This window comes from Notolepis coatsorum, assembly GCF_963971535.1.
Source record: "Notolepis coatsorum genome assembly, chromosome: 13".
Lineage (NCBI taxonomy): Eukaryota > Metazoa > Chordata > Actinopteri > Aulopiformes > Paralepididae > Notolepis > Notolepis coatsorum.
This window is the reverse complement of record NC_140177.1, coordinates 116,082,625-116,214,176: the sequence shown is the minus strand read 5'-3', so window position 1 is coordinate 116,214,176 and position 131,552 is coordinate 116,082,625. Positions and strand designations below refer to the sequence as shown.

General features: G+C 42.5%; 5 protein-coding genes across 7 annotated transcripts in view; 3 read left to right on the top strand and 2 right to left on the bottom strand.

The window, feature by feature from the left end:
- Window positions 1–4,632, top strand: part of LOC311238926 (uncharacterized protein) — a 13,368-nt gene extending 8,736 nt beyond the window's left edge. The window contains exons 2-4 of the mRNA XM_084327124.1: window positions 272–381; window positions 1,616–1,739; window positions 2,971–4,632. Of these exons, the coding sequence (XP_084183250.1) occupies window positions 272–381; window positions 1,616–1,739; window positions 2,971–3,770 (1,034 nt within the window). The 3' untranslated portion in view covers window positions 3,771–4,632. The remainder of the gene's footprint in view (window positions 1–271; window positions 382–1,615; window positions 1,740–2,970) is intronic.
- Window positions 4,633–11,772: 7,140 nt separating this feature from the next.
- LOC311238950 (uncharacterized protein) lies at window positions 11,773–22,764 on the top strand. The gene is made up of 3 exons (XM_084327157.1): window positions 11,773–12,323; window positions 14,057–14,117; window positions 19,728–22,764. The coding sequence occupies exons 1-3, from the start codon at window positions 11,925–11,927 to the stop codon at window positions 20,825–20,827; spliced, it is 1,560 nt and encodes a 519-aa protein (XP_084183283.1). The 5' UTR covers window positions 11,773–11,924; the 3' UTR covers window positions 20,828–22,764.
- Window positions 22,765–25,908: 3,144 nt separating this feature from the next.
- LOC311239210 (uncharacterized protein) lies at window positions 25,909–56,987 on the top strand. 2 transcript variants are annotated; one of them, XM_084327502.1, is made up of 4 exons: window positions 25,909–26,354; window positions 26,472–26,578; window positions 35,636–35,723; window positions 55,182–56,987. In XM_084327502.1, exons 1-4 carry the CDS (start codon window positions 26,042–26,044, stop codon window positions 56,105–56,107), a joined length of 1,434 nt encoding a protein of 477 aa, XP_084183628.1. In that variant the 5' UTR covers window positions 25,909–26,041; the 3' UTR covers window positions 56,108–56,987. The 2 variants fall into 2 exon arrangements, with proteins under 2 accessions (XP_084183628.1, XP_084183627.1); XM_084327501.1 differs by having other exon boundaries at window positions 55,179–56,987.
- Window positions 56,988–58,877: 1,890 nt separating this feature from the next.
- Window positions 58,878–79,088, bottom strand: tmem71 (transmembrane protein 71). 2 transcript variants are annotated; one of them, XM_084327224.1, is made up of 10 exons: window positions 78,929–79,088; window positions 73,864–73,941; window positions 73,123–73,171; window positions 72,419–72,628; window positions 69,240–69,478; window positions 64,463–64,651; window positions 63,751–63,820; window positions 61,916–61,977; window positions 61,761–61,810; window positions 58,878–61,668 (listed from the first exon to the last, which is right to left on the bottom strand). In XM_084327224.1, exons 1-10 carry the CDS (start codon window positions 78,957–78,959, stop codon window positions 61,645–61,647), a joined length of 1,002 nt encoding a protein of 333 aa, XP_084183350.1. In that variant the 5' UTR covers window positions 78,960–79,088; the 3' UTR covers window positions 58,878–61,644. The 2 variants fall into 2 exon arrangements, with proteins under 2 accessions (XP_084183350.1, XP_084183351.1); XM_084327225.1 differs by lacking the exon at window positions 78,929–79,088 and adding an exon at window positions 75,081–75,221.
- Window positions 79,089–81,233: 2,145 nt separating this feature from the next.
- On the bottom strand, window positions 81,234–112,025 carry ift57 (intraflagellar transport 57 homolog (Chlamydomonas)). The gene is made up of 11 exons (XM_084327544.1): window positions 111,493–112,025; window positions 105,982–106,156; window positions 105,120–105,238; window positions 104,021–104,111; window positions 103,785–103,853; window positions 102,708–102,830; window positions 99,286–99,357; window positions 99,026–99,157; window positions 97,871–97,933; window positions 95,464–95,530; window positions 81,234–81,538 (listed from the first exon to the last, which is right to left on the bottom strand). The coding sequence occupies exons 1-11, from the start codon at window positions 111,645–111,647 to the stop codon at window positions 81,363–81,365; spliced, it is 1,242 nt and encodes a 413-aa protein (XP_084183670.1). The 5' UTR covers window positions 111,648–112,025; the 3' UTR covers window positions 81,234–81,362.
- Window positions 112,026–131,552: the final 19,527 nt, after the last annotated feature.

Here is a 131,552-nt window from a genome sequence, read left to right as displayed (position 1 = left end):
AGTATTTTGACATGTACATGGGTACCTTAGAGGTGTAGTGTATCTTGTAGACCAGGCCCATTGCAAGTTGCTGTACTCTGTCGTCTACTCTAAGCCATCCTAGGTTGGCAAAATGGGCAGGGGTGAGGTGGGTTCTAGGAGTAAGGTCAAGCAGTAGTCTGACCAGTTTGTTTTGTGATGTTTGTAATCTTGTTTTTAGTGCTGTGTCATTGTAGGCAGTGGTGGCATGATGTGTATTGTAATGTCTGTTCATTGTTTTTGTTTCCCCCAGAGCGTGCCTTTTCATCTGGAGTGGTTGCTAAGCAGCCGAAAGTTGGTCTAAAAAAAAGTGGAAGGGTCCTCGCTGTCGAGGCAGCAATAGAGAAAACTGAAACCAAAGAGGTACAAACCTACACGGCCACATGACATGTAAACTAACTAACCCGTACTTTCCATACATTTGTCTTTTTGTTTTATTTTATAGAGCTGTGACTGTGTGGCCTTATTGTATGTATACCAACCCCATCTTGCCCAGCAGTGTTAAAGGAACACGCCAACGCCAACACTATGGGAAATGTGCTTACTGTCTTTTCCTGAGTCAGACAAGAAGATAGATAGACCAGCTAGCCTAGCTGTTGGCCAAAAATACCTCTCACAGAGTTTTAAGCTAGGCTAGTGGTCCGTATCCACTTCCATTCATTTGTGCCAAGCTAGGCTAGCTTGCAGCTAGATAGTTTTCTCCTAACCCTGACATATTGAGTTGATATGTACAAATTGAATACATAAACAAAATGACCAATTAAGCTAGTGACCTCTGGAAAATGCACCTTTTTATGTTATTGTTATGTGTGCGAGCGAAATCACATGTATTTTTTACAGATATGTGCTTACAGTCTTCTCCAGAGTCAGACAAGAAGATAGATACCAATTTCCTCTCCTGTGTGTTCAGTAGAAAGCTATCAGACTGCAAGCTAGCCTAGCACAAATTAATGTAAGTGGATACGGACCACTTAGTTGTTGGACAAACACACCTCTCACAGAGTTTTAAGCTAGGCTAGTGGTCCGTATCCACTTCCATGAATTTGTTTTCTACTGAACACACAGAAAGGAGATTGGTATCTATCTTCTTGTCTGACTCTGGAGAAGATAAGCATATTTATCTTAATGTTGGCGTGTTACTTTTAAAGTGGTTGTCATTTCCTGTAACACGCTGTGAGTAGTAGAGCCCATTATAGATCATTAGTGGAGTGGCCTCAACTGCTAGTGCCACGGGTGTGTAATGACTTTGTTCCCTGGAGAACAAAATTGAATTGGCACTTTGAAATGTTATAATCTATAGCAATAAGCAACATGCCATTACATCTAAGTAAGTAAGTAAGGCTTTATTTGTATAGCACCCTTCCCAGCATGAATGCACAATGCATGAGTGCTTCACAAGTTTTAAAAAGAAAAAAGAAAATGAACAAGGCAATTCATAAAAAAAAACATCCAATGTAAAAACAGTGCTTCACAAGTATAAAAAAAAAAAAAAAAAAAAAACAGGTCAATTCATAAAAACATCTGTGTTGCTTGTGTTATGGAGACCGGTATTCAGTCACTTGTTGTTGTTTTTTCCCTGTTCACTTTCTACTCTTAGGTGAATTTGCTATTGGTCGAGGAGGAAGCGAATGACCCAGACGTTGTCTTGATCAAGGAGGAGAGGCCGGGAGAGGAGCTCAATAGTAATGGCACTGATGATGAACTGCTACTGAATGAGGATGGTGAGGGAACAAACACACTTTTTTTGTTATACATTTGTTTTATTCACTGTGTATTTTGTAGTGCTGTCCTTTATTATGGTGTTGTTCTTCTTGTACTTTTTAGTTTTTTATTTATTTGAAATCACCTTGATTATTATTTGCTTAAAATGTGTTTGCTGTTATTATTGATTGGCCTGAGCTAAGTTGTATATTGTATCGTTTTGTATTCTTTCCTATACTAATTGATTGATCCCCACCCTTCTCTAATTAGGGAGGCACCCAGGGCTTGACGTTGACACCTGCCCAGGGCTAGTGAAAATGCTTAGTGGCTAGTGACTTTGGAAAACCACTAGCCACAGTGGCTAGTGAGCCAAAAAGTTAACGTCAAGCCCTGCATAGGTGTGTCAATGATAATGTTCACGGCGTTTGGAGCAATAATATAATTTCTAGGTTCAACACAACCAAGGCATAGGTGTGTCAATGATAATGTTCACGGCGTTTGGAGCAACAATGTAATTGCTAGGTTCAACACAACTCTTCCACATCTACACCCTCCATCTTGTCCCAGTCAGCCGTTGCCCCAACTGGAGCTCCTTTTGCGGCTGAGTCACTGGTCGCAGGCAGTAGTAAACAATGGAGTCAACAGTCAGAAGCACAGTTGTACAGTTGGCGTGTAGCAGTATGATTACAATGATACTGTCCCCAGCAGGGGTTAGTGAAGAAGAAATGACCTATATTTATAACTTTTTGGGTGGGGGCGTGAGTGCAGGGATTTTTGGCTAGTGAAAATGCTGAGTGGCTAGTGACTTTGGAAAACCACTAGCCACAGTGGCTAGTGAGCCAAAAAGTTAACGTCAAGCCCTGGAGGCACCGATAAACACTTTTTCACTGCCGATATTGATTTTCAGAACTAGACTTTTAGTGTCGCCCGATACTGAGTACCAATCTATTAGTTTTCCTGAAGAGTATAGACTTAGGCCATTCGTATGGTGTTACTGGACAAAAATGATCCAGATGTAATCGATTTTCTCCATTGGGAGACGTCTAACATGTGCTATGTGTAAAAAATTCAGGAAATTATGAAGCATATAAAGTGGGTTTGCTTTTATTTCCGTCATGATACATGTGGCTTTTGGCATCAGGTTTTAGTATTGGGCAAACTCTCCCGATACTGAAACACTATTTTATCCCAGTACTGGTCCAATACCCTCTTCACCTCTGGCTATTGATTTGTTTCTGTCCTTCTGTTAAGGTACTGAGATGCAGTCGGAACCTGACGACTGTGAAGAAGGGCCCTCGGGAATGATAATGACCAGCAACGCCGTAAACATGAGACACTGGGAACAGAGCGACGAGGAAACCCTGATACAGAGAGAGCTCCACGACACGCACAGCGAGCCGGGTTCTCCCGGTCACATAGAGAACGAGCCATCCGAGGCCGTCTTCGATCTAGCCTCCGAATCGGACTCCGAAGTTCCGTCCGACGTCTCGATGACGCGGAAACCGTTCCTGTTCGAGTCGGCCGGCAGTCCGAGCTCTCTTCTGGGGAGCTTTGACCTAAAGAGAAGCGTGTCCATGATCAACGTCCTGCCTTACGACGTGGATATGGAGATGTGGAACAGTCAGGGACTACCGAGCATGGTGTCGGCGCAGCAGCGACAGTACCTCAAACCCGACCACAGGGAGGCGCACCTGGACAAAGTGTCTGACCTGAGCTCCGGTGCCTTCCCTGTGGCTTTAGGACTCTGCCCGTCTAAGATGGACCTGCTGGACCTGAACCGCTTTTGCAGAGACAGGCGCTTCATTTGCAGCTACTGCGGGAAGTGTTTCACGTCGTCCCGGAGCCTAGAGACCCACGTGCGTGTTCACACCGGCGAGCGGCCGTACAGCTGCGCCCAGTGCGGGAAGAGGTTCACGCAGTCGGGCCACCTGAAGACGCACCAGAGCGTACACACTGGAGAGCGACCGTTTGCCTGCCAGCAGTGCGGGAAACGGTTTGCAGGGAAACAGAATTTGAGGATACATCAGCAGAAGCACCATCCGAGTGTATGATGGGTGTGAGTGGTTCTGGCCAGTTGATGAGTGAATAAACTTCAAAACTATTTTATAAGCTATGATAGACCATAATCTTAATACTGTTATTTACTGTTTTTTTGCATTTTAAAGAGGCACTTTAACAAAAAACAATGCTGATTTATTTTGTACATAATCTCACACACATCCAAAAACTCACGTTTTATAGTTATTGAGAGTAAATTTGTTAGAATATGGCCACCAGGGACATTGAATCCTTGTGTTGTGTTAATTACAGCTCAATGACATGATAAGGTAGTAGTCCCTATAAGACATGCTATTGCTATTTTTTTTATCTACGTCATTTCATGGAGCTGTAATTAACACAAGACACAGATTCAATGTCTACGATGGCATCACTGGTGGCCATATTCAAACTAATTTACTCAAGAACTGTCAAACTAAATGAATGTGTGAAAACTGTTTTGGGGTTTTTGGATGTGTGTGAGATTATGTGCAAAATAAATTAGCATTGTTTTTTGGCGAAGTGCCCCCTTTAAGGCCTTTATCAGATTTTGAAGACTGATGCTTTAATAAAAAAAGAAATACGAGTAATAGTAATGACTGTTTTGTAAAGGCCTTACACATTTTTTAACCAGTTTGATTGCCTTGGTAGATATCCTAGTTTGTTTTCTATGAGACAACGCAAAGGAGGCACTACAAGCAGATGCTGAGCAATTCTTACCTCAAGAGGAAAGGGGACCATTTTAGGTCCCACTTCCAACACTTTTAGACTAGATTGACGACCTAATGAGCGACCATTCTGTAGTGAACTGTACACCTAATAAACATAAACACCTATGAAAACAAAGCATGTAAATGTTGATTGGTCGGTGTATAGCTCAGCAGTATTTCTAACATTAAAAGTGTGCAATTTGTCTGAATTTATTTTGGGTTAATTGTTTTATTCATTGTGTGCTTGTTCCCAACGGGATGTTGAAAGGAATATGTCGGCCCATTTCTTATGAAGCCAATGTGACTCGGCAAACGTTGAACACAGTTTAAAAGGATCCATAGCAACAGGGCTAGGGTTCCAAAAATCAGAACTATCCCTTTAAAAGAACACGCCAAAATGTTTGGGAAATTAGCTTGCAGTCTTCTCCAGAGAGAAGAAGATAGATACCAGTTTCCTCTCTGTGCTGCATGTTAGCCTAGCTTAGCACAATGAATGGAAGCGGACAGTGCTGGTTAGCCTGCCCTAGGCATTGTCCAACTAACACCTCTCCTGATGGCTAACCGGCACTGTCCGCTTCCATTCATTGTGCTAAGCTAGGCTAACATGCAGCCAGATAGCTTTCTACTGAACGCACAGAGAGGAAACTGGTATCTATTTTCTTGTCTCTCTGGAGAAGACTGTAAGCTAATTTCCCAAAATGTTGGCGTGTTCCTTTAAAAAGGATCCATAGCAACAGGGCTAGGGTTCCAATCCCTTTAAGCTCTCTCTATACAATCCATGCATTACTTTTAATTTATGTCCCTGAGATGTAGGAGGTGCACGACCCTTCATTTGTGTGAATTAATAGGATTGTGTCCACAGTCATTTGCATAGAATTTATGTACATCTGTTTGCACTGCTTGTTCACAGAGGGTCATAAGTGATGTTCACTAAAGAAAAGACTGAGGTTACTGTGATGCAGTCTGAGCCAAAGTTAGTGTAGGTAATTGTGGAAGGTAAACAATCTGGAGCAGGTAAGAATGTTCAGGCAATATGAAAAGACATCTGCTTAGTTATGGAAAAGAATCCATGTAAAATAATCCAATCATGTACATCATATTAGACTGAAATGGTTAATGAGAAATGTGATACTGTACCAAACTTTGGGGTATAAACTATTTGGATCCATAGTATGGGGGTAGATTTCTATCAAAAATAAACAAACGCAAAAGTAGAATCCACAATCGTAAAAACTATCCACACACACACACCTCAGAATCCACAATCGTAAAAACGATCCACACAAACACACCTCTCAATTTGTGTTTCATAAATCATAAAAACACGCTTGATTTGTTTATATTTACGTACGGAATTCTAAGGACACGCTTGATCAACTTGGAGTTACGTACGGAATTTTGAGACAAATATTTCGCTGTTTTCCCCGTGGGGATTTGTGTGTGACGCTTCTTCTTAGAGGTCCATCAAAAATAAACAAATGCAGAAGTAGAATCCACAATCGTAAAAACGATCCACACACACACCTCTCAATCTGTGTTTCATAAAACATTTGATCTGCTTAGATTTACGTACGGAATTCTAAAAACACGTTTGATCTGCTTGGAGTTACGGACGGAATTCTAAGGACACGCTTGATCTGCTTGGAGTTACGGACAGCCTATGTCAAAATTATATTTCTGTTTGATGTCTCATGATACTCATGTCATGATGTTCATAATAAAGTATGTTTTCGCCACAAAAGGTGAAGGGTCAGTGAAACTTCATAACTGAAATTATGATGAATTGAAAATGGGGGACCCTGATGTAAACAAGACGAAAGTCTTTCTCTGGTCTGCATCCCCTTAACAATTGTGTGTATTGAGCTGTACTGTATTGTACCCATTCTGCAATATGTTAATACCAGAGGTGGGACCAAGTCATTGTTTTGCAAGTCTCAAGTCAGTCGCAAGTCTTGGTACTCAAGTCCCGAGTCAAGTCCCAAGTCAAGACTGACAAGTCCCAAGTCGAGTCCCAAGTCCTAACCTTTAAGTTTCGAGTCCTAAACAAGTCATAATACGCGTTTCACCAAAAAGTTTCATTATCAACTTGTTGGCAAAACATAATCTAATTTCTATAAATGTAATAATATTCAGAATCAGTCTTACAACTAGATACAATTGGGCAAGAGCTGCTTGAAAACCAGTTCAGGAGTATATTGAGAAAAAAAAGAATAAGGATCACCATATCCATTTTAAAGGTATAGGATAACAATAACCAACATATTGTCTTCCCACTTGGACCAATCATTTATTTAACGTCTGCCTGCCCTGTATATACAGTCTAGGCACATGATCCATAATAGCAGACCTCGGTTCAACTAACCTTAACCCTTTATCAATTTTGGGGTATAAAAAATCTGTACTGAAATGACGAGGCATCTCTGCATTTCATATATTAGGTCGTTTATTAGGTATTAGAATTAGGTAGGGCCTAATTCGTGTGCGAGTTCTCTCTCTCTCTCTTGGATAAAATAACAAACTCAGCAAGGCCAACGGCTTCTCTGTTACAGTGGGTGACAATATTGTCACAAGGAAAGATGAAATTACCTACCTGGGTTCCATCCTGTGACAAAATGGCAACCAATGTAATCAAAAAAAAGTCAACCAACGAACTCTATTCTTGTACCGTATCTCCTCACTGGTAAACAAGAATACCCTGAAAACTCTGGCAGGAGCACTCATTCAAGGGTACTACGACTATGCTTGTACCTCATGGTACCAAAGCACCTCAAAGGCACTAAAAACAAGATTACAAACATCACAAAACAAACTGGTCAGACTACTGCTTGACCTTACCCCTGCCCATTTTGACAACCTAGGATGGCTTAGAGTAGACAACAGAGTACATCAACTTGCAATGGGCCTGGTCTACAAGATACACTACCACCTACATGTCGAAATACTTCCCAAAGGTCAGTGAATTCCAGGACCACAACACCAGAGGGAGTTCCACAAATCATGTTCAACCCAGATTCGTCTCAAACAAGGGACTAAACACGTTTCGCAATTATGCCACAACAATGTGGAACGCCCTACCCATAGCCGTAAAATAATGTAAATCCCTACCCTCCTTCAAAACCGCTCTCAAATAGCACCTACGGGTGGCTGCAATTAAAAACTGGCCCCTGTAAATGTCCAACCCCCCTTCCCCTTCAAATGTAGTATATATTTCTGTTTCTTATGATCTATGTCTCTTATACAGTACTGTAATACTTGTATGTCATAAATGTCTTGATAAAACAGTACTGTATAGCTGTATGTCATAAGTGTCATGATGAATTGAAAATGGGGGACCCTGATGTAAACAAGATGCAAGTCTTTCTCTGGCCTGCATCCCCTTAACAATTGTGTGTATTGAGCTGTACTGTATTGTACCCATTCTGCAATCTTTAATACAATTTTCAATCAATAATTTTTTTTAAGGAGCAGCATTAATGTTAGGTGTAACTGAGGGGTACAATTCCCTGACTGTATTGATAAGTATGGTATCATTAAACCACTACCGTCTTATGTACATTACTACTGGCCATACAGTACACAGGTATCTTATGATGAACACTTCCCACAATGACTCGGTTCCACACAACTGGATTTAAGTATTTATTAGCAGCAATGATAGTACATAATATACTTTACTTTAGATGCGCTTATAAGGCAAAGGAATGTGCGTAGGCAAATCAATAACGTATGTCCATTCTCATATTACTCGGGAGATAATAATACAACCTGAATCTTAGGAATTATATCTATGGTACTCTGGTAATATAGCGGGAGATACTGGTAGGGTCCCTCCGGTCGTAAGCCAGCAAGGGGAGAGGATTTGTCGGTAGTAGAGTCTGGGTCAACGATGATAAGGAGACTCCAAGTACAGGAGACGGTGCAATAAGATCTTGATCCGCAGACGAATACAGCTGTTCTCCGTAGCATGCAGCTCCGCATGGAAGAAAGCTAGCCGGCCTCAGGCTTCTGAGAGGCGGACTCGACGTGGCTCCTCACAGGGTAAATCCCACACAATTGTGGGTGTCGGCGATTCTCCGCTCCATCAATTACAGGACCAAAAGCAAATATAATCCAGCCGAAAAGGGCTATGCAGTCGTCGGTAGGTTATCCAGTGTACATAATCCACACGGTCCTCGTCTAGGGCCCCTCGGGTGAAAGCGCCAGGGTAAGCAGCCCAGCCTGGATAAGCACTCTAGCTGGTACGAGGAAACGTTGGTGATGCTGGTCACTGTAGAACGGTAGCCACACGATACACTATACACAAATAGACTATTACTGACTTAATAGAATCGGTCGAACTCGACGGTACAGCGTTAAACTCTGATACTTCAGTTATTAATTCGCACGCGGTCTCAATGCTCTATTTGGGGCCAAACAGGCCATACTTCACCGCACGTTGTATCGTGGGTGAGGCTTCAACTTATTGGGTAACTCTACTTCTGTATTCACCTGCGCCGTATTTATACGTTAGGTGAACAAACTAGTACCAGCTTTATTCCTGTCTCATATCCTTGCGCAGAACCGTTCATGTCCAGGCAAGTCCCCGGCGGTGACTTTGAACCAGACCTTGGAGGTATGGCAATGGCGCCTGGTGGACCGCTGTCCAATAGGAGAATGAAATATTATGGTCTGTACTAGGCTAAAGGGATATTCCGTGTATATGTACAAGGAATATACAAGGGATATCAAACGATATACAAATATTATGCAATATATATCAATCAATAAATATATATATTCGGTTTAATCTGATCCTTCGTAACATTAGGCTTTCATCAAGCAAGACATTTCTGATTGTTTATAAACCAAGTTACATACCGTTATTTATGCCGTTATTTATGCAGCTTCAAATGTAGTTGGAAGTCTCAATCTGTGATTTTCTGCAATTCGTTTTTTGTTGACCACCACATAGTTTTTATAAGCAAACGAAGCAATATTTGGTATAATTTCCCACTGGATCCGTTGTTCTTAATGTTCGTAAGTTACTTCTTCTCTGGCGCAAATTCATTGGATGCTGTCGGATTGTTTCAAACAAAGTGGGCAGAAGATATGATCTTTGAGCCAAGACACAAATTACATTTAACTAAAACTATCTTTTCTTTGTGCTTGACAAAAGAGAAATTGTGACCATATCCATCTGTAAAAACGCGACTAGTGGGGGCTGCCATGACGGTCAAATAGTAAACACCACAGCACAGCGTGTCTCCGCGAGTAGGGTCCAGCTGCAGCGCCGGAGAATCCTCTCAAGGGGCAAGCCTGTGGCAGCCAGCCACGAACCTACTACTTTCTATATAGCAGCTGGGAGGTGCGCTGTTTTAAGTGAGCGACGAGCGTGTGTTATTGGATTGATTGATTGAACATCCGAGCTGCTTCTATAGAAAGAAGGTTCGTCGTGGCCAGTGGCGAATCCTTGTGGAAGCCAACGGAAGCCATGCCTCCCTATAAATTTCATATCAAATTATGAAATATGAAAAAAAAAAAAAAATTAAAATATAATTTTTTTTTAATATAGTTTACATTCATTTTCATCTGTGCATCTGTGTTTTTTTTTTTAATGTCTCCCTCTTCTCCTTCTCACTCCCTCTAACACACTGTCAGACTGTGCTCACTACTGCAGCTAGTATAGGAGAGAAGCAGTGGGTAGGTCTCTTTCTCCAGGCTTCCAGCATTATAGAGTGAGTCCAAACTCCAAATCCGATCCTAGCCAATCAGATTCGAGCTGACTGCCACTGGGCCACACCCTAAAAGTTTAAAACGGAGCTGGGAGGAAGACGTTCAGCATAATATTCCACCTGGAGGCGGGGCAGGTGCCATATTTTCCCCTCTGCACTCTGAACATTGTATTAACCCGTAACTGTTCCCACGGGCCGAATATTGCCCCGATCCTCGCGAGATTAAATCCACAGGGACCTCTCGGCGTGCCGAAGCTTTTCCTAAATCACTTCCATCATCGAAAACGAGGGGAAAAGGTCGGCTCGCGACCCTGAAAATGTCGCGTGATTTTAAAAACGCTGTATTAAGTGAGCCTATTATGGGATCCACGCGAGCTTTCTATCGTGGAAACATCTGGGCGTCCCGCAACTTTTACTGATTCACATGTAGCCCCTAAAATGCTTAGAAAAGGAAAACAGAAAGCGTGGAATAAACTCGCCGAAACGGAAAAGTGTCCCACGGGCGCGCCGTGATTCCGATCCGCGTGAAAATATTCACGGCCATAGAGGAGACCGTGGGACACCTTTTTGCAACCGAATATGTGTCTCGAATTTGCTCCCACGCGGCGCGCAAAATCGCGCAAGGAAAAATCGGACCAAAAATTAACCAATGCTCCAGCAGTATTAATGACCCTGATGTAAACAAGACAAACGTCTTTCTCTGGTCTGCATCCCCTTATACAATTGTGTGTGAATGAATGAATGAATGAAAACTTTATTAACAGATTGCAGAATGGGTACAGTACAGTACAGCTCAATACATACAATTGTTAAGGGGATGCAGACCAGAGAAAGACTTTCGTCTTGTTTACATCAGGGTCCCCCATTTTCAATTCATCGTAAATGTGTATTGAGCCGTACTGTATTGTACCCATTCTGCAATCTGTTAAATAAATAAAAATAACGTTTGACTGGCCGCCGAGCCATACTGTAGTGTACATGGTGACTGCTTGACTTTAAAAAAAAATAATAATAAAAAAAAAAAAATATTAATAAAAATATTGAATAATTTTTTTTTTAATAATTTTTTTTTGGCTTCCCCTGTTATTTTACCCACGCGACGCCACTGGTCGTGGCTGCCACAGGATTGCCCAGTAAGAGGATTCTCCGGCGCTGCAGCTGGACCCCTATTGGTCTCAGACCGGAGAGGAGAACTACGCTGCAGCTCGCTACCAATCTACATAAAAATAACGCAGTAACTAACTAACCATTCAGTATTTAATATATAATTTATCTTTGGGCATGGGCGAAGCCAAGGTATCAAGTCTTCTCAAGTCAAAAGGCTCAAGTCCAAGTGAAGTCACAAGTCATTGGTATTAAAGTCAAAGTCGAAGTCAAAGTCTTTTTTGATTTGGTCAAGTCAAGTCCAAAGTCATCAAATTCGTGACTCGAGTCTGACTCAAGTCCAAGTCATGTGACTCGAGTCCACACCTCTGGTTAATACATTTCAATCAATCAATCCCCTCTGTGGACTCTTATTTTGAAAGTAGCAGTACAACACCAGGAAGTATGAAGCCACGGAAAAAAACTTCCTCCTTTGTAGCCGAGAGAGAGCGAGAGAGAGACGACCAGCTTTGATGTCCTAAAGAGATTACGCTAGCTTGGGAACGAGACTACAATTCAATAACCATTGAATATTCCAATAGTGTGGATGCGTTCGCTCGTGTAAGTCCAGTACGGTTGAATATATATATGTATATATAATAATATGTGCGAAATAGCCATGGGTTCCAAGGCTTTGCACGAGCAGTTGTCGATCATCATGGGGGCGTTGACGAAAGCGGCCGTGGCGGAGATCTGCGAAGTCGTCGACGAAGGTTACTTGGTGTTGCAGCTGGAGATCACGAGAAGTCACAAAGAAAACGAGGACCTGCGGAAGAAATTGCACCTCATCGAATCCATCATCGTGCGAGGAGGAGGCAGCGGTGGGAAAGCGTTCACTCTCCTCGGGACAACCGTACCGTCGCTACCCGCCGCCGCAGATGTGGAGGCTACAGATCAGCAGGACTCGGTGGTACAAGACTGCGAGGAGGATGATGATGATGATGATGATGATGATGGGATCAACAAGAGAGATGTCTGTAACGTTAACGTTACAGCACGAGAGGTACAGTGACTGCCTAAAAGCTGTGAGATGTGCTTACCGTCTTCTTCATAATCAGACAAAAATATCTATACAAATGTCCTCTCTGTGCGTTCAATAGAAGGCTAGCTTGGCTTAGCAGCACAAATGATGGAAGTGGATACAGACCACTAGCCTATCATCTTAAAAAACTCTGGAGAGGTGTGTTTGTCCAACAACTAAGTGTCCGTATCCACTTCCATTCATTTGTGCTAGGCTAGCTTGCAGTCTGATAGCTTTCTACTGAACACACAGGAGAGGAAATTGGTATCTATCTTCTTGTCTGACTGGAGAAGACTGTAACGCACATATCTGTAAAAAAAATACATGTGATTTCGCTGGCACACATTAACAATAACATACAAATGTGCACTTTCCCGAGGTCACTAGCTTATTAATTGTAAAAGAAAATTGTGTATTCAATTTGTACATACCAACTTAATATTATGTCAGGGTTATGAATGTACATGGACACGCCACCAGGGGGAACCCTATAGACTTGGTCCCAGTAAGATGCAACAAAGTAATAGGCCAAAACACATCCCTGTATTCAGAAGCAGTATGGAATAGCCACCAACGCAGGAGATGCTGGGTTTGAGCCCAGCTCTCGGCGTTGCTACCAGCTTGGCTGGTCGTTCATACTAATACAATTGGCAGTATTAGGGGGTGGGAAGCTGGTGGGTGGGATCGGATGTTGTGGACAGCGACTCCTACAGGTCGGTTGGTGCGCCTGCGCAGTAGAATCAGGAAGCGATGAGGGCGGCATGTCCCTCCCACGCAGACCCTCGCCACTGAGAGATTGCACTGTGCAGGTGAAAAGATGCGACGGCTGCCTCCTCGAGTACCGGAGGGGACACGTGATGCAAGGCTTCGTCCACATTGCAGCCGGCTTGTGGGAGGCATGGCCTAACAACGTTCGAGACAGGGGAGGGTAGAATTGGACAATACGAAATTGGGGACGGGAGAAACATTTAAAAATGGGGAGAAAAAGTAGATCAAAAGGAAAGGGGAGATTTGGCCTGACCCATAGATGTGTGACTTGGCCATAATAAGGTCATTTATAGGTCTGTTATTCTATATTCCATATTCATATTTCAAATAGCATGTGTCCGGATGGCAGAAATCAGTACTGCATCTACAAAAAACCCTGTAAATAATCTGCTCTTTATTCATTGGCTTAGATTTTTTTTGTACACCTGATGCTGAATGAGCTCAAATGTTCACGTCTGGTCAATGTTAGCATGGTGTTATTCATCGTCAAAGATTTAAAAGAAAATACAAAAAATTATATTCTCATTTGCTTCATTACAATTTACTCAAGCCTAGTAACAGACACACTATTTCTGACACTGGGAATACATTCCCTGAGATCCATAGATGTCCCTAGATACCAAGAACATGCAAATGGCCCTTGTAGAAGTAGAGCAATCTTCCATTTACTTTATTTTTAGGTGAATTTTCTGAAAATATGGCTATCTTGCGGTATTTAAATTTCCTCACTTAAGAAATTGGACATTTGTTTACCTTTTTGTAATTTGTAGTCTTATTTCCATTTCCTCACATAAGCTAACATGACTATTTGCCTCTGTTAGTAGCCCCATATAGATCTATCTTTTACATTTTAATTGGAGACATTCCTCAAGTTCTTTTTATTTTTAATAGTTTTTTTCAAATGTGTTTATGTTTAAGACTTAATATAATATTATCCCTTTTTTCAGTTTCCAGATGTGGTGTTAATCAAGGATGAGGACTCTGACAGCAATGACACGTATGAGGAAGGTGTGTATACGGGGTACACAGGGATACCTTTTTAGGACATTTTGAGGGGGCATAAATTCACATCAATATGTCCACAATGAAAATGTATGGAACAAATGATAATGCCAGAGATTACAGAAAATTGTCAGCATGGCAATAGCTGTTTTTTCAAAAACAACAATGCATACTAAGCAGCTATGCCCTGATACATACCCTTTGGTCTTCTGGAACAATAAAACAACGTCAAATTTGATTTACCAAAACAATCTTTCACTTGTCTTCTGTCTGGGTGGTGACAGGCACTACATCTCCTATGCACAAATACATTGTTAGACGTAGTTAAAAACAAGTGGCCTATACCCCAAATATATAACGAGGCGTCGTCTGGTGATCGGAAGGTTCCCGGTTCGATTCCCGCTCCACCCAGGCAGCCCGTTGAAGTGTCCTTGAGCAAAACACATAAAGTGGAGATGAAGCAGTGAACAATGTGATCCTAGTTTGTTTGTTGTGTACCTTATGTAAGACAGGGTCCTATAATAAAATGTGAAATCCTGCTTATTTGTCTGAAAAATCAAATATAATTTCTGTAGCGACTATCCTGATGTCCTGGTAGACGCTCGGTTGGGTGCGGGGATGCCTCGTCTTTGACGCGCAATTTAGAAAATGGGCGAAGTTCCCATTTAATTCAAGTATTTAGCATAATACAAGTGATGAGTCAAACAATAATTACTTCATAATGCTGTTACTAATATTTAAACCGAGCGAGGGTACGTGCGTGTGTTCATGCGGTAAAAAACGTGAGATCTCTCCGTCACCCATACCTAGATACATGATTGAACATAGCCTACACCTGTGCCTTTATTCAAAACATATGCGCTCCGTGCTGCCACCCAGTGCTCCGTGCTGCCACCCAGTGATGAACTTAACAAACTACAAACTAAGCACAAAAACCATCAAATAGCTCCTACACACCGGCCCCAAATGTGAAGGTGGAAAACAATTACATTAAAGAAGAAAAAAGGAGCTATAACAAATGGGCGGCGCCATTTTGTTGCTGACGTCACGGTGTTGGTTTGGTGTATACACTGGGTTAGCTGCATAGTAAACATGGACTGTCGGGTCAGTCAAATGTTGCCTACCAAACAAAGGGACCGCAGTGGTTCTTTTTGTATTGCTCCTGGCTGTTCAAACTAATTTTACCGTGTGAAAGAGAGAGGAAAGTTGGTTAATTTCCACAAACTACCAGTGAAAAAAACAGTGTTGTTGGCACATTGGCTCAGGCTGGCTGCACTCAGGCTGGCTGCACTCAGGCTGGCTGCACTCAGGCGGCGCGATCAGCCTGTTGGACAGGGAATGAAGATCTCCAGCGAACACTTCATTGCCTCGGATTATGTTGTTGGGGGTGGAAGGTTTGTCCAGAAGACCACTAATCAGCTGAAGCCTGATGCGGTTCCCTCGGTCTTCAACAGACAGACCGGCGCAGGCTCCCGGGCTAGCTAGTTAGCACCAGTCGGTCCCCGGCTGGTGCTAACTAGCTAGCCATCGCTCCCGGGAGCTGACGCCGGTCCCCGGCTGGTGCTAACTAGCTAGCCATCGCTCCCGGCAGCTAACGCCGGTCCCCGACTGGTGCTAACTAGCTAGCCATCGCTCCCGGTCCCCGGCTGGTGCTAACTAGCTAGCCATCGCTCCCGGGAGCTAACGCCGGTCCCCGACTGGTGCTAACTAGCTAGCCATCGCTCCCGGGAGCTGACGCCGGTCCCCGGCTGGTGCTAACTAGCTAGCCATCGCTCCCGGGAGCTGACGCCGGTCCCCGACTGGTGCTAACTAGCTAGCCATCGCTCCCGGTCCCCGGCTGGTGCTAACTAGCTGGCCATCGCTCCCGGGAGCTAACGCCGGTCCCCGGCTGGTGCTAACTAGCTAGCCATCGCTCCCGGGAGCCTGCGCCGGTCTGTCTGTCGAAGACCGAGGGAACCGCATCAGGCTTCAGCTGATTAGTGGTCTTCTGGACAAACCTTCCACCCCCAACAACATAATCCGAGGCAATGAAGTGTTCGCTGGAGATCTTCATTCCCTGTCCAACAGGCTGATCGCACCGCCTGAGTGCAGCCAGCCTGAGCCAACGTGCCAACAACACTGTTTTTTTCACTGGTAGTTTGTGGAAATTAACCAACTTTCCTCTCTCTTTCACACGGTAAAATTAGTTTGAACCCGACAGTCCATGTTTACTATGCAGCTAACCCACAGTGTATACACCAAACCAACACCGTGACGTCAGCAACAAAATGGCGCCGCACATGTTCATAAATGCTACATAAATGGACATTACAAATCGTTTTTTCTTAGAAACGCCTTATTTTTATAACGTGATTTTTTTCTGTGGTTTATCTAAATACTAATTTGATGCTATGACTATGTGTTTATCGTTGTGCTTCATCTCCCCTTTAACTAACTGCTCCCGATGAGCAGGTTGACACCTTGCATGGTTGCCTCCGCCGTCAGTGTGCGAATGTAAGGGTGGATTTTGCCCTGTCGATATCTAAATTCAGAGGTTGTTCTGTGTAACGCTTAATACTTTGCAAAGCTTTTGCGTTCCTGGGTCTGCTAGTAACGGACCGTTATCCAGATTTAACGTTAAATAATTGACGTTCGCATATGCCTCCCAATTGTCACACACAGTTGCTGTTAAATCTCTATGATAGACTAAACTAAATCTGTAATTCACCAAACGGCAGACTTGAATGATGCTGGAGAATATCATGTGATATAGCTCGCTATGATGGTTAAACTTTGCAATTAATCCACGGTTCACATGTGTGCCGAAATGTGGGGTGTGACCCATACAGATCATGGATCAACTACGATCCGTTACACCCCTACTTGCACTGGCTTCGGTATAAAGCTATTATTGATTATCTTCCACCCTACATCACTTCATTACCGGACTAGAACTCTGGACCTTATCATTAGGGATGTCACGATATGAGTTTCTGACGGTATGATAACCTTCAACTAAAATGTTACAGTTATCACATTATAACATGTGCATGATTTAGACCTAATTCTTCTAAACAAAATAATCCATTATGATATACCGTACTTTTCGCACTATAAGCCGCACCTGACTATAAGCCGCAGCAGCTAAATTGAATGATGTGTACATATATAAGCCGCACTGGACTATAAGCCGCAGGTGTTTTAATGTTTAATTACCATATGTAATTAGCATTGGGACACAATACTGTCGGACAAATAACAAGAATTAACTCATTTACAAGTTGTATTAAGTTTAGCAAATAAGGGAACAGATAAATAACATTTCAATGCAGTCAAAAAAGCAATATTTTGATTTTTACATTTTCGGGTTTGGTCACGTCGAGTCGCATATAAGCTGCACCGTTATATAAGCCGCAGGGTCGAAAAATGGGGGGGAAAGCCGCGGCTTATAGTCCGAAAAGTACGGTATATATAATGCAATTAACGTGTGATTATCTGCACAGGTATAAGTACATCCTATAATGAAATATTAAGCATTTATAGCCAAGTTTATGGAATTTAAAGCATAGACAATCATGGAAAAAATTGTTTTGCCGGTGTACTCAAACTTTTGACTGGTAGTATGAGTAATGCTATCAAATTATCCAGACTAATAGGACATTTTCATCATTAAGTTGTGTAGTGCTACTGCTACTTACTTATAACCTAGATTAACTTTAGTTGTGATTAATGAATGCACATCTATGCCAGATTTTGGATTTGGTTCAACTGGACAATTATACAGAATTGACAGTATTTAACGTTACACAAGAACTCTATGGAGAATATAATTCATGGCGTGAAAGCACACTGTCCGGTCGAACCTTGAATCTGGTAGCTAATAACAGTTCAGCTCCCGCCTTGATAAAGTGGATCCTCCTTCATGCTTTTAACACACCACTGCTAGCTAGCTATGTAACATCCCTACCCGCAACATTTCTCGTTTGGCTTTAAATTTACCTATTGATACACAACAAACAGGCAATCTAAACACATGCTAACAATAGATAAAGTATTTGGCTTCTTTGCTAATGTTAGCAGACCCTTTCTGCATATTTTGCAGGTCGGAGACCCATCACAATTTAGAAGTTCATTTGATCCTTTTGGATAGCCAAAGTGTTTTTTACTTACTTACGTACTTTACCTTTTGACTTCAGACGTTTCTTCTGAGAAAACAGTGGCACTATACTCCTCAACCTCTGCCATCTTCAGAGCCAACTGTGCAGCAGCAGCTAACATAACGTCAATCAGTTGTTTGCGTGCTGCGTCCTCATACCCAGCACGCAAACGACAACAGACTGCTGACCTTTTTCATTAGTAGGCTGACGTTAGTTGTGTAACATTACAGACATACATAGATAATCGTGTTTTGAGCCTTTCCTTGATTGTTATCAGCCTCCATCTCCCTCTCCTGGCCATATGCGTTGTGTATGTTTGGTATTGTTGAGGCAAACGTTTGATGGAATTCTGTCCTCCCACGCACTGACTGGCTAAAACACTGTCTCTCTCCCCGTTAATTCATCCGAAAAAGAAAGTACTATGTGCCTAAAGTCTATACTTGACAGTACTGAACCAGACAAATTAATTGGGAGCAAATTTTTTGCATGATTAAAAACTATGGTTCGAATGTCTGTTCGAAAAACCCTGGCGAAGTTCAATGGGTTACGAAACTAACGTTCCATCTTTCTCTTGGTGGTTTTATCTCTCCTAGCTCCCCGCTAGCGGCCTATCTCCTCGTGGTATTTTCTAGCTTGTGGCTTCCTTTCCCCTCACCCCCAGCCCACGTCCAGAGGTCGCTATCCAAACTCATCTACCACTGTCTTTTTGTAATTCGTTATCTTGCTTTCATCACCTAGGCAACGGCCCTCTCTCGCTGTCTCTGTCTCTCTCTGGAATGTTGACCTAGACTTCGCTATCTCCCACAGGCCCAGATCCTGAGCTTATACAGAAAATGGAGTGAAATGTCTGTCTAATACAGATTTAGTCTAAAAGACTAAACACAATTACAAGGTGTTTACCTACGTACTTTCCGTACTTTAGAATTAAAAGGTGTTATAGCACTATAGTTATTATAGAATAATTATTCTGTCATACTCAATGGAAACCAGCCATATCCTTCATATTGGTGAAGAATACTTCAAATAAATCTTATCGGAATTAAACTGGCTTGTGATGTGATCAAATACAAACATTTTATAGATATGTTTTAAAGAAATGTACACAAATCCACCGGTAACACGGTTACCGTAAAGAACGGAAATTGCGTCGGTGTGAAAACCTCAGTCTTAATTCATTTAATTGATTGACTTTTCTGTTTCTATATTTTTGTATTATGTATTGTACATAATTGTACACTCTCTCGCCTGTCATTGTAGCTCTTGATGATCTTTCGAGATTAAATAAAGATTGAATGAATGAATACATTTGTGTGTTTTTTCTAACATGTTGTAGTACCCCTAAACAATATACATTTCCCAAATAAATGTGTTGTTCCCCCTTAATAGGCCTAGTAAAATGGAATAACTTTTGCAAAACGCAAAATATGTAGTGACACATTTTTGTGGAGTAGGCCTAACATTCCCTGTCTCTTTCTCTTAGGTGCCAAACCATCCGTTGACGGAGGGACAGGCGTGGCGGTCGCCAGAGAAGGAGCTTCTCCGGCAGAGTTCAGAAGCAAGAAGAGAAACTGGCCCGAAAATGACGAGGGTGTCGGCCATTGCGAGAAGAAAAAGACATCCGAGCAGCACACGCTCAAAAGTTCAGCATCGAAGCCGAGCGTCGGGAAGCAGAAGAAAGAGGCCTCCCAGTACGCACTGGACGTGACGTCAGACGACGAGCCCGGCTGCTCCAGTCAGCTGGAGGTGGACGAGAGGGAGGCCGCCGAGCTACAGATGGACCCCGACGTGCAGCTGGTCGGCCAGGAGTGTCCGCTGGGTCCCGCGGCGTCCAACTCTAACAGGCAGGTGTATTTCGGGGGTCACAGTAACGATGCCCTGATGGAGTCTCAGTCCCAAACGGGCAAAGCCGAGCCGGACCTTGGTCTGACGTGGCCCAAACAACAATGTAAACCCCAGGCGGCGTTCACTCAGTTCACCTCCAACGAGAGCATCGACGGCGAGCCGTTCGGTCTGAAACTCATAAGCGTCACGGGCTCAACCTCCACCTGTCAGATGTCCGAGAGCAGCAACTCGGCGTTCGAGTTCGACGACGCGGACATGATGAACTTCGCCATGTACAGGGACCCGTCCGGCCGGCCGCAGCAGCAGCAGCACTGCAACGGCCAGCTGGGCATCGGCACCAAAGGGAAGCGCTTCGTCTGCCCCATCTGCAGTAAGACTTACGCCACGTCGCAGAACATCGACGTGCACATGCGCATCCACACAGGGGAGCGGCCGTTCAGCTGCGGCCAGTGTGGGAAGAAGTTCACCCAGTCTGCCCATCTTAAGTCCCACCTGAGCGTGCACTCTGGAGAGCGGCCGTACACGTGCGCGCTCTGCTCCAAGAGCTTCATCGTGAAGTACAGTCTCAAGTTGCATGTGAAGAAATGCCACAGTCAATTAATTGTCGATGAAATGGATGATTCTTCGGAACCTTTTTTCCAGGGTGAAGTGGTTAGCTCCACGCCCAACCCCCATCCTGGAGGGCCAGGTGCTGTTAGTCTGGCCCATCCCCAGAGGCCAATAAGCCCTCAGGTTTGAGACACGCTAGCCCCCCCCACCGCTTCAAGGTGTCAGCACATCGGGGGGGGGGGGGGGGGGGGCGCACATTAGTCGTCGATAGCCTATGCTCCGCTTGGAGTTAATGGATCAAGAAGAAGAAGAAGAAGAAGAAATAGATGACGAGTAATAGTTAAAGGGGCACTTCACCAAAAAAAACAATGCTGATTTATGTTGCACATAATCTCACATGCATTCAACAACTCTTAATACAGTTTTGCACACATTTGTTTCCTTTCATAGTTATTGAGAGTAAATTAATTTGAATATGGCCACCAGTGATGTCATCGGGGACATTGAGTCCTTGTGTTGTGTTAATTACAGCTCAATGAAATGATAATGGTAGCAGTCCTTTTAAGACAAGGTAATAATAATAATTGCTTGTATTTATATAGCGCTCTTCATGACACCCAGAGCGCTTCACAGAGTCCATTATTCGTTCATACACAGTCATACCGGTGGTGGTAAGCTACTATTGCAGCCAGAGCTGCCCTGAGGCAGACTCACGGAAGCGTGGCGAATAATCATCGCCTACGGCCCCTCCGGCCACCACCAACATTCATTCACATGCATACACATTCATACGAGGCAAGTAGGTTAAGTGTCTTGCCCAAGGACACAACGGCGATGGGATGGACATGGGCTTGAGCGGGATTCGAACCACCAACCCTTCGATCATTGGACGACCCATAGGTATTGCTATCATTTCATAGAGCTGTAATAAAAAACAACATAAGGAACTGTAAAACTAAATGAACGTGTGCGGTTTTTGGATTTGTGTGAGATTATGACTCAAAATAAATCAGCGTTTTTTTTGGTGAAGTGCCCCTTTAATAACTCCTAAATCGAGTTTTCAATACGAGTAGTGTTTGTATTATAGGGTTTTTGTGCTGTTTTAAAATGTGTGTGAGAAAGACTTGACAGTCTAGAGATGTTTACCAAGAAAGAAAGAAAGAAAAAAATAATTTTTAAATGTCAAGAATCAGTGGGGATGTAATCGGAGAGATGAATTTGGAAATCCAACTGCATCCATGTGTAAAACTACTAATCTAAATGAATCGTAATTAATTGTGTTTATTGACTGCATTTATAATCATGTTATAAAGTAGTTATAATTTAAGCAAGGATTTAACTGCAATTATCAAATCATTGCTGACTGAATCAGTCCCCTCATATTTGTGCCCCCATTACCCGTTTTTAAAGTATTTAAATGAATCATGTCAAAGTCTTTGCCCAAAGGATTGGAATTATTGAAATGCTCATGCATCAGTCGTTGAATTTGTATATAGACTTCCAGGAGTAGAAAGTCTACTCTGCAATGAGACTTGGCATGAAATTCAGACATTTTAAAAGCAAAGGCAGACATTAAATTATTTATCCAGAAGAGATCTTAAACAACTTGAATCCAGCACTCAGCGGTACCTCCGGCCTGTTCATGGCGTGAACCTCTGCACGCGTTATGTTCCCCCAGTGAAACTCCTCGCTGTCGGGTGAAAAGAAGTGGCTGGCGACTCCACATGTATCGGAGGAGGCATGTGGTAGTTCTACACCCTCCCCAGGCCGATAGTGGGGCAATGTGCGCAACGACGAGGAAGGAAATTGGCATAACAGCTAAATTGCGATGGGTGAAAAATACAGAAAGCCCAAAAATAAATAGAATATTTTTTTAAATCGGGTGCGGAAGTGCAGGCGACTGCACCCGGGTGTCCTGATGCTGTGGATGCAGAGCTCCCTCCCCCTGAAATCAACCCAAGTTCTGTAAGAACGCGTCTCCGAGTTCATTATTGTGAGTTATTTGATCTATTCTGGTAGAAATAAAAGTGTATTGTTTTTTTGCATTCAACTTTTTAAACAGAGTTTATTTTAATGAAAATTAATGATTGTTCATAATTCGTTATTGTTTATGCTGAAAATCTGAATGCTAAGTCATAATAAAGAATTTGACAAACAAAGCGTTACACTATTGTGTCCTAGTTCCTTTGTTTTTATCTGCTGGCTGCAAGACCTGTCTCAAACCCTGCCCTCTTTTCTTGATCCTCCAATCACAACTGTCGCTTACCTCGGACAAACTTGGTTTGTCCGAGGTAAGCGACAGTTGTGATTGGAGGATCAAGAAAAGAGGGCAGGGTTTGAGACAGGTCCATTGCCTCAGCTTTGGGGATAGTGAGACTATTTATCAGTCACATCACTTTTATTTACAGTAATTATAATTGGCTATATTTGAATGAGTTCTCAGTAAATTCAAGATGATTTCTCTAGGCTGAATTGACATAATGTGTAGCCTTAAATTAAGAGTACTAATAAGATGAATGGCCTTCCTTTGCGTGCCAATTGGAGAAAACAATTGTTAAATATAAAAATCGTTATGAATCTTCCAATTTTATATATTGTAGCGATTTGATTGATGTCGTTGGTGAGATGCTGCCTCTTGCTGGATGAGTTTTGATTTATTGAAATTTGTATTAACGGATTGCAGAATGGGTACAATACAGTACGGCTCAATACACACAATTGTTAACTCATTCCCCGCCAACAACGTGTATATACGTTATTGGGTGCCATCCTTTGAACGCCAACCACATATATATATACGTTATTTGATAGTATTTGATCAATATTTGTATTCATTATTCATCCGGGGACCTCTGTGTTACCAGGAATGAGTCTGAGATCGCCAAAGTGCAATACCGGCTGCATCCAGCTAGACGGCGGTATCGAGCACCCTTTGAAACCTTGCATCTTGGCCTGTGCAATGGTCAAATGTCACCAGGCGCATTTTTCTTTGTCGGGCGAATGGAGCGGTTATAACGATCGGATTGAGAAGCGTCAAATGCTCCCGATGCATGATGTGTGGTGGATTATGTTGGTGACATGATCGACACCAATACTGGGACTCGCGATCAGATAATTGGAATATTCTTTTTGGGGTACATCCTAGTGAAGGTAAGGGCTATATGATATCAATCCTGCGTTGATCCAACCATGTCTTCACCTCGATCGCAACGTGTGTGTGTAACGTTACTCCACAATGTATGCCGTTGGTGACGATCAAAGATTAAAAAAATGACCCCCCCCCCCCCCCTTTCATGCATTCATGATGAAACATAATACCTATGATATAGATTTGATTTGGGAATAGTAGCGTGTACAGGCAAGAAATGGCAACGTTTATAGTAGAATTGACATATAAGCCTTTCGGGCATTACCCCAGACCACGCTATAACTATAATAATAATAATAATAATATTGCATTCTATTTATAAGGCGCCTTTCAAGGCACTCAAGGTCGCCGTACAACAATCACAATCCATTAAAATATAAAAATATAAAATCAGACAAAAAATAAAATCAGACATACGCCTGCCTAAACAGGTGGGTTTTGAGGTGGGTTTTAAATGGAATGATGGAGTCAATGTTCCTGATGTCGGGGGGGAGGGAGTTCCAGAGGCGAGGGGCAGAGCATATACTATACTTATATTCACCACTATATAACATGGGAACGTATCGATGAAAATTTGTATTATTTTTCACATATTGAACGATAGATAGGTGATGTCAAATGGGCCATAGTATTGTATCCATAGCTATAATATAGAATATAGTTATAGCTCTACAAACAAGGTGACGCACTCCTATCTTTTAAAGTGTGGCAGTGCTAAAACGGGACCTGTCTAATGGCTGGCAGCCAATGAGTTAAGGGGATGCAGACCAGAGAGACTTTCGTCTGGTTTACATCAGGGTCCCCCATTTTCAATTCAGTGACATTTATGACATACACAATATACAGACATATATCATGACATACAGATATACAGTACTGTTACATTTATGACATACACAATATTATGCTATATTAACATGCTGCAGCACACACTCCTAGTCTCTACGCAACGGAGTAGGGTATATCTGCAGAGCCACAGAGCCCAACGTCTGGGCAGGGCTTCGTGGCGTGGACGGGTTTGAGGCGGGGCTTCGTGGCGTGGACAAGTATTGTGGCCTGGACAAGTATTTGTTGGAGTGAGCATGCGGATGAGGGGGGGGCTCTCTCGCTCGCTCTCTCTCTCGTTTACGACAAGTATTTGTTGGAGTGCGCATGCGGATGAGGGGGGGGGGGCTCTCTCGCATATAGTAATAATAGAGTATATACATTTGAGGGGGAATAAACTGTACATATACAGCACTGTTTGTGATATAAAAATAGTAGTTTATATGTCTGAGGAGAAGACTGGTACTCATCATCTTCATCTCCACAAAGTAGGCTACTGGGGGGTCTACTGTATGTGAGATATATTTCCTTTATAGTGAAAGAAAAATGACATGTGAACAAGTATGTTGTGTGCCAGGTTAATGTACTCTACTATTTTTGTATCACAAACAGTGCTGTATATGTACAGTTTATTCCCCCTCAAATGTATATACTCTATTATTACTATATGCGAGAGAGCCCCCCCTCATCCGCATGCGCACTCCAACAAATACTTGTCGTAAACGAGAGAGAGAGCGAGCGAGAGAGCCCCCCCCCCCTCATCCGCATGCGCACTCCAACAAATACTTGTCCAGGCCACAATACTTGTCCACGCCACGAAGCCCCGCCTCAAACCCGTCCACGCCACGAAGCCTCGCCCAGACGTTGGGCTCTGTGGCTCTGCAGATATACCCTATTGGAGGCCACGCCACGAAGCCCCGCCTCAAACCCGTCCACGCCATGAAGCCCCGCCCAGACGTTGGGCTCTGTGGCTCTGCAGATATACCCTATTGGACGCAACGCCGTCTTTACCAGAGCCAGTTATTACCAGAGTTTGTACAGCGAGGTTTCTAAAAGATTTCAGTGTCAGTGGCAAGTTGTGACCCACTATAATAAGGGGGCCACAACATGGCGTCCATACTCTTAACTTGACCGAACTTAAGTAATGAATGGCTCTGGTCTCTACGCCGTTACGTCACAGTGGAACGTCGTCCAACTTTCTGCGTAGGAGTGCGACTGCAGCAGCGACTAGAAACACTGCGCATGCGCATATCGGCGAAATTCGAGTCCTCCTAATCACTTCCTGGTCAGTCTCGGCACTGTTTACATTAGCTCCTAGCGAGGGCCATCACATTTGGTATTTTTTGTGTATTTATAATACGCCCGTTGAATAAGCCTTCCGAGAGGAGCATCTCTCTCTCTATATATATATATATATATATACATACACAATGTCGACTGCCGTTGCGTTTCACGCTCAGCTGGCCTCCATCATGGAGGTGCTGGCGAACGCGGCCGTGGCTGAAATATGCGAGCTAGTTGACAATGGCTACGCCGTGTTGCAAGTGGAAATCTCTCGCGGCCAGAAAGAAAACGACTCGCTGAAGAGGAGGCTGCGGCTGATGGAGCTCAAAGCCGCTCGCAGTGCGTCCGCCCTGCGGTTCACGGGGATGGGAGGCTCCGTCTTCGCGAGCGGTCGCGCTCGAGCTCTGTCGGCTCACCACCACCAGAACAATGAGCTGAAAAGGAACTGGAAGATTACTGGTAAATTGTTTTGGCAGCCTAGCCTTAGCCCTACTGGTTTCTGCATGGATTACGTTGACTATTATAGCACCTACCGGGCCACCGTGGTGTATGTATAATAAAACATTTGTTTTTCAGCCGAGGCACAGCTGCTGAGAGTGTCAACAACCCAGGTGCCAGACAGGTGTGAGGATGCTGGGCTTTCTGGCGATACTGGTCAAGACAGCGTTGCCACACAAAGAAAGGTCAGTAGTAGTTAACGGGTAAGGGACGCCTATTTAATTTCTTCAGGACCCCTATCTGAGAAGATCATTGTTTTTAGATGTGATTTAGTCCAGAATTCCAGTCTATAATGTATGTAGGTGGGGAGATGACTCTGTAGAGAGTGAAACCTATGACCAGATTAGTCTTGTACAATACTGTATTCTCTCATTGGGATAACTTCTAGTCAATAAAATATTCTCAAATGATTTTTCATTTAGCTGGGTACCCCCTGGAATCAAATCAAATTAATTTGTACGGCCCGACAACACACGTTAACACTTGCAGTGCCACTGGTTAACATGGTATTGCGTTGATCCAAAAATTCCTTCATGCTGATCGGGGTGTGTGTGGCGTGTTCCATTGGTTGCGATCAAAGCACGGAGGGGCGCCCCCCCTCCCCCTTCATGCATCCATGATGAAACATAATACCGATAATCTAAATTTGATTTGAGAACAGTAGCTAGTCCAGGGAAGAAACGATAACCCGTTTACTAGAATACACGTTGCCGGCCATTACGAAGCATTTTGGAAATGACACCAGACCACCCTGAAACTACACTCATATTCACAACGGTATAAAACGAAAATGTATGGATGGGAAAATGATCTGTTTTTTGCATCTTGACCGGAAGAAACTCAATGACAATCGACTATATTATTAGATCCATAGCTATAATATAGCTTTAGGCCTGCAAACACAGCCACGTATCCCCATGTTAAAAGGCGCTGGCCTTTCAACAGTAACAGTAAACAGCGCCATCTGGTGCTGAAAGTGTTAATAGGCGTCTTTGTTTACGGTTTGATTATCACTGATACAAAGTAAAATAGTGCAGTGCAATAAAATAGTTGGTAAAATAGAATAAAATAATGCAATAGTGCATTGCAATAAAATAGTTTTCAAGGCAGCATAGCGTATGGCTGGATTCAAAGTCAGGGGGAAAGCCCATCAGAGGTTGGGAGGGACTCTGATTGTTGAGTAAGCCAACAATTTCATCTCTTATGAGATACATTTTCTTGGTAAAGAATTTAATGAATTCGTTAGCCGAGAACGCATGGTTTAGGGTAGGGATGCACCGATATGAAAATTTGCCACCGATACCGATTGTTCAACTAACACAATCGGCCGATACCGATATTTGTGGCAATTTTATATATATATATATATATTTTTTTTTTGTAATATTTTTTTAAATTTTTTTATGAAACTACTGTATATTTGTGTTACAAATTGTGCTCACCGATATGAACATAGGCCTCTTTACTTACTTAAAAAAAGGAAACATCAAGAAATAGCACTATCTCTCTCCCAGTATGGTCTGTCGGGCTGTAGCTAGATACTAGTTCTACCAGTATGGTCTACCGGGCTGCAGCTGGATACTATTGTCTCAACCAGAGCTCTCAACCAATGAAATTTTGATTGACAGTCGATTCTGCCAATTACGTCGCACCCGCCTCTGCTGTTACCACCAATCGGCAAGCGCGTATACATTTTTTACTTCCGCTTTTGTCCGCCATTGATTTTGACGAGAGGTATTCTACAACAAACGGCGGCGCGGCCGACGTTTAGCTTTTAGCTCCGCAGGATGACTAAATGAGGCATAATGATTTTACTGCAACGAATGTTATAATAAAACAAAGCCTTTCTATACATGTGTCTGATTGAAAACTTTATTAACAGATTGCAGAATGGGTAAAACTCAGGGCTCTATGAGCAACGGAAGGAACTGAGCTAGTATGAACGAGTATGCTTGCTACGTTCGGGTAAATAATATGCTGATGTTATTGAACGTATAACACTAACTATATAACGTTACTGCCACAAAACGAATGCCTTGTTAATCATAAGTAGTAACTTTGATGCAGTAGCTTGTGTGTGTGTGGGGGACGCCTGTACGTTAATGCCAAGCAAGCAGTGCAAAAATGCTTCCGCATTCGTCACCGCACGCTAGTGCGGTAAAGCGCCCTTCTTTTCAGACAAATGCTACCGTGCGTGCACCGGCGGCGGCGTGCTCGCTCAGGTGCGTGCGTGCGCCGGCGTGCTCGCGCGAGGTGCCCGCGCATGCGAGCTCAATATATATAAGTCACCGCCCCTTATTCAGTATCTAGCAATAGCTCAATTGGCAAGGACACATGGCTGTGGATCCTATGGCTTGTTTGCTGGCGAGTTCGAATCCCATCGAAAATATTTTTTAACGTGATTTTTTTTAACGTGTATTCTTTCGCCGGTTAAGGTTAGGCATGGTTATGGTTAAGGTTAAGGTTAGGCATTGTTTCGGAGTTGGTTAAGGTTAGAACGGTTAAGTTTAGGCGCTGTTAAGGAGCTGGTTAAGGAGCTGGTTAAGGTTAGAGTTTGTCAAAGAGAATGGCAATATAATTTCTATGGTTAAGGTTAGGCATGGTTAAGGTTAAGGTTAAGGTTAGGCATTGTTTCGGAGTTGGTTAAGGTTAGAACGGTTAAGTTTAGGCGTTGTTAAGGAGCTGGTTAAGGTTAGAGTTTGTCAAAGAGAATGGCAATAGACAGCCTATTTCCGCGCGACCTGGGCGCTGGGCGGCGGAAAATGAAAGGCGCATTACTGCATGCCACTACGGTAAATTTTTGCACTGCTTGCTTGGCATAAAGCTACACGCGTGGGGGACTGCAGGTCGAGAGTGAACTTTTTTTTGTCTTTTGACGCTACACAAATTGATGGATATTTATTGGCTACTGCCATCGGCACATTCGAGCTTATCGGCCGATAGGCCGATTGCAGTCAACAAGGCACTTATCGGCCGATACCGATACCCGACCGATACATCTGTGCACCCCTAGTTTAGGGCATTTGGTTGTTTCTGAGTAAGTTTAGCAACTGTGTCAAACAGAAACTTTTAGTTGTTTTTGTTTTCATTAATGAGCCTGGAAAAATATGAGGTTTTGGCAAGTGAGTGCCTTTTTGTAGTTACGTAAACTATCATTCCAGGCAAGGCGGAATACTTCGAGTTTGGTCGAACGCCATTTATGTTCAAGTTTGCGACATGCCTTTTTAAAGGAGCGAGTTTCCTCCGTTAACCAGGGAGTTTGTTTTTGCGGAGCACGTTTAATTTTAGGCTTAAGGGGAGCGACAATGTCGAGCGTGCTACGAAGGGCGGCGTTAAGTTTGTCTGTAAAGAGATCAAGGGGGCCAGAGTAAGAGAGGAAGGGAGAGAGGGTGTCTGGTAGGCAGTTAACTAGAATTGGGACAGTTGAGGCGTTAATACGACGGCTCATGTAGGATTCTACACTGTCTGGGCGAGAAACCGTCAAATCAATTTGAAATTTTATGAGGTAGTACTAGTGGTCTGAGAGAGCAGGAACATAGGGAGAAACAGTCAAATCTGACACAGTGAGACCGCGGGCTAGGACTAAGTCGAGGGTGTTCCCACCACTATGAGTGGGTTGGTCAACGATTTGAATGAGACCGACTGAGTCAATGATGTCGGTAAAAGCCTTATTTAGGGGATCTAGAGTTTTGTTGGAATTAATGTTAAAATCACCAGCAATTAAAATGTTATCTGAGCATGTAACAAGCTCAGAGATGAAAGTGGAAAACTCGTCTAGGAAGAGGGTGTAAGGGCCTGGGGGGCGGTAAAGGACGGCCATTACAAAGGATTCAGTGGAGGTAGGAATCAGACCGCCACACTTTCTGTTGGGGGGAGAGGGACTCAACAGGAGCACCTCAAACGAGGAAAACGTACAGTTTGCATTGGATGTAAAGTTGTGCTTAGAGTTGTAAATTAGAGCAACTCCGCCTCCTTTCTTGGAGGTGCGTGCGATATGGGAGCTACTAAAGTGGTCAAGCTCCACACACTCCAGGATGTTGAATCTGTTGGAGAGTGAGAGAGACTCATGGGGTAGAGGGCTAAGACGAGAGTCCCAGGTTCGCCTCTTACGCCTCGACTGCACTTTAGACCAGGCCTGGGGAGGGGGTGAGTAGGAGTGGAGCTGGAGAGCTTGGGCTTGGCACCCTGCTTCCTGTATAGGCTCTCCCTAGAAGATCCACCCGAACTGGGGGCGGGGGGTGCTTCTCTCAGGTCAGCCGACAGGATGGTCTCCCGATGTCTCTGCTTCTCCAGATGGATGGTGGTGAGGAGGGAGACCCGCTCCAGCAAATCCTCCAACTGCTTGGCGATCTGGCAACAGCCAGTAGTGGAACACTCCAGTGGGGGACTGGTGTCTGATGTCATCCTGGAGCTGTAGGCTCAGGTAGAGCAGGCTGCAGGCCTAGTGGAGCTGGAGGTCCTCAGGTGGAGATGGAGGCCCAGTAGAGCTGGAGGTCTCTCCCAGGAAATCCCTGCGGGGACAGAGAAAAAATCTGCCAGTATACAAGTGGTGGATAGATGACAGGTAGCAGGCAGGCTGTTAGCTGGTGTGATGTTTATAGGGCATGGGTTAAGACTTACACACAAGGCCTCATAGAAGAGGCCACGGTGTTGAGAAGATGAAATCAAGCAAGCAGTGCTAGGAATAGCCTACCCGTGTAACAGAGACTTACTCGCGAGGACTTGCGGTGAGAGAATGGTCTAGCTAGCTTTGTTAGCTTAAGTAGGCTATGCAGTAGCAGGAGAGTTGGTAGCCTATCAGCTAATGGCACCGGCAACTCCAGCTGAGGTCAGGACTTACCACAGAGGCGGGGAGTAGACGCAGTAGGATCCGCTGGTTCTGCTTTAGGGCTGGTGGGTAGCTGTTGGTAGCGAGCTGCTGCAGGGCTCTTCGTAAAAAAAAAATATATATATATATGTATAAAAAGTCCAAAACGGACCGGCTTGATGGAATGACCCAGCTGCTGGTAGCTAGCTGCTGCAGGGCTGGTGGCTAGCTGCTGGTTGCTAGCTGCTTCAAGGATCCCCGGTGGTCCACGGACCCCATTTTGAGAACCACTGCTCTTTGCTAGTTAACATGCAGAGTACATGGATTGGAGTTCAGTGACTTATTATACTGTGTGAATGTCTCCAGACCGCTCTTGGCAGAGCCCTCCCCTATCTATCCCTACTCAACTACAAACCCTCACATCAGACAAAAACACAAAATGTTAACAAAGTGCAATACCAAGTGGAGCGCCTCCTTTGCCTAGAGGTCACTGTTTGACAGCATTACAAATTCTGCTTTTAAGAATCACAATAATGTCTTGACCCAAGTATTGTGATACAATGGGAGCTCTCTTGATTTAGTCCCACCCCTATGATTTAGCTCAGGGAAACAGGGAAACGTATCCCCCTACTTGCCTAACCCTTGGATATACTGCAAGGTTGATACATTCTCAGAGAGGGACTGTCTCCAGTAGCTTATGAGCCAGTTGGGCGAGACATAATGTAAAGACGTGAAATAACTTTGTTGGCTTTGTTATTACAGGTGACTGGCCATGCAATAAAAAAAAATTGAATTAGGCAAACCCATAGGAAGCCTAATTTTGGCATGGCAGGTCACTGCTAACAAAAAGTAATTTCACATCTTTACATTATGTCACACTCAATCAGCAAGCATTTGTTTTCCGGCCTATGGTATTTTCACCCAACGTCTACCAGCTACATCTCAAGAAGAGCACAGGTAGTCTTCGGTAGCTTATATAGAGACTTGTTTTCCACACATGCCCAGCCATGTAAGGTATTGTAAGGGGAACAAATACCCTTTCACATAATTTATTCTCTTTATGAAAGGCCTTGAGGTTGAGACATCAAGATGTTTCACAGGAAATGAGTGCAAAAGAAATGTTCCTACTGTCTTCTACTATTATGTACTATGCTACTATGTCTATACTACTATCTACTATGCACTATGCTACTATACCTATAGTACTACTATCTACTATACCTAATACTAGGGATGCACCGAAAATTCGGCTACCGAAGATTATCGGCCGAAAATGGTTAAAAAGGCTCTTTCGGCTTTCGGCCGAAAGGGTTTTAGCACCGAAAATATATGACCGAAAGTCAAATAACGTGTTGTTGTGATGACGTCATCAAAGCGCGACTACGGACATACCGGTAGCATCAGGGTTCGAAATTAACAGGGGCTTGGGGCAAAATGCCCTCGAAAATTGACCAAATGCCCTCGAAAATCAGTTAAGGGGGGCAAAAAAGCCCCCGACAGTTTACTAATTATATATATAATTATGCTCTACAGTGCGAGCATTTCCCTTGTATTTGCCCCTAATAATATGTGTGTGTGCAAACCGGAAAAATCATTTACTTGCAGTGTGCGACAGACGAGTGATTGTGAAGATTACAAAACAGCTCCGCTGTTAATATTTCAGATTGAAACTGGACTGAAATTCAGTTTTTGGGTGGAATGTTTGTTCCAAGGAGGAGGGAGGCGGGGCCCGCTGCGTGTTTACAGGCACTTGAGAGGAATCAGAGGATGCGAACACAGACAGAGCGCTCTGCTCTCATCAAGCATTACACTGCTATCTTAACGTTAGCAAGCTAAGCATCTGCATAGCGCGACCTGTGTAACGTTAAGTAACTTGTGTTCGGCGGGGAAAGACCGTTCCATTTGTAACACAACTCCAAAGAATAATATCCAAATCCGATCCCGATGCGCATTTCCTTCATTCCACAGCGCTGAGCGCGCAACGTATTTCGTTGATCGATCTGGCCAGAGCCTATACTCACAAACGTTGCGTGTGTGGGGTTTTTCATCAATTTGAAACAAGCCTCTTGACTGTTGGAATTAGGGATGTTAAAAATAAAATATCTAATAATATTATTCAATATTAGACATTCATTGATCCAGAGGCAACCGGTTATTCGTCTGCTATTTGTAGATATATCAAGACAACAACACAACTTGCCCTCAGGGACAATAATATTTAATCTATTTAGATAGAGTATGTATGTATTATTTACAGATAATTGAAGGTACCTCAAAACATGAAACCAAGCCATGATGTCACACATCGTGTGTGTGTGTTACTTGAACAATTGTCACTGTGCTCCTAAATTTCTGTGTGCTCCTAAATTTGTATTTAGATTTGATTTATTAACATTTTATTTAGGAGCACATGTGCTCCTTGGGAAAAAGGTTAGCGTAGAGCCCTATATATGGAGACATTAACATTACGTTATCAAACATGGGGACGAAGACTGTAAAAAAAAGTGTCAACAATGTTTTATAATCTTTGTTAATTTTCATTATAAAAATGTTGTGCCCCCGAAATACAAAAAAAAGCCCCCGAAAATCAATTAAGGGGGGCAAAAAAAAGCCCTTGAAATTTTTTTTTAATTTCTAACCCTGGGTAGCATCATAGATATCTATGGTAGCATGCGCAACATGTAACGTGAGCAGCTTGGCAGCTCTTCCTGCATTCTACTGCCTGTGATAACTAACTCCTCTTGGGAGTAGGGATGCTCCCCGAAACCCGGTTCTAAACTAAATTAGAAAAAACTGGAGTATTGATCAGCTCCGACGTTAACGGTACTGCTATCAGTAGTCTAGGAGCGGATTAGCTACGGAGCTAACAGTGTACCATCCATCTGCGACGCAACGGTGGCAGCAACAGTGGACACTGAGTAATGTTAACGTTATGACGAGTTCATACTACACTACACGTATGAACTCGACATAACGTTAACGTTACTCCGTTTAAATGAAGTGTTTAATTAGCAGCAATCCGTTGTTGAAAATGTATCGTTAAACCGAAAATGGAAATGCGAGGACAGGAAGTAGTCATCAATCGTTAGTCTTTTAGTCTTAACAGTCTGGAATTAATGTATGCATTCAAAAGTGCTGAATAAATGTTTTATGGGCCCATAATAGTGATTATTAATATTATTTAAGTTAAGTTTAGCCATAATCATGTATTTTGCCATAATCGGGTAGCTAAAAAAAAAAAAAAAAACATATATATATATTTATATTAATCATTTTCGGCCTTTCGGCATTCGGTTTTCGGCCAACTGTTTCCTATTTTCGGTATCGGTTTCGGCCAAGAATTTCCCATTCGGTGCATCCCTACCTAATACCTATACTACTACCTTAAATATGTCCATACTATTATGCACTCAAAGTGTAGCACTCAAGTTCTACACTGCTACAAGAACAATACCACTTACCTTTAGCCATCAGCATAGGGCTGGGCGATAAAACGATAACGATAACTATCGCGATAAATTATTTCCTCGAAATAAACATGAAACGTGGTCGCAAAGTTTCGATATATCGATTTTCCAAGCTTGGATATGAGCACGCACTAACAACCAATCGGTGAAGGAGATGGCCGAGAGCGAAGGAGACCAGGAAGGAGACCCAGCGCTGCACCTCTGGGTAGAGAGGTAGGACTCACTCAACAACAAGGCTTGCTAGGCTAACTAGCTTGCACGGCGACGTTTTATATATTTACGTGCAGAGTATGTGTGCGCTGTGAATTCTGAGGCCACGTTCATAGTAGTGTGGGGTATACAGTGGACGTCGTTTCAATATATTGTGGCGGAAGAGAGTATTTTAGTGTCATATTTATTACATTGCCATGAGATATTCCGCTTGTCGGCTAACTTCTAACGTGCGCGGACTGATGACGACATCAACTCGACTCGAGACATTCGCAGCAGCATAATAAGTTAATTAAACTTGACATACATTATATCGACGATAATTATCTATATCGAATTATATGAAAATAATTTTATAATTTTATCGCGATAACGTTTTTGGTCATATCGCCCAGCCCTACATCAGCACTTTACATCTTTGTTCCTCACATTCACCCATTCACTCACACACTGACGGCGGAGGCAACCATGCAAGGTGCCAACCTGCTCATCAGGAGCAAGTAGGGGTGTCTTGCTCAAGGACACTTCGACACGCTGTCCGGGAGGAGTGGAAAATCAAACCGGGCACCTCCAATTACCAGATGGTCGCTCTACCTCCTGAACCACTGTCGTACACAATTTGTAATCGGCTAAATGACTAAATGTAAATGAGTGGAAATGGACAGTTAGTGGATATTTATAAATGTTAGTCTTCCTTAGTGCAATGTATTTTGTTCACAAAAATACTTATTCTGTCTTTTTGCTTCCTCCGTTTTCAGCCTATAGCAGCTGAAGTAGTGAAGCCCAAATCCCCAGTCATCAAAGAGGAGAAGGTGGATGAGCTGTGGGCAAACACCGAACCAGACGGTAAGTGAAATAAAACTGATATACTGGAGCTTTTATTGGGGGTGTAAAGATACACACGTTCGATTTTTAGGTCACGATTCGATTCAATTTTCTTTATGCGTTAAAACCTCTTTAGCTGCGACGTCCCACATATGGGCCGTTTTTCGGACTTTTTGCAACCGGCACTTTGGCGACCCCTAGTGGCTCGGGTGTGCATATTTTGTAATACTATATAATTATATATATACCTTAATTCCTCTAATAGTAACCCCGGCTTGTATTTGCTTAAACTGTAGCGGGTACCAGGCTTTTATTAGGAGGAGGCATGTATAAGAGAGAGGCCTATATTTCAAATTTTTTGTACTGGGTTCATTTATTGAAACCAAGTACTGTATGAAATAGTAAACAGTGCAATTACAGGTGGTCACTGGTCATTTCAACGTTTTCAAAGTGAAATCAAGTAACTTTACCTTAGCAGCTCCGAGTACTGTAGATACATAACGTTAGCCAGTTAGCAGCTCCGAGTACTGTAGATACATAACGTTAGCCAGTTAGCAGCTCCGGGTACTGTAGATACATAACGTTAGCCAGTTAGCAGCTCCGGGTACTGTAGATACATAACGTTAGCCAGTTAGCAGCTCCGGGTACTGTAGATACATAACGTTAGCCAGTTAGCAGCTCCAAGTACTGTAGATACATAACGTTAGCCACGTTAGTTAGCCAGCACCAGGCAGGTCCCGACGTTGTTGTGTTACGTGCTGCGCGCGACCCGTGTTCCATACGGAAGTAAGGAGGTTCGCTCACGCGTATATTAGTAACCCGGTTTGTATTAGGAGGCCGGCTTATAATTACTTAACTCAACAGCGCACCCGGATATTAATAGAGACCCGGATTTCAATAGAATACAGGTTACTATTAGAGGAATTACGGTATAGAATTGAAGGCTTATTTGTTGCCTGTCGATAGCGACAAAATCCGACAAAATCCGTTCAGCGGTTCTCGAGTTACATGCCGGTATTTGAGGCTTGTGCAAAGTACACAGTATTGCGCAAAATACCACTCCCGACTCAGGCTGCAGTATTTCCGTCAATCTAGATCCGAGCGAGCGCGCGAGGCCGGGGGACAAATACACTATGAATCTCCATATATGAAATAGAACATTTAGATCAGGTGCTACTGAGATGTTTTGGTGAGTTATTTGTTTTTTTGTGGAAGTAGCCCTTCTTAAAAATGCATGAACATTCACTGATAATTGGTCTGTAGTGGAGTCTACAAGGTCTACATTGCCGGACCATGTAGAATCCGGACCTTGTAGACTGACATAATTCTGTGCATAGTTTAGTCTACACAGGCCATATTTCAAATAATCAAAATCTTACTTCATTCATCTTAACACTTTAAGTGCCAGGAGACGCTTTCCAGCGTCATTCCCGGCCATGCTCAAGTTGCCGAAGACGCTTTACAGCGTCTTTAATATCAATATTTCAAAAATCTGTGATCGGATTCATATTTCCCCTCCGCTGGCCTGAGATCCACCAGGAGGACCCACTGAGCTCTCTGGCGGTTCAGGAGCGCCATCTGGTGGCTGATCGGCGCAATCGCCAAACAGGAAGTGCTCTGGGCGATGTGCTGTTTAACCATATTACTTCCGGGCACTCTGTTTGGCTCCCGGCACTCTGGCTCGTCACAATACATAGCGATCCATTGCCAATAACTCGATAAACAACATGATTTGGACGTATATACCATTATACAACCTGGAAATGGACCGGGTAAATCGACATCCCATAATGGTAAAATTTCTACTCTACGCTGATCGCCCAACGGCGCGAGGAGACTGGGGTGAGTTTTAGCGTGTAAAATTACCGTCTTCGATACTAACTGCTATGATCAACATTTGACCCACATTAGATGATTGGTATAACGCTGCCCACGGAATTATAAACGCCCCCTAGCCCATCCGGTCAATATCAGATGACGTGTAGTAACTTCTAGAAGTACGTCTAGTTGGAATTTTTTATATCGCGCCGATTGCCATAAAACTGTATTGCATCATCAATATAATGCATTTGGGGCTATATATCACGTTCTGGAGAAAGCTGCAGAAAGAGATGAAAACATACTTATACATTAGACCATACTTTAGTATGAATATGTGAATGAAAAAGTTTAACGTTGCTTCACCCTGAACAATACATATAGGACTTTGAATGGGCCCTAATAATGGCAATCTAGCAATATGATTTAAAAAGTTATAGCCCTGCAAAGAAGGGGAACTTATCCATGTTAAATATAGCTGGCAATCCACAGTCATTTTCCGGATTTCTGGCCGGCACCCAAAGTGTTAAACATTCTTGATTTGGGGGATTGGTAGTTCCCATGAAATCTGAAGTTGTTCAAACGACAACAGCGATCCACCTTGAATTAAATCACACAGCCGAGTGAAACCTTGTTGGCTGCGTCACAGTCACGAAAGGGGCTACTTAATTCATTCATCCAATCCACTTTATTTATAGAGCACATTTAAAAACAACAACGTTTACCAAAGTGCTGTACAAGTCCCACAACATAAGATAAAAAAAAAAAAAAAAAAATGTATATATATATAAAAAAAAAATCAACGCTTCGAATTAAAACCGAAGCTCGGCCCGAAGCTTCAATTGCCAAAAAAAGCTTCGAAGGTCAGCCCTAGAAACTTCAGAATGTCATCTTTCAAAAGAGACCAGGCTCGTGCATGTGCTATAAGTATAAAGTATGTTGTTTTGGTTTGCAAAAAAAGTATGCAGTCCTAAAACTAAAATGGCCAATTTTGGGGGCGCTTGCTAAGAGGAAATGTTTTCGGACTACAAAGCTGTTATTACACATTATATAGATATTTATATAGATGTTCCCAATCCTTGTAATATGTATATATTACACCTTTGGTTTGACTCTTAACCTTAAAAGGGAACAACGGACATTCTCAGGGCTCTACAGTGCGACCAAATTGCTCGCATATGCCCCTAAAAATGTGTGTGCGAACCGTAAAAATCTATTACGCGCACGCTGTGCGAGTACAGATTATAGCCCCTCTCGTCTTTTTTTTCTCCGCCGCGAAATCGTTAAAAAACTACAAGTCCCACATTGCACTCAAGCCAACGGTCCAATCACAGTAGAGTGACGTGACTGGTTTCATGAGAAAGAAAGCAAATGACCAATCGGAAGCTCTCATTAGGCTTGTTTACTTCCTGAAATGCCACCATTGCGATATGCGAGAGTTTCCCGAGACATGTAACTTCTAGTCTTACCAATAGCAATATATTTTAGAACACCTAGATTTAGCGATAGCAATAGTAATATAACGTTAATGCAACAAAACGAATGCCTTGCTTTGTTAACACTTTAATCGCCGGGAACGCCGTAACTTGTCTTTGCTCGCCATGCTCATTCTGCCGAAGACGCCGTAACTCGTCTTTGATATCAATATTTCAAAAATCTGTGATCGAAATCATATTTCTCCTCCGGGGACCTGAGATGTGCTGCTGATCTCCACTCAACTCTCTAACGGTTCAAGAGCGCCATCTGGTGGCAGATCGGCAGATCGGCCAACAGGAAGTGACGCGCCAAACAGGAAGTGCTCATCCATATTTCGTCCGGGCACTCGCGATCGTTAGCCGGACTCCATCTCGACACACTGAATAATCAATCGCTCGCCCTAACTCAATAAACAACGTTATTTGGACGTATATAGTATTATACAACCTGGAAATGGTTCGTCTCTCTAGATCAACATCCCATAATCGAAAACTGTCTACTCCAAGCTGATCGTCCAACGGCGCGAGGAAGATACGGTAAGATCCAGCGTTATTTTCTAACGTGTTCCATATAAACTGCTCTGATGATCATATGACCCACACTAGGTGAATGATATAACGTTGCCCACGGAATTATAAACGACCCCCCGCCCATCCGGTCATCATCAGATCATACGTAGTAACTTCTAGAAGTACCTCCAGTTGAAACTTTTTATCTGGCACCGATCGCTACCAAACTGTATTTGATCATCAATATAATGCATTTGGGGCTATAAATCAAGTTCTGGAGAAAGCTGCAGAAAACGATAAAAACATACTTATACTTTAGACCATATTTTAGTATGTGTGACGGGGTCCTTCTCCTCTCCCCTCCAAAGTCACACAAACGATGGCGTAGTCGAAAAAATGGTCTTGGTGGTGTTTTTATTTCCCAGCCTTCCAAGTGCAGAGGTGACATTACATAAACAAATTACTTAATCTAAATAAATAACTAAACTATACCCTACCTCTGCAGTCTTATCAGATGCGTTCCACAATAACGGCATCTGATAGACAAAACACTTACTGGGTGGCGCTTCCCTAGTTACCCACTTTGCAACCGTTATCTGGTGAAGCACCACCACAGAGACAAACAGACTAACAATACACATACGGCACTTCCCTCAGTCACCTTCAGTGTAACTGGTGCAGGGCAAGGACCCAGAACCTTGAGCACGCAGCCCTCATGACACCTGCACTCCTCCCCCTCCACAGGTGCCACACATAATTAATTAACACAAGACTAAACAGGTGCTACACATCAAATGGATTGCCGTTTCCTACACATATTATATAAAAACAACCTCCAATACAAATACCCTCATAACCCAATAAATAAATACATATACACAACCCAATAAATAAATACATATACACAACACAATAAATAAATATATGTATGAATGGATATATGAATGTATGTATAAATTAGAGTTGTTCCGATACCGATACCAGTATCGGAAAAGCCGCCGATACTGGCTAAAATGCTGGTATCGGTATCGGCGAGTACCCTCTAATGCTGCGCTCCGATACCATATGACGTAATTTATCAACAACACTGTGGTCTGTTGAGTAAGCATTATAAAACAAACGGGTGCTTAATCGATTAAAGTGTCAATGCCATTTGTCATTTTAACAGCAGATACTTTCTTAAATGTCATCGTCCCGACAGAGCGGTGTTGACGGGGAACTCATGGGTTCGCTTGGTGGCTGGTGTTATTAGCATTGAACAGCTAACCGAAAGCTAGCTTTAACATTACCTTGGCTAAAGTTGGGGCTATTCATATAATCCAGCAATAATGGCTGCAGACCTGCAAGCAAAGTACAGCAAGTTGGCAAAGGAGTATTCGTTAAATCACAATGTCACCAGTAACGTTACAGTCTTTTCATATACCGGCAGCTCATGCTATGCTAACTTAGCTCACGTTGACGTCATCATTGAGACCACCTCGCGTACACAATTAATGACATGTTGCGGACAGCCATATCGGTGACAATGTTTAGCTTTTAGTGCCAAATGATAAGAGTCTGAGGCGGAGTCTCAAAAGAGAATGTTGAATATTTATTGTGCAAAAATCACAACAGATCCGACTGCTACTGAAACGGAGCCTTGTAGACAGACTGAGTAGGGTATATCTGCAGAGCCAGTGGGTAGCGAGTGCAGCAACGTATAATGTCCGTGTGGATCATTGGAGTAGGGTATATCTGCAGTGCTGAAGCCCCATACTCATTGATTAATGATACTAATACAAATCTATACAATCACCTGTTGTTGAATAAATACCATTACTTTCTAGTTATTACTAAAAAACAGTATATATAAAACAGTATTTGTAAAAAAAAAATATATATATATATATTTATAAAAGATTTATATAATATCGTTTTTTTTTTTTTTTTTTTTTTTTTTTTTATGTATGCACTGGTATCGGATAAGTATCGGTATCGGCCGATACCCAAAGCTTAGGTATCGGAATCGGATCGGAAAGGAAAAAATGGTATCGGAACATCTCTAGTATAAATGCATGTATGCTTAGATTAATGGATATGTATGCATGTTTGATTATGTATGAATGTATACGATGAGTGAAATGTTGTGTGTATGTGTGCGTGCGTGCTGCCCCGGCGTCAGTGACAGACCCACTCTGTCACAGTATGAATATGTGAATGAAAAAGTATAACGTTCCCACATCCTGAACGATAGATAATTGACGTTGAATGGGCCATATAGTAATGTCAATTTAGCAATACAATTTAAAAAGTTATAGCTCTGCAAAGAAGGGGAACTTCTCCATAGACAAATAGAGCTGGCAGAGGACGGTATAATGATGTACATAAGCCTGGCAAAGAAAGTGTTAATGTCCCCATGGCATGGACAAGTCTTCTTTAAACAAGTCAAGAAGAAACATCACAATAAATCAAGAAAAAAAAAAAAAATACACCATGAAATCCGAAACAACACTCGCAGACATACTGGGATGTTATATATCAGTGTTTCCCCTGAAAAAAAATCAACAGCGGTGCTGTGCTGGAATCCATATTTGTGCATGCGCACGTGCTGTCGGAATCCATATTAACGCACGCTGCCCTCCGGCAGCGTGCGTTAATATGGATTCCGACAGCACGTGCGCATGCACAAATATGGATAACTTAAAACTACCTTAGACTTGTTTGAGGTTATTCATGCTCATGTTCATGGAGTCATGTGAATTAGCTAGGATGTTTTTGGTGTGTCCGCTGACACTAGAAGTGCTCTGGTAGCTGCATATTTGTACACTACAAAAAATTTAATCTTATCAAGTGAAAATATCTTGTATTTGGTACAATAAGTCCAATATTGAGTAGAGTTATCTTGAATTATCTTATTCCACTGGCAGATAATTTTGTTTATTTTTTTCTTGATTTTAGTCAATTTAATCTTGTTTTAAGAAAATGTTAACCTTGTTTTCTTAAAACAAGATTAAATTGACATCAGAAGAAAAAAAAAGCTAAATTATCTGCCAGTGGGATAAGATAATTCTACTCAATATTGGACTTATTCTACCAAATACAAGATATGTTCACTTGATAAGATTACATTTGTTTGCAGTGTAGTTGTAATCAGGGTAAATGTGAATGTAAATGAGATTAATGACATGCCTCAACACTTAAGAAAATGTTGAACAAATGTTGTTTATTTCCCCCCTTTTTTTTTTTTACATGAAACAAACAATACAGTAACAGTAATAATCAACGATAAAACACAGGACAATAACAGAAATAATAATAACTAGGGATGTCCGATATTATCGGCCTACCGATATTATCGGCCGATATCGGCATTAAAATGTGATATCAGAAAATATCGGTATCGGTTTTCAAAATTTTATTTAATTTTTTTTTACATTTCTATAACCTTTATTTACCCAGGCAAGCAAGTAAGAACAAATTCTGATTTTATTTATTGTCAAAAGTATGCATAATGTTGTGTTAATTCCACAACAAGAGATATGTAATGTTAATTACCTGAAAAAAAAAGAAAATTGGGGGGTGAAACCCTGCATATATCGGTATCGGTTGATATCGGTATCGGAAATTAAGAATTGGACAATATCGGTATCGGTAAAAAAGCCAATATCGAGCATCCCTAATAATAACAATAATGACAGTCCAGTAATTAAATCAAAATAGAAGTAGATTAAAAGACATACAAATAATAAATACAATACATGGGCTCTTGCTCGCTCTCGCTCTCGTATTGAACATACTGTAGATATTAGGGATGCACCGAAATTTCGGCCACCGAAAGTTTTAGGCAGAAAATGGCCAAAAATGGCGTGTTGTTGTGATGTCATCAAAACGCGGATTCAGTCATTACATGCGCGCTGTGAGCTCTTCAGTCCTGCGTGATACTCCTCTTGGGACTCGGGTGTCGCGCTGTTTCTATGTAAACTCTGCGCGCAACAAGTCCAATAAATGCGTCTTTAACATGCTTTATCCTTATTTACTATATGCCCGTCGCGGTTAATCACTGAGTGATCTAATATGCATATTATTCAGAGCGAGAGGGGGAGGGATTGTGTTTCTCACATTGACGCTGTCAAAGTCAAGAGAGCGCATTCATCTGGGGACTAGAAAGGTGCGCTCAGTAGAGCACAGATGTCTCTCTCTCTCTCTCTCTCTCTCTCTCTCTCTCTCTCTCTCTCTCTCTCTCTCTCTCTCTCTCTCTCTCTCTCTCTTTCTTTTTAACAGATTGCAGAATGGGTACAGTACAGCTCAATACACACAATTGTTAAGGGGATGCAGACCAGAGAAAGACTTTCGTCTTGTTTACATCAGGGTAGGGTTGGGCACCGAAAACCGGTTCTAATAGGAACCGGTTCCTAACTTCCGGTTCTGGAACCGGAAGTAACATATTTGAATTTCGATTCTAAATTTCGATTTTTTTTTTTTTTTTTTTACTTTTTTTTTACTTTTTTTTTTTTTTTTTTTTTACTTTAATACCCTAGTTACAGTACAGCAACCAAATTAAACTGTATCAAGTCAACTGAAAATGTGAATAGTATGATTTTCTTTTTGAAATAAAAAAAAATAAAAAAATCTCCTTCGAAATAAGCTGTGACCTGTTTTGACCTGCACCTCAAAGAATCGGAATCGAGAATCGTTTAGAACAGGAATCGATATGGAGAATCGGAATCGGAACCGGAATCGTTCAAATCCAAACGATGCCCAACCCTACATCAGGGTCCCCCATTTTCAATTCATCAGGACATATATGACATACAGATAGACAGTAGTGCTACATTTATGACATACCAGATTTGCAAATACAGTACTGTTTGTGATACAAAAATACCCATAATAGTGATTATTTAAGTTAAGTTTAGCCATAATCATATATTTTTCCATAATCGGGTAGCTGAACAACATTGGTAAAAAGAATTCTATTCTATGAATCATTTTCGGCATTCGGTTTTCCAACTGTTTCCTATTTTGGTATCTGTTTCGGCCAAGAATTTCCCATTCGGTGCATCCCTAGTAGATATAGATGATTTAATAGATAATATAAATAGAAAACATATACATAGATACATAGAACATACTGACTGTCTAACATACACAAATCATAACACTACAACAGTACAACACTGGTAGGGGGCCCATTGATGCTGAGACGCATACAAGCGGCCAGATGGTCTCCCTGCAGCCTGTTCCTCAGGTCAGTCTTCACCTGTAAACACGGAATCAATCACTGCATCAATTTCAAGATCCTCCTCATCACCTACAAAGCCCTTCACTCCCTTGCCCCCCGGTACCTAGCTGACCCCCTACATCCCGCCCCGGAGGCTACGGCCCTGACTCCGGTCTCCTCTCCATCCCCACCACCAACATGCGGACTGTTGGTCCCATAGCCTTCTCTGTTGCCGCACCCACCCTCTGGAACTCACTCCCTCCAAACATCCGTAGTGCTACATCCCTGCACAGAGGATTTCACCTGTCTAATGAACCCTACGCTTTTGCAGGGGACAAGAAGCCTTCAGTCGACTCCTTCAGACATTAATACTTTCGCGGCCACTTGGATGCGTCTAAAATCACTCTAAACGGCTCAGCAGACTTGCATAGTCCGTGGGGCTGTTTGTAGCGCTAAATCTATACTTTATAGTATTGCTATCTGTCCATTCTCATTGTCAATTGACACCATAAACCGTCCCTTCAAAATGGCTAAAAGAAATAATGTTTTCATCAATACGTTCTCATTTTATAGCGTCTTGAATATAAGCATTATAAGGGATTTCGACTGGAATATTTCCTGGAAGGCGAGATACAGGCCGCTAAGCTACTAACGTTATATCAAATGGCATTTCGGCTATACAGAAGCTAGAGTTAAAACTCAAACTGCATATGATCGGTATGATGGTCCACCATGAATGCATGAAAGAGGGGGGGGGGGGGGGGGGGCGGGGGATCTCGTTTCTGATTATTGATTACCAATAACCGCGTTAGCCTCAGTAGCCACATTCACTGATCGGGTGGATGGCTATCATAACAAGCTCTGATCAGCATGTCATTTACGTGTAAAAGATCTTACCGTGGGCCGGTTGGATCCCCCAAAGCATTTCCCAGTTATCGATTGCCATCTGGTAGATCGATATGTCCATTGGCTGATGATATATTCCTTTACTGCACACTGAAATCTGCATCCCAAAACGTATTCCAAGCTACAGGCTGCACATCCAGAATCCAGCTAACTGGAAACTACATTGAAAGTCAAAAAAAGACTGCACCGTTCTGCCACAGGGCACACTGCATTATCGAGACAGCGCCCCTAAGAGGATCTGGCCGGTAATGCACTTTTCAGAATTTGAAGAGGAGGGTAGATCTGCAGTGCAGCTCGGTGACATCGAGTAGGTTATTACAATGGAATAAAAGCCAAAACAACCTTGCCACGGACTAGAGGATGACATCTTTAAGGGATTCCCGCGGGATTCCCACGGGATGGCAGTCGGTTTCACTTTGAATCCCGTGATTGGGCAGGACCGGGAGTAAAAGTCAACGGGAGCAGAAGGGAGTGGGAACTATGACAACAAAATCAACAGGATTTGGACAAGAGTGATACATTGGTGCATCACTAATGTAAATGTTTGGTGGTTTTATATTTAACTAAGGCAGACATCAGGGCTGTACAGCATGCTATGAAAAAATCAGTCTGTGCGATGAATGAATTTACTGCACTAGCACCCGTGCGATAGGCATTCGGTTCATATCGATACTCTTATTTTAAAAATCCTGTGGCAAGTCTCATTTCCGCCCAAGCGCAGCTCCAGCCATAATATCTATGGTTCCGGCAGCTAGCAACCAGAGGTGTGGACTCGAGTCACATGACTTGGACTTGAGTCAGACTCGAGTCACGAATTTGATGACTTTGGACTTGACTTGACCAAATCAAAAAAGACTTTGACTTCGACTTTGACTTTAATACCAATGACTTGTGACTTCACTTGGACTTGAGCCTTTTGACTTGAGAAGACTTGATACCTTGGCTTCCCCCATGCCCAAAGATAAGTTATATATTAAATACTGAATGGTTCGTTAGTTACTGCGTTATTTTTATGTAGATTGGTAGCGAGCTGCAGCGTAGTTCTCCTCTCCGGTCTGAGACCAATAGGGGTCCAGCTGCAGCGCCGGAGAATCCTCTTACTGGGCAATCCTGTGGCAGCCACGAACCTTCTTTCTATAGAAGCAGCTCGGATGTTCAATCAATCAATCAATCCAATAACACACGCTCGTCGCTCACTTAAAACAGCGCACCTCCCAGCTGCTATATAGAAAGTAGTAGGTTCGTGGCTGCCACAGGCTTGCCCCTTGAGAGGATTCTCCGGCGCTGCAGCTGGACCCTACTCGTGGAGACACGCTGTGCTGTGGTGTTTACTATTTGACCGTCATGGCAGCCCCCACTAGTCGCGTTTTTACAGATGGATATGGTCACAATTTCTCTTTTGTCAAGCACAAAGAAAAGATAGTTTTAGTTAAATGTAATTTGTGTCTTGGCTCAAAGATCATATCTTCTGCCCACTTTGTTTGAAACAATCCGACAGCATCCAATGAATTTGCGCCAGAGAAGAAGTAACTTACGAACATTAAGAACAACGGATCCAGTGGGAAATTATACCAAATATTGCTTCGTTTGCTTATAAAAACTATGTGGTGGTCAACAAAAAACGAATTGCAGAAAATCACAGATTGAGACGCAACAACTTCCAACTACATTTGAAGCTGCATAAATAACGGTATGTAACTTGGTTTATAAACAATCAGAAATGTCTTGCTTGATGAAAGCCTAATGTTACGAAGGATCAGATTAAACCGAATATATATATTTATTGATTGATATATATTGCATAATATTTGTATATCGTTTGATATCCCTTGTATATTCCTTGTACATATACACGGAATATCCCTTTAGCCTAGTACAGACCATAATATTTCATTCTCCTATTGGACAGCGGTCCACCAGGCGCCATTGCCATACCTCCAAGGTCTGGTTCAAAGTCACCGCCGGGGACTTGCCTGGACATGAACGGTTCTGCGCAAGGATATGAGACAGGAATAAAGCTGGTACTAGTTTGTTCACCTAACGTATAAATACGGCGCAGGTGAATACAGAAGTAGAGTTACCCAATAAGTTGAAGCCTCCTCACCCACGATACAACGTGCGGTGAAGTATGGCCTGTTTGGCCCCAAATAGAGCATTGAGACCGCGTGCGAATTAATAACTGAAGTATCAGAGTTTAACGCTGTACCGTCGAGTTCGACCGATTCTATTAAGTCAGTAATAGTCTATTTGTGTATAGTGTATCGTGCGGCTACCGTTCTACAGTGACCAGCATCACCAACGTTTCCTCGTACCAGCTAGAGTGCTTATCCAGGCTGGGCTGCTTACCCTGGCGCTTTCACCCGAGGGGCCCTAGACGAGGACCGTGTGGATTATGTACACTGGATAACCTACCAACGACTGCATAGCCCTTTTCGGCTGGATTATATTTGCTTTTGGTCCTGTAATTGATGGAGCGGAGAATCGCCGACACCCACAATTGTGTGGGATTTACCCTGTGAGGAGCCACGTCGAGTCCGCCTCTCAGAAGCCTGAGGCCGGCTAGCTTTCTTCCATGCGGAGCTGCATGCTACAGAGAACAGCTGTATTCGTCTGCGGATCAAGATCTTATTGCACCGTCTCCTGTACTTGGAGTCTCCTTATCATCGTTGACCCAGACTCTACTACCGACAAATCCTCTCCCCTTGCTGGCTTACGACCGGAGGGACCCTACCAGTATCTCCCGCTATATTACCAGAGTACCATAGATATAATTCCTAAGATTCAGGTTGTATTATTATCTCCCGAGTAATATGAGAATGGACATACGTTATTGATTTGCCTACGCACATTCCTTTGCCTTATAAGCGCATCTAAAGTAAAGTATATTATGTACTATCATTGCTGCTAATAAATACTTAAATCCAGTTGTGTGGAACCGAGTCATTGTGGGAAGTGTTCATCATAAGATACCTGTGTACTGTATGGCCAGTAGTAATGTACATAAGACGGTAGTGGTTTAATGATACCATACTTATCAATACAGTCAGGGAATTGTACCCCTCAGTTACACCTAACATTAATGCTGCTCCTTAAAAAAAATTATTGATTGAAAATTGTATTAAAGATTGCAGAATGGGTACAGTACAGCTCAATACACACAATTGTTAAGGGGATGCAGGCCAGAGAAAGACTTGCATCTTGTTTACATCAGGGTCCCCCATTTTCAATTCATCATGACACTTATGACATACAGCTATACAGTACTGTTTTATCAAGACATTTATGACATACAAGTATTACAGTACTGTATAAGAGACATATATCATAAGAAACAGAAATATATACTACATTTGAAGGGGAAGGGGGGTTGGACATTTACAGGGGCCAGTTTTTAATTGCAGCCACCCGTAGGTGCTATTTGAGAGCGGTTTTGAAGGAGGGTAGGGATTTACATTATTTTACGGCTATGGGTAGGGCGTTCCACATTGTTGTGGCATAATTGCGAAACGTGTTTAGTCCCTTGTTTGAGACGAATCTGGGTTGAACATGATTTGTGGAACTCCCTCTGGTGTTGTGGTCCTGGAATTCACTGACCTTTGGGAAGTATTTCGACATGTAGGTGGTAGTGTATCTTGTAGACCAGGCCCATTGCAAGTTGATGTACTCTGTTGTCTACTCTAAGCCATCCTAGGTTGTCAAAATGGGCAGGGGTAAGGTCAAGCAGTAGTCTGACCAGTTTGTTTTGTGATGTTTGTAATCTTGTTTTTAGTGCCTTTGAGGTGCTTTGGTACCATGAGGTACAAGCATAGTCGTAGTACCCTTGAATGAGTGCTCCTGCCAGAGTCTTCAGGGTATTCTTGTTTACCAGTGAGGAGATACGGTACAAGAATAGAGTTCGTTGGTTGACTTTTTTTTGATTACATTGGTTGCCATTTTGTCACAGGATGGAACCCAGGTAGGTAATTTCATCTTTCCTTGTGACAATATTTCACCCACTGTAACAGAGAAGCCGTTGGCCTTGCTGAGTTTGTTATTTTATCCAAGAGAGAGAGAGAGAACTCGCACACGAATTAGGCCCTACCTAATTCTAATACCTAATAAACGACCTAATATATGAAATGCAGAGATGCCTCGTCATTTCAGTACAGATTTTTTATACCCCAAAATTGATAAAGGGTTAAGGTTAGTTGAACCGAGGTCTGCTATTATGGATCATGTGCCTAGACTGTATATACAGGGCAGGCAGACGTTAAATAAATGATTGGTCCAAGTGGGAAGACAATATGTTGGTTATTGTTATCCTATACCTTTAAAATGGATATGGTGATCCTTATTCTTTTTTTTCTCAATATACTCCTGAACTGGTTTTCAAGCAGCTCTTGCCCAATTGTATCTAGTTGTAAGACTGATTCTGAATATTATTACATTTATAGAAATTAGATTATGTTTTGCCAACAAGTTGATAATGAAACTTTTTGGTGAAACGCGTATTATGACTTGTTTAGGACTTGAAACTTAAAGGTTAGGACTTGGGACTCGACTTGGGACTTGTCAGTCTTGACTTGGGACTCGACTTGGGACTTGCCTGTCTTGACTTGGGACTTGACTCGGGACTTGAGTACCAAGACTTGCGACTGACTTGAGACTTGCAAAACAATGACTTGGTCCCACCTCTGCTAGCAACGTTCGGTTCATATCGATACTCTTATTTTGAAAATCCTGTGGCATTTCCTCCCAAGCGCAGCTCCGGCAGCCCAACAACAACAGCGTGCTATGTTATGTTAGAGTGCGCATTTTGCGACCAGGAAATAAGTCCCTGCCTGTTTTTCCCTGCAACGCTTCCAATGCATCTTGCATCCTCACCAAAACGAACTAGTTAGCTGCTACCGGTAACTAAACTAAGCTAACCCGGCTCAGAGGCAGAGAAAACAGTGAGGAAAGGGAGGGGGCGGAGAGCCTCAGCCTCTCTTTGTCCCTCTCTCTACGTCAATTATTTTAAGTAGGTGAGGTCAAAGGAGTTTGATAGTATTATTTATCATGCAACATATAAAAAAAAAATAGGAACTGTTTGGGAGAGGGCGGTAGGGAGGGGTTTTAGGTTGTGTGTTGTGAGTTCCAAAAAGTTATTTCAAGTTTAAAGCTCAATATATCAAAACGTGGCACTTTACAGTGAACAGGAGGTCTATTTGTATTAAAACAATAGATTGTTTTTCATTTAAATGTCTGGAAGAGCTAAATTTATTTCTTTCAAATTATATTTTCGTTACTTTTTTTGAGTTGATCTAAATGTTACTGATTGTGTTGAATGGGCTTATGATATCATCTCATATCGATTGCAGGCACCTGCATCATATCGTATCGTGGCAGACTTTGTGATATTGGCAAATATCGTTGTCCAAAGAATCGATATTGTATTGTGATAAAACGGAGCAGGATTGGTAAACGGGAGTGGGATGGGAGTGGGATTCTATAAAAGTTTTGCTCGGGATTGGGATCAGTCCTCTGTGGGAGTGGGATTTTTTCGAAACTCTCACTTGGGATTGGGATGGGATTATTTCTGTGGGAGTGGGAAGGAGCGGGAGTCAAAATCCACTCACATGTCAGCCTCTACCACGGACATGTCCGTGGTTGGTCCTCAACCGTTGGATTCGAAACACGGATTTATCCGTGGTCGGGCGGGATTGTGTTAAGCACCCCCCACAGCCCAAATAAAATATATATTTTTTTGAATAGTCTAGTTCATAGCAGCGGCGGTCCTGATTCAGGGAAACACTATGTTATATACCGGTACATGTTATAATAAATGTTATAATAAATAATAAAGATGCCAAGACTTGGTCTGTAAAGCCTTTCACATTTCCTGCTCACGTTCCCAAAATGTCCCGCCTATCTGTGGGAAAACAGTAATTGACTAGTACGGATGTCCAGCCTCGGCTATATAAAATAAAAGAATAAAAACATGTGTAATGTCAATCACAGAGAAATAGTGCAGTATAATAGTGTAAAGTCAGTCAAATGCTTTGGTAAAGAGATTTTAATTTTTAAAAGAGCCTTTTAAAAATGTCTAACGTATTGGCTTCCCTAATATTGTTGGGTAACGTGTTCCACAGTTTTGGGGCATAGTTTACAAAGGCTGCATCACCGATCTTCTTATGACTCTTTCTGGTGACTTCTAATAGACCTGCATCTGATGATCGCAGTGTTCTGGCGAGTGTGTAGTTTATTAGAGAGTCAGCAATTTAGCTGGGTCCTTGTCCATTTAGAGCTTTGTATGTGAGGAGAAGCACCTTCAAATCAATTATAAAAGTTACAGGAAGCCAATGTAGAGTAGCTAAGACAGGACTAATGTGTTCCTTCCTTTTGGTATTAGTTCTGACATAATCATACATCTAGCAATGCTGTATCATTCAGATCAAACTGTCAAATGAGGTGTTACAGTCAGATCAAGTATTACTCAAGATCCAGCAATATCATAATATCAGACTTACTCAGAAACATATTTTAGGTTCAACTTTAGGTAGAAAAGAAGCCGCTATTTTGTAGACTGACACTATTCACTATTCACATGCACACAAGAATCAAGGACCATTGCAATGAGCTTTTTCATGTGATATCATATAAAGACGGAAGTCCAAATTATACATTTAAAGGCACAGTTTCTGCTAAATCTGACTGGGTTGTCTTATTTCACAGTTTTTAGTGTTCATATGCCCATTTTGGTATATATGGGATGTTTTTGCTTGCATTCCATGCTCCATTAATTTCTTCTTTGAGCTGCCTGGTGAGATTCCGGTGATGCCGCTCTCCCCACAAGGTTTTGAGTACAGTTGAGGATTATTTCTAACATGTTGTAGTACCTACTAAATAAAAAAAAAAAAAAATTATTGCTGTTGTTCCCCTTTAATACTATGGTAATATCAGTAGCCATAACATACCACCAGTTAAACTGAGGCCTAGTACTTGGCATCTCATATCTTGAGGATGTACCACATTTCCATACACTGTAAAGAAGTACTGTAAAAGTACAAATCTGCATTTTTTATTCTATGTTGAGATTGTTACACCCCTAGCACACTTAGCCATTCTTACAGTCTACTATAAGATTAAAGATTAAACTGGACTTTGAAGAAGTCTTTATTCATTGCACACATTGACAATGTCGTAATGCAGTGACACACACATGCGATGGGCGGCACACACAGATACACACACATGCAATTTTTCTTTTTGGGTCGCAGATGAAATGTTCCCCTCTGCGTTTGACCCATCCCATCGTCCTTTCCCCCAAGGGCAGCCAGGAGCAGACATGGGCTGCGCGCAGCGTGGGGCCGTGCCCCAGGGACCAATCCAAGTGCTCCTGTCCGCCAGGGTTTCCGTTAGAAAAAATTGTTGCCGGCCTCAGTGTCCGGTAGATTTCAATCTACCGGTCAAATGAGAGAAATTCCGGTCAGAGTTTATTGAGCTTAAAAACAATTGATGGGCAAAAGAATGACAACAAAACAAAATAATGACATCATCAAGGCATGTAGATTTATAATATTTTTACTTAAAACTAGGCTACTTTTGCGTATAAAGTCATTATATTCCAAATAAAATAAGTCCCGAGACTCGTGCTGCTGCCGACTTTAAATCAAATAGGTGTCTGTGGGCAGTCGCCCGACATTAATAAACAACAGTCTGTTATAATCACATTTTTATGAGCTAACAAATTCCGTTATATTGGACATTTGTATTAATTATATCAAGCGAAGAACTGAGAAATTTGGCAGAGAGAGACGGCAACATTATCGTGGGTTTGCGTGACGACTCTCTCTCTCCCACCTCCCAATGACTTATTTGCGAGAGTATGTCGATGCAGAGCAGCAGATTCAGCTGTTATTGGCTCTTTTCTGGGGACCGCACAGCAGCGCCCCCACCCAACATTGAATTGAAAATGGCTGAATTGGAGTACTGCTGGAGTACTGCATTGTGCTGCTGCTGCTCCGGCTCTGCAGCTTCACAAAAGTTCGCACACCCAGCACTAAGCTCTCGCTGACAACGTCGTTGTCATTATTAGAAGCAACGATGAAACAAATGTAATGATTGTTTCGTTCATCGCATAGGCTATTTAATTTGAGCCTATTTTAATACAATTCAAATAATCAAATTGTGCTTAGACTCAGGGAATTATTTTCACCGGACATTAACACTTTGAGCGCCACGCCTGGTTTTCCGTTTTACCGCTTGAATGCCACCATCGGCGCCAATGTTAACGTTAATATCGCCTAATCTATGTTTTAAATTATGGCTATGTGTCTAATCTGCCCATCGCATTATCAAAGACTATTTTCCAGTCAGTGCTGTGAAGGCAGATTGTTTTTTTATCGCGTTGTTTCCGTTTCAGAGCAGTTAGAAAAGCCCCCGTTTTGATATAAAAAACAGCTCATTCTGGAGCATTCTATGAAAATCGTCTTTTAGTGGAATATTCCACAACGTTGATATTCGTCTGCCTTTTTATGAATCGTTTTCAAATAAATGCTAGATGATCAATATTATACGTGCACGCAAGCACATTACGGCCGCGCACTGATAATCGCTCCGTTGATTTCCTTACGGACTTTTACAGTGAAACCGAAAGAAGACATTTCACAAAACAGCTTATAACTTCATCAAACTTACTCTGATTATCCTACCACTGATAACATAGTGGTAGCATAACATATTACCTGACATCAGATGGTATCCAACTGGTATATTCCAATTCCTGATCACCATTCGAAAAAATCGATACGTGTATGGATCCAACGCGATACAGTAGAACTCTATGATCCGCGGGGCTCTGAGGCTCCAGAATGAACTCTGGTAACCCCGGCTGGATCAGTGAACTGGAAAATGTGGAGTACCGGATTTTTTTCCCCTTCATTTTCATTGAGTCCATTCCAAAATCACTTATGTCATCTGGGAGACGACAGGGGGCGCTTTTTTCCACAGTGATCGCCGGCGCCCCTCGGCTATACTCGGGTAGGCTCGGGTGATGCAATAATTTTTCAGATCAAAAAAAAAATAAATCCGAGAAATCTCGTGAGTGGCATTCTACGTCACTATTAAAAACCCGAGAAATCTCGTGAGTGGCACTCAAAGTGTTAAGACCGGAGAGATTAAATATGTCAGACTTCAACAGATTTTGCCGGTCAAATACCGGTAATTACCAGCTAACGGAAACGCTGCTGTCCGCCTTTGTCAGGGACGCGACAGCTTTAGCGATCTGTTCTGCATGTTTTTCCATTGGGTTTATCTTATCGGGAGGGGAAACCCTTGCGAGCACAGGGGGAGAACATGCAAACTCCACACAGAAAGGCCCGGGAGATGCCCCACCTGGGTACCTGGCAATGGGGCAACCTGGTCCCCAAGCGGGAATCGAACCCTAGCTGTGAGGCGACAGTGTTAACCACTACACCACGTGCCGCCATAATGATTTATTTTATTTATACAATTCCGGCAGGTTTAGCGTTGAATTCATACATCAGTGTGATTATGTCACTCTTTATTCATACATCAGTGTGATATGTCACTCTTTTATTTTCCCAGAAGTCTTTCATCATGTCATTGACGAAGATACGAGGGAATCCCTGGTCGATACGGAAGCTATTGCGTCAGTCGCCAAACACGAGGTGGGAGAGCAGGACGACAGTAGGTCCTGCACCTGGGTAAGTGGGGACATTCCCAACACCGGTCTCGCAGCGATACCTAAAAACCTGACGGCCAGCAAGATATCAGAAAACAGCCCTGGATTACCGGAGCCCGTCGGGTATGACTGCATGATGTACGAGCCACAGATCCAACACGAGCCCCCGACCGACGACCCCGGGTGCTCCTACTCTTTGAACACAAGTGTAAGTATCTCAGCTCCCTCAGATCCGGGGAACTCATTCCCTTTTGTTCTCAGCGAAGTGGCTCATTCTGTAGCAGAGCATCAGCAACAGGCCGCAGCTTTCACAGACAACAGGCAGAGGGCGCCGTTGTCCGCAGATGACACCCAAATGGCCGCCAGTAAAGACATCCAAGCGGTACCCAGTGCTTTTGTAATGAGGGAAGACTGGGCCTCCCAAGACGGCTATAGCAGCGGCTCTAACTTCACCAGAGAGGAAGGAGGCAAGTCGTTCATCTGCAGCTTCTGTGGTAAGACGCTGGCGTGTTTGAAGAACTTGAAAACGCACATGAGGGTTCACACCGGCGAGAAGCCGTTCAGCTGTCCGCTCTGCGGCAAACGCTTCTCGGACTCGAGCAACCTGAAGCGGCACCAGAGCGTGCACACCGGGGAGAAGCGCTACGGCTGTGTCCACTGCGGGAAGCGCTTCGCACAGTCGGGATCCCTCAAAGTCCACATGAGTGTGCATTCGGGCTGCAAGCAGTTCAAGTGCCCGATCTGTGGCAAGACTTTCATCTCGTCCCTTCACCTGAGGAGACACATCACTATCCATGACGGAGAAAAGCGCTTGTCCGCCACTTTTCAGTGATATTTTATAGGCTAACTAACACTATGGCCGCTGTTCTAACACTCATACTCATTCAGTGAAGGTACTGCTTTGTTACAGCAATGCAGTGAAAAAAAATGTATGTCCCGCAGGTTTGTATTTAGGGATGTCCGATATTATCGGCCTACCGATATTATCGGCCGATATTGGCATTAAAATGTGATATCGGAAAATATCGGTATGTTTTCAAAAAAAGAAAAAAAATCTATAACCTTTATTTACCCAGGCAAGCAAGTAAGAACAAATTCTGATTTAATTTATTGTCAAAAGTATGCATAATGTTGTGTTAATTCCACAACAAGAGATATGTAATGTTAATTACCTGAAATTATTCCGTCTGCATATATCTGTATCGGTTGATATCAGTATCGGAAATTAAGAGTTGGACAATATCGGTATATATCGGTATCGGTAAAAATGCCAATATCGAGCATCCCTAATTTGTTGTTATGGTGAAGAGTGAAGAAATTGTCATGGTTTGGATTTTTGCAATACTGCTATCTTATTAATTATGTTGAAGTGGTGTTTGTGATCAATATAGAAGCCTAACTGTTGTCGCTATGATTTTGTAATAAAGCCCATATCGTTACCAGTTGCAATTCATCGATGTTATTCATTGTCGAAGAGTTGTATGAAAATGTTTTCCCCACTACACACTGTGTTGTACCCACACTGGCACAGTGTGACACGATTAAAGGGATGGTTCTGATTTTACTCACCAATGATGCTGATTGGAAGAGTCCTTTCTCAGCACTATCTGTGCTGTTCCTCATTTTAGCTACAGCTCGTTAGCCACAGACCAATGCAAAGTCTATAGAGTCTAGTGTTATAGAGGTGTGTAATTATGGAATTATTTTCTCCATCTGGCCAAAAAAAACTTCAAAAATGTACAAAAAGGGGTTGAAGGAACATCTGAATATTATATTGTAACTTGTGTATTGTAATCATTGTATTGTATTTTCACTTACACTCACACACGCATACACACACACACTTACTCATACTTACTTCTTACTCTCACATACTCCAACAAGGTCCTTACATTGATCTTGTTTTCCAACTTGCTATATGTAATATAATTATGTTTATTATTATAGGTGGATGTTTCTTATAAGCCTTCTGGGCTTTTCTGCCTCTTCCTGCACTGTATATCTTTTGTACTTTACAGTTGTCGTTTTTATACTGTGTGAAAAAATTAACTAAACTAAGTCAATGGGGTTAAGCTCCGAGTCCTGTCTGTACAAGCTGACTGAAGACTAGTAGATTTCAGTTGTCTTCAGTCAGCTCGTACAGACAGGAGCTTGATCCCATTGACTTTGCATTGTTTTGTGGTTAACGAGCCGGAGTGAGTATGAGCAACGGCATGGATTGTGCTGAGAGAGGACTCTACTGATGAACAACATAATTGGTAAGTAGCAAATAGGGCATAGGGATCCAACCCTGGATCCCTCCCTCTCATTCGACCCCCACGTCCGATTCGTCATCAAAACATCATACTTAGGAGCACTAACAAAATTAGACACTGCCTCTCCCCCCGCTGCTGAATCCCTCATCCGCGCCTTCATTTCCTCCCGCCTAGACTACTGCAACTCCCTTCTCACCGGCATCACCTACCGCTCCCTCCATAGACTCCAGATGGTTCAGAATTCTGCTGCTCGCCTGCTCACAAATACCCGGTCCCGTGTGATCACATCACTCCTGTCCACTCTCTCCACTGGCTCCCGATTAAGGAACGCATACATTTCAAACTACTACTCACCTTCAAAGCCCTCCATAGCCTGCCCTCCCCCCCCCCTACCTGACTGACCTCCTTCACCCTTACCGCCCCACCCGATCCCTCTGGTCCTCTTCCACTGCTTCCCTCATCGTCCCGTCATCCAAATGAAAAGGTTTTGGAGATCGGGCTTTCTGACGAGCTGCACCCCGACTCTGGAACACCCTCCCTCAGACCATCAGAGACTCCCTCACTCTCCAACTTTAAATCCTGACTCAAAACCTACCCTGTTCTCCCAAGCATTCAACCTTCCCTATCCATAACCACCCTCCTTCAACTTACCATCTCCCGTTCCCCTTCCCTACCATCTCTCCGTCTCCTACCCCTCCCACACCCCCCTCCCCTCCCCTCGGTTCCCCTTACTTACTTCCCTGATTGTCTCCCCTACTGGCTCCTGTATTTATTGCTCGTTACTCTTGGTTTTATGTCTTTGTGTATTCATACTGTTCCCTGTGGTTCTATGTTTCTCTGTTCTTTGTTTTGCCTATTGTCAGTGTCTTTGGGTCATTGAAAAGCACCATACAATTCAAATGAATTATTATTAAAGGTTCCAAACATCTGAACTATCCCTTTAAAGATGAAATTGTGTTTGGTCTGGGTATGCTAGAAAGGCAAAGGAGTTTTGGCACTTGGCAGCGATGTCATTGCTTGCATTCCTCTCCTATACAAACACGACTGTACAGTATTTGGAAAACCAAATGGAGCTGACACAGTACCGTACACACAGTAGCCTACAGGTGTGACGTGGTACAGGTGTGACATGGTACTTGTGTAATAGGAAAATTCTGGTCCATTAAAATGTCTATGGAATATCAATGACGTTGTCCTGATGTGAATAATAAATCAACTATATACTTCCAGAAGCTTCAGAAAGTGATGCTTTTGAGCATGTATGTTCTAGAAACCTTTCAAACACTGACCAGCTGGACATAACATCTTTTGAAAGTCAACAGAGGTGAATGCAATGGTGGTCTTTACAGTGTTATTTAATGGATGTTAAATTTCAGGGATTCACACTTACACAACGGTACATTTTGATTGAAACAGTGCAACATTTTTTATACTATACACAAAACATAGCGCAAATTAAATCTTAAAAAAAGTCCCACCAACAGGGCAGAAAACATGACTTATCTGGAAGTAGCATGAAATGTTACAAAGTCAGTTGAATACACATATTATCAGCATAGCCGATATGATTATAATACAGGGTTCCCGCTGGGTCTTAAAAGTCTTAATTAAATATGATTTTGAAATCCAAAATGTATTGGATTAGGAAGGTACTTCTATGTTGCGATAACTTTAATAACACATCTAAAACTTTAATAACGCATCTAAATGGGTTTGGGGGAAATGTCCTGGCGGTCTGCAACGTAAATAGTACGGTAATAGCCAGTCCCCGTCCCCCCCAACAATCTGTATGGAGAAGAGCGCTATATAAATCCAATCCATTATTATTATTATTACTTATTTTATTGTCATTTTCCTTCATACGTATTTGCCAGTATGGCCATGAAATAGGTATTACATTCTATTCCAAGTGGTCTTAAAAAGGTTGAAACCTGTAGGAACCCTGTAATAATTATATTTGACAGTGTTTGCTGTATAACTGATTACCTATGCCAGCATGGAAAAACAAATAAATGAAGTGCAAATGTAAGCCTTTATGCAGACGAGTATCACATATTCGTCCATGAAAACAGGTGAATGCAACATGTTCTATGTACAATGTCAATATCATAGGTATGTCCTAGTCGGCCTAATTCCAAAAGCTTGTTTATAATCACAAGTATGACCGAGTCAAATCTACCCAAATGTAGGATTTTCTGTTTGAACACATTGTGATCATAAAGGTTATGAATATAGGAAAAAAGACAACTAAAACTGCCATGTCATAAAATATGTATTAAGATTGATTCTTAAAAAGAAAGCAAATACAATGTCATGCTATAGTATAAAAAAATGGGAATATTGATATTCATTTTGGTTCATTCATGAAGTATTGTTATTAAACACAATATAACCCTGATTTTATTCTAATTAGATTAATGAAATGTGGCATTGTGAATAAATACAGCAATACTTATGAGATGTGTTCGTTTTAGACAGTACATACGAATATATAAACACATTTTCAACATCAACACTTACAATATACAGGTACAAAGAAATATTTTGTGCTACTAAAAATAACTAAGCACAATTCATTCCTTTAGATACTTTTATCTTTAGATATTAAAAAATCTTGGCGCAGTTTGAGGCCCAAACATGATTTAATCTTTCAACTTTATGAAGTAAACACTTTATAAGGCTGTACAGTATAGGCCTACATGGCTCTCCTGTTTCAGCTGCTGATGTCACACTTTTTCCTGATAGAAACATGTATTTCTTTGCCTTCACAACTATTCTTCATATAGCCAAAGATTGTGCCATTTGAAAAACTATTTACCCGGCTTAATAAATCAAACCACAACCAACGTCTTATCTAGATGAAGTTACTATAGGTCAGATAGTAACTAGCGAGGCAGCTAGAAGTCAACATTACAAGGGCTGTTCAATTATGGCAAAAATCATAATCACGATTATTTTGATTATTGAAATCATGATTTGAGAACATTATATGACGACGACTGAATTTGTTTTCCCTTTCTTCTTGACCAAAGGCTGCCTTTCTGTCATCTTCTACAAGTTACCAAAGACGTTTCAAAATAACTGGAGAAACGCACCGTGGCTCCCTGAAACGACTGTTTGGGCTTGGGGGGAGGGGCGGAGCGCGAGACAACATGAGAGCAACGCGGCACTGTAATAATTTTATCTCGAATAAGCCAGAATCGTAGTTGGAATTGAAACTTGATTAATCACCCAGCCCTAACTGTTCATTCTATTGCTCCCCTTGTTCTCAAAAGCACAATGCCACGTTTAAAATCTAGATCCTAGAGTTACACGTGCCAATGAGTACCTGGTATGTCCCTGTATTATATTGTATTGCGCATGCTGACTACTGTCTGATATACAGTCTTGTCCTATTAGGCACAATGCAGGATTGTTAGTCCCTAAATGGTGAAGGCACTTCGCATCTACAGTTTCCTCAGGAAAAAAATTGCACTTTTAGCACTCAATAGTTAGAAAAGTTCCAGGGAGTGTACATAATATTGTTGTACATTTGGTTCTTCTGTTGTGAAAGTTCCAGCATTATTTTATGTATATATAAATGTATGTATATATAAATGAGGCTTTGCGGGTTTACACATCGCTTGCCCCTTTCCACTGTAACCGTGGAGTGGACCTGAACTTGTTTGCAAGATAGAAGATACTGCGGACGCTTGAAAATTGGTCATGTTTGACCTCCCAAAAAAGCCAAGGTCAACTACTTACAATATAACATACAGACATTTAAAAAAATAAAATACATTGAATACATACATTTGGCTGTTTTACATTAGAAGTGAATGTTGTATTAATGCATTTTCCTTTTATTAATTAACTTTTTTTTAAACCTTTATACCTGCTAAACTGAATTCAGTAACCTGTTGTTTTTTCCAAGTTACTGTATTCCAGTTGGTTAAGTGCAACATACATGCAATAAGCTAATTAATTAAATTTAATTAATTAAAACGTCTACTCAGTATATATCAATCCATTTCACTCCTCCCAGTTCCAGGATATTCTCTGCTGGACGTCTCTTCAACTAAATAATAATGTGCTTGTGGGGCAGGAAAAATAAAGAAAATGTCTTCTCACTCCTTTATTCATTCCGTGATGTAATATCCTGGAAAAGGGAATCATAAAATAAAAGTCATTGGAAACTATTCTCTTCAGGTAAATTAAATGAAATAAAATGTCGTTAAGAACATGACTCACCTCCGTCTTGGCTCTTCTCCACTTGGCCATCGGCCCAGACTTTGTAATGACTAAAAGAGAGGCGATAATTCAAAATGTAAGCTCACAACTATCCAAACCTTTAACACCAAATAAAAGCTAGCTTTCATCCAAATTAATGTGATAATTATACTTACACGTAAATGTCATTAGCGTCATACATGTAGTGACTGCAGTTGCCAACCCCAACAACAAGCACCTGGAGGGGATGAAATGTTCCTCATAAGTATCTGTTCTTATGTTGAAGGTTAGAATATTTTCAAAACGGGGGCGGTTAGGTGGTCGAGCGGAGATTGCGTTCGTCACCAGCCCCGGAGCTGTGAGCTTGGTTCGCCTGTTCGAATCCAGCTCACAGCTCCGGGGTTGTCACCAGCTTGGCTGGCCGTCTGCACTGATACAATTGGCTGTATCAGAGGGTGGGAGAAGCTGGCGGGGTGGGTCCGGGTCGTTGTAAACAGCGACTCCTACAGTTCGGTCGGGGCGCCTGCTAAGCGCGGATTGGACGTGAGGGGGATAGTGTGGTCCTCCCACACGCTACGCCCTCTCAATGAGAATCCGCGCTGCCAGGTGAAAAGAAGCGGTGATTGGCTGGACGTGTGTCGGAGGAAGCACGTGGTAGCCTCCACTCTCCCAAATGATCTGACTGTGGGGGGTAAAGCGCAGCGACCAGGAAGGGACTGGGAATTGGCATACGACTAACATTGGGATGGGAGAAAATCGGAGGAAAATGGAGGGGGAAAAAGACCAATAAAAAAAAATATATATATATTTTCAAAACATTTAGCTAATTTCACATATTGGTAGTATAAGGTACATGTAGAGTATTAGTTTGGATGGGTCCCCAAATTTGATGTGGGGACCTGTGGGGTCTTTGCGGCCCAATCCCGCTTAAAATATGTAAATAATATCGACCACAGGGAAAAAAGGTACATTATGTTATAGCCATAAGTACTATATTTCACTATTGTATCGAAAATGTAACGTGTACATATTACAAATAAGTACATATATTACATATTTTTTTTACTTTTAGTGCTTTCAGAAAACATGAAGTTCCCCTGCTGGGGATTGAAACCTAACTTTAACTCTAACTTTATGTCTTACCATAACCTTTAAGTGAATGTTAAAGCTAACCTCAACTCTAACTATAATCATACACTGTAAAAACAAAAATGTTTTTTTCACAGGAAATTCACTATTATTTTACAGATTACCTTTGTTTTTCTACTTTAAGTGTAAATACCATAAAAATACAGTAAATTACCTTTTATCAAAATATTAACCATTAAATAAAGGTTGTAATCTGTAAATGTATTTGATTTTACTGTAATTTGACAGTAAGTATTTGGAAACCATTGATGCCAGACATTTACCGTTTTCTTGCACCTTTTTTTTCTTACAGTGTGATAGATAGTGGTGAGAACACTTGCCCACGACTGCAATAATTGTTGGTTCAACTCCTGTGCAGCGTTTGTTTTGGACTTTTGCAGATACAATATGTAAATATAATACTTATATACATTAGTACATTATAGTACATTATGTACTTTTTTTCCTATGGTCGATTAGTACTTTATTTACATTCTCTGATGAGACAGCGTTGGTTTTTGAGTTTTTTCTTTTGGTCCCCAACAAAACGAGAAATATTTAAATGTCACTATTACTTATTTTTACCATACGTTATCACAATGAGGAAATGTTCAAGAAAGACTTTTCTCATAATATCACTCCCCTGATTATCATCCTCCCAACTACAGTATCTTGTGCAAAATCATATCTAACGACAAAACATCTTCTCAGACGGGAATCCCTGGGATTACATTTAATCAAATAGTGATCTGTGACCTTGTGTATCTATTCGGCGTCCTTGACATGAAAATGGTCTCTCCTGTGTCCTGTCTTACTCTCGTTGTTTTCCAAAAGTCATTCCACAAGTCATTCCATCATAAATATAACTCTGCTAACTGCTTACCTTGAGTATATGGCAGTGAAGATGAAGACAGTGAAGATGAAGAGGAACGCCACGTTCATCGTGGTTAAACCTGAAACACATTTGCTTTACAATTTGTTCCTCACATTTTACCCAAATTCACTCACACATTCACACATCGACGGCGGAGGCAACCATGCAAGGTGCCGACCTGCTCATCGGGAGTAGTTAGGGGTTAAGTGTCTTGATCAAGGACACGTCGACATGCTGCCCGGGAGGAGTGGGAATCGAACTGGGAACCTCCGGATTACCAGACGACTGCTCTACCTCCCGAGCGACTGTCGCCCCTCACAAGTATTGTACATCCAGAACAATGTTGATCATGGATACTGCATGCAGGGTTGATCGCTTTCAAAATGGAATCCATTACAGATTGTAACTAATAACATAATCAACTAGAACAGTATTAAAACTGAGTAACCTTCAGTTACTTTGTCTCCAAAATCTACAGAATATACAGACTTTATTATTATCTGCAATAATTATCAACCAACCATTATATTCAAATAGCCTTTTCTCCCTGTTCTAACAGGTTTATTAACTCAACAGATTGAATAATCCAACAGGTAACCACTCTGTAATTAATAGTGTTGTTGATTTTTTTTTTACACACTAATTATAACTGGTGACAAAACTACGGAATGCGGACACCTTCTAGCCATGACCCTGTTTGCGTGTGTCTTCTGCCACTCACCTGATTCCTCAGGGGGGGCGGGAGGACAGCATTTACTGGAGTGGAAAGCCGAGGGAGGCGGGACTTCTGAGAGACCACCAAAGGATTGGGTAAACTGCTCATGGCAGATCTCGCAAATCTCCTCCAGCATTAGGGGCTCGGATGTGGGAGGGGGCACTTTGTCAGGCGGGGGAATGATCTCGGTGTGGTCTGAAATGACAGGGGAGACAAAAACAAGGTTTTACGGTAGGAACGCCGACATGTTGAATGAAGAAACTGAACCTTCTGAACTTAATGATAAACTGACCACATAACTGAACAGCATAATGAACAAAAGGTGCAGCAATGCAAACATGATATTCTATTAATCGTCTTTAATATTGGACTTCTTCTGTTGATTCAGAAGCCTAACCCTAACCCAGGGGTCGGCAACCTGCGGCTCTTTAGCCAATCAGCTGCGGCTCCCTGATTAAAAAATAAAATAAATATATATTTATTTAAAAAAAAAAAATTATATATTATTTTGGAGATCGATGTCATACTGTGACACTGAAATGAAAAGATATTCCGTCAACTAAAATATGACTGAATTTGAGAACAAAAAATTTACTTTTTATTTTATAGATTTTCCACAAATAAGGGAAGGACTCAAATAGAGCTGCATAGTTCAGGGTTTTATTTCAAAGTAGGTCTACACATGGTAGTCTTTTTTCAAAATGGACAACTTTTTATTTTATAAATGTTCCACAAATAAGGGAAAGACTCAAATATACCTGCATAGTTCAGGGTTTTATTTCAAAGTAGGTCTACAGATGCCAGTGTTTTTTCTCCTCTTCTGTGTTTTATTTAAAAATAGGTCTACACAGCCAGTCTTTTTTCTCCTCTTCATAAGAGTTTGAGGTTTTCCTTTGTTATAACAGGTAAAAACAGCAATTAAAAAGTCAAACATTTTCTTTTTGTTGCTTTATAATTCCATTAATGCAACAAACTGTGTGCTATAAGTATAAAGTATAATAAATCGCAAATTACTTTGGGTATGCAATTGTCAGGCGTTTTATGCTAAATGTGGGGTATGCTTGGGGATAACTATATATAAAATGTTATACACTGTGTTATCTTCATTTTAAGGGTAAACTGGTTTTGCGGCTCCAGAGGAATTTTATTTTGTGGGAGGGGGAATAAATGGCTCTTTTGATATAAAGGTTGCTGACCCCTGCCCTAACCAAACCTAAAACTAAAGGGCATTTGTATATTTCTGAGTTTTTAACAGTCCTGCAAATTTAGCATAAAACGCCTGTCGATTGCATACTGAAAGTAAATTGGACATTATTCTGGGACCCTTTGTAGCAGATATACAAGTCTGGCCTCTTGTGAAAGATAACACTCTGAATCACTCTAGTAGTGCTATTGTCATAGAGTTACAGAGGTTTGAACACTGAAATAAAAGCTTTCTTCATTTTCATTCTTAATTATTTTGCAGATGCCTGCAGATCTATCTACTCTATAGTTATTAGCTGAAAACACCATAGCCTGAAGTCTTACCTAGATCATGTCCAACGTTGATAACAATATCATAGAACATTTGTGTTACCCCGAAAATCCGATCGTTAGAAAAAGCTTGGTTTATGTCCGGTAAAGTAAGCCACTGTTATCGTTACAGAAACATGTTTCAGGTTCGGTAAAATAGACATAGGGGGTCCTTACCTTAGCCAGGAGGTACTCCAAAAAGAATAATTCCAATGATCCCATCAGCGATCGCGATTACTCGTTTATATGTATTAATTACACGTGTTTACGGGACACTATAGGTTTTGAGGCGAATGATCCGGATGATGGTTTAGAACGGGGATCAAAGGAAAAAGATCAAAGGATCTAAAAGCATATTATTACATGTTTGGCGCTCAAGCGTTGGCGGTGAAACATGTAATATTACATGTTTGGCCATCAAAGAGTTAATAAGTTTCAGTCTTGAATTTCAATATATTTTCGTAATGGGAATATTTTACTTGCCTGGAGGGAATTATGACGAACGTTATAGAGTTGTTTAGTCAAAACACAGCAGTGGACCCTGGATCATTATGTTTTAGCAAAATGTTTTAACTCACAATTAGCCCTTTCACACCGGCAGGGCTCCGGTTCAAGCTCCGGCTCCGTTCAGGAGCCTCTGAACCATCGGCGTATTTAGACCACTATCACTAGGGCACGTGCCCTACTGATGATCATCTGTGCCCCACTGATAAAAAAAATGTTTTTTTTTGTTTTTACAAATGTTTTTTATTTTCCCTTTTTTAACATGATCAAATGATCATTTAACATGATCAAATAATTATTATAATATTTTTTACTTAATAAATATTATAGTGAAATATTTTGCACTGCATTTATCTTGTTGAAATCCTCCAACAGGCTCTTTTTTGTAAGTTGACTGGTTTGCACACCAATAATACAGTGCAATAATAGAATAGTAGAATAGATAGTAAAATTATGCAATAGAATGGCCAGAGTAAAATAGTGCTACAGTACAATCAACAGCGGGGTGTATTAGAAGGCTATGTTGAAGAGGTACGTTTTTAGCTTATTTCTGAAAATATTAAGAGATCTAGCTTCCCTAATGTCCATAGGTAGTGTGTTCCATAACTTTGGTGCATAGTTAGCAAAGGCTGCATCCCTGATTTTCTTTAGACTGTGGCTTGGAACCTTCAATAGACCAGTAGTAGATGATCACAATGTTTATACTTTGTATATAAGGAGGAGGACCTTGAAATCAATTCTAAATGTTACCAGAAGCCAGTGTAGGTTACTTACTTGTAACTTCGGGTTTGATCCAAGGAGTAAGTTGCCCCATATTGCTCTGTAACATTTCTCTTTTTGTTATAGGACCGACTAGTAGGATTTCAGTTTTGCCCTCATTTAATTTTAGGAAGTTGTTCGTCATCCATTTGTTTATTGCTAAGAGACAGGCGGAAATGGAGTTTATAGCTGTGTGATAATTTGGTTCAGCGGAGATGTACAATTGTGTGTCATCTGCGTAACTATGGAAACATACATTGTGCTTTCTAATGATGTCTCCTCAATGTTCAATGTTCAATGCAATGTTCAATGCAAGTAAAGCACTTTAAACTTTAAGTATGACTAAATGCTTTCTTGACTATATATATAGTAACTGTTCCAAAATGCATAGATTTCTATGTATTTTAGGGGTTTGGGTGGCTAGCTCTTTTTAATATAAATGTCAGATTGTTTTATTTATTTCATAGATTTCTATGCATTTCAGGAGTTTGGGGGGCTGGCTCCCCAAAATAATTAAATAACATAACCCTAACCTAACCCTAAAACCGAAATAAAGTTAAAAAAAAATAGTTACAAAATCCACCCATTTTCGCCCACAAACCGGCCAAAACCGGCCAAATTGTGCCCTTCTGTGCCCTACTGAAGTGCTGGGTCTAGATACGCCCCTGCTCTGAACCTTGGTGCTTTGTGGCGAACCAGCCCGCGTTTACACCTATTTAAGCAGAACCAACATTCCACCGTCCTCCGTCATCAATGGGGGCATTACACAGGCGGAAGTAAACACAACAGTGGCAAAATGTGCCGTGTGCAAAACAGCTTCAAAGGTTCGGCATTGCATCTGCACCATGCTGATCCACTCAACAGGTAGCGCTGAAACGATTTGCGACTGATCTCAAATTAGATTAGATTCAAATGTATTGTCATTATACAGCACAAGTACAATACACCATCCAACCAGAGTGGATAAATAAATGCATAAATGAATGAAAAAATAAAAATAACTTGTGTAACCAAGTGATTTTAACCCGTGACCATAGGATCCACAGGCAGCCGCGCTAATCAGCTGAGCTAAAGGTCCGACCCCTTAGCAGGTGCTGGTTGACTGCGACCGACTAATCCATAGTTTACACTTGTCAAGAGCCAATTGCGCAGTCGTTCGGTATAAATGAGATGTCATGTTAATATGTCATGTTCTACAGTAGGACTTATTACTATAATACCCAATAAAACAAGTCGAATAATAGAAGCCTACTTTGCTGGAACGATTCATTTCGCACGTATACAGTGTGTGTGTGTGTGTGTGTGTGTGTGTGTGTGTGTGCGCGTTCGCGTGCTGAGGCTGTTTCACTCCACGCATTTATTTTAATTTTATTTCTGGAGTATTTGTTTATCCACTCTGGTTGGATGGTGCATTGTACTTGTGCTGTATAATAACAATACATTTGAATCTAATCTAATTTTGAGATCAGTCGCAAATCGCTTCCTGTTGAATGGATCGATTGAGTGCAATGCCGAACCTCTGCTGTTCGCGGTTTTCGCTTGTCTTCACAGCCTAGAATATGACACGCCCACTGATGATGTCACGGTTCGCAAGGGAAAACCAACTATTTTTCAGTTCCAGCTGAGAACCGACTTTTCAGGTTCCGAACCAATTATTTATGGTCTGAACGCGCCGGCCGGTTCAAGATTAGGTTTGGGAAACGGCATGGAGCCCTGCCGGTGTGAAAGGGCTAAATGAGAAACATTTGATTGCCAAAGTGATTTTAATTGAGAAACATGATTCCAAAAGTTGGCTGATGAAAGTTCCGATACAACCCATTCAACTGTATTTTTACCATTCAAAATCGCAATACAAAACTTAATTAATTGAATGTTTCTTATTTTGAGATAACATTTCTAAAATGATCATTTGAAATGACCTCTATGGCAGACTCTAACAACACAGACCAACGGTTGTTGCTGTTCTCTCATGCTCTGCTCCACCTCTACACACAGACAATAGCCTCACCGTAAGCAAAGCTGCAACTGCTTTCCAAATGTATGAAGCTCTCCTCTACCCCGGAGGGCTCTACGGGGGGAGAATGAAATGCCCCTTCGAACACTTTCTCATCCACCCGAGAGGGCTCTGTGAGCGGAGCGTGAAACACCCCTCTGAAGACCTTCGCATCGAACCACGACTGACACGTCTCCGTCATGTCGCTCAGCAGGCTGGTCAGAGACCGAGGCCTTCGCCTGCGCCGGAAGATTCTGTAGAGGGACGATAAAAACATGGCGAAAAGTTATAAGGTTTCAGAGTGAAATACGTATGAATAGAATGTTCTGTCTGAATGCACACATGTGATCCATATGGTGTCTAAAATGTTTTGTTGTCTTGATCAGTAACTGTAGTACAATGACTCGAGTAAGAAATGTTTTAAAAATCTTAAAATACTACAAGTGAAAATTAGATAGACTTTTTGTACATGTTTTATTCTGTCACATTTTTAAGAAGACGATATGATTTATCATCACAAACATCCTTTCTTACATAGCCTACTTACTTACGCCTACTACCCCTTCTGGGGTATAGGCCGTCAACAGGCGTCCTTTCAGTCCATCCAAAAAGCACTTGCACCAGTGTTATATATATAAATATAGATTTTTTATATTTATATATATCACAGATTGTAACAAATCATATAATATATAATTCACATTACTTATTATTTTATATTTCCTAGCCATGTGGACTATCCCCTTAATTATTAGCAAACAGCAACAAATATACAGCCATGTCTGTTTGCCCCAGAGCAGAAAACAAACTCCTGCAAGACTCAAACCAAGAGGACAAAGAAACTCAAATGTTGACGAGGAACTTAGTAATATTAGGATCTCCTAGCAACAAACAAACGTGACTTCACACCCCACCCGTCTAACCGGGCAGATTGACGTAAGGTACAAAGAATTTACAAGGCTGCTGGAACCCGATGAGCGGCTCACTCTGATAGGCTGTAGAGAATTACCTCATCCCTATAAACACGCCATGAACATACAGACCGTTTAAACACATGCAGGCTACATCTACCACTTCAGCGATCAAACTATACGCTCTCTCCTAGAGTTACACAATAACCCCAACAGCAACATTATGTCTATAACTTTAAAAGTAGTTTGTTGGGTGAAAAGACATTTAGTCAGACCTGCGGTTTCAACATGCCAACATGTTGGGAAATTAGCTTATCATCTTCTCCAGAGAGAGACAAGAAGATAGATACCAGTTTCCTCTCTGTGCGTTCAGTAGAAAGCTATCTGGCTGCACGTTAGCCTAGCTTAGCACAATGAATGGAAGTGGACATGGCCGGTTAGCCTAGGCATTGTCCAACTAACACCTCTCCAGAAGGCTAACCGGCACTGTGCGCTTCCATTCATTGTGCTAAGCTAGGCTAACGTGCAGCCAGATAGCTTTCTACTGAACGCACAGAGAGGAAACTGGTATCTATCTTCTTGTCTCTCTCTGGAGAAGACGATAAGCCAAAATGTTGCCGTGTTCCTTTAAGAATATTATTCAAATATGAATGAAATGTTAATATTAACCAGGGATGTGATTTTTCCGTTTTTAACCGGATTTCCGTTTTTTCGGACCTAAAATATAAAAAGTTTATGAAAAGAATATTCATATTTTTTTTTGTATATATATATATATATTTTTTTAATATATTTTGATTATTTTTCCACCTGGTCTAAGTGAAACGCGAAAGCAACATTTATCAGACCTGCTATTCTTGCATAACAGATTTTGATTGGCTATCGATAATGTTAGCAGTTTTGTTGAGTGGCGCGAGATGCTGTAAAGACGTCAACACACTAGGAAACACACTAACACTGGATTGCTTTTGTAAAACTGACCAACCAGGGAAGGTTACTTGCAAGCAGTGCCGCAGTCTGCCACTCAACACTACTCAAGGGAGAGCAAGCATTGTCCCGTTAATGTGAAGCTCTGTAGAAACATCAAACTCTCATTTGAAGCATGAGGTACAGAAGCCAACCTAGACATAACTATCCTAACCCAACCCCCTCCAATGTACAGTCATTTACCTAGTATGGTTTTGTCAATAGTCCAATGTACAATTTTGTTTGTTTGTACAGTGTCCCCCCCCCCCCCCCCCCCTCAATGTACAGTTTTACTTGTTTATATAGTGTGCCCCCCCCCCCCCCACCTCCAATGTAAATTACCCAGTATGGTTGTCAATATCCCAATGTACCCAACCCCCCCCACCCAACCTCCTCCAATGTACAGTTTCTACGTCAAATGTATATACTCCCTTCTCTTGACTCCTTCTGTATCACAAACAGTACTGTATTTGCAAATCTGGTATGTCATAAATGTATAGATGTAGCAGTACTGACTATCTGTATGTCATGTATGTCATAAATGTCCTGATGAATTGAAAATGGGGGACCCTGATGTAAACAAGACGAAAGTCTTTCTCTGGTCTGCATCCCCTTAACAATTGTGTGTATTGAGCTGTACTGTATTGTACCCATTCTGCAATCTGTTAATAAAGTTTTCAATCAATCAATCAATCAAACCAAGAAGCTGAGATGGAGAAATGTCACCACCTTCATTCTCAAAATCGATCTCAGAGCAAAATAAAAGCAAAAGAGTCCATTAGTCCAACTGCAGCCCTTCGCAGTAGGCAAGACTTTCGAGAGGAGGCGGTTACAGGTGTTGCACAATCTGGTTGCAAAGAAGAAAAGATAAGGTCCTAACGTTAGTGTTTGAGCCAGGATGACTTAGGAGGGGTCAAGATGACCCCCTTTAAATTTTTTAGGGGGACACTGATATATTTGATTCATTTTCTTTGTCCCTTTCCTCTCCCACCTTCCTCTCCCCTGTGAACAGTTCAATACAAATAAAATGTGTTCATTCATTCGAATGGAGTGTTTATAAAAAAAAATATCGTTTTGAAAATGTTCAGGTTTTTTTCTTAAAGCGCAATCACATCCCTGATTAACGATAAAATGTACATATTATTACCGCATCAAAGGAGGTGTAAAATACTTATTTAATTAACTATTTCATTGTGCGTTGTGTTTGCTATTATGGCTAGTATAATAGGAAACAATCATTAGGCACTGGGCTGTGCTTTGTAACATTTGAATATTGAAATTCATTCCGACGTCCCTATTTGTGGATAGGAGTCTCACCTGACGAGATTCTCTTTGTAGGACACGTTGGTTTTGGAGGGGGTCAGGGAGACGTTGCCATCGTTGTCCCTCCAGTAGCTGTCCTCGGTCATGACGTAGTAGCCGTTGGTGAGCAGGCGAGGGCTGTGACGACAAGAGCCGGGCGAGCCCATCACAGGGTTCTCCGAGTAGCTGTAGGACGCATCCGGAGACAGGAGGGACAACCCCAGGCTGGAGGAGACAAAACACATGTTAGAACTTCTCAAAACAAGCTCAAGTCAAGTCAAGTGTTTTTTTTTGTATTAATCCCCGTGGGGAAATTCAAGTGTCATAGCGGGAAGGGGGAGGGGAGGTACAGGCAGGAAAAAGATACTAATAGAAATAGTAATAATAATAGAATTGGCAGTATATTCTATCGATAATAATAATAGTATACATTGTATACATAATAGTAGCACACTGCGCCAGAGTGGAGTTAGTATATGGTTCTTCGTCTCAAAGGTTAAATTATTGCCTTTACTCTGACTATAAGAATTAGGGCTCTCCATTCTTAGTTGATTGACTAATTGCTTGTTAGGGTCTTAGTCAACTAGGACGTTTTTAGTAAATTAGTTGTTTTTTTATGCACTTTCTCATGCAGATTTCCTCAAATATTATGAGCACATCACTAGCATTATGATGGAATACATTTCCTTGATGTCGAAAGAGAAAGAAGAAGTCATTACCTTTCACATGACTGGTCAGCCAGCAGAGGTCTCTTCTTCACTGGTGAACCTGAATGATAGATATTAAGTGCATTTAATTTATTTTAGAAAATACAACACAAACATACAGATAAAAAAGATTCTTGACTGTTCCTCGGACTAGGTCGGAAAGACTATAATTTACAGAAGTTTTGTTGACACAAGGTTGGTAAGCTAATAGATACTCTGACAAAGCTGAGAACAGTGGAATGCGACCCCTGAGAGGCTGTATTTGTGTTGTTTTCTAATATTCTAACTTGAAAGTCACAAAGTTACAAATGTTAAAGGAGCACTCTAACATTATGGGAAATACACTTACTGTCTTCTCCAGAGTCAGAAAAGAAGATAGATATCAGTTTCCTCTCTGTGTGTTCAGTAGAAAGCTATCCGGCTGCAAGCTAGCCTATAGCTTAACGGGAGCGGATATGGACCAGCTAGCCTAGCTGTAGCCAGCTTCCAACTGGATAGCCTTCTACTGAACACACAGAGAGGAAACTGTCTCATCTATATCTATCTTCTTGTCTGACTCTGGAGAAAACAGTAAGTGTGTTTCCCATAATGTTGGTGTATTCCTTTAAGGATTCACCTCACACAATCTACGTATGCTGTGTGATTGGGTGTTTGAAATGTTTGAGGATTTGTAGAGGTAAGGATAAGGATAAGGATAAGGATGAACTTTATTGATCCCCTTGGGGAAATTCGGTGAGGTCAACGCTGACGTACTTGTAACAGCTCCAGAGAAAGACAGAGACATGGTCGTCTGTACACAGGCCTGTGCAGGATGCTGCCTCTGTCTGCAATCTGCAAAACACATTTGAAATTGGACACCTTTAGGGTGGAGAAGCAACAGCAACACTATGAACTCCAGTTGCTGATCATGTTAAATGCCAAAAATCACCAATATAATATAAAAATGTGTTATTTTCAAAATAGTACATTTTGAATGCAACTCAAAAAAATTCTCAAAAATATACTTCATTATATCAGGTTTTAAAGGTGGGTAAACTACTTTATAAATAGGTGGGTAAACTAAGTTTAGGTGAGATTACCCTCCACTACATCCCTGGTAATAGTTTTTGTGTAGATATCAATCACTATCCTCATGATCTGTGAAAACCAGATATATTATAAATATACAGTATAAAGCCAAAATATGAATATATGCACAAGACTGAGAACCATAGTGTTAATACAATCTGCATAATTTTGGAATAAATATGTCTGTGTCTATATTCATTACTATTAGTATTTTCTGCCTGTACCGCCTCTCCCCCATGCTGCTATGCCACCTTAATTTCCCCAAGGGAATTAAAAAACACTTGACTTAACTCTGAATACTAGTGGCTGTCCTAAGCAAAAGCACCAAACAGAGACATAAACCTCAAAACCTAAATGTATATGTAAGGAGGAACATTTTCATCACATAGGACAGATAGAGAGACACTAACCGTATTGCTAATGACACAATACCACTTCCTACAGCAAGCGCTTTAAAGAAATTGAAAGAAAATACATTTATTTTCTTAAAGAAAAGAAATACCACTCTCCAATAATGCTCTTTTAAATAATGCTCTTTTAAATAAATTTCTTTTCTTAAAGAAAATAAATACCACTCTCCTCACACGCACACCCCTCTTGATATCAGAATAGCTCTTCTGTCAACTTCTAATGGTCTAGTCGAGTCTTTGCCTTTCTGAGTCTTCAATTGGGAAACCTGGGGCTCATTTGAATCTAATCTAAATATACAAGTAAAGAAGAAGTTTCTGCTTCTAACATAATACAGCACTGAAGTCTACTTCCCGACATACAGTATTTCAAAAGTGTAAGAAAGTTCACATGTATTCATTTGCAGTTTTGTTTTTTAATGAATTTACAGTCTGTGTAGACACACACACACACATATCCCACCACTATCATATATGTACATTTAGAAGTCTTACCCAAAAGTTGTTCCAAAAGTTGTTTTACTACAGTACATCAGCAGTCCCCTCCTCTAAATTCACACTATTATGTTTGAAGTCGTCATTCAGAATTCAAAATACAACACGGGTCAAACATGATCTTGAAGACCAAGGGTTTTCTCACGCTGCCCAAGATCTCTCAAATGAAAAACTCAAGAGGGGAAAAAAAACAAGAAAAAAAACAAGACCTCTTGACAGTGAGGTCACTCTTCCTGTTAACTCTATCCTACCCACGAAGTGAGCACATAAAGGGGCAGTTCACAACAGTATGCTATCTGATATGATATGATGCATTTATTTATATTGCGACCCTCAACCAATAGTTACATCGGCCCATGCTATCTCCATCCAGATAGTTTCAGTGTGATTTGCAGATCAGCCGTAGAGATGTCAGCCATCAGCCCAATACAATGGAGCACAATGGGCCTTCTTGTATGGTGCTCAAAGTGCCAAAAAGATTTATTTGAAAAGCAGATTTATTCCAGAAATCATGACACAGTTACTCACAATAATCCACAGATTAAACCATGCCATAAATAGTTCTTAATGAAACTGTTCACAATGAGGTCTGTGGATGATCTTGAGTAAGAGTGTCATGATTTCTGGAAAGAGGCTTAGCTGTTTTAAAGTTTTTCAACTGTAATTTTTTAGCACTTTGACCACCACAAAAGATGACCCATTGTGCTCCATTGTATTGGACTGACGACAGACGTCTCTACGGCCGATATCTCCAATATACCAACAATATACTATTATTATTATTATTATTATTATTATTATTATTATTATTATTATTATTATTATTATTATTATTATTATTATTATTATTATTATTATTATTATTATTATTATGTTCTAAGAATATACTGACATTCTATCATCATCATTATTATGTTCTATTCTGATTATGTTTATATTGATACTGATAATGTATATTATGTTTTATTCATTTATATTTGTATTATTATCTTTTTTCCTGCCTGTACAATCCCCCCCCAACTCCCCCCGTCCCCGTCCCCCATTCTGCTATGACACCTGAATTTCCTCAGGGGGATTAATAAAGGAACTCTTAACTTGACCTCAGAAAATCACACAGAAACTAACTGGATGGATATAGATAGCACGCTAAGTAAGGGGAGAAATGTTTTTTTGTGTGTGTGGGTTTGTTTTTTGGTGACCCGCCCCTTTAAGACTAAACATCATGTGTCTATGAACATACAAGTCCGCAGAAAGTCCCTTCACTCAAGGTCCCTCAGTGAACACTGTATATTGTACAGTGGTGAACACTCTCCACTAATTATAGCTCAGTTATATTCAAATACTTTGTTCATATATTATTTGAACCCCCCCTCCTTTATCACTGAGGAACCTGCCTTGTTTATCCGTCTCTGCGTCCATTTGTCCTGGATTAGAGGGATTCTGAGACATCAGTGTGGCCCCATACACCTCAGATTATGTGGGTCAGACCTTCTCTAATGCTAACAGTCTCCTGTCTGCCTGGGGACCCAGGGGAGGGTGGACAGAGCCTCTGTGTTCCAGTGACCATGGGCTTGAGGTGGTGACACAATAGTACTGGTAATGTGACTCGAGTTCGGGTGTACTGTTGGTAGGCTTTTACACATTCGTTTAGTTTCGTTTATTTGCTCTTGCAAATTAAACAACACGTTTAATAAAGTGATTTAAAAGAATAATGACGTGCAGGCAAGGTCAGAAAACCTTTGGGGCTTACAAGTGACCCCCCCCCCCCCCTTAAAAAACACAGTAGCTTAATACTTAATACTACACATATTGATATGTACACATATCAACTCACATACGTGCACGTGTATACACATGCAGACGTACAATATAACACAGATGCACAAATAGGACATAATAACAAACATGAACAGTGTAATAACAACGGTATTGGTTCAGCCATTTATTAATCATACTTCAGTTAGAATTATGAGTTTGGGTTAAATGGAGGCTTTCTTTGAACTTCCCTTTAAATACAGATAATGTTGAGCATGTTTCAGCTAGATTTGTATACTGTTCCACAGCACAACACCTTGATATACAAATGAAAATGAGGCAACAGAGGTTCTACAGAAATGTAAAGTGTCATAACATTAGGACAACAGAATGTGTACTACGCTTGTTTTGATTTAACTTTGAACACTGCACGCGATCCAGGCCTACGATCTATACTACAGCTGTCATTGTTCCTTAATGTAAGACATTGCCAACATGCTTGTCTACTAAACCCATGCTGTGTGAGCCACTTCCCAAGAGCCAAATGCTCATATCTCATATCACCCCTGGACTAAAATAGCGTCTACTTGATAATGAATGACACAACAGATAAATGTGAGGCCTGAGAGATCCTATATGTACCCTATGGGGTTTTGACTAAACAAGATGGCGGAGGCATGCACTGCTGGGGATACATTGCTGTCATCTGGCCCAAGCTGCTCGTTATCAGAAGCACAAAGACATGGTAGACAGTACACACCAAACCGGAAAACATATTACAACACTTCCTGAGGAAGTGACTGAAGCAGTAATCTGTATGTTCCTGTGCTCAATTCCATTATTACTGTAACCAACTAGGAAATGGCAAAGACATGCATGTTGCTATATTTGCAAATAGAATCCAGTAATGAAATGATGCATTGTTTGGTCTTTTGGACTTTTCCACATACAGGTCATTGAATAACTTAAGACAACAAATTTGTTAAAAATGTGTTCTGAAACGAATGACTATATTGATATTCTATCAATTATTGAAACGATTAATCGGATCAAAATAAAAAGAATATATGCAAAAAAACGAAATGTTATTCTTCGTCTCGTACAAATGCTCTTTCAAACAACTTGCAAATTGACGGTTATAATTTTTTTTAAGTTAACGGAAATGTATGCTATATATCAATAATAGCTATATATAAAATAAAAATTATAAACAAAGGAGCTGAACGGGTTAAATAATAATAAAGAAAAACATAAAACATAACTAAGTGTTAACAGGCTTAGCTATACATCAAAGAGCTTCAACAACAGACGATGGAGGTGCAGCATAACATACAAATAAACGATTTGGTTGTCGATTAGTTGTAATACAGCCCTAAAACATAACGTCAAAACATACAATATGTTTAGGTGTGCATATTATCTGTTAAATATTAGCCTATATGTGCCTCATAATAAAGGCTCATATAATTTAAAGGTTTTATTTAGAGTATTGTATTAGAATCACTTTATTTTTGCCTAAGCATGTGCCGTTCATTAATGTAGACGACCCTGGAAAATGCATCAAGGATATTACAACTGGCGACAAGGCCCGCGTGGGCCGGCCGGCCTGCTGGATGTGGTGATGCTGGAGGAAAACGCGTACCAGGAAACGGGGTATCGGATCAAACCATTTCTTCAGCACCCCCATTTTGCTTTTATTACTGCCTCTCCACTGAGAGGCAACTCTCCTCAGAATAACGTACAGATCTGATCATATCTGATCGCTTACAGTTTCAACAAATATGTGCATAATAATCACTGCACTTCACTTAATATGCAAAGTAAACAGGCTTGCATTCATCATAAGACGTACTTGATCCAGATTAAAACAGACATTGTTGTCAACAGAACTTGTGAGCCAACTAATAGTGAAGTGAATAGCCAATCTATTGAATTTCATATAGCAACATTGCATTACAAATAATGATATAATAAATAACAATATTATAACAAAATAATAATACAAATCTCATTTTAAGTATTCGTGAACTTGTCAAGTTCATCCTTTGCGATTATACGAAGATGAACAAAGAGGAAACCCATTTATTACTTACTACTGTCGACTTCGTGTCCCAGCAGAGCCATCTCCGGTTGATATAAAGCGATACACTTGTTTTGCCTTTTCTTTCGTTCTGTTTTTTTTTTAAAAACTCTATTAAGACGTGAATACTTCAGTTGCGGTGGTGATTGTCTTCGGCAGCCCACGAGCCCACCCGCAGCTGACACTGAGCTCCTCCTACAGAGGAAATACCAAACGACCCGAATTACTGGGGGGGTGAATCAGCTGTCCACCATCCTATCACTGTAGCCTTTTCCCCACTACATACCGTACTTATACTGTTCTATTTTACTCTATTATATTCTGTATTTAAAGGGGCATTTCAACAACAACAAAAACAATGCTGATTTATTTTGCACATAATCTCACACACCAAACACCTCTAAACAGTTGTGCACACAAATTACCTTGAGAGTAACGTGAGTTTGAACGGCCACCAGTGATGTCATCGAGGAAATTTAATCATTGTGTTGTTAATTTAAACAGGTTTTCACACTCGTCCTGGAAAACATGGGACATCTGGAAATGCAGCTCGACAAACTTTCCAGTTATGGAAAACCTGGGAAATCTACTAAAATGTCCAAATATACTGGAAGAAAATGTATGTTATCCTGGATTTTTTTTTATTGTATTTGATCTCCTCACTCATATCACCTATGACTATGTAAACCTAGGTGTGTATTTTGTTTGAAACCCGACTGTTATAGGATTGGTTGGATTATAAAGTACATCACCCGAGTTGTACAGCAATATATAGCACTGTGCTACTTCCTTATTACATTACATTCGTAATTTATGAGTAGTGATGGGTGTAGCAGTCACCTGTTATTGTACAGTTAGTAGTGATGGGTGTAGCAGTCACCTGTTATTGTACAGTTAGTAGTGATGGGTGTAGAAGTCACCTGTGTTATTGTACAGTTAGTAGTGATGGGTGTAGCAGTCACCTGTTATTGTACAGTTAGTAGTGATGGGTGTAGCAGTCACCTGTTATTGTACAGTTAGTAGTGATGGGTGTAGCAGTCACCTGTTATTGTACAGTTAGTAGTGATGGGTGTAGCAGTCACCTGTTATTGTACAGTTAGTAGTGATGGGTGTAGCAGTCACCTGTTATGTACAGTAGTGATGATGGGTGTAGCAGTCACCTGTTATGTACAGTAGTGATGATGGGTGTAGCAGTCACCTGTGTTATGTACTTTGGGATCTGCATTTGGGGAAATTAGCTTATCGTCTTCTCCAGAGAGACAAGATAGATACCAGTTTCCTCTGTGCGTTCAGTAGAAAGCTATCTGGCAGCCATCTTTGGTATTCCAGAAGACTGCACGGTACACTTCCAGACAATTATTTAGGGGTTCTGGCCTTTACCTCCTTGATAGTGAGACGCCAGCTCCTTCTCCAATGGAAGTCTACTAGAGGGGTTCCGAAACTTTTCAGGCCGCGACCCCCACTATTATAGGAGGCAAAAAAACACACACACTAATAAGCATTGGAGGCTTTTAACCAGGGCCGGACTGGGGAAATCATTCAGGCCAGGAAATATAGTGTGAAATATAGCCCCAGTCAGGCCACTTTTTAAGCAGGGGGTCTGGGGGTCCCCCACCAGGACATTTAGTTACAAAGACTTCATTTCCTGCATTCTGGTACATGATTTTTTTTTTTATTTGTGCCCTTTAAACTCCTGACTTAATTTGATCCTACCTCATCGAATGACCGAGCCCCCCCCCCTCTTCTTCTACCTCTATCTCTCCTCTCGATCTCTCTGCAGTTTATTTTGTTTGATGTATTGTTGATTTGATACCCGTTTTGTATGTATGTGCAAACTGTGTTTTATTTTACCCTGTTTTATATATTGTAATTATTATTTCAATGTCTGTTTGGTATATATTTGAAAAAAAAGAAAATAACGAGAAAGTGTAAAGAATGTGCAGATGTGAACTGATAAAATTGTCTGAAACTTTAAAAAAGAATATGAATGAAAAAAAAGCTATCTGGCTGCACGTTAGCCTAGCTTAGCACAACGAATGGAAGCGGACAGTGCCGGTTAGCCTTCGGGAGAGGTGTTACAGTAGTTGGACAATGCCTAGAGGTGTTAGTTGGACAAGGCTGCTGACTACTAGGGACATTCTAGTGGCCATTTGGACAGAAAAACAATGCATAACAACCATTTACCCCAAACTATGGATTATCCAGCATGTTCAGCAATCTCCTTTATAGTCAAATATTAAACAATAACACATTCAAAAAAACATTTGAACACATTTATATTATAAAAAAAAAAAAAAAAAAAAAAAAAAAAACACGTGTTATGTATTCGTATGTATATGTAAGGAATATCACAGATTTATACACAAAGTATCACCAACGGAACAAGTTGAACAATATAGCACATAGTGGTCCTAAGAAACGATAGTTATTCAACAACAGCATTGGGTTTAGTGAGAGAGAGCCGGCTCTGGTATGTTGGTGGCGTTCATGTCTCTGGTCATGTTAGACTTCTCCTTCAGCTTGGCCTGCAGCAGCGTGTGCTCCACCACGCCGATACGGATGTCCATCTGAACGATCTCCTGCTTCAGTTTGGTCAGACTCTGCTTTATCTTCACCACAGGTGCTGGAGGATGACAACAAAACAAAACAAAGTTAACATGCAAACTAGAAAACAAACCTTTGAAGGTGGGGGTAGTATGGTGCCATTATTGTTCTAATGTTTGGAAATGTGTCTGGAGAGCTGTGTAACTGTATCTCAATCCATACATAGATCTGTAAATGCGTACACAGATCTGTAAATGCGTACATAGATCTGTAAATGCGTACACAGATCTGTAAATGCGTACACAGATCTGTAAATCTGCACACAGATCTGTAAATATCTATATCATCAGTTACAAGTCAGGCGAGCCTCTCAGTTGGTTGTCTTTGTACATGTGGTTTTGTTACACTTCTGCTGTGGCAGAGATTTGCAAATACCTGTGGACAGGGGTGCAGTGCTCATGCCACGCGGTACCACGCCGTTCCACCACTTTTCTGAGCAGAAGCATGCGCATGCACGCACGTGCACACAAAAATGCGTTCACAACTTTCACTCGACTCGTTGTGCCGTGCGCCAAGTACCGGTACTCACCCAGCTACTTGTCTTTGCATAACAATAGCATAACAAAGAACGAGAAGAGCAAAACCAAAATACAAGCCCTGTACCAATTGGTGGGGGTTTGCTTGAGCTGTGGAACCTCTCACTATGTGACAAATGGTCCCAACTGGAAGGATGAGACATTTCTTAAGTTGTGCTTCAGAAGGAAACTGTCCTTCTGTAAACTAAGTTACATTGTTAATTTAGTTTGTATTTACTTTTCTAGTTTAAAGGGGAACTATTTTACCATTTCTTTCACTATTTGGGCACTTTTACACAATTCCTGTGAGTTTATGGAACACCTCTGTAATTTTTTATTTTTTTTAATTCATTGTTTTGTATTTCTAATCAAGTCCTCAAAAACAGCATTTTTCTACCTCAAGATCTTAAGCCGTTTTGAGCCTGGGCCTGTTTGAGTCTCGCCCGCAGCAGATTATCATGCAGCTGAGTCTCTCTGACATCACAAATCAGCACATTTTCAGATGACTCAGTTCAGTGAGGGTGAATATTGTGAGAGGAGAATTGGAAGAATGCGCCAATATGAGAATTAGAGACATAGATCATATTAATATAAGTCCACATAGCTAGGAAACAATGCCAAACACTGAAAAAAGCCATTTATAAGATAGTTCCCCTTTAAGTTAATGCAATTAAAGAAATTGTAACTACAATATTGTATCTACAATTACATTTAAAACATTGTTTGTTTTTCAACCATATCTGTTGACAATATAATTTCTTTATATATTGAATGCTACATCCTGCTACCTTTTTCAGCTTCTCTATTTCAAGGCAATATTTACAAAAACTAAACTAAAACTAAAAACCCCAACACCACATTGCCTCATCTGCTCAAGTTGATTGAGGACTTTGGTGATTTATCGGGATTTAAGATAAATTGGCCGAAGTCGGCTTTCCTTCCACTTAACACCCCTGCAAAAAAAGATACAACCCTCCCAGGACAGATACCGATGGTAAAACATTTCAGATGCTTGGGAGTGGAAATATTCCCTACCATAAGACAAACGGTGAAGCACAACTACACAAAAATCCAAAACAAAATCAAAGACGACCTCGATAGATGGGCAAAACTTAAGAACACAGTACAAGCACGGATATCAATAGTTAAGATGGATGTACTACCTAAAATCAACTTCTTCTGTTCAATGCTACCGTTACCCCCTCCAGAGGGTTACTGGAAAAGATTACACTCCTCCACATACAAATTTATTTGGAATAACAAACCACCACGTATAAAAAGATCCACCGCACAGAGAAATAAAGCAGATGGTGGCATGGCATTTCCAGATTTTTTCCTATATTTTAAGGCGTACTCATTAAGTCCATTGACAACATGGTTTGACTCCCAAGCATTAGCATCTTGGAGAAAAATAGAAGAAAACATAGTAGCCCCACATAGACTGAAGGACATAGCATACACTAAACTACCAATCAAGCACTGTGAACGAAAATTTGGCCCCATAATTACTCATGCGATCCGGATATGGCGTGAATCACAAAAAAAAAATCCTAACCCACAAGAATGGCACAATCATACTCCCTTATTCAATAACAATGCTCTCTTAATTGGAAAACGACCTATAAGATTCCCTATATGGGAAGAGCAAGGCATACACTCATTAGGGGATATTTTTAACAAACAGGGTTTTTGTAGTGATAAAGAAATACGCAAAAAATTTAATCTCACCAAGTCCACATGGCTTTTTCACAAACAGTTAGAGCTATGTTTGAAGTCTCACGGTGTTCCATTAGACAGACCAATTGAACACCACAGATACCACAAATTCTTCTACTCAAGAGAGACATCGAGAGGTTTTGTTTCAGAATTTTATCATCAATTACTAACGTCCTCGTATGAAACCCTCCAACTTGACTCTGTCTGGAGGAGGGATATACCAGACCTGGAAAACGACTTTGATTGGCAAGGAGCCTGGGCAAATGTCCGACTTACATCAAGGAACCCGGATCATCAACAAATCAATCTTAACTATATTCACAGGACATACTTGACTCCTATAAGACTGTGCCGAATGGGGCTCAAACAAGATTCCAAATGCACCCAATGTACAAATGGGGACGAAGGGACATTTATGCACATGTATTGGGACTGCTCACCAGTTAAGGCATTCTGGAAAGATGTGACCCAACAAATATCAAAACTCGTATCTTGGAATATACCTGTACACCCCTCGGTATTGCTGTTGAATGATGTTTTTGAGTTTGCAGTGAATCCACAGCTAAAGAGATTGGTTTTATCGGGTATCACAGTAGCCAAAAAGCTGATCGCATCACGCTGGTTTCAACCGGAAAAAATGTGCCGTAAAGTTTGGTTTCTTACATATCTCGATGTAATTTACCATGAAATATCTACAGCAAGAATTCTGGGTCTCAATGAATCCAAAATGTCAATGTGGTTAGAAGTGGTGGAGAGAATAAAAGCTAGCTTATAATGGTAGTGTCTGGTTAGGTGCGAGGGATAGTGGAGGTACTTCTCAAGGTGGGGTCCGGGAGGGGGGGGTTCGAGCTGAGCATATGTATGTAGGGTTTTTTTTTTAGATAACAGGTATTATGGGTATATCTTATATAAAACAACTAACCAAAAGGTGATCCCATTGGATGTGCCCTGACAATTAATGCTTGTATATCTTATCGTGTGTTGTCATGTTTGTTTATATGTTTGTTTAAAAAAGAATAAAAAAATAAAATACAAAAAAAAAACTAAACTAAAACTAGTAATTTCCTATACAAACATGTTTCCTACTATTTATGCATAATAATCATTCTAATTCATAATGCTGGTCGGAGCTGTTCGGGAACATGTATAGATAGATAGATCTTTATTTGTCATTGTTGGTACAACGAAATTTGTTAGGAACATCACCACTGGCATACAACATAAGATATAACATGTGCAAAATAATAATGTCAATAATAATAGTAATATAGTAATAAAGTAATAGAGTATCAATGTCCCAATGTCCCAATATATAACATACCATCATTGTCCCAAGTGCATCTAGTGCTTGTGCAAATAAATTAATAAATATAAATATTTCAGTCCAGTGAGTTGATGGAAGGAGGGGGGGGGGGGCATTGACTTGCAAAGGATGAAGTATTGTATAGTGCAGCAATGCAAGTCCGGTTCACAGTTATTGTTGTAATGTGGGAGTGGGAGTTATGTCACCGGGGGTGGGATGCGGGGGGGGGCAAGTTGATGTTCGTCGTTGAGCAGCCTGACAGCCCGTGGGTAGAGGCAGTTGGTCAGTCTGCTGGTTCCGGACTGGATGGATCTGTACCTTCGACCAGAGGGCAGCAGTTGGAAGAGATGGTTTGCTGGGTGGTACTGGTCTAGTAAGATGTTATTTATACGCCGTAGGCAGCGGGAGGTAAAGACTGTGGAGATATCTGGGAGGCTAGCTCCAGTGATCCTCCTCGCAGCCTTGACCACTCTGTGGAGGGCCTCCTTCTCTGCCCTGGTGCAGCCAGTAAACCACACCAGTAGTCCGTACGTGAGTACACTCTCTACTGCGCAGTGGTAGAAGTTGGCCATCAGTCCCTGTGGGAGTTTAGCCCATTTAAGCTTCCTAAGATAGAAAAGGCGCTGCTGTGCTTTGCCCACAGCAGAGGCAATGCTGACCCCCCAGGACAGGTCATCAGACATTGTCACGCCCAGAAACTTACATTTTGAAACCCTCTCCACCTCCTCATTCCCAATGAGGAGTGGAGAGTGGCTGAGGTCACCAGTCCTGCGGAAATCGATGATCATCTCCTTGGTCTTCGTGGGGTTGAGAGCAAGGTTATGACCATCGCACCACTCCACTAGTTGCTCAACCTCCCTCCTGTATGAGGTCTCATCATTCCCTCTGATGAGGCCAAGCACTGTTGTGTCGTCTGCAAATTTTACTATGAGGTTAGATGGAGAGGAGGAACAACAGTCGTGTGTGAAAAGTGTGTAGAGAAGTGGGCTGAGTACACACCCCTGAGGGGCCCCGGTGCTAATGGGCAGGGTGGGGGATGTGTGCTTGCCAATCCTGACATGTTGTGTGCGATTTGTGAGAAAGTCCAAGATCCAGTTGCATAGTGTGGTGTTCAGTCCGAGTTTGTGCAGTTTACTGTGGAGCTTGTTGGGTAGAATGGTGTTGAAAGCTGAACTGAAGTCAACAAAAAGGAGTCTACCATATGTGTGCCTGTGCTCTAGGTGTTCCAGTAGAGTGTGCAACACAATGGCAATAGCATCCTCTGTTGACCTGTTCTTCCGGTAGGCAAACTGGTTGTGGTCTAATGATGGCGGTATGGAGGCTTTTATATGTTTCATGACCAGTCTCTCAAAGCATTTTGCGACGATGGGGGTGAGTGCCACAGGTCTGTAGTCGTTCAGGCCTGTGACTTTAGGTTTCTTTGGAACCGGGACTATTGTGGCTGCTTTAAGACATGCGGGAACCCAGGATGAGCCCAGAGACAGGTTGAAGATGGTGGTGAGAACTGGGGCTAGTTCAGCCGCACAGTCCTTGAGCACCCGTCCCAGGACTCCATCAGGCCCCGCCGCCTTCCTTGTGTTGATGTTTTGTAGACTGAGTCTAACCTCATGAGTGCTCAGGACTATGGTGGAGCCGTCAGAGGGGAGAGGGGGCGACACCGGGTCCTTATTGTCCCTGTCAAAACGTGCATAAAAGATGTTTAACTCCTCCGCTAGGGGGGCGCTGCCGTTGACGGGGGGGGATGATCTGCCCTTGTAGTCCGATATAGCCCTAACACCCTCCCACACCTGACGGGGGTTTGAGGCGCTGTTGAAGTGGGCTTCAATGCGGTTTTTATATGACAGCTTAGCAGATCTGACTCCCTTTTTCAGGTCTGATCTCGCTGCACTGTATGCGTTGGTGTCACCTGATCTATGTGCTGCATTTCTAGCTCGTAATAATGATTTTATGTTCTGTGTCATCCAGGGTTTGACATTTGGAAAGACACGGATCTGCTTCCAAGTTGTAACAATGTCTACACAGAAAGTGATGTAATCGAGCACTGAGAGAGAGAAAATGTCCAGAGACTTACGTGTCAACACTCCCAGGCTACCGAAAATGTCCCAGTCTGTGATGCTGAAACAGTCCTGGAGTTTAGGGATGGCGTCCTCAGGCCAGATCCTGACAGACCTGGCTTCGGGTCTGCTGGATCTGATTTTTGGTGTGTACCAAGGGTGCAGGAGGAGCGACACATGATCTGATAGAACTAGGTGGGGGTACACCGTGGCTCTATAAGCATGGGCTATGTTGGTATAAACCTGATCAAGTGTGTTTCTCCCTCTGGTGGCACATTTCACATTTCGGTGGAAAGAGTGAAGTACAGTCTTTAGGTCGGCATGATTGAAATCCCCCGCCGCAATAAAGATACTGTCAGGATGTGCCGCCAGGCATTTGTTTACAGTGTCCTGTAGCCTGGCTAACGCTAGCTTAGCATTGGCGTCCGGAGGTATATAAACAGCACAGATGTAAACAGAAGAGAATTCTCTCGGTAAGTAAAATGGTCTGCATTTTAGCAGTAAAAATTCCACATCGGGGCAACAATGTTTGTCAACCACTGTGACATTGGTACACCACGAGTCATTAATGTAGATGCGCAAGCACCCAGCAGGGATTCTAACACTTTCACTGCCACACACGAGATATCTCGGGTTTCCGATAGTTATGTTGAAAGCCACTCACGAGAGTTCTCGGATTTTTTTTTTTTTAGCGATCTGAAATCATATTGCATCACGCGAGCCTACCCGAGTATACCCGAGCGCCGCCGGCGATCATATGTGGAAAAAAGCGCCCCCTATCGTCTCCCAGATGACATAAGGGATTTTGGAATGGACTCAATGAAAATGGATGGGGAAAGAAATCCGGTACTCCACATTTTCCAGTCCACTGATGCAGCCGGGGTTACCACAGTTCATTCTGGAGCCTCTCAGCCCCGCGGAATCATGTGTACTACTGTATCACGTTGGATCCATACACTTATCGATTTTTTCAAATGGTGATCAGGAATTGGAATATACCAGTTGGATACCATCTGATGTCAGGTAAGGAATCTATGTTATCAGTGTTAGGATAATCAGACTAATTTTGATGAAGATATAGGCTGTTTTGTGAAATGGGCTCTTTCGGTTTCACTGTAAAAGTCCAAGAGGAAATGAACACGGCGATTATCCGTGCGCGGCTCGAATGTGCTTGCGTGCACGTATAATATTGATCATCTAGCGATTCATAAATAGGCAGACGAATATCAACGTTCTGGAATATTCCAGTAAAAGACGATTATCACAGAATGGTCCAGAATGAACTGTTTTTTACCTCAAAACGGGTGCTTTTCTAAATGCTCTGAAACGGAAATGAAGCGATAAAAAACCAATCTGCCTCGACAGCACTGACTGGAAAAGTATTCTTTGATAAGCGATGGGCAGATTAGACACAGCCATAATTTAAAACATAGATTAGGCGATATTAACGTTAACATTGAAGTGGACCGTGGCATCAAGGGGGTAAAAAGGAAAACCCGGCGTGGCACTCAAAGTGTTAACACTTTGGGTGCCATGGGTTAAATTCATGATATACCATAGATTGCTAGCTCTATTTGTCTATGGAGAAGTACCCCTTCTTTGCATGGCTATAACTTTTTAAATTCTATTGCTACATTGCCATTATTAGGGCCCATTCAAAGTCCTATATGTATTGTTCATTGTGTAGCAACGTTAAACTTTTTCATTCACATATTCATAGTAAAGTATGGTCTAATGTATAAGTATGTTTTCATCTCTTTCTGCAGCTTTCTCCAGAACGTGATCTATAGCCCCAAATGCATTATATTGATGATGAAATACAGTTTGATGGCAATCGGGGCGATATAAAAAATTTCAATGGCGATATAAAAAATTTCAATTGGACGTACTTCTAGAATGATCTACGTATGATCTGATGATGACCGGATGGGCGGGGGATCGTTTATAATTCCGTGGGCAGCGTTATATCATTCATCTAGTGTGGGTCATATGTTCATCATAACAGTTTATATGGAACACGTTCAAAAATAACGCAGAATCTTACCGGATCTTCCTCGCGCCGTTGGACGATCAGCGTGGTGTAGACCGTTTTCGATTATGGAATGTTTATCCTGATGAACCATTTCCAGCTTGTATAATACTATATACGTCCAAATCATGTTGTTTATCGAGTTATTGGCAATGGATCGCTATATATTGTGACGAGCCAGAGTGCCGGTAGCCAAACCGAGTGCCCGGAAGTAATATGGCCGACCAGCACAACCTCCACAGCACTTCCTGTTTGGCGATTGCGCCGATCGGCCACCAGATGGCGCTCCTGAACCGCCAGAGAGCTCAGTGGGTCCTCCTGGTGGATCTCAGGCCAGCGGAGGGGAAATATGAATCCGATCACAGATTTTTGAAATATTGATATTAAAGACGCTGTAAAGCGTCCTTCGGCAACTTGAGCACCCAAAGTGTTAATACTGGAAGTAGAATCTGTTATTTAAACTAGCTTGACACGAGATTACTTCCATTTTAGAGGAGCGTGTTTTTCAGCTTTAGCAACCTTTACTTGTAAATGAGAAGCAATTTATCAAACTCAATTGATCTTCCTGGTAAAATAAACTTGCCAAAAAGCAGTTTTTAAGCTTTAAAACACTTAACGCTCCCAATCTCGCCGGCGCGATTACCGCACTGACGCCAGGCAGTCAGGTCCTGTTTGGGCAGTTTTCGGCGGAAGGACACAATTTTTGGAGACCATATTTGGAAGACCCATCACCACCATCACAGCAAGTATCAGTCCGCAGGTCCTAGAGGGACTATATATATATATATATGGCTCTCGAAGCAGCATTCAAGTTTTTCCAGAGCGTGATAGAATTTATTTCTCTGGGGAATCAGAGCTTCTTCGCGCATCTCGAAACGACCGTGTAAGTACTGTTTATACTAATTTGTTGGACTTATTATAGCATTCGTTAACGTTTATGACCGTCTATAGTGTTTCCAGAGATTCTGGTAATATTTTCCACTCAAAAATCTTGTTTCAAAAGTACCGATGTGAAGTAAAAAATCACCCAGGATGCCATGCTTTGTGTCGCGGTAACTTTGGAGCTAGCTGCGAGCTAACGTCTGACTAACGTGAACACAATTGACATTTATTTAGCAAATGCAGTGTTTTCAAATAGCCACATTGCTGTATTTAGTGTATTCATTAGTGGGTCATATTCGTATATATAACATATTTCATTTTATCAAATGCTGGACGCTAGCTCCCATGCTAGCGTTGGCTAACAACATCAAGCTGAGAGCCAGGGAGAGCCACGCTACTTCCCTACCCAGGAAAGATGGGTATAGAGCGGCAGAGAGTATGGAGGAAGACAAGGCTCTAGGAACAGAATGGGGTAAGTTTGAAGAAAGATTTTAACACACACATGAAGGTTTTATAATTACCATCACAATATGTAGAAAAGAATATTTTTTATTCTTTTTAACACTATGATCGCCGTGAACGAGTTTTCACGTCATTCCGAGCCATGCTCATTCTGCCGAAGACGCCGTAACTCGTCTTTGATGTCAATATTTCAAAAATCTGTCATCGAAATCATATTTCCTTTCCGGAGCCCTGAGACACACTGCTGATCTCCTCTCAACTCTCTAGCGGTTCAAGAGCGCCATCTGGTGGCCGATCGGCAGATCGCCAACCGGATATTAACATTTGAACCGGTAGTGCTCATCCATATGTGGTCCGGCCACTCGCTATCGTTAGAGAGACTCCGTCTTGATACAGTGAACATCAATCGGTGCAAATAACTCGAAAAAACAACATGATTTGGACGTATATACTATTATACAACCTGGAAATGGATCGGGCATTTCTACATCCCATAATAGAAAAAAATCTGTTCCACGCTCATCTGCCAGCGGCGCGAGGAAGCCACGGTAAGATTCAGCGTTATATTCGAACGTGTTCTTTACTAACTGCTCTGATGAACATATGACCCACTCTGGATGAATCATCTAACGCTGCCCACGGAATTATAAACGATCCCCCGCCCATCCGGTCATCATCAGATGATGCGTAGAAACTTCTAGAAGCACGTCCATTTGAAATTTTTTATCTCGCACAGATTTCTACCAAACTGTATTTGATCATCAATATAATGCAATTAGGGCTATAAATCACATTCTGAAGAAAGCTGCAGAAAACGATAAAAACATACTTATACTTTAGACCATATTTTAGTATGAATATGTGAATGAAAAAGTTTAACGTTGCTACACCCTGAACAATACATATAGGACATTGAATGGGCCATAATAATGGCAATTTAGCAATATAATTTAAAAAGTTATAGCCCTGCAAAGAAGGGGAACTTCTCCATAGACAAATAGAGCTGGCGAGGGATGGTAAAATATGAATTTAACCCATGGCGATTAAAGTGTTAATCTAATCTAGTTTCATTAATTAATTCCAAACTTTTGAACAATATATGCTATTTCTAATCCGTCAGCTGTTCTATATTGGGTTCAAGTATTTAATAGCAGCCTGAAGTGGAAACAAACATGTTTCGGAACTCTTGTTCCTTCATCAGTGTTATGGCTAGCCTGATGAAGGAACAAGAGTTCCGAAACATGTTTGTTTCCACTTCCGGCTGCTATTAAATACTTGAACCTGAGAGTGCTGGTCCAGCTTCCCTGCTTTTTTTTTTTATATATCACTTTATGGGATTTCAGCACCCAGTGTCGGATTTTGAGAGCACGGTCTAACTTGACAGCTGTTCTATATTGCCAATAAGATTGTCTACATTCCATTCATTACACATACATTTCAAATAAGCAAGGAAAGTGCTTGAAAATAAATTTTCTTCCAAGTTTAATTTCAACAAGTTCAAGTGCAACTACATATGAACCATAATAAAAATGATGATGATAAACATACACTTATTTTATATCATTGGAAAGCCCTAGTTGTTAGCTTCAAAATGGTACCAAATATGAGGTACTTTGAAATACCCAGTAACTAATAATCTATCACAAACTTCATGTTCAGGGATTTCCTAAATAGGCCAGGCGACCCACAAGAAGTGGATGAATGACCCCACCCATTGGCTGGAGGTGTCATTTTCTGACACCTGTCACTTTATTCGTCGTTAAGTAAGTACGTTCATTCATCAAAAAAGTTAAGATTATTATGATTACTATGATTACAGTGTAGGGCAGTTGTAGACAGTGAAAGCAGTAGGTAGGTATAAATTGAGTATAGGCAACAGAGTTCAGAGTCATACAGTATGGGTAACAGAGCCTAGGGTGTAAGCAATGGAGTCAGAGTTCAGACGGTATCGGGGGGGGGCAGTCAACGTGTTCAAAGAGATGACAGCTGAGGGAAAGAAGCTGTTCCTGAGTCTGCTTGACTTGGAGCAGAGGTTCACAGGTCGGCAATAGGCGGCCCGCGGGCCGAAATTGGCCCGCCAGCAGTAATATCTGGCCCCTCGGATAATCTTTTTTTTTTTTTTTTTAATATAATCAGACCAACTAGGCTAGGCTATATGTTAGCTATAATGTCCAAATAGAGAAACTATCACCACCTAAAGAATGCTTATTATACTTTGTTTGATCCATGTTGAGAGTGAACAGGTAGGCAGCGAGGTGCAATGTAGCGCTTGCTCAACATGAAAAAGTCGGTGGACAGTGCCTGGTGCTGAAATAACAAACAAGCATGTGTGAATTAAAACACCAGTTCAGTAAGTCATTCAAACTTTATCTTATATGACTGTGACGGCACCACACATGTGAACAGTAACAATGCAATTTAAACTGACGTAAAAAAATTAAAGCTGAATCCGCTTCAAAAAGATGCGCTACATTAGGTATATAAGGAATTAAAACGAGACATTATAATTTTTTTATCCACTTTTTCTCCTCCTGTTTTTCTCTGATTTTCTCCCATCCCAATTTAGTCGTTATGCCAATTCCCCCCTTCCCTTCCTGGTCGTTGCTCGCATGTGCCACCCACTGGTCGGTCTAGGGAGTCCTGAAGTCTATCAGATGCTTCCTCCATCACATAGGAGACAGCCAGCAACCTCTTTTCACCTGCCAGCGCGGACTTTCATTGGTGAAGTGTAACGCGTGGGAGGTCACACTACCTTCACCATATCCCTTCTTTGCTGTGCAGGCGCCCTGACCGACCTGCAGGAGTCGCTGTTTACAACGACCAGAATACCACCCCACGGCTTCCCTCCCGCTGACTCTGCCAATTGAGCCAGTATGACGGCCAGCCAAGCCGGAGGCAATGCTGACAGCCGGATTCGAGTCTCTTGCTTTGGTGACAAGCGCTTAGACCGCTGCGCCACCCAGCCGCCCAAAACGAGACATTTATTAACTAAATAAAAAATACAATTATGCTTTTAACCCTCTAAAGCCTGGCGCAACACTAGACATGTTTTGTAAAACATTAAATATCTTTGGATTTGTTTGTGATAAAGACTTGCTTTATTGTATCGGAATCGATTGTCATCTCAAAATTTTTTGCATCTCTCCGAGAATGCGCGGATGTAAAGCATAGAATCTTGAAATATCTAGATTGGTTGTTTTCTCTGGACTGCATCTAATCCGCTGTATCTATCCATGTATCACTATAACCAATGGAAATGCTAGAAATGGTCACCTGGACTGGGAGAACCAATGGAAAATTACTATTGTTTCTCAATAGTCCAGTGCGCTCCACAGAAAGGGCCGTCAGATAATAATAATAATAATAATAATAATAACTTTATTTGTATAGCACTTTTCATACAGAAGTTGCAGTTCAAAGTGATTCACAACAGTAAAAAATACAGGATGATTGGTAGTTAAGACAAGCTTTCTCTGGGCTTTTGAAAAGGTAGGGCAGACCTTGTTGGTAACAGGGAGCCGATAGGAGAGGATAAGTGTCAGTAGGTGAACAGAATGGAGAAATATTTGACTGGGACAAAAAGAAAGACAAGCGATGCTTCAGAAATAAACTAATGTGACAGCAACGTAAAAAAACTAAAACAAAGTCAAGAAAATACAACAAAGCTTATCTCGCTCTTGGCGAGATTTCTCTCTCCAAAAAAAGAAACGACGGTCTGAGTGTCTATTGAACTGTATTGTTATAATATTATAATAACTTTGTTTATTTATATAGCACCTTTCATACATGGATTGCAGCTCAAAGTGCTTCACACAATAGGCATAACATTTGCATACAGTTGACAGAATAAAAGCAATGCATAAAGTGCAGACATAATAGGTATAAAAGACAATAAAAGTGCATTTAGCTGGATTGTAAACTAGATTTAAAACGAGGATTCTATTAGAATCACTGAATCACGCTCTACTGTACCAAATGAGCCAGATGAGCCAAGAACGGATATATCCGTGTTTCGATTCCATGCTTAAAGTGGCCAGTTGTTTTGGCTTTTATTCCATTTTAATAACCTATTCAAGGTCGCCGAGCTGCACTGCAGATGTACCCTATTCTTTGAATTCGACAAAGTGCATTACCGGCCAGATCCTCTTAGGGGCGCTGTCGCGATAATGCAGTGTGCCCTGTGGCTGAACGGTGCATTCTTTTTTTTGACTTTCAATGGAGTTTCCAGTTAGCTGGATTCTGGATGTGCAGCCTGTAGCTTGGAATACGTTTTGGATCGCGGATTTCACTATGCAATAAGGGGATTTATCATCAGCCAATGGACATATCGATCTACCAGATGGCGATCGATAATAGGGAAATGCTCGGGGGGATCCAACCGGCTCATGGTAAGATCTTTTTCACGTAAATTACAGCCCTTGTTATGATACTCAACCAGGCGATCAGCGTATGTGGCTACTTAGACGAACCCGGTTATTGGTAATCAATAATAAGAAACGACGTCCCCCCCCCCCCTTTCATGCATACATGCTTGAGGATCGTGCCGATCATATGCAGTTTGAGTTTTAATTGTAGCTCATGTATAACGGAAATGCCATTGGATATAACGTTAGTAGCTATTAGCCCTTTATCTCGCCTTCCAGGAAATATCCTAGCCGGAATCCCGTATAATGCTTATATTCACGGCGCTATAAAACGTATTGATGACATTTTCTTTTCATTAAGCCATTTTGAAGGGACGGTTTATGGTCTCAATTGACAATGAGAATGGACAGATAGCAATACTATAAAGTATAGATTTAGCTCTACAAACAGCCCCAAGTCTGTTTACATATGCTGGTCGTCTAGAGTGATATTAGACGCATCCCAGTGGCCGCCAATGTGTTAATGTCAGTGCCTCTTATAATATAAGTCTGGCGATGCAGCCTGAACAGTCCAGGACACAGAGTTTATTCAGTAGAATAATCACTAAAGATCCCTCACCTCCATCCGACATACTGCTGCCCTTCTCCTCCATCTCCTGCTTCACCTTCTCCAGCTCCTCTGTGATCTGCAACAAACACATTGATGGCTAGTGCATTTGTTTGGCTATTGTGTGACAATGTAAATAAACTCCCTTTGAAATGGTGACCGCTGTGTCATTTATGTTTAATGTAGACCTTTTTTTATTTGTATGTCAGCTCTTTGACTGCCAGAGTGGAGTGGACTCAACCTTGATGACTTGGACTCGGACTAGGGTAACAGGGACTAGGGTAACGGGGACTTGACTCTGGCTCTTCTTTGGTGACTCGGACTCGAACACTGGGAACTTGAGACTCGACCTCGAGATTTAGTGACTCGAGTACAACACTGGCAGGACGAGAACTTGACATTTAAAAAGAGTCAGAAAAGAAGATATCTATCCAGTAGAAAGCTATCCAGCTGTGAGCTAGTCTACAGCTAGGCTAGAAGGTACTGCAGAGGATGGTGAAAACTGCTCAACGCATCACAATCCACTCTATCCAATCCATAGAGCACATTTAAAAACAACAAAGTTGACCAAAGTGCTGTACAAGTCCCACAACATAAGATAAAAAGATAAAATCACTGGTACATCACTCCCTGGCCCTGCAATTGAGTCTAGGGCAGCAACTAACGGCTATTTTGTTATCGATTAATCTGTCGATTATTTTATCGATTAATCTAAATTCTAAAACAATTAATTTACCAGACAAAACAACAATTGATCAAATTTGCAATTGAACATTTCAAAATTATTGACATGTTTTTCAAGTGCGGTACTACTATCCTTAGGTCACATGGGTAGTTGCCTCTCTTGACACCACCTACTGAATACCCAAAGTAGGAGATGAGCCATGAAGTTTATGTCTGTAAATGCTGTGTAGTGTGGATGATTACTCTACATGAGTAGGGCGAGTAACCTACATGACATTACTGCTTTTTATCTATTGACTCATTATAGCTACCTTATTATCTTGAAATAATATAACACCCGCCAGTTACTATGACATGACTAATAAGTATAAGTTAGACTTAGAGGAGCTTGAAAATAATGTGAACTAGTATTTTTGTAATTATTTATTTATCTTTTGCTGTAGTGGATAGGTATATTATTTTGATATTGATAGATAACTTATTACATATTAATATGATATTGTAAGGAAGGGGCAGGACCAGATAAGCTTTGCTTCTTTCTGCCCCTTCTCGAACAAAACCATTTGTCTTGAGCTATGTTGACAATTGCTTCCATGTCTAGGAAGATATATATATATTTTTTTTTATTTTAAATTTTTTTTTTAATTTTTTTTTTTTTTTTTAAGTTTGTGTGTTTATGGTTGTTCAAGATAAATAAAGATCAAATCAAAATCAAATCAAATTGTTTATCTGCATCATTGTTTTCCTGTAGCTAAATGTTGAAAAACAGGGAATAAAATGTATTTTTTGGCTTTAGATTTAGCTATATTTTGAACGGGATTCATTCATTCATTGTGAATTAGTTAAATAACATGTTGCGTATGTTATGACTTTCCACTGCAAAGAGAACACATAAGTAACAATATGATGCGTCTGCATGAATATGCAAATCAATTAACAAAATGTCATGGCCGCAGTCATCATCAACGTCGACTCATCGTTGCAGCCCTAATTGAATCTATCCATCACAAATGTGTCCGAGGAAGCATTGTCAAGGACACCGGTCATCCCAATCATGGACCGTTTGCCCTCCTCCCCTCCGGGAGACACTACAGGAACCTCCGCTCCAAGTCAAGCAGACTCAGGAACAGCTTCTTTCCCTCAGCTGTCATCACTCTGAACTCTGTGCCACGTTGACACATAATCCTGCATATAATCCTTTTACCTACATATATGTAGATACTATATCTATATACATATCCCTTACCTACTTTTACTAGTTACACTGCTGGCCAGTATGACTACTACCATACTGTCTTTACACCTGTATCACTGTATAATATTAATATTACAACTCTGTACATACATATGATTAGCACTACACCCAGCAGTACTCATTTAATCACCTGTACATTGTTTATTACTATTGCACTTTACTGTTACATTTGCACTCTGGTTGGATGCCAAACCCCTTTTATTGTACTGTACTTGTGCTGTATAATGACAATACATTGTTATCGAGACGGTCCGTATCCATTTGTGCTAAGCTAGGCTAGTTTACAGCCGGATAGCTTTCTACTGAACGCACAGAGAGGAAACTGGTATCCATCTTCTTGTCTGACTCTGGAGACGGGAATCGCATTTCCCATAATGTTGCCGTGTTCCTTTAATGAATGAGTTTGAATGACCTAAATGTCTTGAATAACGTGAAGTTACAATAGGAATAGAGAGGCTAATGAAGAGGCTGGTCACTGACCTCTGCAAGCACCCTGGTCCTCTCGGTCACCTTTCCACTCGCCTGTTGGTAGAGCTCCGTGACCTGGGCAAGGGAACAGTAAACTGACCTTCAGACTACAGGTGGTTTCAGCTTCACGATGATAACAGAACTGATTTGCAGATGATTTCCTGTCAGCTGTCCCTACAGCATGGAAGTATGTCTTCCTCAAAACCTCTTAAACATCGGACGGCCCGACCACGGGCTGTCGCGCACGTCGCAGCACTTTGCCCTCGTCTTGTCGGCTTCGGGCTGCGTTTTTCCTGATCAACCAATACGTTGTTGGAAAGTAAAATTGTCCGCTGTTTGATTGACACCATACCCGACCTATTGCATGCTTCCAGTCTCGGGTTACAAGACCAAACAACATTTCATTTGACAAGTGACCACGTCCGGTTTGGCCTGGTCCTAAATGGACCAGTCACCTCGGATGGTGACAATTATTGACCGCCTTTGTAGCCAATGGTATCCCACGAGAGGGCTGATTGCAATGACAAAGAGGCAGAAGAAGACCAACAAGTTCTTTGTTTTGACTCGTGCGTCTGAATGAAAACGGATGGCCATTTTGGATAATCATGCCAAATTATTGCGGGTACACACATTACAAAAGCATGTGTAAAACACAAATTTTGTTGATTGTTATCAACTTTGGACCTGTACTAGATAAGACTTCAGGATATGGAACCATTATGTTTTCCAGCAACTACCTCTCAGCTGGAACTCAAAAACAGGCATCTGGCAACAAGTAAACAAATATGTGAGTAAACAAAACTTTTATTTCAGTGTGTTCAAACCTCTGTAACTCTATTACATTAGCACTCAGACTGAAGAAAGTTCAGAATGTTTCCTTTCAAAAGAGACCAGACTCATGCTATAAGTGGTTCAAGAATAAATAGCAAATTACTTTGGGTATGCAATAGTCAGGCATGTTATGCAAAACTAGACCCATTTTTTGCCTGATGGATAAGAGGTTAATGAAGATTTGATGCCAGTACTATGAGATTTCCAGAAAAGAAAAAGATTTAACTAAACTGTATAATGACTGTTAATTTCAGCCTTGTTTGATATGACGTGACGTGATATACTGTATGATATGGATTGCATGGTAATGTGACGGGACATGCGACGTGTTTTTACCTGGTTGAGTTTGGACTGGGCGTTGCGGTGTTCCTGAATGAGGTGTTCCAGCTGGTTGTTGATGTATTTCTCTCGGCTGCCCACCTTCTCCAGGGTCTTACTGATCTCCTCTTGCAGCTTGTCAAGGAAGCCCTGTCCACACAGTGACAAACACATAAGGATGATAGTCTACAGATTGTCAAGGAAGCCCTGTTCATACAGTGGCAATCACATTGATAGTCTACAGCAGGTTGATGAAGTGAACCAAAATAATTACCTACCTTGGTCTCCTTCAGTGATGACTTGATCCCATCTCTGTGTTGATGCATTTGGTCTACATGGATCCTCCAGTCCTACAAATAGAGAAATAACACAAATACACTTGTATTTTGCTCACTGCTACAGCGATCTCTCTAAAAAAATACCTCAAGGTTATACGTTATTATTTATATATAGACAATAGCAGTATGGATCTTCAACAACTTTAGCTCCATCCACAATATCCTAGGTTTTCTATTAAAAGGAACACGCCAACCTCATGGGAAATGCTCTTACCATCTTCTCCAGAGTCAGACAAGAAGATAGATACCAATTTCCTCTCTGTGCTTTCAGTAGAAAGCTAGCCGGCTGCAAGCTAGCCTAGCTTAGCACAAAATAATGGAAGCAGATACAGACCAACTAGCCTAGCCGTTGGCCAGAAACACCTCTCCTGAAGTGCTACTGTAGACTAGCTGATCCATATCCACTTCCATTCATTTGTGCTAAGCTAGGCTAGCTTGTAGCCGGATAGCTTTCTACTGAACGCAGAGAGGAAATTGGTATCTATCTTCTTGACTCTGGAGAAGACAGTGAGCTAATTTCACACAATGTTGCCGTGTTCCTTTAATGTCACAATGTTGTTGCTCATGTCAAATACTTTTTTGCTAGTGTTGTTAGTACGAATTCAAACACTGCTCTGGGTCAGTTTTGACAAGTCAGCCTCAATTGCAGGGAGACTTTCTTCCTCAAAAGGGACACTTCACCGAAAAACTGATTTATTTTGCACATAATCTCACACATATCCCAAGACTCTAAACTATTTTGCACACATTCATTTAGTTTGACAGTTATTGAGAATTAATGCGTTTGAATATATCCTCCTGTGATGTCATCAGAGGACACTGTATCCTTGTGTTGTGTTAATTACAGCTCAATTAAATGATGTAGAGGAAAAAATAAAGATAAGGATTGCAATAGGGATCGCTATTTTGTCATCTGAATGTGAGCATCTCAGCAGCCACCTTCTGGAATGTACTGCATGGCTCAGGCTTCCTTCCAACCAATCAGTGGGGAAGGCCTGGTCACCACAGTTCTTGTCAATCACACTCACACAAGAGGCAAAAGCACTGAAACATAGGGCTGGGCGATTAATTGAGCTTCCCACAATCATGAACACAAGAGAATTGAGACCCTTCCTTCACAGCAGTGTGCTCCGCCCTTCCCCCCAAGCCCAAACAGTAGTGTCAGGGAGCCACGATGCGTTTTCTCCAGTTATTTTGAAACGTCTTTGGTAACTTGTAGAAGATGACAGAAAGGCAGCCTTTGGTCAAGAACAAAGGTTAAACAAATTCAATTGTCATCATGTTCTCAAATCAATGAGTAATCATGTATAATAATCGTGATTTCAATATCATTCACAATAATCGTGATTATCATCCCTACTGAAATATGGTGGATGAAAATAATGCAGAACGTCAAACAAGGTGCATGATTGTGTGAGAAAAGCTTATATTGTGACATTGTTTTAATGGCATATATTCTCAGATACGTACCACAAGACTGAGTATTTCAGTACAGTATAAAGGACATATTTTGTATGCATTTGACCATGGTGCAGCTCCCTGCCGATTATGTGTAATTGTGGCACCTGCTGGTCGAGAGCGGTACTGTCTCAAGTGTTTTCAAAACATTTCCCATGAGCTTCTTTGGTCCGTCTTACCTATATGCTTTCTTTTTTTACATGCAGACTTTCTGCAGAGTGAATTCTTGGTGGTCTAGTTGGCTGCATATTTGCTTCCCATTGTTGCAGAAAATACCCCGCGTTTTGAGCGTGAAGAAACAATCATGTCTCATTCGTTCTAGGCATACATCTGGTATCGCGAGAAGGCTGACCAAGCTGGTCACACCAGACCATTAGAGGCTGTAGCAGAAGGCTGACCGAGCTGGTCGCAGCAAGGGTGAGTGGTGTGTTGAAACACCGGTGGTCTGGATTTGTTCTCTACATGCTCCAGAACTTAGTTAATACGAAAGGTTACACATCATCACTTTAACTGTACTTATATTTTATGCCTATTCTTATGTCGGCACGTTCTACGTTGCACTACTTTTATTGGCTTTTATACCTATTCTTTTTTTTATGTACTTTTTTCTCCCCATTTCTATTTTTCTCCCATCCCAATTTCGTATTATCCAATTCTTCCCTCCCCTGTCTCGAACGTTGTTAGACCATGCCTCCCACTGGTCGGCTGCAGTGAGGACGAAGCCTTGCATCACGTGTCCCCTCCGGTACACGAGGAGGCAGCCGTCGCATCTTTTCACCTGTACAGCGCGATCTCTCAGTGGCGAGGAGTAACGCGTGGGAGGCTCACGCTGCCCCCGATACTTCCTGATTCTGCTGTACAGGCGCACCAACCGACCTGTAGGAGTCGCTGTCCACAACGTCCGATCCCCACCCACCGGCTTCCCCACCCCCTAATACTGCCAATTGTATTAGTATGAACGACCAGCCAAGCCGGAAGCAACGCCGAGAGCTGGGCTCGAACCCAGCATCTCCTGCGTTAGTGGCGAGTGCCTTGCCCACTGCGCCACTTAGCCGCCTTTTATACCTATTCTTATGTCTGCATTTTATACATTGTTTTTATTCTGTTGACTGTATGCTGATTTTATGCCCATGTTAATTTTGTGCTATTTGCTGTGGGGCACTTTGGGCTGCGGTCCATGTGTGAAGGGTGCTATATATAGTTGTTATTATTTATTATTTATTATATTATAAAAACATTTATGCATTGAAATGTCTGTATGACATTGAAAATGAGGGTGACCTAGGCCGGGTAGTGCAGCGGACTAAGCGTCTGTCTACCACCACAGAGACAGTGGGATCGAATCCAGCTGTGGTGCTTCCAGGTTGGCCGACCGCCCATACTAACACAATTGGCGGTGTTAGCGGGTGGGAAACCCGGCGAGGGTGGGTCCTGGTCGTTGTAAACAGCGACTCCTACAGTTCGGTCGGGGCGCCTGCACAGCAAGGGAAGAATCTAGGAGAGGTAGTGTGACCTTCCACACGTTACACTCTCCCAGTGAGAGTCCGCGCTGCCGGGTGAAAAGAAGCGGTGGGCTGGCTACACATGTGTCGGAGGAAGCATGTGATAGTCTCCGCCCTCCCGGACCGACGGTAGGAGGTAGAGTGCGCAACGACCAGGAAGGGGATTGGGAATTGGCATAACGACTAACATTGGGATGGGAGAAAATCGGGAAAAAAAGGAGGAAAAAAGATAATAAAAAGAAAATGAGGGTGACCTCAATTGTCCTTTTCGAGAATAAATAAAAGTTTGAATGAACTATACTTACCTACTGGGGCATTTAACATTACTCTGATTTTAAAGAAAGTCTCAACACTTTGCTACAGATATAGAGAGCACATTTGGAGAGCAGTATAGGCTGTTACCTTGTTGTCTGTTTTGATGGTGACCTTTAGTTGCGGGAGGACCCTCTCCACCTCCAGGTTCCACTCTGCCACGTCGACGTGTGATTCTAGAATGTCGTCCGGCTTTGAGGTCCATTTGGCTTCCTGTGAGCAGATGAGGGGTGGAGGAGAAGGAGGACGAGCAGGAGGAGAGGCGACAGGAATGAGGTATTGTTCTCCGTTCATTTCCACAGCCCTCTCATGTCAGATACCAACACGTGACGAGTGAAATTATTGAAATTCTTTATTAGGAGTAACCCCTTGAGATGTAGAATCTTGTTTTCGAGGGGCTCCTAGACACAATACAATGTATGCACATCGCCCCCCGCCCCCCCCCCCCCAAAGAAGAAAATAAAACATTAGACAACGAAACATAATCTACAACAACAAAATCAACCAAGCAATAACAAATATACAAAACAAGTAAACCAACAGACGAGATGACAAAATACAAAGGACAAACCAAACAACAAAACATAAGTCAAGCAAGGATAGGAAGGAATGGATCATTAATTCGGAAAGATCAGTCATGAATGTCATAAAAGTAATGATAGTATGCAGTATATTTAGAGTGAATATAGTGATTAGAGTGAATAGTGATTATAAAGGTTAACTGTTAAATAGAAAAAATACAAAGTTATTCATTAGTTAATCGTTAGTCATTAATTATAAACATGTACATGTACTCTCATAATAAGAAGACAGAGCATTTCTAAATAAATTAAAATGGAGTATTTGCAAGTTTTCAAGTTTCTTTATTAGTTGTCATAAAAAAATACAGAATACTTTCCTATGAAATGCTTTTTTCTGTTATGAGCTCCTGGGAGTGTGCTAGATAAAAAGTATAAAATATAAAGTCAAAAGTACGTAAGCAAAAAGTGTTATACAATATACAATACAGAGTAAAAAAGAGTAACAGTGAGTTACAGTACAATACAGTTAGGTAGGTAGGTTATTCCAATCAGAAGGAGCTTTGAACAAAAAGGCTTTCTTGGCTGTTGCTTGAAATGCAAGATTAAATAGAGGCAGAATTAAACAGATCCTTGTGAAGGAACTCACACTCTGATTTGTCCTTGATTTCAGGGCTTCAAGGTCAAGGACATTCTCCTCTTCATCATCCGGTTCCTCCTGTTAGTAAAATATATATATATATTTTTTTAAAGACAAAAGAAGAAGGCATTCTAATGTATTTGTGACCATTTAATTTACTGCTGTGAGACATAATGTTTAGGAATAATCATAAATGTTGAATTATTTTATTAAATAAATACATTGGACAGAATGAGGACACCTACTGTCATCTCCTCTTCCACCTTACTGAGTGTAAGTTCTGCGTCATCCTCTATCACAGACTCTTCCTCCGTTTCCTCTTTTGGGTAGTTTGGCCTGATGAATGAAAAGGACATGACAGCAACATATTAAAGTAAATATATCACAGTAAGTATGGTGCATCTATCACAGTAAATATGGTACTTCTATCACAGTAAATATGATACATCTATCCAAGTAAATATAGTACATCTATCAAAGTAAATATGGTACATCTATCGACATCAGCCTGCTCTTCAAATACCAAAATAGAGGCTAGTGACATGCAGATATGTGTTAAAGGGTTATGTAGGAGCCATTATGATGGTGGCATATTATATTATTATTTGTAATATTATTATTGGACACCTGGTGGCGGGTTTTAGATTTGACAGCACTGGTTAGGTATTTAGGGTCACAGTTTTAGGGTGCAGTAATCAACTAGGACACAGGTAGTGAGGAGCACACCGTTCTTACCAGTAGCTCAGTAACAGAAGCTCAGCAGCTCAGCAACCAGAAGCCAAGAAATACCAAATAAATATAGAATACCATATAATTCCTACAGAACCCACACTGGCAATAAATTGAATGTACAACTGCAACTTCAGCAATAAACACCCCTAAACCTGGAATCACGACTGGACATCAATCATTGCTGTGTCTACTGCGTAAGATCACTCCCTACCATACCTGTGAAGTAACGGGCAAGAGAAAACAGGACATTGGAAATGAAAAATTGCCATTACAGGTTAGTTAGAAGAATAGCTTTTTATTTTATTTTTACATTAAGTGGTATCTTAATATAAACATCATGAGAGAAAAATCATGCATTGGAAAGGCGCGTTTTCTGTTGTGGATGGTTAATGGCATGTTGTGGTGTGGATTAAAGCGTTCCTGTTTCAAGACCCCGTAAGATGCCTGTCTGAATCTTCCTGGTTCGCTCGGAACCCGGCCAGAACTCCGAGCACAGGATTCAGTAAGTCAGCTAATGGCTATGCATCGGTTTCACTGCTGGCAAGCATTTCATACCACCAAATGTAAAAGTAAAATCCAAATTGTGTCGATTTTGCAACATTCTCAATATACCTTTTTAAGACACATCCCTTTTTCTTCACAGCTTCCTCTGCAAGGCGATCCAACACATAGCAAACATACTCTCCAGAGCCGGCTTTCAATTTTGAAGGAGGGAAGTCCACTTTTACACCCTATTGACGCAAACTAGAGTTAGATTAAACATCATGTCTACATCATGTCCATAAATCAGATGTTGGCACCTACTACATGATTTATGCTAATTTAACAAACACAAAGCAACTGAAAACCACCAAAGGTGAAGTCCAGACCCTGGGACTGAGGTATGTGTTTGTTTATGTTTGAACGGGTTACAAAGAGAAGATACTATTATTATTGATTTAAAAGGACCATACCAGTCTTTTTCACATGTGGGTTCCAAGTCATTCTTGTCTTGATACAAAAATCAAAAGGCATCCTTCTTTTTTCATAATCTTTTACCATTTTTAAGTAATTTTCTGCTGATTCACCACTGCCATAGGCTTCCATTGTATCTAAAAAATAAAATGTGCCTTAAACATCACATAAATCCATGAAAGTCACCACATCCGACTAAAATGTCATGCCAACATCTGAAGTGCATTTAATAGTGTCTAAAAAGGAAGAAGAGGAATTCTTCCTCAGATACTGCATTATATCACAATGGCAAAACAGATCAGTGGTGAATCAACAGAAAATAACTGAAAGTAACATTTTTCAGTAACGGTAAAACAAAATAAAAATAAGGGAGCTTTGATTTTTATATCAAGCCAAAAAGGACTTGGAACCCATGTGTCAAAAAGACTAGTATGGTCCTTTAAAACCCTACTGCTCTCTGTACTGCACCTTCAAACAATATATAGTGGGAGTTGCGGGTGGTAAATCGAGCCATGCTTACAAGAGCTCTCAGCTCTGAGAGTATATTGGACACTGTGGCGTTGGGGTCATCATGCTCCTCAGGTTGTACGAATGGTCTCCCTGCTGCATTTATAAGCCAGGATGCAATGCAGGTGAACATGAAGAACTGCTCGCCTGGGTTGGAAGTTGTGTAAGGACTGGAAACAAAATAATGCCTGTGTTGGAGCAAAAAAAAAAAAGGTTACACAAAACAAAAGTATTGGTGGTAATTGTAACAAAGGGCAGCTCCCAGGCTCTGGAACACCCTCCCTCCCTCCCTCCCTCCCCCCACACACACTGTTTCTACAATCACATATTTTACAACCTCAGAGGACCATTGAACTTCAAAAAACCTGTGATGAAAACAACCCTGAAAATAATGTGCATAGACTAAGACGGAGCCACCCTGTGGAATGGGCGCCGCTAGAGGATGAACTAAAATATTGTGAAAACATAAATCAATTCAAATCTAGACTAAAAAAAAATCTATTTTCGATAGGTACAGAGGGGAGGAAGAGCTTATTATTATTATATCTACGGCCAATATATCGTGCACCACTAATGTTGTATATATCATGTACCGGTACTATACATCTCATATCGCATTATATATGTGTTGTATACACTATTATATACTATTGTATATACTATTATATACTGCAGGTATACTGTACTGTAGTGTGTACTGTAATGTGTACTATATGTATGTACTGTAATGTGTACTATATGTAAGTACTATGTATGTACTATGTATGTAAATGTAAAAATAAAAAATATGAAACATAAGTCTTCAGGGGTAGGGCCCGACAAGCCCATCTCAAACCCTGCCCTCTTTTCTTGATCCTCCAATCACAACTGTCGCTTGCCTCGGACAAGCTGGTAAAACGTTGGCGATTTATGGAATGACCATTGTTGTGTCCAAAACCCGAAATAAAAAATAACTGAAACTCCCTCCCCCAAGACATCAGTTTTCCAATCCCGCCTCAAGAACCATCTTTTCTTCAATGCCTTCTCTTAGCACCATCCATCCATCCATCCATCCATCAATCCATTCATCCACCCATCCATCCGTGTGTGTTATGTTTGTTGACTGTTTCACTACCACCGCCCCTAAGTGTAAAGTAATTTTTAGTTATAAAAAAAGCGCTATATAAATGTAATATTTTATTATTATCAAGTCAAGTCAAGAGTTTATTCATCACATACATACCAGGGCATACAGTGAAATGCGGTTGGCCATGCCTGCTACGATTGTGCAATAAAACAATAGTAATAGTAGTAATAATAATAAGATAACTAGAATAGACATGAATAGACACGTATTAATAAATCACTTAGAGGCACTGGATCCTATAGTACACTCCTATACAATGTGCAGTTTTACTTCTATGTCCCTATGCTATACTTGCTGTTACTAACTACTATACTATGCAACAATCACAACAAGTTATTTTCTTAAAGTGTCCTTTTCCCTTCCTTTAAAGTGTCCTTTTCTTGTGTGTTTAAAGTGACCTATGGTGCGTTTGTGTGTGAGCTAGTGCAGAATGTTGTGTTGTGTGTGTGTATGTGTTCATGTGTGCTTGTGTGTGGAGAGATCAGTGTTCATTGCTCTGATGGCCTGATTCATACATGTTATTCCTATGGTCTAAGCCAGTCAAATAAATATTAGTGAACATGAACAACTCTCTCTCACATCCAAAAACTAGAGTATCAAAATTCGAATTTGTGATAAAGTCTGAAGCTGCTCCATAGACAATAGAGATGACAGAGCAAGTCAAGTCAAGTGTCAAGTCAAGTCAAGTCAAGTCAAGTCAAGAGTCAAGTCAAGAGTTTTATTTGTCACGGCATACAAGTATACAATGAAATGCGCGTGGTCTTGCCCGCAACGATGTGCAATACAGTGGTACAACATATAATAGAATCCAATAAAAAAACAACATTGTGCAATAAACAGGTACAGGTAACATGGTGGGACATCTCGGTATCTGTACATAGTTATTTACAGAGCATATAGGACATGCTAGGTCCTTTGGTAGTGCAATACACTGTTACTGTTGTTATACTATTTTTAAAGTGAGTGTGTGCCTGCTCATGTTAAAGTGGCTGCTAGTGTGTGAGCGTGCACAGCGTGCGTGTCGTGTGTGTGCTCATGTGTGCTTGTGTGTGAAAAGTTCAGTGTTCTGTGGCACTTAGTGTTCATTGTTCAAGGCTCTGATGGCCTGGGGGAAGAAGCTGAGCCGAAGCCTCTCTGTCCTAGTAGCTGGGGTTCGCAGGCGTCTGCCTGACCTCAGCAGCTGGAACAGGCTGTTATTGGGGTGGTGGGGGTCTTTCATTATTCTGCAGGCTCTGGATTTGCACCTCTTGTTGTATAGAACCTGCAGGGGAGGTAGTGCAATACCCGTGGTACGCTCGGCTGAGCGCACCACTCTCTGTAGGGCCTTCTTGTCCTGTGCCGTGCTGTTCCCATACCAGGCAGTGATGTTTCCAGTCAAGATGCTCTCTACAGCTCCGGAGTAGAAGGACTGGAGTATCTTCCCCGATACTCTGAACTTCCTTAACTGTCTCAGGTGGTAGAGGCGCTGCTTCGCCTTTTTTACGACTGTGTCTATGTGTGTTGACCATGTCAGGTCCTCTGAGATGTGGACCCCAGGTACTTAAAGCTGCTCACCCTGTCCACGGTAGCCCCATTTATCATCAGTGGTGTGTGTGTCTCCTGCTGTCCTCTCCTATAATCCACGATCAGCTCCTTGGTTTTACGAATGTTCAGGAGCAGGCTGTTGTCCTGGCACCAGCGTTCCAGTACCTCAACCTCCTCCCGGTAGGCCTTCTCGTCGTTGTCCGAGATCAGCCCCACCACCACCGTGTCGTCTGCAAACTTCACTATGGAGTTGGAGCTGAACTTGGCCACACAATCGTGTGTGTAGAGTGAGTACAGCAGGGGGCTCAGAACACAGCCCTGGGGGGACCCGATGCTCAGGGTGATGGTGTTGGAGGTCTGACCCCCCACCCTGACCGCCTGGGGTCTTTCACTCAGAAAGTCCAGTACCCAGGCGCTCAGGGCGGAGCTCAGACCCAGCTCGATCAGCAAGAACTGAGGACAGTACTATAGAATAAATCTCACTTGTCAAGTCAAGTGTTCCTTTTTTAATCCCCTTGGGGAAATGCAGGTGTCATAGCAGCATGCAGGTGGAGGTACAGGCAATATATGGAGGTACAGGCAATATAACATAGAATGGCAGTATGCTATCAATAATAATAATAATAATGATGATGATAATAATAATAGTAAGTATACATGGTATATTATAGTATGCAAGTAGGAGTAGTAATACACCGCCCCAGAGTCTGTGCAGTGCTATTCAGACAGTCCTATTAGTTCTCAAGTTATTTGGGTATAAAAACAAAGATTCTGAGAGAGCAACCAGGAGCTTGTGGTTGGCCCCGGCCTGTGGAAGGCTGTCCAGGGTTTTGGGAGGATCATGACGGGAGCAAGTGGAGTGAGGGCGTGCCTCAGGCGGGACGCAAGTCGCCGGGTGCGAGCCCAGTGTCCCCTCGGGGTGCAACGTCGGGAGCCAGGGCGGTCAATTGCCAGGATTTAAGCGAGAACGACAGCGATAGGGTTGAGAATAGCCAGGACAAAGGAGAGGAGACGGGTGGGGACAGTATGGAGGGTAGTGGGGAGGAGCGTGGGGGAGAAGGGTGGAAAAAGGTGGAGAACGAGAGTAGGGAAAGTGAGGGGAAGGGGAGTAAGAGGAAGAAAGAGAGGGGAGATAGCTTGAGTGAGTCAGAGGATGAGGGTAGAGGAAAGGATTTTACAGAAGGGTTGAATATAGTGGTGCGATTTGAGGGAGAAGAGGGAGTTAGGAAAATAGAGCAGAGACAACTGTTAGAATACATAAGAGCGCAGATAGGAGAGGTAAGGTACGCAAGGATGTTGGGGGATGGGAACTTGTTTATAGGGTGTGAGGTGTAAGTTTAGAGCAGGTAGAGAAGGCAGGGGAAATGAGGAGCATTGGCAAAGTTAATATCTATAGAGTAGTGAGAGTAGGGGAGAAAAGGGATGGTGGTTGCAAGGGGGTGATTACTGGAATTCCAATCAAGGTTAGTGAAGAGCAGCTGGTAGGAGATTTGAAGAGTGACAAACGTAATGGGAAAGTTAAGAGTGCGGAAAGGATGACAAGAGGAGCAGAGAAGAAGGAGACAGAGACGATAGTAATTCAGTTTTAAGGTGAGGTTAGTCCAAAAGAGATAGTTATAGGGTATATGGTATATAGGGTTAGGGAGTTTGTGCCGAAACCGTTGAGGTGTTACAAGTGCCAAAAGTTCGGACATATAGCCAAGTCATGTAGGAAGGAGCAGAGATGTGCAAGATGTAGTGGGGAGCATGAATATGGGAAATGTGACCAGGGAGTGGAGCCGAGGTGTTGTAGTTGTGGTGGGAAGCATAGTGTAGCGTATTGGGGTTGTGAGGTGATGAGACGAGAGGTAGAGGTCCAGCAGGTGAGAAGGGAAGATAGGATATCATATGCAGAGGCAGCTAGGAAGGTAGGACAGGGAGAGCAAGATAAGGAACAGGGGTTTAGAGAAGGGCATTTGGCAGTAAGGGTAGTACAGGAGGATCAGGAAAAGCAAGATAGGGAACAGGGTTTTAGAAAAGGGCATTTGTCAGTAGAGGTAGTACAGGAGGAGAAAGAGAGGGTGTGGGGGGAGACGTTGAGTGTAGTGGCCTTTGTGGCAGGAGTAGTAAATGCAACAGTGATGGTTAGCAGTAAAATGGAAAGGATCAAGTTAATAGTTAAAGTGGCAGTACAGCACATGGGAATGAAGGGGTTGACATGGGAGGAAGTAGTTAGAGAGTTAGAGATGGGGGTTGTGAGTGATCAAGAAGTCCAGAGTCAGGCCACAGGAGGCGAAGCGTGTCTCACGGAGGGGGACTCAGTCAGGAGGAAGCAGCATTAGCTGCACTCCATGATGGTGAACGCAGAATGGACATTGTAGGAGGTAAAGGGTTCCAGAGGATGGCGGTAATTCAACGTTAAGACCACATCAAGCTAGAGAAGGTGGCGGTAATGCACCAAAAAGGTTGTGCCAACCGCCAATAAAAATCAAAAGAAGAAGAAGAAGAAGAAGAAGAAGAAGAAGACGAAGAAGAAGAAGAAGAAGAAGAAGAAGAAGAAGAGCAACCAGGAGCAGCTCCAGACATTAGTCTATATACTACTGTAGTACTGTCTTATCTGTATGTCGTGTGTGTCATATATGTTATGATGAATTGAAAATGGGGGACCCTGATGTAAACAAGACAAAAGTCTTTCTCTGGTCTGCATCCCCTTAACAATTGTATTGAGCTGTACTGTACCCATTCTGCAATCTGTTAATAAAGTTTTCAATCAATTAATCAATCAAAACTATATTATATACGTTTGATTTTAGTTCCTGGCTTAGGGAGAGAGTAGCTCGTGTTTACAAATAGTGATTGAACTTTCCTGGACGATTGAAATAATTATTTGCTCACCTGGACAGAGCCTTCATGTTGTGCTTTGAGAGGACCTCCTCTTCATAACACAAAGCACTCAACTTCAACAGCAGTTCCTCCATAACGATGAACATCTGATGTGTTCCAGGACCCCGCTGCTCATCATCCTCTCCTCGTCGGTTGTCGTCTGCCATTATGAACAGTTATATGTACAAGTTGCCCCACTAGCTAACAGTTAACGTAATCTTGGAGCTTTATGATGAATGATTTGCCACTTCGCGTAGCTAATAACCATATAGCCATTAGCGAAGAAGTTGGCTTGTTTGGGTCTCACCATCCGTTGTCAGGCAACCAAAGCTAACGTTAGCTAGGCAGGCTAGCAGAGCTAACGTTGTAGGCAGTAAGAAAGAAATGTGGCATATATAAACCAGGCGGTTTGCTATTATCTCAAAGTTCTATACCTGCATATTCGACATAGTTAGTTACTAACGTTAAATCAGAAACTGCACATCTGTAGCACAAAATTATCGCTAACGTTAATGCTAACAACTTTTCTATGGCGATGTCTTCTTCTTCTTCTTCTTTTGGCTTTCCGACAGTCTGAGTCTAGACGCCCGTCGGCGTATTGCTGCCTCACACTGATTGTTTTAGGTACTGCATAATACTGTGGCCTACTTACAGCAGATCTTTTACGTTTTCATCGTGGTTGACAAAAACGGATGTAAGTTAATACTTGATTGATTGATTGAAAACTTTATTAACAGATTGCAGAATGGGTACAATACAGTACAGCTCAATACACACAATTGTTAAGAGGATGCAGACCAGAGAAAGACTTTCGTCTTGTTTACATCAGGGTCCCCCATTTTCAATTCATCAGGACATATATGACATACATGACATACAGATAGTCAGTACTGCTACATCTATACATTTATGACATACCAGATTTGCAAATACAGTACTGTTTGTGATACAGAAGGAGTCAAGAAAAGGGAGTATATACATTTGACGTAGAAACTGTACATTGGAGGAGGTTGGGTGGGGGGGGGTTGGGTACACTGGGATATTGACAACCATACTGGGTAATTTACATTGGAGGTGGTTGGGGGGGGGGGGGGGCACACTGTATAAACAAGCAAAACTGTACATTGAGGGGGGGGGGGAGACTCTGTACAAACAAACAAAATTGTACATTGGACTATTGACAAAACCATACTAGGTAAATGACTGTACATTGGAGGGGGTTGGGTTAGGATATTTACAGGGGCCAGTGTTGAATTGCAGTCTCCCGTAGGTGTCTCTTGAGAGAGGTTTTGAAAGTGGGTAGTGATCCACATTCCTTTACAGCTTTGGGTAGGGCGTTCCACATTGATGTGGCATAATTGCGAAACGTGTTTAGTCCCTTATTTGAGCCGAATCTGGGTTTAACATGATTTGTGGAGCTCCCTCTGGTGTTGTGATCGTGGTATTCACTGACCTTTGGGAAGTATTTTGCCATGTACATGGGTACCTTGGTACACCGCCACCATCTGGTCTGGAGTGAGTGGACAATTGATCTAATTAGATTAGATTCAAATGTATTGTCATCGCCATACAGCACAAGTACAGTACAACGAAAATAAATGGGCATATAACCAGAGTGCAAGGTAACGTAAAGTGCAATAACAATTTACTGATAATTATGATAAAATTAATGAATGTTGATTACAGCCTTGACGTAAGTGGTTGTAGCTATGGCTGTGGGGATGCATGCTGGAGACATGATCCAATAGACCTTTTTATACACCTGAGTCTCCTGAACCCCAAGTCGATCTGCACTTTCTCGGCCGAGCTATAGTCACTTTTCCGCACCTACACCCTGCATGCGCAGATTGCCCAGGGAGTCTCTCCAAAGTCTCCAGCATCGCATTCATGTGTGAGGTGAATATGCACAAGGTTCACTGAAGATTCTGAGTGGAGATCTCCTCCTAGAAGTGGATGGCTGCTCAATCCACCCTTCCCCAGAAGTCCACAACCTGGGTGTCATACTGGACTCCACCCTCTCTTTTCATTCTCACATCAAAACAATAACCAAATCTGCTTTTTTCCACCTCAGGAACATATCCAGACTCCGGCCATCTCTCCCTGACTCCGTAGCAGAGACACTCATATACACTCCTTCGTCACATCCCGTCTGGACTACACAAACTCAATTCTTGCAGGGCTACCCTGCAGCAATGCCCTGAACAGGCTGCAGAATGTCCAGAAATCAGCTAGGGTTCTCACCCGCACCAAGCCCTGGCACCACATCACCCCCACCCTCGTACATTTTAAGATCCTCTTCATCACCTACAAATCCCTTCACTCCCTTGACCCCCGGTACCTAGCTGACCTCCTCCATCCCTACATCCCACCCCGGAGGCTGCAGTCCTCTGACTCCGGTCTCCTCTCCATCCCCACCACCAACCTGCGCACTGTCGGCCCCAGAGCCTTCTCTCCATCCAAACATCCGCAATGCTACATCCCTGGACTCATTCAAATCTCAACTCAAATCTCACCTCTTCACCAAATTATTAATGACTGCCTGATTTCCCTCTTTCTTTTCTTTTTACTAGCAACCACACCTGCCTGCCATCTACTCATCAGCCCTGCAGTACATCTACCCCGGTTCTTCAGTCACTCTGCGTCAGATCGTTAACTCAGCTAATTGGTAGACGTTCAGGCCTCTCTTAGAGAAATTATCCATCTAACTTTTTGTCAGTTTTCTGTGTTTTTGGTGCTTCGCTCATTCTGTGTTTATTTTTTCTCTGCACTCTTGTGTTCTGCTGTTTTCTGCATCTGGGTCTCTGGTCTGGCACCTTAACAGAAGTAATCATAGTACTATCATCTGCCTTTTAAAGGTTCCATAAGTTATTTTTGAATTATTATTTGATCATATTAATGTGTATAATGCTTTTCTCCGCAGATATATATATATATATATATTTTCTTTTTTTTATAGTTTATGACATGATTCACTCATATGTTTGGGAAAGACCAAGAGAAAGTTGTATGTATTGTAATTGAAATCTAGTACTCCATGCACAAAAACAATTATTTCTTTCAGCAAATTTCACAACAAGGCTGTGTTATGTTTGCATCTGATATATTTACAATGATCACTTTGGTAATCATTGGGAGAAAAATAACAAGTGAAAGTAATTATTGCAGCTTTAATGACTATCCTGCTAAACATCTGCTTTAATTAGTACATGATAGCACGTAAGAAGTACCAAAATATACATTGCAAGTAGTCCAAAAAGTACATATGGAATACTTATGCTGACCACCTCATCAGCAAAGCACAACAACGCCTGTGTGACATCCTCCGGGCACGACGCAAAACACAAGTAGATTTTTTGAACTGATTTTAATGAAGCTTGTTCATTCTCCATCCAAACCTCATCCAAACCGTAAAATCTTATTGGCTGCGTGCCAGTATAAGAGAACATCGATGCGTTATGGATTGTCCTTTGCTTATTAGGATCGACAGGTAAGTCAATAATCCATCCAAGTTCATGGTTGCAACTCAAGAGAGAGGGCGGAAACACGTCACCGGATACCAGGTGTGCCAAGTCTTGTGAGATGAAGTAATTGCGCAAACAAATAGAAAAATAGTGCGCCACTAATATATATCTTATATAAACAAATAAGAAATACAGTGAAATGCAATTGAGTGTATTATTACTAATATACAACAATAAGCATATAAATTGTAAATGTAAATAACTATCTTAACCAACTGTTAACCATAGCTGCAGTTACACTCCCACCAATTACACATACTAATAAATGTGGAATGTCTTATTGCACATACTTATAGAATGTGGAATTTCTTATTGTGGATACTTCAAAGGATATGTCTCTAAGATCAATTGGATTCAACCAGGTAAGTATCTCTTTTCAGTGTAAGACAAAACAAAAACTCCTATTTCAGAGTAAAGGCAAGCAGAAAATGGGTAAGTGCCAAAACAGCTTAATGTTGAATAACTCACTAGTGCTCTAATCTGCTTCTATCAATGTAATGATCTTGTGTATTGGTCTCTCTAAATACACTGTACTGGTTGTGGCTTTCCCTTTGCTATCGTATGTGGTGTGGCTTACTAGCAGCTTCAACTTTCTGACTCTACCATCTTGTCCTGGGTAGACTTCAGTGACTCTTGCTAGTCGCCATTCGTTGCGTGGTGTCAATTCATCTTGGAGAAGGACGATGTCGTTGACTTTAGAGTTCCTTCTGGTTTTACACCACTTCGGTCTCTGTTGTAGGTTGAGAAGATATTCCTTCCTCCATCTTGTCCAAAACTCGTTGGCCAAATACTGAACTCAGCGCCACCTCTTTTGTAGGTACAAATCTTGTTTGATGAATTGTCCAGGTGGGGGCAGAATGATCGTAGATTTCATCGTTAGAATGTGATTCGGGGTTAAAGGGTCAGGTCCGGATGGGTCGTTCAGAAACTCAGCGGAGAGCGGCCTGCTATTGATTATGGACACGACCTCGTACAGGTACGTCCGGAGAGACGTGCTGTCAAGCCTTTGTGAGGACTGGTCAATGGTAGTCAATATGCTTCTTATCGTTCTTATTTGCCTCTCCCATACACCGCCCATGTGGCTTGCCGCTGGAGGATTCATGAGAAACTCACATCCCAGAGCCTTCAGTCTTTCTTCATTCATTCCCTTCATAAGTTCTGTAAATTCTCTTCTCGCGCCAACAAAATTGGTTCCTTGATCGCATCTGAGTTGGCGAACGTTTCCTCTGATCGCAATGAATGATCTGAGTGCATTGATGAATGAATCTGTAGTCATATCGTCAATCACTTCTATGTGAACGGATCTTGAGCATAGACAGGTGAGTATAAGTCCATATCTTTTTAGATCTTTTCTTCCTTCTTTAACGCAGATTGGGCCGAAGCAATCTATCCCGGTATAGGTGAAAGGTGGAGTTGCTTCCATCCGATCTTGAGGTAGGTCGCCCATTCTCTGTTCTTTGTGGGGTCGTCTATACATTCGGCACTTGACACATCTGTAGAGGTGCGACGAGACAGCGCTGCTGCATCCCATAATCCACCATCCATTAGCTCTGAGTGCGTTTGTGGTCATTCCACGCCCTTGGTGTTGGATCTTTTCGTGGTGGTGTTTGATGAGTAGGGATGAGATGTGGCCTTTCTGTGGAAGTATCGCCGGATATTTTATGTGTGGGTGTAGCTCTGCTTTACCTAGACGCCCTCCCACCCTGAGGATCCCGTTTTCCATCCAGGAAGGGGCTTAGCCTTTGTAGCTTACATTCTTTGGTCTTGACAAGTTCCTGCTTTTGCTTGAGTCCTTTTTATCTCAGCCAGGAAGACCTCTTCTTGAGCAAGCTTAATGATAGCAAGCTCAGCTTCTTTTCTTTCTTCGATACTTGTATTTTCGTTGGTGCGTTCTTTCAGACCTTTATGTTCTTTGGCCATTCATTTTAACCTTGCCACTGCCTTTACAGCTCTTGTCCAGTCAGAGAACTTCTTCAGGTTGTCTAGTAAAGATCTCTCTTCTCTTGTCTCAGTGTTACACACGAGAGCCTTGCGAAGTTCCGGGTCATCTTCGTTGACCTCTTCCTTCTTGCATTCTCTGAGGAGTGGACCCTTTTGCCAAAGAAACTTTGGTCCGGTGAACCAGTTTGAGGACTTAAGTTGATCTGCAGTCAAACCTCGAGAGGCGTGATCCGCAGGGGTTGTCTTCAGAAGCAACATATAACCACTGTTCAGGTTTTGTACTTGACTTAATTCTTTCGATGCGGTTGGCTACGAAGGTTTGAAATCTTCTAGCATCATTGTTTATGTAGCCAAGAACAACTTGGGAATCCGTCCAGAAGGACTCTTTTAGATCTTGGATTTCGAGTTCATTCCGGAGCATGTCGCTGGTTCGAACGGCAACAACTGCTGCAGCGAGTTCGAGTCTTGGTATTGTTGTAACTTTCTTTGGAGTAACTCTTGCCTTTCCCATTACTAGACAGCAATGGACTTCATCAGACTCGCTGATTGTTCGAAGGTAGGAACATTCGCCGTATCCTGTGACGCTTGCATCTGCAAAGTGGTGAAGTTCATAGCCTTTGACGTCGCCGAAATCTGAAGGTACGTAGCATCTTTGTACGTGTGTCTCGGACAAGTTGGGGAGGTCTCTGAGCCATGACTCCCACTGAGGTCTTAGGGCTTCTGGTAGTTCATCATCCCAGTCTGCACATCTGCTGGAGAACTTGCTTCCCGAGGAGGACGAAGGGTGCCACGAACCCCAGGGGGTCATATATGGAGGCTATGGTAGAGAGCACACCTCGTCTTGTCAGTGGATGGGGCTTTACTTGGACTCTGAACTGGAAGGTGTCGGATGTAACACACCACTCTACTCCAAGAGCTCTTTCCACATGTAGTTCTCCTAAGTCCATGTCTTGTTCCTTAACTACTATTTTTTTGAATTATTGTATGGAAGAGGGTTATATCCACTGATCAGCAAGCCAAGTAGAATAACAGAAACCTCTGCTACATTAATAGATAATATTTTTATTAATAGCTTTAAGGATAACATCATAAGTGGATTAGTCATAAATGATATAAGTGACCACTTACCTGTTTTTGTTACTTTTGATTGTCAATTGAAGAGAACAAAGGAGGAGAATGGGTACAGATATAAAAGGTTAAGAAGGGATGATGCTGTAAACATGTTCAGGAATGATCTTTTGAATGAAGAATGGAAGGGGGTCTATGTAGAAGACGTCAATGCTGCTTACAATACTTTTTTGAATATCTATCGGACACTTTACGATAGGCACTGCCCAATGGTTCAACATAAACAAAAAAGTAATGACAATAGAAAACCATGGATAACGAGGGGGTTAGAGAATGCATGTAAAAAGAAAAACAAACTTTATAGAGATTTTATCAAATGTAGAAAAAAGACTGCTGAAACTAAATACAAAGTGTATAAGAATAAGTTAGTATTAATTACGAGACGGGCTAAGAAAGATTATTACAATAGATTGTTAGGCGAAAACAAAAATAATATAAAGGGCACATGGGACATTCTAAATAAGGTAATGGGAAATAAATCAGCGTCCATAAAAATGCCTAGCCATTTCATTAGTAATAGTAAGACTTGAATGAGGTGGTTAATGAATTCAACTCTTTTTTTGTAAATGTGGGGCCAAATCTGGCAGATGCCATTCAAAAACACGATGAACCATTACAGGAAGGATGGAGAGGAGATAGTAAAGTACTACAGTCTATGTTTTTGGGAAATGTCAGTGAAGCAGAAATCATATCCATTGTATCAAAGTCAAAGAATAAGTCATCCATTGACAGTGATGGGATAGATATTATTATAGTGAAGAAGACAATTGATTGTATGATCAAACCTCTCTGTTATATTTGTAATCTTTCTTTTCAGACTGGTATTTTTCCAGACAGGATGAAGGTAGCAAAAGTGATCCCACTTTACAAAGTAGGAGATAAGCACAGCTTCACTAACTATAGACCAGTGTCATTGCTCTCACAGTTCTCGAAAGTGCTTGAAAAACTGTTTTCGCATAAGTTAGATGGTTTTGTGGAAAAGAACAAACTGCTGAGCGAAAGCCAGTATGGCTTTAGGCAAAACAGATCAACAGCGACTGCCTTAATGAATATTATTGAAGAAATAACAACAGCAAACTCTTTCTTTTATATATTAATGATATTTGTGATGTTTCAAAACTATTACAGTTTGTCTTGTTTGCTGATGATAAAATTTTTCTTGCTCTGGAAATAATTTAAAGGAACTAGCTGAATATATTGTGTATGAAATGACAAAGCTAAAGAGATGGTTTGATGTAAATAAGCTATCACTGTATCTGAAAAAAACTAAATTTATGATTTTTGGCAATCGAAAACTAGATGAAAATATAGTACTGACAATAGATGGAGTTGATATAGAGAGAGTTAATGAATTTAGTTTTCTTGGTGTGATTATGGATGATAAATTAACATGGAAATCGCACATAGCACACGTTAAAAAAAAGATGTCCAAGAGTATTTTTGTTATGAATAAAGTAAAGGATGTGTGGTAACATTGACTCTGGATTTCATAATCCATATGTCTATAATTAGAGAAACCATATGCAATACACTGGGGTGCTCTAAGGAACTGTTTTGAACCCAGATGAAACCCCAGCGGTTGTTGAAACTGTATTTAGATAAGCCATTCTCAACCCCCACTCAAGCAAATGCGGTCAACCGCTAGAAACAAAGGAACTCGAAAGTCACACCCCACAGATGGAACGGTCACTCACCCTACTAACAGAGATCAGAGACAGCTGGTCTAGCAGAGACCAGCACAAACTGACTAAGGAAAATATAATTACATTATATTAGATTAGAATGAAAAACAATATTGGAATAATAACAAGATCATAGTAACCTATCTGAGGTATTAGAGCAAAGAAGATTTGAATACAATTTAGGAATGTCAAACTGGTTAAGTAATAAAGTTATTTCACTCAGGTTGTAAAGCTTGCTAGAATCTAAAACCAAGGAACTATTAATTCAGTATACTTTATATAGGAAATCTGGTATTAAAATATGGACAACTCCACATTGGGTAAATGCTGAATATATATGTAACTTATTACATTAACCATACAAATATAGAAAAGGTTTTAGAGTTAAGCCTCTGTGCTCATCAAGAAGCCACAGCCGACGGGGGCCATGGCCCCCCCTCTGATGCTGGAGGAACACCGACGAGGAAACCAGGGGGAGGGGCGGACCGCCCTCCCAGAAGACCACCGGATTGGACCAAAACGTATTACTAGACTGCTAGGATTGGTGGGAAATCAGAGTATTTAAGACAGAACACAGTGTTAATTCAGGAGGCCAGCCAGACGCACCCACCCACCCCAGGGGGTTTGCTGGTCTCCACCGCTGCCACAGACTGTACTGCTATTTGCCGCTACGTGAGTAAACTGTATATGGAATAATCACTGTTTGTGATAACTAGAGTAAAATGCCTATCTTAGACCAGGTTTAATCATGTGGTGGCAAAGAGTAAGATAGTCTATTCCATTGATAAACATGACTACTTTTATGTGCAAACATGTCTTGATGTGAAGAGCCACCGTGAATGGGCTATATGATTATGTAAACCTCATCAATCCTTTTGTACAATCATGTCTTATGAAAAATGATGAATAACCCCTTTATGTAACTGATGCATTTTCACCTTTTGGCCTCTCGGCAATAAATACATGAGTTTGAATTCGAACTCTGTGGTCTGGACTGCACGTTTATTCCTTGTTGGCTATATTGGAAGTCAGATGAGGAGACCAAATTCTATCACTTATGATCTTTTCCTCCTTCCAGATAACAACCTCATTGTACTATGATTAATCTAATGTATTGATTTAAGAATATACCACAAAGTGGTGCTCGTGACCCGTTCTGCGCTGCCCCCCAAAAAGATGTGCGGTGGGTTTGGTGTGGCCAGCTGCTCAGCGCCGCACAGCCCCTGCCTGCACGTTGGGGGCATGCAGAATAAAGCCGGGGGTTGGTACGTTCATTACAAGGGGTTTACAGGGGTCCTACTAATCACCCCAAAGTACCAGAAAATACCAGAAAATACCAGAAAATACCAGAAACTACCCTAAAGTATACCCCAAAATACCAGAAACTACCCCAAAATACCCCAAAATACCAGAAAATACCAGAAAATACCAGAAACTACCCCAAAATACCCCAAAGTATACCCCAAAATACCAGAAACTACCCCAAAATACCCCAAAATACCAGAAAATACCAGAAACTACCCCAAAGTATACCCCAAAATACCAGAAACTACCCCAAAATACCCCAGAATAACAGAAAATACCAGAAAATACCAGAAACTACCCCAAAGTATACCCTAAAATACCAGAAACTACCCCAAAGTACCAGAAGATACCAGAAACTACCCCAAAGTATACCCCAAAATACCAGAAACTACCCCAAAATACCCCAAAATACCAGAAAATACCAGAAAATACCAGAAACTACCCCAAAATACCCCAAAGTATACCCCAAAATACCAGAAACTACCCCAAAATACCCCAAAATACCAGAAAATACCAGAAACTACCCCAAAGTATACCCCAAAATACCAGAAACTACCCCAAAATACCCCAGAATACCAGAAAATACCAGAAACTACCCCAAAGTATACCCCAAAATACCAGAAACTACCCCAAAGTACCAGAAGATACCAGAAACTACCCCAAAGTATACCCCAAAATACCAGAAACTACCCCAAAATACCCCAAAATACCAGAAAATACCAGAAAATACCAGAAACTACCCCAAAGTATACGCCAAAATACCAGAAACTACCCCAAAATACCCCAAAATACCAGAAAATACCAGAAACTACCCCAAAGTATACCCTAAAATACCAGAAACTACCCCAAAATACCCCAAAATACCAGAAAATACCAGAAACTACCCCAAAGTATACCCTAAAATACCAGAAACTACCCCAAAATACCCCAAAATACCAGAAAATACCAGAAACTACCCCAAAGTATACCCCAAAATACCAGAAACTACCCCAAAATACCCCAGAATACCAGAAAATACCAGAAACTACCCCAAAGTATACCCCAAAATACCAGAAACTACCCCAAAATACCAGAAGATACCAGAAACTACCCCAAAGTATACCCCAAAATACCAGAAACTACCCCAAAATACCCCAAAATACCAGAAAATACCAGAAAATACCAGAAACTACCCCAAAGTATACGCCAAAATACCAGAAACTACCCCAAAATACCCCAAAATACCAGAAAATACCAGAAAATACCAGAAACTACCCCAAAGTATACCCTAAAATACCAGAAACTACCCCAAAATACCCCAAAATACCAGAAAATACCAGAAACTACCCCAAAGTATACCCCAAAATACCAGAAACGGCCCCAAAATACCCCAAAATACCAGAAACTACCCAAAAATACCCCAAAGTATACCCCAAAATACCAGAAACTACCCCAAAATACCCCAAAATACCAGAAAATACCAGAAACTACCCCAAAGTATACCCCAAAATACCAGAAACTACCCCAAAATACCAGAAAATACCAGAAAATACCAGAAACTACCCCAAAGTATACCCCAAAATACCAGAAACTACCCCAAAATACCCCAAAATACCAGAAAATACCAGAAAATACCAGAAACTACCCCAAAGTATACGCCAAAATACCAGAAACTACCCCAAAATACCAGAAAATACCAGAAAATACCAGAAACTACCCCAAAGTATAGCCTAAAATACCAGAAACTACCCCAAAATACCAGAAAATACCAGAAACTACCCCAAAGTATACCCTAAAATACCAGAAACTACCCCAAAATACCAGAAAATACCAGAAACTACCCCAAAGTATACCCCAAAATACCAGAAACTACCCCAAAATACCCCAAAATACCAGAAAATACCAGAAAATACCAGAAACTACCCCAAAGTATACCCCAAAATACCATAAACTACCCCAAAATACCCCAAAATACCAGAAAATACCAGAAAATACCAGAAACTACCCCAAAATACCCCAAAGTATACCCCAAAATACCAGAAACTACCCCAAAATACCCCAAAATACCAGAAAATACCAGAAACTACCCCAAAGTATACCCCAAAATACCAGAAACTACCCCAAAATACCCCAAAATACCAGAAAATACCAGAAACTACCCCAAAGTATACCCCAAAATACCAGAAACTACCCCAAAATACCAGAAAATACCAGAAAATACCAGAAACTACCCCAAAGTATACCCCAAAATACCAGAAACTACCCCAAAATACCAGAAAATACCAGAAAATACCAGAAACTACCCCAAAATACCCCAAAGTATACCCCAAAATACCAGAAACTACCCCAAAATACCCCAAAATACCAGAAAATACCCCAAAGTATACCCCAAAATACCAGAAACTACCCCAAAATACCCCAAAATACCAGAAAATACCCCAAAATACAGTATTGTATATTTGCATATCTTGTATGTCACAAATGTAACAGTACTGTATATCTGTATGTCATGTATGTCATAAATGTCATGATTAGATTAGATTAGATGATTAGATTAGATTTTTATATATGTATCTGTATGTTGTGTATGTCATAAATGTCATTAATGAATTGAAAATGGGGGATCCTGATGTAAACAAGACGAAAGTCTTTCTCTGGTCTGCATCCCCTTAACAATTGTGTGTATTGAGTTGTACTGTACTGTACCCATTCTGCAATCTGTTAATTAAAGTTTTCAATCAATCAATCAATCAATTCAATCAATAAAAAAACCTGTCCAGTAGAGGGCAGCAAAAGAAACTTCTGCTATTTTCTAGAGCTAGCTACTTCTTCTCTTGCTCCTCCTTTTCCCTTTTCCTCTAACTTCATCTACCACCATCACAGTCATCCTTTCTGGGAAAAAAAAACCATGGCATACACACGGGGACAAAAGAAGAAAAGATGTCAGATATGCAAAGATTTGTGTGAAAAACCATTTATTGAATGTCATGAATGCAAGTCAATCTTTCATGCCCCCTGTGTGTCCATGACTGAAAGACAGATCCACACCTGGAACAAGATGGACTTTTTCTGCCAGCAATGCACAAGAAGCCCATTTAGTTTAGACAAAAGTCTAAATAGATAGCCCCGTTGCTGACTTTATGCCGGAGTGCCCCGTGGAACAGTGACGGGTGATAGGAAGTACTGGCTAGTGGATACGATATCCTAGCAGTACCAGTGTTATGATATGAACAATAAGTGCAGAGTCAGGCACTAACAGTCGAGTTATACCTAGTTACAGTGAGCGGTATAGGTAGCGTGCGGCTAAGGATCACAGTAGCATTGCTCGTGTTATACCTAGTTACAGTGACGGTATAGTCTGCGTGCCAGAGACGTGCGGGACCTCCAAGCAGTCTGCCCGGGCGTCAACAGCTGTTTGCACCGGAGAGCAGCAGCACACCTGCTCCAGGCTGCCTGCAGGACACGGGGAGTTCTTTACCACCAGCAGAGGTCGTCATCGCCGGCACCAGCTCAGCCAGCGCTGTCTCTCTGCTAGCTCCGCCTGCTGACATCCTAGCGAGAGCGTTCGACGCCATCTTGCCTCCCGGACAACAGTGGAGTGGCGAGGCGGCCATTTCGGATGAGTACAAACGAGCATTGATGCTCCCGACTCCATATACAGTATACAGTGTGGTGCTGCCCGCGGGCGAAGTTAACGTTGTTAACCACAGTTCAATAGGGGTACCCCCGACAATATATACCGGTATTAGCATAGGACTTTTGCAAGGTATTTTGTGGGCTCACTCTTTTATTTTATTCCTTTTCTTTGAGCGTGATAAGGCGTGTATTTCCTAAATAATTCCCGTTCTGTGAATCCCTTTATTCTCTTCCCTATGCTTCCCCCTTCCTTCCCCATATTCTCAACCGGGGACAGTAAGAGTGTAATTCCTTAAAGAAGGTGAATACTGTGGTCCGCCCAGACGTGGGCAGCGTTTAGTCTGGGTACCTGAGAGCACTTGGTGCCTGTGTGTGATACTGTAATTGACTTATGCTAATAATTCATGCCAGTAATTATTGTATGGATACCCATGGTGCAGTAATCACCAGCCGTAGCTTTGTTGTAACTAGGCTGAGTTACAATACAGTCATCCAGAACGGGAGCACTGTGTGTGTCTTTCATTATTTCTAACCCTAACCCTAACCCTTTGCTACGGGTAATATATGTAATCGTAACCCCTTGCTATTCTACCTTTTCCATTTCCATTGTAAGGGTTCTGGTGTCACTAAGGGAGGGTACTGCTTGCGGGGGGAACCAAGTTATTTCTCTACCATCCGGTCATTAGGTGTGGGAGGGAAAAAGGGGCAACTGTGGAGGGTGAGGGAGTGTTGGGGAGTACTGCTGACTGCTCCAGAGAGAGGGAGGAAGACCAGAGTACCGGACCAGGTTTGTAAACCCTGGGCCTCATCCACCCCCACTGCCAGCCTCCAGTTGACGCTCCGGACCCCAAAGACGGAGGTGCAGCTGGCCAGAGTGCTACTGTGTCTCGCTACCTATTGACCGCACCCCACAGTTCCCACGAAGCAGGGATAATCCACCCTGCTACATTTGGCGTCACAAACAGGATCAACATCCTACTCCACTCCCTTGTAAGTGACGACCCAGAGACCTGAGATGTCGGACAACGACACCCCGAAGCCCGAGGCCAAAGCCGGGCCGTCCCGGGTGACGCAAGGAGGTGACTCGCCGGCCCCGCTCAAAGAGGAAGGGAGGGAAGCCGAGACGGTGCGGACCTTGACAGCCGAAATGGAGTTCCTAAAGGGTCAACTCCAAGACCAGGCGGAAGCCCTAGACCACCAACACGAACAACTGGAGCAGGCCAGGCACAGAGAGTCGCTTGCCTTGGCCCAGGCCATGATCCAACAGCTTCCCCCAGCGCCCCTCCCGGTGGTGTACGTCCAACGAGAGCGGAAGTGCAGCGAATTTGGAGGTGAACAGGAGAGGGGGGAACTGCCTGTAGAGGACTGGATCCAGGCAATGAGGGCCCATCTCCGTGCCAGTCGAGTGCCCGCGGAGGAACAAGCGGAGGTCGTACAGCTCCACCTCAAAGGCGAGGCGAAGCAGACGGTACGCTTCCTGACGGAGGGAACCGTCCCCGACATGGAAGCCTTGTTCAAGATACTCGAAGAAACCTATGGGGACAAGGTCCCGGTCAGCGTCCGCCTGGGGGAGTTCTTCGACCGAAGACAGGCCGCCGGAGAGACCGTACGCCAGTTCGCCTACGACCTGCAGGAGAGGATCCGTCGCCTACGACGTCGGGCGCCCGCGCTGGTCGCCGACGCCACCGCCCTGCTGCAGGAGCGGTTTGTGGTGGGCCTCAGGGACGATGCCCTGAGGAGAGAAATGCGGAAGTACATGAGGGAAGACGGGACGCGGCCATTTCCCCAGGTACTGCAGGCGGCGATCGATTGGACGGAGGACGAGCTGGTCCACCCCGCCGACAAGGGTCCCCCCCGGGGTTTAGTCCACGCCGCGGCTGGAGAGGGACGGGAGACCCCGCCGAGCGTTGACTCACTGCGGGAGACTATTCGGCAGATCCAGGCGGGAATGGAGCAACTAGGCGCGCGCCAGGAACAACTGGCTCAGACCTTCTCACGGGAGCGGGACGCGCCCCGGAGAGGCGCCACCGGACGGCGACGCCGAGACGACGCGACGCGAGAACCCCGCCAAGACGAAGACGGCCGGCTGATCTGCTATGCCTGCAATCAGCCGGGCCACATCAGCAGAGACTGCCCCCGCTCGGCCGGCGAGCCACGCCCCGCCTCTACTCCCAACCCCGAAGCTCCGGGCTCGTCAGGGTACCGACCCGGAGCACGAAGGACAGTCGACGCCGTCGTAACCGGAGTCGCCGGCTCGGCCGCGGAGGGCACCGAGACGCAAGACGCGCAAGGGGAATGCCTCACACTAGACGTCCAGATCGACGGGGTCGAGACCCGCTGCCTCTTCGACACCGGCGCCGAAGTCACCACCATGTACGAGAGCCACTTTCGAAGACACTTCCCGAAGTCGAAGTTGACCCCCGCCAACTGGATCACTCTCATCGCCGCCAACGGGTTGGAGATCCCAGTGGTGGGGTGTCTCTACGCCGAAGTGAAGTGCCTAGATATGACATTCACGGGGAAATGCATATTCATACTAAAAGACGACCCAGGCCGAGGGGACCTAGGAGACGCTGTCCAGGGACTGCTGGGCATGAACGTGCTCGGCGGGGTAGACGGCCTGTTCGCAGGGATCAAGGGGATGCGGCCGGTGAACCGAAGACGCGTCGAAGCTAGAAGCATCGCCATCCGCCGTGTGGTCGCCGTCCTGGCCCAAGAAGGCCGAGAGTGTACCACCCCGGGAAAGATGGGGTACGTCAAGGTGGCCGGCAGAGAGTCTGTGGTCATTCCCCCGCACAGCGAAATGGTCGTCTCAGGCCGTTGCGCGACGACAGCGGGGATGCGGCGTCCCGTGATGCTGGAGAACACGCCGAGTGCCAACCTGCCTCCCGGACTATTGGTGGCGAACGTGGTGACCTACGCCCGACAGGGGACAGTGCCTGTGCGGGTGTTGAACCCGACCGACGTCGAGATTGTGCTCCGACCCCGGTCCAGACTGGCAGAGATTCACTGCCCCCGTCAGGTACGGCCCCAGGAGAGGGTGACCGTAGAGGAAGTAGACGGAGGCGTCCGAGTGACGGCGATTGAGACTCGAGCCAGCCCGCCAGAGGCAGAGCCGGACGGGAAGACCCACAGGCTCGCCGTGGACGTACAGGCGAACCTGCAGGATCTCACACCGGCCCAAGTGAGCCGGCTGAATCAAGTATTGGAGAAACACAAGGCGGTGTTCTCCGTTGACGACGGGGACTATGGTTACACAACCACGGTCACACACTACGTCCCCACTGGTGACGCACACCCGGTCAAGCAACGGCACCGCCGAATACCGCCCCACGTGTTCCAAGAAGTAAAGAGACACGTGCAAGATCTGGTGAACCTGGGTGTCCTGGTAGAGAGCTGCAGTCCGTGGGCGTCACCAGCCGTGATCGTCATAAAGAAAGACGGCTCCGTGCGGTTCTGCTGCGATTACCGCCGCCTAAATAACGTGACACACCGGGATGCCTACCCCCTACCTCGTATCGAGGAGTCCCTAGACGCCTTGGGGCAAGCCAAGATCTTCTCCTCGCTCGATCTCACCGCCGGCTACTTCCAGGTGGCGGTGAAAGAGGAAGACCAAGAGAAGACGGCTGTCACGACGCCCTTCGGCCTCTACCAGTGGACTCGTATGCCCTTCGGACTGTGTAACGCACCAGCGACGTTCCAGCGGTTGATGACCGCCGTGCTGGGGGACCTGGCCTTCGACGTCCTACTCGTCTACCTAGACGACGTCTTGGTGTTCGCCAGCGACTTCGAGAGCCACTATCAGAAGCTGGACCTGGTGTTTGGACGGCTTCGGGAGCATGGACTCAAGCTCAAGCCCCGGAAGTGCTTCCTTCTGAAGACCGAAGTCAAGTTCCTGGGACACGTTGTCTCCGCGGCCGGCATACAGGTCGACACCGACAAAGTGAAGGCGTTGGAGGACTGGCCGGCGCCACGCTCAGCGAAGGAAGTGAGGCAGGTGATCGGGTTCCTGTCCTATTATCGGCGGTTCGTGCCCCACTTCGCCCAGGTGGCCCAGCCACTGCACGCCCTGATGGGGAAAGAAAAAAAGGGGTTCGCCAAGGGCCGGCCCGAGGCCTTCAAGTGGACGCCGCAGTGTCAGACGGCCTTCGACCATCTGCGGCAGTGCCTCTTGACACCCCCGGTGCTGGCCTACCCCGACCTCCAGCTCCCCTTCATAGTGACCACCGACGGGAGTTACTTGGGACTGGGAGCGGTACTCAGTCAGAAACAGGAGGGCGTAGAGCGAGTCATCGCCTTTGCGAGCCGAGGCCTGCGTGGGTCCGAAAGGAATGACCAAAATTATAGTGCGTTCAAGCTGGAACTCCTCGCCCTGAAGTGGGCGGTCACCGAGAAGTTCAGAGACTTCTTGATGTACGCCCAGTTCACAGTGATCACCGACCACAACCCGTTGAGACACCTCGGCACGGCCAACCTGGGAGCAGTGGAGCAGCGGTGGAACGCTCAGCTCGCGGAGTATGACTTCGTGGTGCACTACAAACCTGGTCGACTCAACCAGAACGCAGACGCTCTGTCTCGCATGCCGATGCGATCAGAACCTGAAGTGGAAGACACTGAGAAAGACTTCCTAATGATAGCCGCGGCTGGCACCCACACCCGTCAGGGTCTCCAGGAACGGGCCGCTCCATTGTCCGTCCCCGCCCCAGTCGCCCGCGAGGGCTACGTCATGGTCCCAGCGGAGGAAGTGCGGGCCCTGCTATGCCCTGGGAGACCGACAGAGACGCGGGAGGTCTCGAGTGTCGGCGCACGACGGATAGCGGCACAGAAGGGGAACAGCGGATATGACTGGGCGGAAATGCGGCAGCTCCAGGCGGACGATCCCGAGTTGGGTCCGGTGTGGCGGGCGGTGACACAGGGGGTCCCCCCCACTAAGGTACAGCTGAAGGAAGGAGACCCGAAACTCCGCAAGTTATACGGGCAGTGGGAACGACTCCGTCTGCATCAGCAAGTGCTGTTTCGGCGCGTAAGCGATCCCCGGGATGGAGAGGAGGTTCTCCAGCTGGTGGTGCCCACAGCCCTGCGAAGGAGGATCTACGAGACCCAGCACGAAGACGCGGGACACTACGGGGGACAAGGGACGGTGGTCCTGATGAGGCGAGGTTACTACTGGATCGGAATGGCAGAAGAGGTGAAGCAATGGGTGAAGCGATGCAAGCGATGTGCATTAGCCCGCAACGTGTTCCCTAAAGCCCAGGCCCAGATGACCTGCACTAACGTGACGGCACCCATGGAGGTCCTGGCCATGGACTTCACCGTGTTGGAGAGGTCGGTGGGTGGCTACGAGAACGTACTGGTGCTGACCGATATGTTTACCAGATTCACTATTGCCGTACCGACCAAAGACCAGACTGCGAAGACCACCGCCGCTGCCATCATCAAGTACTGGTTCGTGTACTACGGTTGCCCTGCCCGACTCCATGCCGATCAAGGGCGAAATTTCGAGTCGAGCGTCATCAAGGAGCTCTGCCGACTGTATGGGATTTCAAAGAGCCGCACCACGCCCTACCATCCCCAGGGGAATGGGCAGTGCGAGAGATTCAATCGGACAATGCACGACATGCTGCGTTAGGGAGGGGGTAGGCACCCCGAACCTCTAGCGCACAACAGGCGGCGGTGGGACTGCAAAGTCCCGAGGGCACATTAAAATATGTCATATAGTGCTGGGGAGAGACTGAAGGGCCCCCGTGTCTGATGAGGTATGAATCAACATACCACCGTGGTACCGTCTAGTCGGTGTGTGTGTCGCACACGCAAGTGTGGGGGCAACACGTGGTACGTGGATGACAGTCCACACCTAGCAGAGACGTGCACGGCGCACCTCTGTGAACAGGCAAGGCGGGTGAAAACGGTCAAAGTTTCCATACCCAAAGCAAAGTGGGGTGGGGATCAGACCGTCGGTTCTTACCTGGGTGGCCAACAACCACTACAGGGTCTAGGATCGCTATCGACTGGGTCACCTGCCGGTCGGATCGCATAGGGCAGTAAGACCAATGGGGATGGCCGCCGCGTTCGGCTCAATGTACAGTCAGGCCACTATAAGCTGAAACCGAATGAGTTAGTAAGCGAGTAGTGTTTCTGTGATCGGTGTTTTTGAAAAGAAAATGCCGGGAAGCAGAAAGCTAAGGCTTGTCCGTCCAGAGGAGTCTGGATGGTAAAGCCTAGGGGTGGAAAGGGACCTAGCCTGGAACTGCGCCCTGGTGAGGGAGGTTCAAAGGGTCTAAGCGAGTCTGCCCGCAGAGAAGAAGCGGGACTGGAAGGAGCACCTACCCGAGTTGGTACTTACATACAATTGCCACGAGCACTCCTCCACTGGATACTCTCCCTTCTACCTGCTCTTCGGGAGGGACGCTAGGATGCCCCGAGATGTCCTAGGGGGCAGAGACGTCATTGAGGAGGGGGCGGCGGACCTAGATGAGTGGGTGCAGAGTCACCACGAGCGACTAAAGGCCGCCGCGGAGGCCGCTGAGGCCACGGCGAAGCAGGCATCCCATCGACGCAAGAGAATTTACGACAGGAAGAGCAGAGGTGCACTCCTGCGGGCCGGAGACCGGGTCCTGATACGCGACCACCGAATCCGGGGCCGTAATAAGATACAAGACAAGTGGGAGCCTACGTCATATGTGGTGGTTAAGCAGAGCCACGAAGGGACGCCCGTGTTCACGGTCAGGCCCGAAGCAGGGGGTCCAGAAAGGACCGTGCATCGAGACCAGCTCAAGACCTGTCCCTTCCCGGCTTCTGACCCGGAAGTGCGGGGGAGGGCCCCTCGACAGATCCCGGTGGCACCGCGGAGCTCGTCCGAATCAGACATCGGAGGTGCTTT

Coding starts and splice junctions, on each gene's coding strand:
- LOC311239210 (XM_084327501.1), top strand. CDS start 26,042: ATGTCGACTGCCGTTGCGTTTCACGCTCAGCTGGCCTCCATCATGGAG. Junction 26,355..26,471: donor AAGGAACTGGAAGATTACTG/GTAAATTGTTTT, acceptor TTTGTTTTTCAG/CCGAGGCACAGCTGCTGAGA. Junction 35,724..55,178: donor GGCAAACACCGAACCAGACG/GTAAGTGAAATA, acceptor TTATTTTCCCAG/AAGTCTTTCATCATGTCATT.
- tmem71 (XM_084327224.1), bottom strand. CDS start 78,959: ATGGCTCTGCTGGGACACGAAGTCGACAGTA. Junction 73,172..73,863: donor TTTCTCTGGAGCTGTTACAA/GTACGTCAGCGT, acceptor TCTATCATTCAG/GTTCACCAGTGAAGAAGAGA. Junction 64,652..69,239: donor CAGTTGCAGCTTTGCTTACG/GTGAGGCTATTG, acceptor CTGTCATTTCAG/ACCACACCGAGATCATTCCC.
- ift57 (XM_084327544.1), bottom strand. CDS start 111,647: ATGGCAGACGACAACCGACGAGGAGAGGATGATGAGCAGCGGGGTCCT. Junction 103,854..104,020: donor AGGTGGAAGAGGAGATGACA/GTAGGTGTCCTC, acceptor TTTTACTAACAG/GAGGAACCGGATGATGAAGA. Junction 81,539..95,463: donor CAGCAGTATGTCGGATGGAG/GTGAGGGATCTT, acceptor GTCATCCTCCAG/CACCTGTGGTGAAGATAAAG.
- LOC311238950 (XM_084327157.1), top strand. CDS start 11,925: ATGTGCGAAATAGCCATGGGTTCCAAGGCTTTGCACGAGCAGTTGTCG. Junction 12,324..14,056: donor TTAACGTTACAGCACGAGAG/GTACAGTGACTG, acceptor CCCTTTTTTCAG/TTTCCAGATGTGGTGTTAAT. Junction 14,118..19,727: donor CAATGACACGTATGAGGAAG/GTGTGTATACGG, acceptor TCTTTCTCTTAG/GTGCCAAACCATCCGTTGAC.